This window comes from Gopherus evgoodei, unplaced genomic scaffold (assembly GCF_007399415.2).
Source record: "Gopherus evgoodei ecotype Sinaloan lineage unplaced genomic scaffold, rGopEvg1_v1.p scaffold_73_arrow_ctg1, whole genome shotgun sequence".
Taxonomy (NCBI): Eukaryota; Metazoa; Chordata; order Testudines; family Testudinidae; genus Gopherus; species Gopherus evgoodei.
Genome location: NW_022060094.1, coordinates 5,909 through 144,057, shown reverse-complemented (window position 1 = coordinate 144,057; position 138,149 = coordinate 5,909). Strand labels below are relative to the sequence as shown.

The following is a 138,149-nucleotide window of genomic DNA, read 5'->3' as shown; positions in this document are numbered from 1 at the left end:
CCTGGGGGTATTTGCTGGTGTCTCCCTCTATATAGTTCATAAGTGGCTTAGAGAACATTCATGCAACTTACTTGGGTGAGTCTCTGTACGTTGGTGGCTGAGTGATAACAGCAGCTGGAGTGATGACAGCACCTGAGTGAAAACAGCTGCTTGTCACTAAGAAAGCATCATGAGGGACAAACCAGGCTGGAGAGTTAAGGGGAATGAAAATTTTCAGATGGAAAATAAAACATTTTTTGTAGGAAGGAGATTTGGGGGGAAAATTTTTGTTTTGTTGCAAACCCAGTTTTTGGCCAGTAAGTTGTTCATCCTGAAACTTAATGGTGATGCTATAAAAGTCAAAGACATCAACTATTTTCCTGCTGATCAGATCAACCAAGCAAGAAGAGGGCAGTCTCTTGTGAGTGACATTTTAGTTTGAATTGTGAATGAGTGGAGCTTAGGTTGTGTTCAGAGCAGGGAAGATTAACACCACTCTTTCTTTTGCAATATGGACTGGGGATGTTCAAAGAAAATAACTTTGCAAGCAGGGGTGGCTCCAGGTATCAGCGCAGCAAGCATGTGCCCGGGGCTGCAAGCCATGGTTGGCAGCGTGCCAGTCGCCATGAGGATGGCAGTCAGGTTGCTTTTGGCGGCATGCCTGCCACAGGTCCACCAGTCCTGCGGCTTTGGCAGAAATTCAGGGGGGACGCCGATGGCACGGCCCCAGCAGACCTCCTGCAGGCATGCCGCCGAATCCACGTGACCAGCGGACTACCCGCAGGCGCACTGCCGAAAGCTGCCTGCCTGCCGTGCTTGGGGCGGAAAAAAACATAGAGCCGCCCCTCTTTACAAGGGATGCCTAGATGTTCCTGAACCAGCCCTTCCAAAGCGTCCCCACCCTGCTCCTCTGCTAATATGGGAAGGTGGGTAGAAAAACACAATTCATCTCATAGTTCAATTTCCTCAGAGCTAAGGGTAATGTTCAGAAATTCTCAAAACCACACTCTGTTGGCCTTCTTTATGAGCTTGTTGCTGTATAAAGTTCTCAAGTCAGACCCCCTGCTGGCATAAATCAATGTTGGACTCAGTGGGACAGACCCCCAGCTGATATAAATCAGCAGTGCTCTATCAGAGTCAATGGGGCCAGATCTCCAGCTGGCCCCACTGGAGTCAATGGGGACAGATCACCATCTGGTGTAAATCAGCAATAGTGACATTGATGCCTTATTCTTGGAAGAGGCATTGCTTCTGCTTTGAAATGAAACTCTTCTTCCCCTGAATCATACTTGGTTGGACAAGCTGGTTTTTCATTTGTTGAGCTGGGGCTCTACTGAATTTCAGTGAAGGTCAGGTGCCCAACTCCTTTAGGTTCCTTTGAGAGTCCCAGCCTGAGTAATTGAAAACACCATGATTGTATAGGACTTAATCCTACAAGGTGCTGGGAATTGCCTTTAAAGGCTCCCAACTCCCTCTGAGAACTCTTAAGTTACTGAGATTTAAGGAGATTTCCTATAGGAGTTAGATGTCCACCTCCCATTGAATTTCCAAGGGAATCAGGTGCCTAACTCCCTCAGCCTCCTTTGAGAATCCCAGCCTCACTACCTTGCAGGATCAGGTCCTGGTGAGTGAAGGTAGTACATCATGAAAGTCACATGGCTGTGATACATCATGGAAAATGAAGTTCAGTTGGGGACCTGTTCACAGAGGATAACTTGGACATGAGGCACCTGAACTATAACTCCCACAAGGCACAGCAGTGGCATTTCAGAATTAAAAGACCTCAATTTTTGGATGAAACATTTCACTTTTTGGCTGCAATATTTCACTAGTCAACAGAAAATAAAAAAAAATATGTTTTCAGGTGTTCAGTTTTTTCAAGAGAAATTTTGTACAGAAAGGAGAAACTTTACTGAAAATTTTTATTTATTTCAACAATCATATTCTCTCTTCAAAAGAAGTTTCAGCAGAAATTTTTTGACCATCCACACATATAACATTAGGACTTAGCCAGAGCTGGCCAACTTTCCCAAGAGCAAGAAATAGGAAAATAATAAAACAGAAAACAAGTTTAAATGGGGAGTAAGTGAAATCCACTTCATCTCAGTACATCCTTAACTGAGGATGTTATACAGGTCAATGGCTTATCGAGATGGTAAGAAATATGGTCGAAGGTGGGAATAGCACCTGAACTGAACCAAACTAGTGTATTTAGGAGCTATCGACCAACATGTTCTACAGGACAAGGCGATTAGCAAATGATGGACAGGAATATTGTTTTCCTTTCTGATATATAGCAAAGATGGAATGGATGCCTTAAAGCCTAAGGATCACACCTTCAGCTGGTGTACTAGACTGAACTCCCATCCTTAGACCTGCTCTGCTCCAGAATAGGGTGGTGTGCACCCCCACTGTGAGCTCACTGGACCCAGGACTCTATTCAGTTAATTGAAAAAAAAAACCCTTCTTCTTCCCCATCATAACCCTGAGAGCCTCTTTCACATCCTTGTTCCTGAAGCTGTAAATGAGAGGGTTTAGCATGGGGATCACCAGGGTATAGAACATGGACACCATTTTGCTCTGGTTGGGAACGGATATAGTGACTGGCTGGGCATAGATGAAGAAGGATGTCCCATAGAACAGACTCATGGCCATCATTTGGGAGGCACAGGTGAAGAAGGTTTTATACCTACCTACTGCAGAGCAGGTCTTGAGAATGATGAAGGGGATGAAGGCATAGGAGGTGACACCACAGTGACAGCTATGATGACATTGCAGAGGGCGAACACCATGACCTCATTGACGTGTGACATATATCATCCCTTTTTGTGTCACAATGTAACATTTTGCTTTTCAGTTTCTTTTAACTTTTCCTCCCCCTTTCTACTTTCCTTTCTTTTTTTCAGTGGCAAAAATGGAAAATGAAGCAAAGGCAGGGGGAGAGGGGAAAATAAGGAAAAAGAGGAAACCAAAAAATGAAAAACTGAAAATAAAATTTTCAATACACATTTTTTTTGAAAAATGGTGAATTAAGGAAAAAATTGCTTTCTGATACTTGTACACTATTTCACATTTTCAGGAGTTTTCATGAAAAAATATTTACCAGTTTTCAATTAGTTCAAATGAGCATGTGAGGCCTTAGTTGTCACTTAGTTTAAAGGGGGTTAGATTGAAATATAGAATTGGTCAGTGGAGTTGCAGCCTAGATTTCCATGGAAGTTCTCAATTTACACCATCCGAGTATTGGGCCCCAAACTGGAACAAAACCAAAATCTCCAAATTTGCTACAAAGCAATTTTTTGGATAAAACCTTTTTCTGGGTCAATAAAAATATTCCATTAGGATAAAAATCTGCATTTTTTAAATTTTTTATTGTATTAGCTAAAATACAATAAATTTTGAAACAGAAAGTTTCTTTTGAAATGAAAAATCGCAACATCACATTCCAATAAGGTTGAAATGGAGCTTTTGTTGAAATGCTTAGCAAATCTTGTCACAAAAATTCATTTCCTTTTTTTCAATGAAATTTTGAAGAAATAGACACTTCCCCATGGAAAGTTTCAATTTCAACAAAACAGCATTTTCTTTGAAGAAAAAGTTGTTCCATGGGTAAATTTTAGATCAGCTCTACTCTCTAAGTACTTTTCTAGCTCATCACTGCAGTATCTGAGTGCTTCACAGTCCTTAATAGATTTGGGGACAGATTTTTAGACCAGGTGGGATTTACAAATGTGCCTCACTTCCACTGATTTCAATGGAAATAAGGCATCTAAGTGCTTGTAAAAAGAGAATATGGGGCTTCCAGGACCCCAGAACTTCCCACTTTGCTGCCTGGCAGGTTGCTGGGTCTTTGAGCACTTTGTGAGGAGGTGGAAACATTTTGAAAAGTCAAAACAAAATATTCTAAACAAAATTAGGGAATTTCTGGTCTGTGGGAAATTATTTTTTTTCTTCAGCATAACTTCCCTTTTTGAAATTTCAGAATTTCCCACAGAATGTGAATTTGAGTTTCCAGCCAGTTCCACTACCGACAAAACAAATTCAGCAGTGTGCATTCACATTTGGCCAGTTGTGCTGGAACATGGTGTCCACATAGCATCAGGCAAAAGATGTGTGCCCATCTGGATAAGGATAGGCATCCCTGTAGACATGCGGACTCAACCCTGTGGCACCTCCTGCTGGTCTGTTCCAGGAATCAGCTTGTGCCAGCGCTGGAGCACCCCCTGCAGGCTGGTGATCGGCCTGTCCTCTGGCCCCCGGGTCCCTCTCAGGACCCTGGTGCCCTATTAGCTGGGGTGCTGCCCCTGAGCAGTAACCCTTTTCTCTTTAGGTCTGCCTCTCCCCAGGGATCCCCCACCTCGCCTCAGTATATGGCTACTGCCAGTCATTGTCTATGCCCATGCCCTGGGGCAGGCTGCAGTTACAGCTACTCATCACCAGGAAGGTTGGATTTGGACCTGCTGCCTTTGCCTACCCCTGGGCTGCTCTCTGCAACCCCCAGTACCTGTTGGCCTTATGTTAGGCCGCAGCCTGGGGCTTTCGAGGTTGGAGCTCCCCAGCTCCTCTGCCTTTCCCCAGCCCTGCTCCACTGAGGTACCCTGTGTCTAGCTCCCTACAGCCAGGCCCTGCTTCCTGTACAGGCAGAGGGAGACTGTTTGGGCTTCTGGCTCACAGCCTCTTACAGGGACCAGCTGTAGGCTGATTGGGGCACGACCCAGCTGTGGCTGTTTCCCCAGTCAGCCCAGTTTTTAGAGCTGCAGCTGTCTCCAGGGCTGCTTTAAGCCCTGAAGGGCAGGAGCGAGTAACCAACCCACTACAATCCCATTGTCCTTTTCCCCACCTTCTGGCATGCTATCTTGGGGGACATTTTCACAATTAATTGTGGGATACACTCACACCTCTCAGGGAAATGTTAAACTGATAAGTACAGGTAGTCACACCCAACATCTGAGTCTCAGAGTTAAATTAATCATTTCAGGGAGTAGACAAAAATACCATTTGACCTGCTAGCCCAATCAAATCTAATCAGTCCTAATTTCAGACACACTCAGAGAACTTTCCAGGGTCTGGCTACAGACTGAGGGTCTGATTTGCCTCTCACGCACCCTGATGTAAATCAGGAGTAACTCCACTGGAGTCAATGGAGCTGATTGCGACCATTATGTAAATCAGAAAACCACCCTCTTCCACTCCCAACATAGGTTACAATGCCTTATCTGTTACATGTATACAAGAAAGACATGTGTTTAAAGTATAACTCCTTACTTTTTAAGATACTTTAAGAAATCCTGTTGGATTTCTTAGGGGGAAAATAAAAGCCACTTCTAATACATATCCCCTTTTTTTGGAAATATACACTCAGCAATGTTCAATTTTACAATGCTGAGGCTGTTGGATTTTCAGATGACTTCTCCAAAATGGAGATATCTCCCCCCATCATCCTGATTTCAATTACAGTGTCTGAATCTCTCTCTGTTGGGTGAAATGCCAAGTAATTCTAGGGGAAGTGCTCTATCCTGATTTGTCCTGGGGCCCTGGGTGGAGTTATGAGAGGGAGAGAAAAAGCCACGAGACTTTAAGTAGCCTTGTCAGAGATGAATCATCAGTTTATGCTATTGTATCTTTATCTCCAGAAGTCACAGGACTGGATGAAAAGTCATTTCTTCATCTCCTGTGCTGGTGAAGGAACCCAACAGCATCCTCAGCTTCAAATAATTTTCACAGACTGCTGAGTCACTGTTCTCCTGCTGGCTAGTGAAAGAGGCCGCAGAGCCTGAGACAATGACCATCAATGGCAAATAATATTGAAGAAGTGCCGTAAGAGACACAAAGTTCAAAGGACTTTAAGTATGCAGTCTTTATCCTTTTAGTTTTCCATTTTTGCCAGCAGGGATACGTGCTAATATGCAAATAATCAGTTTGTAACAGCAAAGTATTGAGCGGAGGCAGTAGTGTGTGTGAATGTGTTTCAGTGTGTCTGGTTAAATCTCCTACACAAGTAATTTATCAGATTTTTAAATCAGACCTAAATTAAATAATTTTATGACTTAAGGAGACCACACAGATTTGTAGATTCATAGATTTGTTCTGAGGTCCAGAAGGAGGTGAGAGGCAGATCAGTTGAAAGTCTCTGGGTGAAGATAAAAGGGTGAAAATACAGGGGTGATGTCATGGTAGGGGTCTGTTATAGATCATGAAATCAGGAAGAGGAGGTGGATGTGGACTCTCTAGAACAAATAACAAAATTATCCCAAACATAAGACCTGATAATAATGGGGGACTTTAACTACCAAGACATCTTTTGGAAAAGTAATATGACAAAACACAAAATAGTCAACATGTTCTTGGAATGTTTGAGGGACCACTTTTGTTTCAAAAGATGGAGGAAGTAACCAGGGGAAAAGCCATTTCAGACTTGATTAGGACTAACAAGAAGGAATTGGTTGAGAATCTGAAGGCTAAAGGTAATTTGAGTGAAAGTGATCAATGATAAATGATAAATTTAATAATTTGAAGGAAAGGAAGGGGTGAGAGCAGCAGAATAAGGGCAATGTACTTCAAAACTCAAAGAAATGGGTAGGTAAGGTCCCATGAGAAGAAAATGTAAACAAAAATAAAGAGTTCCTGAGAGTTGGCAGTTTCTCAAAGATACAGTCTTAAAGGTGCTACAGCAAACTATTCCGGTGTGGAAGAAAGATAGGAAGAATAGTCAGAGGCCAATGTGGCTCCATCAGGAGCTTTTTAATGTTGTGAAAATGAAAAAGGAATAAAAAACGTGGAAACAGATTGCTAAGGATGAGTACAAAAGAACAGCACAAGCATGAGGGACAAAATCCGAAAGGTTAAGTCACAAAATGAGTTACACCTAATAAGGGACATAAAAGGCACTAAGAAGAGGTTCTTTAATACTATATTAGGAGTCAGAGAAGGACAAAGGAAAGTGTAGGTCCTCTACTTAATAGGAAAGGAGAGCCAATAACTGATAATATTAAGAAGACTGAGGTATTTAAGGGCTGTTTTGCTTCAGTCTTCACTAAAAAGCTTAATGGTGACCAGAAGTTTAACACAATTCATACTAACAACAAGGGGAAAGGAACACAAGCCAAAATAAGAAAAGAACAGGTCAAGGAATATTTAGATATGTTAAACGTATTCAACTCAACAGGGCCTGATGAAATTCATCCTCGGGTACTTAAGGAACTAAATGAAGCAATCTTAGAACCATTAGCGATTAATTTTGAGAACTCATGGAGGATGGGTGAGGTCCCAGAGGGCTGGAGAAGGACACACATAGTTTCTGTCTTTAAAAAAAAATGAGGACGAAAGAGGACCCAGGGAATTTTAGATCAGTCAGAACTTTGGTACCTGGAAAGTTACTGGAACAAATGATTAAATAATCAATGTGTAAGCCGCTGGAGGATAACAGGGTAACAAGTTATAGCCAACACGGATTTGTGAAGAACAAATCATGCCAATTCAAACTCATTTCGTTCTTTGACAGGATCATTGACCTAGTGGATAGGGGCAAAGCTGTAGAAACTATATTCTTGAATGTTCCATTGTCATAAGCAAAGTAAGGAAATGTGGTCTAGATGAAATTACTATAAGTTGGGTACAATACTGAAAGACTGTACTCAAACTATAGCTGTAGGAGGTTTGCTGTCAAAATGGGGGAACATATCTAGTGGGATCCTGAAGAGATCTGTCCTGGGTTTGGTATAATTCAGTAAAGAAAAGTACAAAGTACTATACTTCAGACGAAAAAAAAAATCAATTGCACAATTACAAAATGGGAAGCAAATGGCTAGGTGGTAGTACTGCTGAAAAGGATCTGGGGGTTATAGTGGATCACAAATTGAATATGAGCCAACAATGAGCTACAGCTGTGAAAAAGGCTTATATCATTCTGGGGTGGGTGTATTGACAGGAATGTTGCATGTAAGGCACAGGAGATAAATGTCCCACTGTATCAGGCATTGTTGAGGACTCAGCTGGAGTACTAGGTCAGTTCCGGGCACCACACTTTAAGAAAGATGTGGACAAATTGGAGAGAGTACAGAAGAGACCACAAAATTGATCAAAGGTTTAGAAAACCTGACCTATGAGGAAAGGTTTAAAAAAACCCAGACATGTTCAGTCTTGAGAAAAGAAGCCTGAGGAGGGGGAGGGACCTGATAACCATCTTCAAATATATTAAGGGCTATTATAAAGAAGACAGAGATCAATTGTTCTCCATGTCCGTTGAGGACAGGAAAAGAAGTAATGAGCTTAATCTGCAGTAGGGGAGATTTAGGTTAGATATTAGGAAAACCTTCCAACTATAAGGTTAGTTAAGCACTGGAACAGCTTTGAAGGGAGGTTGTGGAATCTCTGTCATTGGAGGGTATTTTTAAGAACAGGTTAGGCAAATACCTCTCAGGGACGGTCTACGTATACTTGGTCCTTTCTCTGTGCAGGGGAATGGACTAAATGACCTTTGGAGGTCCCTTCCAGCCTTACATTTCAATGCTTCTATGATCATCTCCTGATCAAGGTTTTGAGATGCTAAACTTATTGAGCTCTTTAATTCTCTCACTGTAAGGTATTTTCTTTGCCACTCAAATAATTTTCGTGGTTGTTTTCTGCACTGACTCCAATTTTTCTACATGAATTGAGAGCAACTGTATGTTCATGAGCTCCAATTGTGGTGATGTGTCTAAAAAAGCTAATATTTTCTACTGTCAGGCATTTATAGACCATGATCAAATCATGTCTAAACCATCTCTTGAATAATTTAAATAGATTGATCTCCTTTGTTAGTTCATTGTAAAACCTCAACTTATTTTTGTTTCTCTTCTCTGAACCCTTTTCATTTTCTCAAAGTCCTTTTAGAAGTGTGCACACCAAACATGGAGAGTTAGTCTCTGCCATGCCATATACAAAGGAACTAACCTCCTGATTCAGAGATAGCCATTTGATGTGACCTATCTACTGCTCTCACAACAGTGAATGCATTAATACAACTAACCTCTTTTGGGAATGGAGGAGCACGTTGGGCTAGGGTGCTTAGGATAGTGCTGAAATGGAGGAATGAGAGAATTCAAGAAGACCATTAAAAGATTTTCCTCCAAAAATTAGCCTGCAGTACTCAGCAGAGTCTGAAAATTGCTAGTTCAATCAGTTCAATAGGAGATGCATACCACTGAAAATCCCAACTTCAATAATGTTACATGAGGCAGAACTAACACTTCCCTGGAATCAGAGAAACACAGACATCTCTGCATCTTCAGAGGATTCCCTGAACATCTTCAGGTGTTGCCCTAGATTCCAGTCATAAGATCTCAGCTGTGTTTCATCTGACAGAAGAGAATCACATCTATAGTGACAGTTTGTGAATTCCCTTACAACTTTGACTAACTTGTTTTTTAAAAAAAAAAAAAACTTCCAATAACAGGGATTCCACAGTCTCTCTTGGAAGCCTATTCCAGAGCTCAGCTACCTTTACAATTAAAAAAAATTTCCTGATATCTAACCTAAATCTCTTTTCTGCGGATGGAACCCTTTACTTCTCGTCCTACCTTCAGTGAATATGGAGAACAATTGCTCACAATTCTGTTTATAGCAGTCCTTAATATATTTGAAGACTCTCATCGGATGCCCCCTCAGTCTTCTTTTCTCAAGACTAAACTTGCCTAGTTTTAACCTTTCCTCATAGGTCAGATTTTCTAAATCTCTCATCATTTTTGTTTTTCTCCTCTGCACTCTTTCCAATTTGTCCACAAATTTCTTAAAGTTTGGCACCCAGAACTGGATACAGTATTCCAGCTGAGGCCTCACCAGTGCCAAGTAGAGTGGGACAATGCCCTCCCCTGTCTTACATAGGACACTCCTGTTAATGCACCCTAGAATGATAGCCTTTTCGCTACTGCATCACATTGTTGATTCATATTCAATTTGTGATCCACTATAAGTCCCAGATCCTTTTCATCGGTACCATCACCTAGCCAACTGTTTCTCATTTTGTAGTCATACAATGAATGTTTTTCTTCCTAGGTACAGTACTTTGCAGTTTTCTTTACTGAATTTCAGTTTGCACATTTCAGACCATTTCTCCAATTTGTCAAGATCCTTTTGATTTCTTGTCCTGTCCTCCAAAATGCTTGTGAACACCAAGATACATGTCTATCCAGCTTGATGTCATCCAAGTTTGATAGACATCTGTCTTGGATGGTTTAGAAGCAACAAATCCTGCCTTTTTGCAAGGGTTTAGACTCGATGACCCTTGTGGTCCCTTTTAAACATATGATTCACAAATGTTATAAGCATACTCCCCACTCTATTATCCAAGTCATTAATCAAAAAATTGAATAGTACCGGACCCAGGACCGACCCAGACTCACAGATTTTAAGGCCTGAAGGAAACATTGTGATCATCTAGTCTGACCTCCTGCACATCGCAGTCCACAGAACCTTGCCTACCCACTTCTGCAATAGACCTGTAACCTTGAGTTGAGTTACTGAAGTCCTGAAATCTTGATTTAAAGACTTCAAGTTATAGAGAATCCACCATTTACTCTAGTTCAACCCTCCTATTAATCCACGCCTCATGCTCCAGAGGAAGGAGAAAACCCTCACTGTCTGCCAATCTGGTCAAGTGAAAATTTTTCCTGATGCCAAATATGGAGATCAGTTAGTCCCTGAGCAAGTGGGAGAAATGCACCTGCCAGACACCTGGGAAAGAATTCTCCCTAGTAGCTTCGAGCCTTCCCCCTCTAGTGTCCCATCTCTGACTATTGGAGATATTTGCTACTAGCAGTTGCATATGGGTCACGTGCCATCGTAGGCAGTGTCATCATACAACTCCCTTCATAAGTTAGGTTTTTTGTCTCCACTGCTCCTTTTGGAAGGCTGTTTCAGAACGGCACTCCTCTGATGGTTAGAAACCTTCATCTAATTTCACGCCAGAACTTGTTGATGGTCAGTTTATATCCATTTGTTCTAAGGCCAATATTGGCCCTTAAAGACCTCCTCTCTCTCCCTGATGTTTATCCCCATGATGTATTTATAAAGATCAATAATTTCTCCGCAGCCTTCATTTGGTTAGGCTAAAAAAGTAAAGCTTCTTAAGTCTTCTCTCATAAGGAAGGGTCTCCATTCTTCTGATCATCCTAGCAGCCCTTCTCTGTACCTGTTCCAGTTTGAATTCATCTTTCTTAAACATAGGTGACCAGAATGGCGCACAGTATTCCAGATGAGGTCTCATCTGTGCCTTGTATAATGGTAATTACACTTCCCTGTCTCTCCTGGAAATACTTCTCCTGATGCATCCTAGGATTGCATTAGCCTTTTTCATGGCCACATCATATTGATGGGTCGTAGTTATCCTGTGACTAACAAGTACACCCAGGTCTTTCTCCTACTCTGTCACTTCCAGCTGATATATCCACGGCTTATAGCAAAAACCCTGTTAGTCCCTAAGTGCATGACTTTGCACTTTATGCTATTAAATTTCATCCCCATTTCTATTACTCCAGTTTTCAAGGTCATCCAATCTTCTTGTATGATATTATTGATGTCAAAGTCTCATTCTCCCACTCTTTTATAAATCAATGGGATCACACATGAATGGATAGAGTCTGCAATTGTCCAACTTGGCCAAAGAGATGTGCTTTGTATTACAGCTGTAAGGAATAGCAGGTTAATTTGGCTGCTAGTCTAGAAAAGATGCCTTCCAAAAGAACAACTCAAATTTTATGAGGAATTTGTTTAACTTGGATTACAAGGGCCTTATCTGCTTACAGTCAAGTCAAAGGCAGCTTTGCCATCAAATTCAATCTATCTATGATAAGATTCTCAATAGAACTTTTAGTGAATTAAGGAGACAAATATTATAAAAAGTCAATGGGAGTTGAGGTGGCTCATTTTGAAAATCACTCACAAGGTACTTTATCCCTTGCCACGGTAGCATTTGAGCAATTCCAAAATTAGTGATTTTATTATCACAACACCCTCTGAGTTCTGGAAATAATATTATCTTCATTTTCAGAACTGGGAACTAAGGGACAGAAATAGCAAAGCTGAGAGTTTTCACAAGAGCTTAATAGTTAGACCCCTGATTTTTAAAGATATTTAGGATCAATTTATGGCATTTAGGATTAAAGGTATTGATCAGAATGGCTGCTTCTGGTCTTGGAATCTATGAATCTAGGAGCCTAGTGAGATTTTGCAAAAGCATCTAGATGTCTAACACTCATTGAAATCAATGAGATTTTGATGCCTTGGCACTTTTAAAAATTCCACTAGGCACAGAAATACCTTCAAAAATCTGGCCCTAGGTGACTAAATCCTACTGAAATTGAATGGAATTGAGTGCCCAATTCCCTTTGGCTGCTTTGAAAATCCCAGCCCAAGTGACTGGGCCAAGGCCTCACAGGGAGTCTGTGGCAGAGCTGGAAAATGAACATTGATCTGCTGAGTCTCAGACCAGGGTCTATTCTACATGACCATCCTCCCTCTTTTCATGAAGCCTGTCATTGCATCTTCTTCATTTGCCTCTTCTTTAATCCTTATATCACACTTTTTCCAAAGGATTTAACAGCCATGGCGCCAATGAGAGAGTGGAACCACACAGCAGTCATGGAATTCATCCTGCTAGGGTTTGGAAACGGTCCAGGATGCCAGATGATCCCCTCTGTCTTGTTTCTGGTGATTTACACAGTAAACGTGCTGGGAAACACCACCCTGGTCCTCATCATTAGAGTCAACTCTCGCCTTCACACCCCCATGTACTTCTTCCTCATGAACCTGTCACTCTTAGACCTCTGCTTCACCTCCACCATCACCCCCAAAGCCATGGCAAGCTTCCTATCAGGGAGCAAAGCCATTTCCTATAACGAATGTGCCACCCAATTCTTCCTCTTCTGTCTCTTCCTCACCACCGAAGGTTTCCTCCTGGCAGGGATGGTGTTTGATCGATACACCGTCATCTGCAATCCGCTCCTGTATCCCATCACCATGTCCAAGTGGGTTTGCATTCAGATGGTGGTAGGGTCGTATATCTGCGGCTGTGTGAATGCCATGGTGCAAACAGGCTTCACCTTTACGCTGTAATATTGTGGGCGTAACGAGATCGATCATTTCTTCTGTGATGGCCCTTCCTTGATCAGTCTCTCCTGCAGCGACACGTACGTCAATAATCTTGTGATGTTTACCTTATGTGGCCTCATCATAGCGAGCACTGCCCTGATTGTGCTCATCTCCTACATCTACATCATCTCCACCGTCCTCCGGATTAGCTCTGCTGAGGGTAGGCACAGAGCCTTCTCCACCTGCACCTCCCACATGTTGGTTGTGACTTTATTTTATGGGACCACTGCTTTCATGTACGCCCAGCCCACTTGGTTATCTTCTCTGTACCCAAGGAAAGCAGTATCTGTGTTTTACACCTTCGTCATCCCCATGTTGAATCCCTTCATCTACAGCCTGAGAAACAAGGATGTTAAAGAAGCTTTGAGAAGGACTATGGGCCACAAATCCTTGACAAAATGAATCTTGCATTTCGACAGAGACAGAACACAGTGTGTCAGCATTCTTTTTAATTTGCACAAAGAACTGGAGCAACAAGAAAAAACTACAAAATTATGACACACTGTTTCATTGTTTTTCTTTCTTATTTCTTATCTGGCTATAAACCAATGATTTTCTGAGACATGTGGGTGGACATCTCGTACAACTCATCTGTATGTCCATCTCTTTCTCTCTGACGGTCACTATCACTTCCCTCTCTAGTTAACACTCTGATCACACTTGTGCATGTTGGTGGCTCATGAGATCATTCAGACATGGAGACTAACAGAATTCTAAAATGTCTTTATTATTTGAAGAGACCTTCATGCTTCAGGACATGAGCCAACCACTGACTGCCTGGGCTAGGATGAAATTTTCCTCACAGTTTAGCCTATAATTTTCCTTCCTCTGAAGCAGCTGATACTGGCTACCACTGGAGATGAGTGCCTGGACTAGAAGAACCACAGGGCTGATGCTACATGGCAATTTCTCTGTCAACTGGCAATATAGCATGTTAAAAACAATAAAGTATTTCCATAGACTTCAAATCTTTATGTATGTTTTTACATTCCTATAGCTGTAGAATAGGTAAGAGCCATCTCCAAATCCTTGGGGAGCTGAAATTATTGTGCTCTACAAAAGGACTTAGGCATCTAACTGCTACTTTAGGTGCCTAAATCCAACATGTCAGTGCCACTGAGCTCCACAAAACCCCTATCGCTTAACCCTGTAAGCCTTTAAAATCCCTAGGTGCCTGACTTTCCAACATTCAAGTCCCCGAGGCTCCTTAGTTTCTGCCAGTCAGCATGTACACAGCTACCTTAGTGTAAGTGCCTGGGTGCCCATCTGATCCCTAAGTCCCAATGGGGTCCTCAGAGCAGGCTTGGCACCACCTGCCTAGCCTGTGGGGATTGATCTGGTAGGTGGTCTCAGAGCACAACTAAACAGACACAAAATGATGGAGGTGGGGGCAGGTGAGGCCTCCATTATAACTTTTATCTCCTGGGTTGAAGCACTCACTTGGGATGTAGAAAACCTGAGTTCAGTTCCCCTCCCTGTGTGATGTGCGGTTGGTATTTGGACTTGGATTTCTAGCCTCCTAGGTGAGTGCCCTAACCCTGGACTATGGGATATTGTAGACTGAATGTTTCTCAGTCTCTCCTGTAGAAGCTGTTCCACTTTGTATGAAATAATTAAATATATAGCGAGCAACAAAGGGAGTGAGAATGAGTCTATTGTGAAGCAGTTTGGGCATCCAACAGAGAGATGCTATTGGGCAAACCCTTCCTCTTATCAGGCAGAAGGGGGAAACTGAACTGGATTCATCCACAGCCTGGCTTGCTACACTAACCACTTAACTGAAGGGGAGGCCTCCCAGACCCACCCCATAAAACCGCTGCTCAGCAGCTGAATCCTTTAGTCCCCTAAACTCATTCAGTGCCTAAATTCTCAGTGTAAATGTTCCCTAGGTGTCTGTGTTCCTGCCTCTGGGCGTGTGCGCTGCAGCCTCACTTGGGGATCTGGACACCTATCATCCGCTTGAGCCCCAGCGCAAATTCCCAGACTGGGACAAAATGGGTATTCCTCTGCCTAGCTCACTTGCAGGGCCTGATCTGGTAGGATGTTTTCATAAATCCACATAAAAAGACAGAGGAGGGGCAGGACCTCCCTTATAACCTTCAGTCTAGTGCTGAGGACACACTTGGTTCTAGTCCCATATCCCACTGAGGGGAAGAAGGAAGCTGAACAGGAATCTGGTGCCTCTCAGATGAGGGCCCGAACCACTGAGCTATGAGGTATTCAGATCTGGAGCTCCCTCAATTTCTCCTGCTGAAGCCATTCAACTTTGGAGGAATAGAAAGAATCATATGGCCGGGGGCCTGGGAGAGAAAGAGAGAGAGAGACTGCACAAGAATGACTCTATATCATGGTGGTTAGAACCCTTACCCCAAAAGTAGAAGACCTTGGATCTGCCCCCCACCCTCTCTCCAGTGCTGCTTTAATTATTTATTCAAAGTGAGACTACAACAATGGGAGAGATTGAGGGGGCCCCACATAAGAACATCCCATAGCCCAGTGGTTAGAGCCTTACATGGGAGGTGGCAGAGCCCCATTCAGCCCACTTCTGCCCCTCAGAGGGATTATGAACCCATGGTCTCCTAGGTGAGTACCTGGACCACTGGGCTAAAAGCAATGAGGGAGGGAATTCTTCCCCATCACTTGCAAGAAATGCCTTATGCGCCAAACTCCAGGTGAGGGATCACAGCTGAGAATCACAAGCAGAGGAAGATGCAGAACTCCCTGAAAGAGGTGGTACTTAACACCCCCCTTCTGCTCAGCACCTCCCATTGGCTAGCTTAGGCAAGGAGCCATGCAGCATGCTGGCTTTGTGAATCCCATTCTCAGGCACCTGTCTCCCTGCATTCATTGTATGGGAAGCCTGAGCACTGAAATAAGGTTTTGTGAATCCCAGTGATTTTCAAGGCGTCTAAAAGTTAGTACTTGTGACTCTGATCATCACAACACCTATATCCCTTGTTGAATCAAAGCCTAGGTACCTAAATATCTTGATAAATCAGGGACAAAGTGCCTAAAAATTAGACATTGCAGTACATAAGTCCCTCCATGGGTCAAGCCCCAAATGACTTCCATGGAGCTACACTGATTTACACCAGCTGAGGATCTGGTTTTTGCAGTATCTCAGATGCCATGGTAACTGCTGGAAAATGGTCAACAATGTGACACCTGTACCAGGTTGTAGTCACTGCGGGCTAGATCCACAAAGGGAACTTAGTCTTAGGCTGGGCCAGAGGGAGATGTCTCCCTCTGCTTTGCAGTGAATCAAGAGTAACTCTTCTGAAGTCAATGTAGTTGTACTTTTGTAAAGCTTCTGTCAGTGAAAGAAGAACAAGTCACATTCTCTGCATTTGCAAGAGGTTGTGAATTTAGTGATAGGAGCTTATGAAAACACCTGTGTTTTTTGATCTGGCCATGAAATGAAAACATTTTAGGCCCCATTCTGTACATTTCACTGAACAAAAAATCCACTTACCTTCAATGGGTATTTTGGTGGTATATGACTGTAGTGATGCCTTCTCCCTGCCCCTCCACAAATGCAGTCAGAGACCAACTGAAGTGCAGCACCTGTGTCCTTTTGTTGTTTGTGTCTGTACCCACCACCTATTATTTACAGATATGTACAGAGACCAACACTCTGGGAAACTATTAACTTCCCAACCAGCAGGGATCTAGAGCCCATACTCCTCCCTTTCCTGTCTCTGCCCTGCTTCCTGTCTCTTAGCCAGCTTTATAGGGCAGCCTGGCTACCCAGGCCTGCAGAAAGATCCACTCTGGTAACACTGGTCTACAATTTTTGAGAAGTCGTCTGCTTCAGAGATAAAATGTGATATTTATTATGTATTTTGATGTACTGAATTAAAATATGACAATTAAAACAACTGATTGGCTACTGTTTCAAAGATATTTAGATTTTTACATTTTATGTCTGTATATTGCGTAGATCATAGACTATTAGGATTAGAAGGGACTTCAGGAGGTCATCTAGTCTAACCCCCTGCTCCAAGCAGGACCATCCCTAGATTTTTACCCCAGTTCCCTTAATGGCCCCCTCAGGGATTGAGCTCACAACCCTGGGTTTAGTAGGCCAATGCTCAAACCCCTGAGCTATCCCTCCCCTTACAATCCTTACAATCATAAATTGTAAACCTAGGTCTTTTCATGTGTTTATGGTTGCTTTACATGATAATATTTCACCTGTCCTGTTTATGTAACACTTTAAAAACAGCAAAAGGGTTATATAAATAAAATTTATTATGAAACAAAAGGAAAAAACTATTATGTACATAGTTTAGTCCTATTCAGTGTCTACTCGGCGCTTCTTGGCTTGTCTCTTGTATTCATTAAATGGAGCATCTCTTGTCACTGTCCAGCAATAATCTGCAAGCATTGATGGGCTCCATTTGCCCTGATAGCCTGCCAGGAGATTCCATTGCTGTAGTCTGGAGCCCAACAGCTCTGCCTTACTCTTGAGTAGTTCCAAATCCCTGACAAGGTCATTCAGTTCACCTTGTGTTATGAGATGTGGTTCAGAGGAGGAGGATGGGAGAAAATGTGGGTCCTGTGATATTGATGGTTCAGGATCAGAAGTTTCATCCTCTTCCTCTTCCTCAGCTGACTCAAGTGAGAATGATTCTGGTGCATCAGGAACTGGCAGTCCTTCTCCGTGGGGTACTGGGCGTATAGCTGATGGAATGTTTGGATAATGCACAGTCCACTTTTTCTTCTTTGACACACCTTTCCCAACTGGAGGCACCATGCAGAAGTAACAATTTCTGGTATGATCTCTTGGCTCTCTCCAAATCCTTGGCACTGCAAAAGGCATAGATTTCCTTTTCCTGTTCAACCACTGGCCAAGATTTGTTGCACAAGTGTTGCAGCATATGTGTGGGGCCCACCTCTTGTCCTGATCTCCAATTCTGCAGCCAAAAGAAAGGTGATAGGCTTTCTTAGTCATAGTGGTTATACTGCTCTTTTGTGATGCAAAAGCCACTTCACCACAAACATAGCAGAAGTTATCTGCACTGTTCACAGAAGTACGAGGCATCTCTGCTCACTTTGGCTAAACAGAAATGTGTCCCTTTGCAAAATCAAACACTGACAAATAAGAGAGCATGACAGTGTATGATTTCTGGAGCTGATATAGGGCAATTTCTTCAGCAGAGTGATGTAAGCTTCATTATGATTGCATCATCCATGACTTCTAGGAATAACATGATGCAATTCATATCATGTATAATGCAATACCAGCTTCAGATTGCATCATTCATTGTTTTGCCTTAAAAACAAGTACTGTCCAAACCCAGTCATAGATTTTTTCATAGATCCAGTCAAAGATGTATTTTAGTCATTTCTAGTTTAAATTGAAATCCCTTCCCTTTATAACTCACTTATCCTCCGCCATTCCCAAGTCAAAGATCATATATACTGACTCAATAGCATATCTTGAAAACTAGAGCCAATCAACAATTTTAAGCATCATTTCCGTTCTCAGTGACCCAGAATTAGTAAAATTGGACTACATTTATTTCAGAAGCATTTTGGCTTTAGAGCAGTGTGATCATAGTTGGCACTTTGCTTTGATACTCGTATCGGCATCTTCTCCACCATCTTGATGATGCCTTTAAAACTAAGAGCTGAGTGAAAGCCTACAGGTGCGGAGGAGCCTGGTATTAAATGAGGATATTGATGTAATAAGAGAGAAACTGGATGGAATGATGAGAATCAATAAGACACTGTAATACCAGGGTACAAAATATATATGAATGACAGAATAGGTTGTGCTGGTGAGGGGGAGTGGCACTATATGTGAAAGAATGCATAGAGTCAAATTGGAGACTGAAATGTGTTTGGTTTTTAATAATTTTCTCTAGTAATAATGCCACTTTATGGTAAATATTTTCTGGTTTGGAGAAAAGATTTCTGATATTGAAAACTTTTCCCCATAAACCTGAAAAAAAAAAACGTTATCCATCTTCATGTTTTCATAAAACTGAAACCAAAAACATGAACAACTCACCCCTGCAAAAGAAAAAAAATAGAAAGTTGAGTGCAAAATGAATTTTTTCCAGACTAAAATCATTTTCAATGGCAAGCAATTTTTCTTCAAAAAGCTGTTTTGACAGGAAGATATTTTGAGCATCTCCACTCATTATGAATTATTCTCCAAGTAGTAATGATTAACTCCATTGGACGGATGACAAGTTGAGGAATGGAGATGTGAAGTGACTGAAAAAAGCCAGAGGAATAGTTGGGATCAGCTCTCAAAGCTTGAACTTTAGCTTTGTAATAATGACTAATTAATTAATTATCTGATAGCTGAGCCTGATATGAGAGGCCCATTATATTAGGTAAGAAACAGTCTCCACCTCTAGAAGCTTACAGTAGAAAAGACAGGCAAAGGGTGGGAGGGAAAAGGGAATGACTTTGCCCTATGTAACACAGCAGATCAGAAACAGGGCTAGGAATTGATACCAGACATCTGGAGTACAGTCCTGTATACTCCTTGTGTTTGCCTCACTACCTTCCTCTAGACCCTGCTGCCTCATTGTAATTCTGATTATTTTAGTTTCTGGAAACTTTTCAGGGAAGTAGAGGGCAAGAGAAATGAACTGTTCCCACTGGGCTGTTGAGGACACCAGGGAGTGAGTCCCACAAGCCCTTTGAAAACAGAGATGGATAAATCACCTTCCTGCATCACCCGCATTTTTTACACAAAGCTCCTCCGCAGACAGCACAGGGCTCAGAGTATTTCCAGCAGCTCATCCTCATAGGGGGAACAACCTTTCATAGTACAGCGATAGGCACATTAGACAGAGAGATTGTTTGATACAGGTGTGTGTAGGGGCTAGAGAGAGAGGGATAACCAATTGCAGTCTGTAGCTGAAGGAAAAAAGACATATTGATCTGGGAGGATTCCACACAGACAGGCGCCACACGTTTGCTGTTGCAATGAAATATATTTGGGAGTTACAAAGTGTCACTTTCAGGATGAAATCGTAAGTGACAGATATTTGTTCAGAGTTTCACTCTTAGCTCAATTTGGGCATGGGAAACTGAGACAGACCAAAGCAGTTACTTTAGGAAAGAGAGGTCAGAATATCTGTGCCACAGTTTCCTCCTGTGGAGAATGGGGCGATTAATCAAATTGAATGGATTGAGGAGTTTACATTAAAATTGTCCAAAAATTATGACAAAAACTTTTAGCTCGTTGTTACTTTTCTCTCTATATACATTAGCTTGTTGTTATTGCTGTCTATCTATTTGTACTTCTCTCTCTCTGTTAGTTTGTTTTTCTCTATTTACCTCTTAGCTTGTTTTAGTTCTGTGTTTCTCTCTCACTCTCAGTATCTATGCTTTTCTTTCTTGTGTCTTGCTGTTAGTTTGTTACATCTCCACCTCCCCGGTTTGTATCTAGTTTTCACACTCTTTCTCTAGCTCTGTGTTTATGGTTACTTCTGTCTATTAGATTGGTGCAAGGGCATTTGCTTCCAGTGGGTTAGAGTGGGGTGGATTAGGAGCCACATGTCCTGGGTTCTATCCCCAGCTCTGGGAAAGGAGTGGGGTCTAGTGGGTAAGAGTAGCAGGGACTGAGAGCCAGGCCTCCTGAGTTCTATGTGTGGCTCTGAGAGGAAATTCAGTCCAGGGTGGAGAGAAGAGGAGCCAGAACTGGGGGTTCAATTTCTGTCTCTAATAAGGAGTGTGGGACAGGCACCCTTCGGAACTTGAAGCTGAGTGATAAGGGTACTTGGCTGGCCTGTGACAGATTCAGGTTCAGTTCCTCTCTCTGACTGATGATGAGAAGGGGTTTGAATTCCCACTTTACAGGAAAGTGCCTGAGCTGTTTGGCTATGAGTTGCTCTGAAATGAGACTATCTCTGTCTCTCCTGTTGGAGCTGCTACACTTTGTATCAATAATTAAATAGTCATTGGAGCAGGGACTTGGATTTGTCTCTTCCAGACACCAGGTAAGTGCCCCAACTACCATACAGGAGAATGACTCTTATGCAAGTATGCTGACTCAATGACTCTCACATTGTCACTCGCAACAGTCTTTCCTGATGGCACTGGAGAGTCACTGGGACAGAAGCAGAGATGCAGTCTGATGTAATGGTTAGAGGAGGGGACAGGAGTCGAGACACCTCACTTGTGTTCCCAGCTCTGAGAGAGAGTTGAGTCCAATGAGTAGAGCCAGCACTCCCAGCTTGTATTTAGTGGGTTAGAGCAGTGGGCAAATTGGGAGTCAGGACTCCTGAGTTCTCTTCCAAGCTCTGGAAGGGAGTTTAGTTGAGTGGATAGAGAAGCAGGAGGGGAATCAGAATGTCTGTCTCTTGAAATGAGCATGAAACCCCAGCTAGAACAGCAGATGGTGTGTCAGGGGTACAGTCTGTATTCCTGACTTGATTTCACTGTTTAATTGTGACAGGGTTCGGTGACCTCCATGCAAAATGCTACTTCCATTTAGAGCAGTATAAAGTGGAAGTAATTCCATGGCACGAAGTGAAATTATCCCACATTTGCAACAATGCCCCTGACAGCAGAATCTAGCCAACCAGACCCTCAATTCCCCTCTGTAAACTGAGGATGGTAATATTTATACACTGTTATGCAGAGTTTTCCCACCTCTGCGTGACAAAGGTATACAAATACCTCAAAAGCAATTGTTCCTATTTCTCCTCTCCATCATCCTGGTGTGAATCAGGAGTAATTCTACTGAAGTCCATTGAGCTGATTCTACTTTCTCTCACCCCAGTATAAATCAAGAGTAACTCCATTGGAGTTAATGGGGCTGTTTTCCCCATCCTCATTCCTATATTACACCAATCTTCACAAACTAAAGTTTTGACTCAAGAAAATTAAGGTGGATTTCAGAAAAGGAGAGTTACTTTAATGATCTAATCCTGGTCCTTGCTCTTGTCCCTCCCTCCGCAGACATCCTGAGACATATCCTGAGAATGAAAATGTCCAACCGAACCACCATGACCGAGTTCCTTCTTCTAGGATTCTCTGATGTTTGGGAGCTGCAGATTTTGCACCTTGTGGTGTTTCTAGCGATTTACCTGGCAGCCCTGATGGAGAATCTTCTTATCTTCATGGCCATAACCTTCAACAACTACCTTCACACCCCCATGTACTTATTCTTGATGAATCTGTTACTCCTAGACCTTGGCTCCATCTCTGTCATTGTCCCCAAATCCATGGCCAACTCTCTCATGGACACCAGGTCCATTTCCTATGCTGGATTTGTTGCTCAAGTCTTTTTCCTCGTCTCCTTGGTGGGAACGGATTTTTCCCTTCTCACTGTTATGGCATATGACCGATATGTCGCCATCTGCCAGCCACTGCACTATGAGAGAATGTTGAATATCAGAGCTTGTGTCAAAATGGCAGCCGGTGCCTGGATCAGTGGGATTCTCTACTCTGTGCTACACACCGGGAACACATTTGCATTGATCTTCTGTGGAGGCAACATGGTGGATCAGTTTTTCTGTGAGATCCCCCAGCTACTCAAGCTCGCCTGCTCCGACACATATCTTAGTGAAGTTTGGGTTCTTGTCTTTAGTGCATGTTTACTCTTAGGCTGCTTTGTTTTTATCATTGTGTCATATGTAAATATCTTCAAATCAGTGCTCAGAATCCTTTCTGAACAGGGCCGGCATAAAGCCCTATCCACCACCTTCCTCACCTCATTGTGGTCTCCTTGTTTGTTTGCACTGGCATCTTTGCTTACCTGAAACCCAACTCCAGCTCCCCATCTGCTCCGGATCTTGTGGTGGCTGTTCTCTATTCTGTACTGCCACCAGTCTTGAATCCAATTATCTACAGCATGAGGAACAAGGAGATCAAAGTTGCCCTGAGGAGGCTGACTGGGTGTAGATAATTCACAAATAATTAATTTTCTGTCTTTCTCTAATTAAAGTTTGCTTCTGTAGTATTCGTTAATTAATGTTAGTGATTTCCATGATCACACAGCTTGCACACAAACAGGTCTGATTCCTATCTCGGTTTCACCAATGCAAATCCAGATTAACTCTGCTGATGTCACTGCCACTGGTGTGATTTGCACAAGCAGAAAATCTGGTCCAGTTGAGGAGTTAAATGTGTGTAAATTGTGTGCACAAGAGGAATCAGTCTTTTACTCTGTGATAAAATGAAACTCTTTACACTGCTTGGCCACTTGAACCCATTCTATGGCCAGTGAAAACAATGATGGGAGTTGTCTTGTTTGTGTGTATAAATCAGGAGTGGCTACATTGGAACCAGAAGCTTCAGATGGATGTAAGACTGGGGTAGGCGAGAAAAGACATTTTGGGTAGATTTTCAGCACATCAGTGTAGTTTCATTGACTCTAGTGGCACTAAAGCAATTTGCAGCATCTTTTTATCTGACCTACTGCCTCCAATGGAGCTGTATATCCATTGCCACCAGCTGGGGACGGGTCCATTGTCTTAAAAACCACCATTTGTGGCCTATCCACTAGAGGGGGACAAAGAGCCAGACTTTGTCAGCCTGGCTTACATTCACATTTGGGTATGTGAGATATGGAGAGACTGGCTAGAAATTACAGGGAGGTTTCTAACCACCAGTGGGGCAAGGCTCTACAGTAGCCTCTCAATAGGAGTTATGGGAGGTCCAATGGCGGAATTAGTTTTAAGAGATAGCTGGGCACATGTCTGGGTAGGATTGTATGATGGGGCTGCTTGTGATGGTGGGGGTCAGGGCTGAGCAGCCCTGAGGCTCACTTGTAGCATATGTCTTATGTTCCTAAATGCTTATGCTTCACAGTTTCATCTGGCCACTGACAGGGGTACGGAAGGGTTTACTCCCTGTGACCCAGTGTATTCTGGGAGGTTTTTTTTAAAAAACTCTGAAGCATTGGGCAGCCCTGACTGGAGTTGGGAGATTAGGTGGATGTGCCAGGGCTATGAGATGGCACTGAACCATTGTCTCTCTCTCTCTCTCTCTTGCTCTCGGATGCTTGGCTCTTGCCCACATGCTCAGGGTCTAATGATCACCAAGTGGGGTTAGGAAGGAATTCTCCCCCCGTCAGATTGGCAGGGAACTTGCGGCTTGGGAGGGGTTTGCTTTCCCCTGCAGCATATGGTGTGGGTCACTTGCAAGGGTTTTCTGGGTGTATCTCAATCATTTCCCTGCCACTGCAGGGGCCTCAGGCACTAGTGTCCCTCCATCTCTTCTGTTCTCTGCCGGTGGCACAGAACTGTCTAGTCTCCTGAGGGCTGTGATACTTCAGTCAAATTTCAGTGGTTGGGTTTGGTCTGTGGGTGCCGGGTGGTGTTGGCATAGAGCAGGTCAGACTGGATGATCTGGTTGTCCCTTCTGGCCTTGAACTCTGTGACTTTATGGATGTTCATGGATGGGGAAGAGAAGAAGGGGCCACTCAGAGAATAAAGTCCAGTAGAGTCCATTACATTGCATTAGTGTATCTGTCTGTGACTCCCTCTCCTCCTGGCTCAGGGAAGTGACTCCAGCTCAGATGGAGCCCTTGACCCGTGTAGTTGTGCAGTGTCGCTGTATAAACCTCACCCATGGGTAGTGCGTGTTATGAGGCCCCTCTGTGCCACACCTAGAGGATAGGAGGCTGTTCCAGTGGCTGTCAGGCAGTCTGGCTGTTCAGCTCAAGCTGTAGAAGCTCGTACTTTGGGCCCTAGAGGTCTCTGGTTGAGTCTCCCGGGTGCCAGCCTAGATTAGATGGTGACTGTCGCATACATGGAAGTGGCCTGAAAAGTTCAGGAGACCTTATTCCTGCACTGATCAGAGGCTGATATTGCCTACTAAGCTACTGCAGAACAGCAGTGAGAGTGAGACCTAAGGGGGAAGAATTCTTTAGTGAGAGGAGGAGCAGTTTTATTCCTGGATCATCTCAGACATGCTCATTCCTACTCTCTCTGCACTCTGGAGACGGAATATGCATGGCATGGGCAGGGGGGTGTTTGCTGTTCTCACCTCAGGTTGGTAGAGCTGGTCAAAGAAACTCATCAATGGAAAATGGTTTCCTCACCCTATTCATGACAGATGCTGCTATGTTTTTAACTGAGTTAAACAATCTGCCAAAGGTTTAGAAAAATGTTTCCCAGTTCTTCCCTCAGCTAGGTTGGCCAATGATGCATTCTCAGAATGCTGGATCTGACCGGTTGGATCACCGAAACCCCCCTGGGAACTGCCACCTGTTGTGCCTGGACCACTTCTGAGCCTGTCTTCCCTGCCAGCTTGGGACTTCAGTGCCTTGCCTGGTTTGAGCCAGACATGCTTGATTGCTACAAACACAGACCCAGATCTGAACCACATCCGCCAAAAGCTGCAGGCTTAACTGAAAACAGCATAAGAAGTGTTCCTGTCTCCAACACTCAGATACCCAACTCTGAATGGAGACCAAACCCCAAATAAATTCATTTTGCCTTGTATAAAATTTATAAAGGATAAATTCATAAATTGTTCACCCTTTATAACACTGATAGAGACATATGCATAGCTGTTTTCCTTTCTCCTAGATATTAATACATATTCTGGGTTAATTAATAAGTCAAAAGTGATTTTATTAAAAACAAAAAGTAGGATTTAAGTGTTTCCAAGTAATAAGAGACACAACTAAGCGAATTACCAAGCAAAATAAAACAAAACATGCAAGTCTAAGCCCTAATACAGTAAGAAAGTGATTCCAGATGAAATCTCACCCTCAGAGATGTTCCAGTAAGCTTCTTTTACAGACTAGCCTCCTTCTAGTCTGAGTCCAGCAATTACTCACACCCCTATGGCTAGCATCCATTGTTCAAGTTTCTTTCAGGTATCCTTTGGAGATTGAGAGGATATCTCTTGAGACAGCTAAAGACAGAATGGAGGGGTTCCCAGGGGTTTAAATCAAATTTCTCTTGTGGGTGGAAACCCCTTCTCCTCTCCTATCCAGAGCAGCACGACGAAGTTTTGGATTCACAGAGGGAAGTCATATGTCCATGCATGACTCATAACTTTACCGGACGATGCCACATTCCCAGGAAAGCTCAGCTGTGGATTGGCATCTCTCAGAGTTCATTGTTAGCTTAATTGTTTCTTGACTGAGCACTGACTGAGAATAGTCTTTTCTCAAGAAGCTGACTAACTGCTTCACTGAGGCTACTTAAAATCAAACAAGTACATTGCCAATATTATTAACTTCAAAAACAAAAATGATGCATGCATGTAAATAGAATGAATACATCCAGTAGATCACAACCTTTGCAGTGATATGTTACATGGCACATCTAACATAAAACACATTCCAGTCATGTCATATTCACACTCATAAGCATATTTCTATGAATTATTATAGGGTTTATTATTTATATAAAGTAACGTCACACCTGACATTCTGGTACTTCTGAGAAAGCGGTGGTCCCACCCCTTGCTCATCACCTTGCCTGTCAGTGTGACCTTGCATGTGTCCCTCACCCATGATACTGAACAAAACTATGTCTGGTTTTGTCTCAGTACCAAACAGGGGACAAACCAGACAAAAAGCGGATTATCCAGTTTAAAACCAAATGAATGGCCAGCTACCTGGATTCACCATGCTCAGCCCTCCCAAACAGCTTCTGCACAGCTTCCTAGAAATCTCCTCTACCAGGAATATGTTACAACAAACTAGATTTACTGCATTTTGTCCCAGAGGCACTGGTGGTGGGTATATTGTCCAACAGTGAACAGTGTGGATCCCTTCTGGAGTAGGGCCTAATGGAGTTAAAGGAGTCCTTGAGAACGTGCATTTAACTCCTCAGAACTCTTAAAAAATCACAGCCCTGTCTTCTCCCCAGACAGGATGTCACTGGGTTATGTGTGAGACACATTGCCTTGGAGAAGTGTACTTGCTTAATAGGTGAAAAGAAGGATTTAGTTCTTGAAAGCTTTCAAGTAAGGAGCCAACTAACAAGAGATTAAAAACAGGCTTTAGTCAAGAATTTTAAAGGTCCAAAGGGGGTTTGGACCCTAGGTCCCATCAGTGGAAGCTTTTGCAGAATATTCATAAGATTTAAGGTCAGAAGGGACCATGAGCTCACCCAGTCTGAATCTTCCACCTTCCTGTAGATTACAGGCCATTTACTCCTGTCTTGAGCCCAATAACATGTTTGATGAATGAATGTTCCAGAAGGGCATTCAGTCTTGATCTAAAGACATCAAGTGGTGGAGAATCCAACACTAGCCTTGGTAAAAGCTGCCGAGGTGTATTGGACGTCCAGTCCCATTGAAGGGAATTTTCAAAGCTGCTTGGGGAATTTGATAGATTTGAAGTTCTGAGCCTTGTTGTATTTGTGTCTCATCAAATGGTTTAGCATATGCACAAAGAATTTTGCTGCTCTTTGATCATTTCCTCAGTGGCAGTTGCCGTACTAGGAAGAGAAAAGAAGTCTGAGTGGGGACCTACTAACAGTCTTCAAATATGTTATGGGCTGTTATAAAGAGGATGGTGATCAATTGTCCTCCATGTCCATTGAAGATAGGACAAGAAGTTATGGACTGAATCTGCAGCAAGAGAGATTTAAGTTAAAGATTGGGAAAATTTTTCTAACTCTAAGGACTCCGAGGAGAGGAGTGTGTGCTAGCTCAGAGAAAGATGGCTAAGTCCCATGAGGAACGTCCCTGTCTCTGCTAGCAAACCACAAACTAGTGGAAGATAAGCGTGTTCTTGATCCTGGGCCCGATCTGGTAGTACCCACTACTTGGTGATATCAAATGGATACTCCCATCTAATCAAACATACCTAGCCCTCCCAAACCCCCACCCACATATTCCAAAAACATGTGGAACAAAGAAATAAATCAATCAATCAAATACAGTACATCCTTGCTATAACGAACCCCTGAGGATCTAAGCCATTTGTTCGTTAAAGCCAGAGGTTCATTATAGCAAAAGATCCCTGCCACTGGGGGCAGCAGCTGACACCTTGAGCGCTATGGCAGATGCTGATAACTCTTTCGGCCCTGGGTCAGTAGTGGGGGCAGAGAGCTCCTCCAGCCTCAGTGACACAGTGGGGTCAGAATGTTTACTCCCTATCCTGAACAAAGGAGAAGAGCCAGACACCTCATGTGTGACTTTGATATGGTAACTGATTTTATGTTGAAAGTGTTCTGATATCATGGTGATGGGTGGCAGTACAAAAGCCTCACATTGATGGATCGATCAATAAATGGAGGGGTATGTATGGGGATGGATGGATAGCTACACATGATATTTTCATAAAGGGTAGATCCATCAATGGCTAGTAACCTGGAGGATCAGGGATGCAACCCCGTGCTCTGGGTTTCCCTAAGCATCTGACTGCCAGATGCTGGAATTGGACAGCACAGAATGGGTCACTCAATAATTGTCCTGTTCTTTTCATTCTCGCTGAAGCATCTGATATTGACCACTATGTGTAGACAGGATAATGGGCTTGATGGAACTTTAGTCTGACCCATTATGGCCATTCTTATGTTCTTAGCTGGACAGATAGATAGATTTTTATCTTATTTATATAGGTGAAAATTTACAGCAACTCCATTGACCTGAGTGGAGTTTTTGTAGATATATACCAGTGTAAATATGGCAGTGTGCAGAAATGGATTGTACGTTATGTTCTCATAGAAACAATAATGTCAACAGTTGATTATATTTATAAAGAAGCATAGAATGAGACAATGGTCTTGAGAGAAAGGTGGCCATTTTATTTTTTGGATAATAGCCTTGACCCAATCATTTTCCAAAGGGCAGCATTGATATCCTCGTTCCTCATGCTATAAATGATCGGATTCTTCATGAGAGGCACCACAGAATACAAAAACAGCCATCATGAGATCCAGACCTAAGACTGAGTGGGAGGTGGGTTTAACATAGGCAAAACTAGCAGTGCAAACATACATGGAGACCACAATGAGGTCAGGGAGGCAGGTGGAGAAGGCTTTACGCTGGCCCTGCTCAAAGGGAATTCTCAGCACTGTTTTGAGGATCAGAATATAAGACACAATTTTATATATTTTAAAAATTGCAGTTTAAGGCAAAGTACACACTAAAGGCAATAGCCCCAATTTCTCTGAGATATGAGTCATAGGAGGCAAGTTTGAGGAGCTGGAGGGCTTCACAGAAGAACTGCTCCATCTCATTGTCTCCACAGAAGATTATTGCAAATGTGTTCCCAACGTGCAATGCAGAATTGAGAGCACAACTGATCCAGATACTTGTTGCCATTTGAACACAAGCTCTCCTGTTCATCATTGACTTGTAGTGCAGTAGTTGGCAGATGGCAATGTACCAGTCGTAAGCCATGATGATTAGTAAGGGAGGCTCAGCTGTAGCGAAGAAAAGGAAGAAAAAGACTTGGATGATGCATCCGTAATATGAAATGACCTTTGTGCTCATGAGGGAATTGGCTACGCACTTGAGGTTGACAGTGGAGATGCAGCCAAGGTCTAGGATGGACAGATTCGTGAGGAAGAAATACATGGGGGTGTGAAGATGGTGGTCGAGGGCTATGGCTTTGATGAGAAGATTCCCAGTCAGGGCTACCAGGTAAATCGCTAAAAACAGCATGAAATGCAAAATCTGCAGCTTCCAAATGCCAGATAATCCCAAGAGAAGGATCTCGGTCACGGTGATTTGGATGGACATTTTCTTCCTCTGTACATCATGTGATGGCTGTGAAGGGAAGGACAAGAGCAATGGCCAGGGTTCGGCTGCAGTCAGTATAGGCCTCACTGGAGCCCTAGGCATAACTAACAGTATGAACCAATGGCTGCAAATAAAAACAGATGAAATAGAATGTATGGCTTTGAAATTATCATATTATTGGACAATATTTGCATTCCCCAGACTTTCTTAAAGCTCAGTTTCCTATTATGCATGGTCAGAAATTTTCTAATTAAATTGTTTTCAAAGGAAAATTGTGTTTTCCATAAATCAAATTTTCATAGAAAGTCTCAGGTATCCTCAAACATATTTCATGGATACTTCATATATATACCTGAGACTTTCTATATATACACATAGGAAAACTGAAAATTCATTTTGGGTGGATCGAGGCAGAAAAAAATTAGTTTTGCTGCAAAAAATGTTTGTTTCTCACTTGCCAAAACATGAAAACTTGGAGATTTTGGAGAGTCTATGAAAACTCAATTTTTTTTTGATTAAAAAAAAATGCTGATAGGCTCTAGATGGTTGATTGACTTGATAGCAAAAGTCTTAAGGAGTTCCAAATGTAATTCAAATTTATATTCTTAAATTAGCCCTGTATATTAATGCTCTAACATATTTAACTGAAATGGTAAAATTACTGTGCTGAGCTTTGTGGAATTTTTCCCAGCTTGCCATGCATTTGAGCCTCCAGTGTTAGGAATCTTCTGTCATCTCTCTCTCTCTCTGCACCCACTGCAAGGATTGTTTGGTTATCTCTCTCTCTCATGCCCCCATCACTATTATCCAGCAGCCACTGTCATGTCCCTTCGCTGGATGTCCTGAGTTGCTGGGTCTCTGCAGTTCCTAGCAGACAGGGATCTACTCTGCAGATGAGCGCTCCCTTCTCCCCTCCTTAGGCTGGCTTGGCTGAGAGGTGATGGACTAAATGGGATAAGGGACTGAATGCCCCACCCTTCCCCCAGCTCTAGAACGGGCCAGGCAAAGGAAGGAGGAGAGTGGTGTGGGAAGGAAGTGGTGGCCAAAGCTGGCCAATGGAGAGAAGGAGGAGAGAATGTCTGGTGTTTCGAGGCGGGACAGAAGGAAGCAGGGATGGGGGGCTGTTCCCTGTGGCTGGGGCCATGTCAGGGGAGTGGGGCAGAGCAGAGGAGGGGACTGGTGGGCAGAGGGGTTCAGCTGTGATCTCTGAGGAAGCTGAATCAGGAACTCAGGGTGGAGAATTGGTTCTGGCCATGGGAGGGGGAATCTCAAAGAACAGGGACTGAAAGCATCCATGAGCTGGAGGTTTATAAGAGGGTAGGGAGGGGATTAAGGGCTGGGGGGATTGTTTGGGGGTCTGGGCTGTGTGAGGAAGAGGGAAGGAGACATTCAGTGATTAGAGTAAGAACATTCAGGGGGTGGAGGATGTGGCAGAGTTTGGAGTCAAAGGGCGTAAATCTTCTCTCCCTGAAACCAGACATACTTCAGTATAACACCATGGGCTTACTTTGAGATGAGTGACAGGGGAATCAGCCCCATTGACTCAAGTGGGGTTACTCCTGATTTACACTAGGATAAGTGAGAGGGAAATCAGTTCACTGCAGTGGAGTATTTCTAACCTTTCTTATAGTCGGTGCATTCTGGTGCTGATTTATTGTGCACAGCTAGAGATCAAACTGGGGCTCACATGCTCACATCAGGATTTCCAAAGCTCAAGGGACACCCCAGCAGAGTGCAGTCCACCCACAGGGCCTCAGGGGGAAATAAAGTGACAGCGTCATTAGCCATAGTGTTTAGTTCTCAGTTAGGTGCGTCAGCCTTTGCAGTGCTTGGAGTCGCGCCGAATGGATTGCACTGTGCATGTGCATGGCAAGAGAAGGAGCTGGTTGAAAGCTGTTTCTGACTCGCAGCCCCATAGCTGCTGAAAGAAGAATGTTCTGGCCAACAAACCTAGGCCCTGTGACTTAAAATCTAACCCTGGGCAGAAATCTGTGACTAAAAACAGGAGGCATCTGCCTCTACTAAAGGGTTTCTAATCTTGGGGAACTGTCACTTTAGTACAGCCGAATATGAAGAAGGTGCTAACACTACTTTTGAAATGAAAATACATACCCCATGCACATTCTCACTGGGAGAGGGGATGATTGGGGGCAGAAGAGTTGGTGGGAAAGGAAGAGAAGAGTTTTGGGGGCAGTGAGAGGAGGGGTGATTATTGGAAGAAGGATAAATGAGGAGGGTGGATAGGAGATGAGTTGGGGGTCAGGATACTGTTTTGGGGTCAGGAGATGGGGAGGGTAATATGAGGGTGAGTGACAGCAGCCTTGGGGAAAATGGGGACAGGAGCACCTGACATCTCCACATTCCCCACCCATGTCTGTGACAATATCTGGGTGCTCACATATGGGGGTCCAACACTCCCTGCTCCCCTCACATAATCTTGGGAACATGTGTGCTGGGTCTAGAGAAGTGCCACGCCTTGGGGTGTGAAGCTGAGAAGAGGCACATGTGGAGCATGCACCAACAACACTGTGAAGACCCTGCAGGCACCGGGGTGCTGGTACAAGTGGAGCAGTTCACACCTCTCAAAGCGATTGTTTCAGGCTGCATCATCTCCTGGAGGGGTTCTCACTCAGCTCAGAATAGCTCATTAAGATAAATAGGCCACTTCACTGGCAGATAGATGTGTCTGGCTTTGTGCTGCACTTATGGAGAGGTTCTGGGGATGAATGTGAGGTGCGCTCAGACACGCATATAATACAGCTCCTGTCCAGAAAAACATGGTGGATCTTGAAAGATCATTTTGCTTCTTTCGTCATCCATATGTACTGCTATCTACAGCCGCCACAGGGACCACTTACTCCTACCAACATTATTCTTTCTCTTCAAATTGCTAGGAATTTAAATAGCCAAAAATTTCATTTAAACAGAGTTAAGGTCTCCCAGTGACAGCTCGTGCCCATCCAGAAAGTCCAGTTCAGCAAAACTCAAGCTTCTGAAAATCTGGACGTACAGAATTAAGGTAATGTAAGGTAAATGCCCACATAACCTTAACTCTGCCCACTTAGGGTGAGGCCCCACAACACCCCTAACACCCACACTCCCACTCTGCCTTGTATCTGTGATGGACAGGCGCTACCTGTGCTTGCCCTATGCTTGAACACTGGGCCTGTTCCCCCCACAGAATGCCACATTGGTACAATTTAACTACATACCCTTTTACAGCCCTTTCACACTTGAACACAGGAGACCACCTAAATTCTACTTTCTCATACCCCTCATTAAATCCACAGCCTGCTCTCATATCCCCCCTCACCACTGAAAAGATGACCCCAGTACCCGGCTACTGACATGACCTACACAATTCTATATTGAAAAGATGCAGACAGGACCCTTAGGGGACAAATGCACCTCTTCCCTTTGGTCACACATAGGGTGCAGGGGTGAGACCAGATCTTCCCATATTACAAACACAGCTCTATGGTGTTCCTCAACTAATCCCAAAGCTCCTCATATCACAAACATACCACTCTTCTCCCTCCACCATTCAAGTCAGCTACAGCTAACACAATGAATGCAACTGGAGTTTAATGCAGAGAATTCCATAGGGCTATTATCAGCTCCTGGGGGCAGAGTTAAGGTTGTATGAGCTTGTATCTTAATTCTCTATTTCTTGGCTTTCCAAAGTTTAAATTTTGCTGTACAACACAATATTCTGGAAGGGTCTGAACTATCACTGGGCAACCTTAACTCTGTGTTAACAAAGTGTTGTTGTTGTTTGACCATTTATATCTAGATTGATTAATCAATTCTTCTCTGATTTAGACTCTAGAGTAACCTAGAGTAACTCCACTGACTTCAGTTAATTTAGTCTGGATTATTATCACTGTAAACACAACATTTTGTATAAAAAAGATTGCATATCACCTTCCCATGGAGACAATAATGTCATCATTTGATTATATCTGTAAGGAAACATAGAATGAAACCATGGTCATGGGAGAAATCTAGAAATTTTATTTTTGGTGAATAACCTCCATCCAGTTAGTTTCTTCAAGGTACCTTTGATCTCCTTGTTCCTCATGCTGTAGATGATCAAATTCATCAGAGAAGGCACCATGGAATAAAGTATACCCACCACAAGATCCGGAAGTGATGGAGAGAGGTAGTTGGGCTTCACATAAGCAAATAGATTGGTGCAAAATAACAAGGAGACCACAATGAAGTGAGGAAGGCAGGTGGAGAGGGCTTTATGCTGACCGTTCTCAAAGAGAATTCTCAGCACTGTTTTGAAGATCTGAACATATGACGCAATTATAAAACCAAAGCAGATTAAACCTAAGAATATGTTAAAGGAAATAACCACATTTTCACCAAGTTGAGGTCAGAACAGGCCAGCTTGAGTATTTGTGGTAGGCTTGCCTTAGCTCCTTAATTTTCATGTGGCACTACTGTGTGTCCCCGTTATGGCCTCTGTCCTTCATGCCCTTTAAGACTTTTTCTAATCTTTTGGCATTTTGTTTACTGCAACAGAGTTCAGCTAGCATGAATTCATCTCCCCATATGGCAAGCTGTCATAAACAGATAGCTAAGGGTTAATGTCTCTTTCACCTGAAGCACCTGACCAGAGGACCAATCAGGAAACCGGATTTTTTCAACTTTGGGTGGAGGGAATTTTGTGTCTGAGTCTTTGTTCTCTGTCTGCCTGCTTTCTCTGAGCTTTGGAGAAGTAGTTCTGCTTTCTAATCTTCTGTTTCTAAGTGTAAGGACAAAGAGATCAGATAGTAAGTTATATGGTTTCTTTTCTTTGGTATTTGCATGAATATAAGTGCTGGAGTGCTTTGATTTGTATTCTTTTTGAATAAGGCTGTTTATTCAATATTCTTTTAAGCAATTGACCCTGTATTTTGTCACCTTAATACAGAGAGACCATTTGTATGTATTTTTCTTTCTTTTTATATAAAGCTTTCTTTTAAGACCTGTTGGAGTTTTTCTTTACTTCAGGGAAATTGAGTTTGTACTCACCAGGGAATTGGTGGGAGGAAGAAATCAGGGGGAGATCTGTGTGTGTTGGATTTGCTAGCCTGATTTTGCATTCCCTCTGGGTGAAGAGGAAAGTGCTTTTGTTTCCAGGACTGGGAACGGAGAGGGGGAGTCACTCTGTTTGGATTCACAGAGCTTGTGTCTGTGTATCTCTCTAGGAGCACCTGGAGGGGGGAAGGGAAAAAGGATTATTTCCCTTTGTTGTGAGACTCAAGGGATTTGGGTCTTGGGGTCCCCAGGGAAGGTTTTTCAGGGGGACCAGAGTGCCCCAAAGCACTCTAATTTTTTGGGTGGTGGCAGAAAGTACCAGGTCCAAGCTGGTAACTAAGCTTGGAGGTTTTCACGCTAACCCCCATGTTTTGGACGCTAAGGTCCAAATCTGGGACTAAGGTTTGACACAAGCAGATCCCATACCTCCCGTTCGGTCCATGATGGAGCTCTTTTGCGATCCTGGCACTCCATCTTGGTTACCTGTGCTGATGAGATCGGAACTCACCTGCATCTTGACAGGCTGCCTAAACAGGAAATGAGATTCAAAAGTTCACAGACCTTTTCCTGTCAACTTGGCCAGTGCATCTGAGTTGAGAGCACTGCCCAGGGTGGTCACAATGGAGTATTCTGGGATAGCTCCCAGAGGCCAATACCATTGAATTGCATCTACACTACCCCAAACTCAACCTAGCAAAGCCGATTTCAGTGTTAATCCCCTTGTTGGAAGTGGAGTAAAGAAATCGATTTGAAGAACCGTTTAAGTCGAAAAAAAGGGCTTCGTTGTGTGGATGGGTCTAGGCTTAAATCGAGGTACCGCTGCTAAATTCGACCTAAAATTGTAGTGTAGACCAGGCCTAAGAGTACATCTATACTACCCGCCAGATCAGCAGGGAGTGTTCAATGTAGCAGGGATTGATTTATCACGTTTTGTCTAGATGCAATAAATCGATCCCCGAACATACTCCCCTTCGATTCCGGAACCCCAGCTCCACAAGAGGAGTAAGCGGAGTAGACGGGGGAGCCACCGTGGTCGACTCGCTGCCGTGAGGATGGCCAGATAAGTCAAACTAAGATATTTCGACTTCAGTTACGTGAATAGTGAAGCTGAAGTTGTGTATCTTAGTTCGAACCCCCACATCAGTGTAACCCGGGCCTAAGCAAGCCCTTATTCCTTCAGCCCATTTTTGAAAGTCCAGTTTTAGGGCTTATTGCAATGTAATTGATACTGTAAACTTCTGCCAGTGAAGGAAGTTGAATTTCAGTGTGTCTCTCTGTGCCAAGTTCTTGTCTAGTTTATACCACTGAATGACTGTAGAGTAAGTCCATTGAAGTCAGTGGAGGTTCTCTAGTTTTAACTAAATGCGAGTGAGTGGTGTCTATGACTTGTACTCTGTGTAATTAGTTCTTTATCTCTTTTCTGCTCTGTGTGTATTATACCTTCTTATTTTTAATATTTGGTACTAAATTCATCCCCAGTGTCTCTTTTTAGCTATGCTGGTTAAACATCGGGATGAATTTGTTCCATTTGGGCTCTGATGCAGCAAAATATTTAATTTAAATGGGATTAGTATTAATATTGGTAACACCAGTTATGGATCAGGAACCTATTGCACCAAGTTCTGTACAAACACAAAACAAATAGATGGTCACTGCTTTAAACAGCTTAGAGTCTAATTAAAAGGTATGAGACAGCAGGTGGAGACAGACAGACAGAGAGACAGGGTAGAACAAGGTAGCAATGAGACAATGCTCATCAGCATGATGGGCAGTTTTTCCAGCACACCTGCTCCCTGACTGCGGTTGAGTATTTTGTAGGTATGATGGCAAAAGGGAGTTTTAAAGAGGGATTTGAAAGAAGTAACTTTGTGGATGTTTAACTGTGGCTCTTCCCAGACGATGGGGACAAATTGGGAGAAAGTGAAAAGGTGCATTACTTCAAAAGCGTAAAGGTGGGTTTGTGTTTAAGCACCTTCTGAACTTGGCCTGACATTTATTCCTTTAAATTAAAAAAAAAAACCACGTTAGATACTTTCCAAAATAAAATGCAAATGGGACTCCTGACCATAGACAATAGTATCTTATACATTGGCTTGGCAGTATTTAATTTTTATATCTATAAATTTGACTAATAACATTGATGTTTATAATTAAGCATTTTTTTTATTTTTATCAGTTTAAATGTTCACAGCTGCAGGAAATTATGGAAGGGTGAGACAATAGTTATTTAATGACAGTACATATTTAGATTCAAAAAGTTAAATTTGAAACTGTGAAAGTACAACGTTTCAACATGACGTCAAAATATACACAGTCAAACACTAGTAAGTTCTCAAGCAGCATTTTTCTTAACTTTGTCTGACTGGAAATATTGATTGTTGAAGGAAATTTTTTTTCATTGGTTTTGTGTGCACGGTGAAATCAACATTTGCCACTATTTACTAATAAAAATCTAATCCTTCCAAGACTACTTATAGAGGTTGCAACAGACAAGACCATAACAATAAACTATTAGTATAGTTTTCAGAATAGATTAAAGCTGTTGTCTGCTTTGTGCATAATTCTCATTCAAATGTTGTACATGAACAAGAAAAAATGAGCTATATTGTCCTCTCCATTATACCAGATTTATGCCACCGTAATTCCACTCATTTCAGTGAGGTTACACCACTGCAAAAATGGTACAATGGGATGGACAGCTTTTACTCTGTCTTTAATCAGGCAAAACTTACAGTGGAGGAAATTCTGATCTCGGGGATGAAGCCAAAATAACTCCAGTGACTTCAGCTTTACTCTGGTGTTATTGAGATCCCAGTCTGGCCCAACCAGAGTCTTGCTTGAATAAACACTTATAAGTATCTTAAAATTTGGTTCTAAATATGCTTGTTCAGCAATCTTTAACTATAGATCAACACATCAGCTGCAAAAGCAGCAAAGAATCCTGTGGCACCTTATAGACTAACAGACGTTTTGGAGCATGAGCTTTCGTGGGTGAATACCCTCTTCCTCCACATGCATCTGAGGAAGTGGGTATTCACCCACGAAAGCTCATGCTCCAAAACGTCTGTTAGTCTATAAGGTGCCACAGGATTCTTTGCTGCCTTTACAGATCCAGACTAACACGGCTACCCTCTGATACTTGACATCAGCTGCAGATATTCCAAACCCAGTTGTCTTCTCTCACATACCTTGGAGAAAGGCAAACATGCCTCCCAGAAATACGGACCTGGACACAATACACGGTGTGAATATTCTTCTCGTTCACAATAGGCATCTGACCCCAAGGCATCTCAAATGTGATAAGAAAAATAAGCCACCACACTGCTTTGGCCTCACTCTAGGAGAAGGCAGGCCCTGTGCAGATTTTGCAGAGCTGTCACTTTTTCACCAAAGACAGGTAAGAATAATATTGGGTCTGTTCTGATGGCAATATAAATAAAAACTCTCATGTAGGAGAAATGACATCAGCCCTACACATTCCTCAAGGTCACAGTGATGGATGTAGTTCAGAGCTCTGTCGATTTTGCTGAATATGTAATTGTTGTGTTAATTTTTCCATAACCAACCTCCTATCTTGTTTTGAACCATTCCTCAATGGTTGGACTATTTTCCCATTGAGAGATTACTAATAGCTGAGCAGTTACTAGCAGATCAGAAGTTAATTTTTAATTTGCTTTTGTGTGACCATTTCCACCACAAAGCCACAGGACGATCACCAGAAGGTTATTAGATAATAAATATCCAACAATTGAGTCATTTCTTTACGGATTGTGTACAATACTCACTAGTGAATGGACGTGTCCAATGCTTCAAATCTCCTCTCTTACTACAATTTCTCTAACATTTATCCCCATTTAGTCTGTATATGTATATTTTAACCTGGCTGTGCGAGGCATCATTTAAACAGTAGTTTTAATAAAAAAATATTAGATTGTGCTAGAGACTGAGGTTAGTGGTCCTCTTTTCTAGATTAAACCCCATTCCTCTGCATGCCTGTTTTTTTAACTGTTCCTCACAGGACAGGTTATCTAAACCTTTGATCATTTTTGTTGGTCTCCTCTGAACTCTTTCCAATGTGTCCACATTTTTCTTAAAGTGTGGCACCCAGAACTGCACACAGTACTCCACGTGAGGCCTTACCAGTGCCAAGTAGAGCAGGACAATTACCTCCTGTGTCTTACATATGACACTCTTTTTAATATACCCCAAATGATATCAACCTTTTTCGCAATGACATCACATTGTTGACTCATATTCCATTTGTGATCCACTCTAGTCCCAAGATCCTTTTCAGCACTGCCACCACCTAGCCAGTGATTCCCCATTTTAAAAACATCAATCTTGACTGGAAAGTTTTCAGTGATAGAATTGACAATAGTAATTAATCAAAACGAAGTGAGATATTCAAAGAGGGTTAATGGAACTGGGCACTCCTCTCCTGTTGAAAACCAATGGGATTTAGACACACAAATCCAGTAGGTTCCTTTGATTCCAGTTTATCTGGATAATGAGAGCACGCAGTTACTTGGTAATAGATCAAACAATATGAATAGTAGAAACTCACCTTTCTCACGCTATAGACCATTCATCACCTGCTGCTCATGAGATTCCACCATGGGCAGGTCATTTGAGAATTCTCCACTATAGCACCTTGTAGACTTTTCTCTGAATCAGGTGGTGCTGGCCACTGTCAGGGGTACAATACAGGACTGAATGGTCAAAATGACTGACCCAGTTAGACAGTTCCTGTGATAAGCAGATGCTGTCAAATAAAATTGTGGTGAATGTTGCACCCACATCAGCTCACATGCATTTTATTTAGTTTTAATTACTCATTATTAAAGCTGGTCAAAAATGAAAATTATATATTTGTGGGGAATGTCATTCTTTTGTTTTCATTGAAACATCCCATAATATTTCTTTTGGATAGGAGGTGGGAGAAAAAATGAAACTGGAGACTAAAAAGTGTTTGGTTTTCAATAACCTTCTCTAGTAAAAATTTCACTTTATGGTAAATATGTTCTAGTTTTGGGAAAAGATTTCTAATTTTGAAAACTTTCCCCAAAAACCTGAAAAAATATACAAAAAAGTTTTTCATCTCCAGATTCTAATAAAAAGAGAGCCAAAAACACCTTCCCCACACCAACAAACCAAATGCCATAGAAAAATTAATTCAAAATGAATTCTTTCCACACCACAATTATTTTCAATGACAAGCAATTTTTCTTAAAAAGGCTATTTTGACAGGAAAATATTTTTGAGCATCTTCACTTATTATGAATTATCCTCCAAGTTGTAATTATTCTCCCCATTAGATGGCTGACAAACTGAGGAATGGAGCAGTGAAGGGACTGAACAAAGTCATGGCAATGGTTGGGATCAGATCTCAGGGTGCCTTGACCCTTAGCTTTTTAATAATTAATTATCTGAAAGTTGCACCTGATATGAGAGGCCCATTATATTAGGTAAGACACAGTCTCTGCCCCAGGGACCGGCAAAGGGTGGGAAGAAAAAGACAGCCCCAGGGAAGGACTTTCCCAAGGTAACACAGCAAGTCAGTGGCAGGACTAGGAATTGATGCCAGACATCTGGAGTACAGTCCTGCGGTCCCGCAGTGTTTGCTTCACAATCTTTCCTCTAGACTCTGCTGCCTCATTGTAATTCTGATTATTATAGTTTCTGGAATCTCTTCAGGGAAGTAGAGAGCAAGAGAAATGAACTGTTGCTTCTGGGCTGGTGAGGGCTCCAGGGAGTCTCACAAGCCCTTAGAAAACAGACATGGATAAATCAACTTCCTGCAGCACCAGCCTTTTTGACGCACAGCTCATCTGCAGACAGCACAGATCTCAGTGTACTTCCAGCAGCTCAGCCTCAGTGCGGTGGGGGAATGGCCTCACAATACAGTGATGAGGGCATTAGATAGAGAGATTGCTTGACAGAGCAGTGTGTATGGGGCTAGAGAGAAAGGAGAAACCAATTGCTGTATGTAGCTGGAGGAGAAAAGACATCTCAGTCTGGGAGGATTCCACACAGACCAACATCGTAACTTTGCTCTTGCAATGAAATATATTTGAGAGTTACAGAGTGGCTCTTTAATAACACAATTGTAAATGACAATACATGTTTTTTTCAGTTTCACTCTTAGCTCAATCTGTGCATGGGAAACTGAAGTAGTCCAAAGCAGTTACCTTAGGAAAGACAGCAGAATATTCATGTCTCAGTTTCCTTCTCTTGGGAGTGGTGGAATTAATCAAATAGATACACATATTTTTTTAGAATCGATTGAGCAGTTTACATTAAAATTGTGACAAACACTATCAGTTCTTTGATACTTTTCTCTCTATATACATTAGTCTGTTGTTATTGCTCTCTGCCTGTACTTTTCTCTCTCAATTAGCTTGTTTTTACTTCTCTATCTGTCAGTTTGTGTTAGTTCTATGTTTCTCTCTCACTCTGTATCTGTTCTTTTCTTATTCATGTCTGTCTGTTAGTTTGCTGTAACATCTATCTATCTACCTACCTACCTATCTACCTATCTACATCAGGTTTTGTCTAGTTCTAAGTTTATTGTTACTTCTGTCTTTTAGGCATTGAGTCTAGAGGGTTAGAGAAGTGGGGACTAGGAGTGAGGACTCCTTGGTTCTATGCTCAGCTCTGGGAAGGGAACAAGGTTTAGTGCAGGGGCTGGCAAACATTGTGGCCTGAGGGCCGCATCGGATTTCATAAAATGTATGGAAAGCCTGGCCTCCACCTCCTATCTGTCCACTCAGACTCCTGCCCCACTCACCCCCACATTCAGTGACTGCCCCCCTGAAACTCCTGCCCCATCCAACCATCCCTTCTCACTGTCCCGACAGCCCCTGGAACCTCTGTCTCTGACTGCCTCCTGCTGCCCCATCCAACCCCTCCTCCTTCCTGACTGCCCCCGGGACCCATGCTCCCATTCATCCCCCTGTTTCCCTTCCAACCTCCCTGCCCCCTATCCAGACCCCTGCCCTTGACCACCACCCCAAACTCCCCACCCTCGATCCAACTACTCCCCCCGCTTCCTACCCCCTTTCTGCACTCCCTGGAGCACTGGTGACTGGCAGCGCTAAAGCCGCGCTGCCAAGCTAGAGCTGAGCCACACTGCTGCCGCCGCCACCACACAACTCAGAGCACCAGGTCAGACCGGGCACTGCAGATGCTCTGCCCCAGGAGCTCACAGCCCCGCTGCCCAGACCATTTCTCCAGAGGATAAGGGACAGCAGGTGAGGGGTTGGGGCCTAACCTCCTGGGCCAGGAGCTCAGGGGCCAGTCAGGACAGTCCCACGGGCCAGATGTGGCCTGAGGCTGTATTTTGCCCACCAGTGGTTTAGTGGGTAAGATTTGTGGGGACTGAAAGCCAGGAATCCTGAGTTTTATGTGTGGCTCTGGGTGGAAGTTAAGTCCAGTGTAGAGAGGAGAGGAGCCGGAACTGGGGGTTCTATTTCTGTCTCTCATAAGGACTCTGGGGCAGGCACCCTTCATAACATAAAGCTGAGTGGTTAGGGCACTCAGCTGGCCTATGACAGACTCAGGTTCAATCCCTCCCTCTGACTGATGATGAGAAAGGATCTGAATTCCTACTTTACAGGAGAGTGCCTTGATTCCCAGTCCCCTCTTCTAACCATTACATCAGACTGCATCTCAGCCTCTCCACTGCCATCAGGAATGACTGCTGCGACTAACAATGGAGAGCCATTGGGCCAGCAAACATGGGTGAGAGATTCTCCTGCGTGGGACACTCACCCGGTGTCTGGAAGAGCCAAATTCAAATCCCTGCTCCAATGACTATTTAATTACTGATTCAAAGTGAAGCAGCTTCAACAGGAGAGACTGAGAAAGTCTCATTTCAGAACAATTTCTGTTAGAATTTCAGCTGGAACAGGGGATGGGGCATCAGGACTCCTGGGCTTTATTTCTGACTCGAGTTCACTGTGTAAATATGACTGTCCAGGTTCAGTCACCTCCATGCGAGATTCTGCTCCCATTTAGAGCAGTATAAATGGGGAGTAATTCCATGGCATGCAGTGAAATTACCTCACATTCACAGCAGTGCCCTGGAAGCAGAATCTGGCCAGGCAGTCCCCTGATTCACCTCGGTACACTGAGGGTAGTAACTTTTATAAACTGTTATCCAGAGTTCGCCCACCTCTGAGTGACAGAGGTATACAAATACCTCGAAAGCAATTGTTCCTATTTCTCCCCTCCATCCCCCTGGTGTAAATTAGGAGTAACTGCACTGAAGTCCATTGAGATGATTCTATTTTCTCTCACCTCAGTGTAAATCAGGAGTAACTCTATTATTTTCTACTGTTTTCCCCATTCTCATTCCCATATTACACCAATCCTCACAAGATAAGGATCTGACTCAAGAAAATTAAGTTGGTTTTCACAAAAGGAGAGTTATTTCACTAATCTAATCCTGGCCTTGCTCTTGTCTCTCCCCTGCCACCCAGACACCATCACATGATGTCCTGAGAAAGAAAATGTCCAACCGAACCACCATGACCGAGTTTTTTCTCCTGGGATTCTCTGACGTTTGGGAGCTGCAGATTTTGCACTTTGTGGTGTTTCTAGTGATTTATCTGGCATCCCTGGTGGGGAATCTTCTTGTCATCGTGGTTGTAGCCTTCAACAACCACCTTCACACCCCCATGTACTTCTTCCTGATGAATCTGTCCATTGCAGACCTTGGCTCCATCTCTATGACCGTCCCCAAATCCATGGCCAACTCCCTCATGAACACCAGGTCCATTTTCTATGCTGGATGTGTTGCCCAAGTCTTTTTCCTCTTCCTCTTCTTGAGAGCAGATTTTTCCCTTCTCACCATCATGGCATATGACCGATATGTCACCATCTGCCAACCACTGCACTATGAGACAATAATGAACAGCAGAGCTTGTGTGCAAATGGTAGCTGGTGCCTGGATCAGTGGGATTCTCTACTCTGTACTACATACCAGGAACACGTTTGCATTGACCTTCTGTGGAGGCAACATGGTGGATCAGTTCTTCTGTGAGATCCCCCAGCTACTCAAGCTTGCCTGCTCTGACTCATATTTCAGTGAAGTTGGGGTTCTTGCATTTAGTGTGTGTTTAGTCTTAGGCTGTTTTGTTTTTATCATTGTGTCATACGTTCAGATCTTCAAATCAGTGCTCAGAATCCCTTCTGAGCAGGGCTGGCATAAAGCCTTCTCCACCTGCCTTCCTCACCTCACTGTAGTCTCCTTGCTTGTTTTTACTGGGGCCTTTGCCTACCTGAAACCCACCTCCAGCTCCATATCTGCTCTGGATATTGTGGTTGCTGTTCTCTATTCTATATTGCCACCAATCATGAATCCAGTTATCTACAGCATGAGGAACAAGGAGATGAAAGCTGCTCTGAAGAGACTGACTGGGTGTAGCTAGTTCACCAAGAATTAATCTGTCTTTATCTAATAAAAGTTTGCTTACTTAGTATCTGTTCATTTAATGTCAGTGATTTCCATGACCACACAGCTTGCACACAACCAGGTCTGATTCTGATCTCAGTTGCACCGATGCAAATCCAGATTAATTCCGCTGATGTCACTGCTGCTGGGGTGATTTACACCAGTAGAAAACCTGGTCCAGTTGTTGTTAAATGGGTGTAAATTGTGTGCACGAGAGGAATCAGACTTTCATTCTGTACCAAAATAATATCCGTTACACTGCTTGGCCATGTGAACCCATTCCATGGCCACTGAAAATAATAATTGGAGTTGTTTTGCTTGTGTGCATAAATCAGGAGTGGCTTCGTTGGAACTAAAGGAGTCAGACTGATGTGAGACTTGGGTAGGTGAGAAGACATTTCGGGTAGATCTTCAGCATATCGGTGCAGTTCCATTGACTCTGGTGTCACTAAAGCAATTTGCAGCACTTGTGAATCTGACCTACTGCCTCCAATGGAGCTGTATATCCATTACCACCAGCTGGGGACTTGGACCATGGTCTTCTAAAACACCATTTGTGGTCTAACAACTAGAGGGGTCCAAGGAGCCAGACTGTGTTAGCTTGGCTCATGTGTACATTTGGCCAGGTGAGAAATGGAGAGACTGGCTAAAAATTTCCAGGGAGGTTACTAACCACCGGTGGGACAATGTTCTGGAGCAGCCTCCTAATAGGAGTTATGGGAGGCAAACAACTGAATTAATTTGAAGAGCAAGATGGACACTTGTCTGAGTGGGATTGTATGATGGGGCTGCTTGTGATGGTGGGGGGTCAGGCTCAACAGTCCTGGGTCTCATTTGTTGCATATGTCTTATGGTCCTAAAAGCTCATGCTTCAAGGTTTCATCTGGCCACTAGCAGGTGTCAGGAAGGGATTCCTCTGCCCCACTCTGTGTATTCTGGGAGATTGTTTTTTTTTTAATCTCTGAAGCATAGGGCAACCCTAATTGGAGATGGGCCAATGGATGGGATGTGCCAGGGCTCTGAGGTGGCACTGAGCCATTCTCTCTCACTAGGGAGTTTGGCTGTCTTGGTCTTGCCCATATGCTCTAACTGATCACTATGTGGGGGTTGGGAATTTTTCTCCTGGTGAGATTGGCAGGGGCCTTGGGGGAGGTGGGGTTGACATTCCTCTGTAGCGTGTGGTGCGGGTCACTTGCCATGATTTTCTGGGTGTATCTCAATCATTTCCCTGCCATTGCGGGGCCTTCAGGCATTGGTGCCCCTCGGTCTCGCCTACGGTCTGCCAGTGGCACAGAACTGTCTAGTCTCCTGAGGGCTGTGACTCTTTGGTCTAATTTCAGTTGTTGGGTTTGGTCTGTGGGTGCCAGGTAGTGTTGTCATAGAGCAAGTCAGACTGTGTGATCTGGACATTCCTTCTGGCCTTGGACTTAAGACTCTATCCTGACATGGAGAACCGGTGAACTTGAAAGAGATCAAGAGGACAAGACCTCTTGCTCTAACACCATATCTGGTGTGCAGTATTGCTGCCAGATTTAGCACTAACACATGTATGCTCATGACAAGTGTTAGGATATAGATAGTCAGGCCTGTCGCAAAGGCCTGTACTTTAAGAATGTAGGTGTATTCTTATCACTTAACTAGTTATAGAGGTATAAAAGAAAGAATCAAATCACTGTTTGCCAGTGTGAGGACCTTCTCTTACTGTGTCAGTCTGAGGCCCTGTTTTTAGGCTATGCTTTTGGCTAAGCAGCAGAGGCAGCTGGGAAGCAAATGGTCACATCCTCGCATTCCAAACTAGTCACATTGAAATAAGGCAATCCTATCTATCACCTCCAGAGAAAGGAAAGAGCCTAGAAGATGTAGAAGGAAACTTAGTTTGATAGCATCCTGTCTATCAAGAACTCACTTATCAATAGCTGAGATGTGAAATCCTCATTTCTGTATTGTTCTATTACTGTAGTCTCCACTTCCCTATTGTTTCTCTGTAAAATCTCTGTCTGGTTCTGTGATTGTTTCTGTCTGCTGTATAATTAATTTTGTTGTGTGTAAAGCAATTAAGCTGATGGGATATACTTGGTTTAATAACCATGTTACAGTGTGTCAGGATTGGTTAGTTAAATTTCAGTAAAATGATTGGATAAGGTATAGCTAAGCAAAACTCAAGATTTACTAGATAGTCTGCAGTCAATCAGGAAATAAAGGAGAGAATGGGAACAGGGAATGGGGTGGGGGACTTGGAATCATGTTTTGCTAAGGGTGAGAATGGGAACAGGGACACAGGCAAGGCTCTGTGGTGTCAGAGCTGGGAAAGGGGACACTGAGGAATGAGACTGGAATCATGCTCGCTGGAAATTAACCACAATAAACATTGAATAGTTTGCACCTTTGGACTCAGGGTATTTTTACTCTCTGTTCCTGTAAGATGGACCAGGGAAGTGAGTGGGTGAAGGATTAAGCCTTCTATCAACAAGGTAAAGGCTCAGTCAACATAACAGGATTTGTGCCCCCATCCAACATAAAGATGCCCCCCGCCCCGACTTCTCCTTTTATACATTGATAGAAACAAATTACATATTACACCCCAGATGTTGTTAATTACCAGCCCTACAACTTGTACCTGCTGGGTCAAACAAAAGGTCGTCATCCATTATCCTGTCCTCCCCTCCTTATTTTATGAGGGGTCAGTGTGCTCCTGTATCATCCATTGGAAATTTGTTTACGAGGTTATTTGAGATCTCTGGGTGTTCTTGTACCATCCTCTCCAGTCAAGAATGTACTTACTTGGTAAGTCAATACCTGGGGTGTTACTATTCTGCCAAGGTCAGGTCTATTTAATTTTGCAGTTTTGGTTCATACTATTACTTATGCCAAGGGCTCTGGCAAGGCCTATACTGACTGCAGCTGAAGATTTCTGATGGGTTTCCATGTTTCCATTTCAGTGCATGGGAGCAGGTAGTGGAAGGGGTTTGTAGACACCCCCACTCACTCTGTGCATTGTCAATTCTCAGCCCAGAGAATTTGTGGGAACTGATGCCTTGGCCCTCAGCTGGTTTGTTCTCATTGTCAAACTCACATTTGGTTCCTTGTTTTGTAAAGTCACTATGCACAGTACCCCATCTAAACTGGGATATAAAGGTGTTGTGTTTATGTGTGAGAGCTGGTGAGTGTGTGTCTATGATTGTTTTTGTGTGGGGGAAAGAGTGTGTTTGGTGTATTTAGGCTGGTGTGTTAGAGTGAGTGATTGCATGTTGGATGGTGTATGTGTGCCTGCTTGTGTGATGTGTGAGTGAGCATCATCATGTGTATGTGTGTGCAGAGGGAAACCGTCCCATAGTTTCAGAGGGATAGCAGTGTAAGTCTGAGCTAGAGTTACTATGGTGCGGTGTGCAGTTACTGGTGAGAATATGCTTCAAGTTGGTAGGTTGTCTGTGGGCGAAGACTAGCCTGCCACCCAAGGCCTGTGAAAGTGTGGGATCATTGTCCAGGATGGGTTATAGACCCCTGATGATGAGTTGGAAGGGTTTTAGCTGGGGACTGTATGTGATGGCCAGTGGAGTCCTTTTGGTTTCTTTCTTGAAAGAAACCATAGTAACTCTAGCTCAGGAACCAATCCATGCAACAAACCTCGATGCCAACTCTGCCCACATATCTACACCAGCGACATCATCACAGGACCTAACCAGATCAGCCACACCATCACCAGTTCATTCACCTGCACATCCACCAATGTAATATATGCCATCATATGCCAGCAATGCCTCTCTGCTATGTACATCGAACAAACTGGACAGTCTCTACAGAAAAGTATAAATTGACACAAATCAGATATTAGAAATGGCCATATACAAAAACCTGTAGGAGAACACTTCAATCTCCCTGGCCACACAAAAGCAGATCTTAAGGTGGCCATCCTGCAGCAAAAAAACGTCAGGACCAGATTTCAAATAGAAACTGCTGAGCTTCAGTTCATCTGCAGATTTGACACCATCAGCTCAGGATTAAACAAAGACTGTGAATGGCTTGCCAACTACAAAGCCAGTTTGTCCTGCCTTGGTTTTCACTCCTCAACTGCTAGAACAGGGCCTTATCCTCCCTGATTGAACTAATCTCGTTATCTCTAGCTTGCTTCTTGCTTGCATATATATACCTGCCCCTGAAAATTTCTACTACATGCATCAGACGAAGTGGGTATTCACCCACAAAAGCTCATGCTCCAAAACGTCTGTTAGTCTATAAGGTGGTACAGGACTTTTTACTGCTTCCCATAGTTGGGACCATCCTTCTAGATGGTGTCAGGGTTGCCTCTTGCACTGAGTTTACCTCTCCGGGGAAGGGAACTCCAGTTGTTAGGAAAAGACAAGTGTTAGGAACGGGGAAATTCGATCACTAGAAACGTAGATAACTGGGTTTCTGATGGCGGGAGAACCGTCTGATGACTTGCCTACCTGGTGTGAAGGTTGCGGATCTCTTGACGCATCTAGACAGACTTCTATGTAGTTCTGGGGAGAAGCTGGTGGTTGTGGTACATGTAGGTACCAATGACATAGGGAAGGGTAGGAGAGATGTCCTGGAAGCCAGATTTAGACTGCTAGGGAAGAGACTGAAATCCAGGACCTCTATGGTGGCATTCTCAGAAATGCTCCCAGTTCCACGCGCAGGGCTAGGTAGGCAGGAAGAGCTAAAGAGTCTCAATGCGTGGATGAGACAATGGTGTATAGAGGAGAGGTTTACATTAATTAGGAACTAGGGAAACTTTTGGGATGGGGGGAGCCTATACAGGAGAGATGGGCTCCACCGAAATCAAAGTGGAACCAAACTGCTGGCACTAACCATTAAAAAGGTTGTAGAGCAGTTTTTAAACTAGGATGTTACAGGTGAATATGCTTTGAGCAATGAATAAGAGGTATCCAAATATCTAAGTATCTATCTATCCTCTGTCTATTTTGCTAACTATGTAACAATCCATTTGGAGCAGTTGATAAGAAATTGAGAGGAAGGGGGCGACGGGGAGGAAAAAAACATGGGAAAATAGATTTATTTGTGTAATGACCCTTCCACTCCCAGTCTTTATTCAAGCCTAATTTAATGGTGTCCATTTTGCAAATTAATTCCAATTAAGCAGTCTCTCTTTGGAGTCTGTTTTTGAAGTTTTTTAGTTGCTGTAATATTGCGACTTTTAGGTCGATAATCAAAAGACCAGGGAGACTGAAGTATTCTCCAACTGGTTTTTGAATGTTATAATTCTTGATGGCTGATTGGGGTTCATTTATTCTTTTACATACTTTTTTCTTGGCCAATGTACATGGGAAAGGGACATTGCTGGCACACGATGGCATATATCACATTAGTAGATGTTGTAACTATTCCAACTACTGCAAGTTGTAACTATTATCCCCATTGTAGGGATAACAACTGAGGAATGGAGTGGTGAAGAGACTGAACAAAGTCAGAGGAATAGTTGGGATCAGATCTCAGGATACCTTGGATCTTAGCTTTTTACTATTAATTAATTAATTTTCTAATAGTTGAACCTGACATAAGAGGCCCATTTTATTAAGTAAGACACAGACACAGTCTCCGCCCCAGGGACAGGCAAAGGGTGGGAAGGAAAAGACTTACCCAGGGTAACACAGCAGGTCAGCAGCAGGGCGAGGAATTGATGACAGACATCTGGAGTACAGTCCTGTGTGCCCACAGTGTTTGCCTCACAATCTTTCCTCTAGATCCTGCTGCCTTATTGCAATTCTGATTATTTTATTTTCTGGAAACTCTTCAGGGAAGTAGAGGGAAAGAGAAATTAATTGTTGCCTCTAGGCTGTTGAGGGCTCCAGGGAGTGAGTCTCACAAGCCCTTAGAAAACAGACATGGATAAATCAACTTCCTGCAGCATCAGCCTTTTTGACACACAGCTCATCTGCAGAAAGCACAGATCTCAGTGTATTTCCAGCAGCTCAGCCTCTGTGCAGTGGGGGAACAGCCTCTCGTAATACAGTGAAAAAAGCATTAGATAGAGAGATTGGTCGATAGAGCAGTGTGTATGGAGCTAGAAAGAGAGGGGGAAACAAATTGCAGTCTGTAGCTGGAGGAGAAAAGACATCTCAGTCTGGGAAGATTCCACATTGACCGGCACCATAAGTTTGCTCTTGCAATTAAATATATTTGGGAGTAACACAGTGGCACTTTAAGGATGAAATTGTAAGTGACAACAGATTTTTTTTCATAGTTTCACTCTTAGCTCAATTTGAGCGTGGGAAACTGAGGCAGTCCAAAGAATTTACCTTCAGAAAGAGAGGGCAGAATATCTGTGCCTCAGTTTCCTTCTATTGAGAGTGGGGAAATTGATGAAATTGACAGAGAGTTTTTAGAATGGATTAAGGAGTTTACATCAAAGTAGTCCAAAAATTGTGATAAACACTATCAGTTAATTGATACTTTTCTCTCTGTATATATTAGTTTGTTGTTATTGCTGTCAGTTTGTCTCTTTGTACTTTTCTCTCTCAGTTAGTTTGTTTTTACTTCTCTATCTGTTAGTTTTTGTTAGTTCTGTGTTTCTCTCGCACTCTCTTTATCTGTTCTTTTCTTAATTGTGTCTCTCTATTAGTTTGTTAATCTATCTATCTATCTATCCATCTATCAATTTGTGTCTAGTTCTCAGTTTGTTGCTACTTCTATCTATTAAAAGGCTGTAAGGGCAGTTGAGTCGAGTGGGTTAGAGTAGTGGTGAGTAAGAGACAGGACTTCTAGAAAGGGATTGGGTACTAGTCGGTAAGAGGAGCAGGGATTGAGAGCCAGACCTCCTGAGTGTTATGTGTGGCTTTGGGTGGAAATTCAGTCCAGTGTGTAGAGGAGAGGAACCAGATCTGGGGGTTCTATTTCTGTTTCTTATAAGGACTGTGGGACAGGCACCCCTCATAACTTGGAGCTCAGTGGTTAGGGCACTCTACTAGCTTGTGAGAAACTCAGGTTCAATCCCTCTCTCTGATTGATGAGGAGAAGGGGTTTGAATTCTCACTTTACAGGAGGGTACCTGAGCCACTAGACCAGGGGTAGGCAACCTATGACATGTGTGCCGAAGGTGGCACGCAAACTGATTTTCAGGGGCACTCACAGTGCCTGGGTCCTAGTCACTGGTCTAGGGGGCTCTGCATTTTAATTTAATTTTAAATGAAGCTTCTTAAAAAATGTAAAAGCCTTATTTACTTTACATAGAACAATAGTTAGTTCTATATTACAGATTTATAGAAAGAGACCTCCTGAAAAAGATCAAATATATTACTGGCACGCGAAACCTTAAATTACAGTGAATAAATGAAGACTCAGCAGAGCACTTCTTAAAGGTTGCCGACCTCTGCGCTAGGCTATGGCCTGTTTTGAAATGAGACTGTCTCAGCTTCTCCTGTTGAAGCTACTCCACTTTGTATGAACAATTAAATAGTTACTGGAGCAGGGACTTGAACTCTTCCAGACATCAGGTGAGTGCCACAAGTACCATGCAGGAGAATAATTCTCAATTGCATTCGTTAGCCCAATGATTCTCCACTGTCACCTGCAGCAGTCATTGCTGTTGGCAATGGAGAGTCACTGGGACCGAGGCTGAGATACAGTCTGATGCCGTCGTTAGAAGAGGGGACTGGGAGTCATGACACGTCACTTTTGTTCCCACTTCTGGGAGGGAGCTGAGTCCAGTGGGTAGAGCCAGAACTCCTGGCCTGTATTTTCAGCTCTGGGAGCGGTGTTGGATTTACTGAGTTAGTGCAGGAGGCAAACTGGGAGTCAGGACTCCTGTGTACTCTTCCAAGCTCTGGGAGAGAATTTAGTTGAGTGGTTAGAGATGCAGGAGGGGAGCCAGAAAGTCTGTCTCTCACAGTGAGCATGGAAATCTGGCTAGAATGGGGGCTGGGGAATCAAAGCTCCTGGGCTGTATTCCTAACTTGAGATTACCATATAATTATGACTGGGTTGAGTCACCTCCACATGAGATGCAGCTCCAGTTTAGAGCAGTATAAAGTGGGAGTAATTCCATGGCATGCAGTGAAACTACCCTACATTTGCAGCAGTGACGCTGACAGCAGAATCTGGCTAGCCAGACCCCCAATTCCGCTCGGTAAACTGAGGATAGTAACATTTATACACTGTTATCCAGAGTTCACCTACCCCTGGGTAACAGAAGTATACACATACCTTAAAGTAATTGTTTCTATTTCTCCTCTCCAGCACCCTGGTGTAAATCAGGAGTAACTGCACTGGAGACCATTGAGATGATTCAATTTTCTCTCACCTCAGTGTAAATCAGGAGTAACTCCACTGGAGTAAGTGGGGCTGTTTTCCCCATCCTCATTCCCATATTACACCAATCTTCACAAGCTAAGGGTCTGACTCAAGGAAATTAAGGTGGTTTTCACAAAAAGACAATTATTTTTACTGATCTAATGTTTTCCCTTGTTCTCTTCTCTCCCTCCACAGACACCAAACAAAGTCCTGAGAAAGAAAATGTCCAGCCGAACCACCGTGACTGAGTTCCTTCTCCTGGGATTCTCTGAAGTTTGGGAGCTGCAGAATTTGCACTTTGTGGTGTTTCTAGTGATTTATCTGACAGCCCTGGTGGGGAATATTCTTATCTTCATGGTTATAGTCTTCTACCACAACCTTCACACACTCATGTACTTCTTCCTGATGAATCTGTCTGTCCTAGACGTTGGCTCCATCTCTGTCATTGTCCCCAAATCCATGGCCAACTCCTTCATGAACACCAAGTCCATTTCCTATGCTGGATATATTGCTCAAGTCTTACTTCTCGTCTTTTTGGTGGGAACGGATTTTTCCCTTCTTACCACCATGGCGTATGACCGATATGTCGCCATCTGCCAACCACTGCACTATGAGACAATGATGAACAGCAGAGCTTGTGTCCAAATGATAGCTGGTGCCTGGATCGGTGGAATTCTCAACTCTTTACTGCACACTGGGAACACGTTTGCATTGACCTTCTGTGGAGGCAACATGGTGGATCAGTTCTTCTGTGAGATCCCCCAGCTACTCAAGCTCGCCTGCTCCAACTCATATCTTAGTGAAGTTGGGGTTCTTGTTTTTAGTTCGTGTTTAGTCTCAGGCTGTTTTATTTTTATCACTGTGTCGTATGTTCAGATCTTTAAATCAGTGTTGAGAATCCCCTCTGAACAGGCTCGACATAAAGCCCTATCCACCTGCCTTCCTCATCTCACTGTGATCTCATTTGTTTGCACTGGTGTCTTTGCCTACCTGAAACCCACCTCCAACTCCCCATCTGCTCTGGATCTTGTGATGGCTGTTCTCTATTCTGTATTGCCACCTATCATGAATCCAATTATCTACAGCATGAGGAACAAGGAGATCAAAGCTGCCCTGAGGAGGCTGACTGGGTGTAGGCAATTCACTAAGAATTAATTTTCTGTCTTTATCTAATAAAAGTTTGCTTATGTAGTATTTGTTCATTTATGTAGCTTATTTCCATGACCAAACAGCTTGCACACAACCAGGTCTGATACTGATCTCAGTTGCACCAATGCAAATCTAGATTAACTCCGCTGATGTCACTGCTGCTGGGGTGATTTGCACTAGCAGAAAATCTGGCCAAGATGTAGAGTTAAATGGGTGTAAAGTATGTGCGTGAGTGGAAAGAGCCTTTCGTTTCGTACCAAAACAATGCCTGTTATACTGCTTGGTCACTTGCATCCATCCCATGGCCAGTGAAAACAATGACTGGAGTTGTCCTGCTTGTGTGTATAAATCGGGAGTGGCTTTATTGGAACCAAAGGAGTCAGACTGGAGTAAGTCTGAGGTAGTCGAGAAAACATTTGGGTTTGATATTCAGCACATCAGTGTAGTTCCATTGACTTTGGTGGCACTAAATCAATTTGCAGCATCTTTGGAACTGAGCTACTGCCTCCAATGGAGCTGTATCTCCATTGCCACCAGCTGGGGACTGGGTCCACTGTCTTATAAACCACCATTTGTGGCCTAACCACTAGAGGGGGACTAGAAGCCAGACTGTGTTAGCCTGGCTCACATGCACATTCAGGTGTGAGAGATGGAGAGACTGGCTAGAAATTATGGGGAGGTTTCTAACTACCAGTAGGACAAACTTCTGGAGCAGCCTCCCAATAGCAGTTGTGGACGGCAAATGACTGAATTACTTTTAAGAGCGACCTGGACGCATGTCAGAGTGCAATTGTATGACTGAGTGGGATAGTATGACTGAGTCGCTTGTGATGCTGGGGGGCAGGACTCAGCAACCCTTTGGGTCACTTGCGGTGTATGTCTTAAGTCCCTAAAAGCTCGTTCTTCGGGGTTCTGTCTGGCCACTTGCAGGGGTCAGGAAGGGATTTCTCGTCCTCCAGTGTATTCTGGAAGGTTTTTTTTTCTTTTTTATTGGGGTCCATTTATTCTTTTACTTAGAGAATGTCTGGATCGGCCAATGTACATGGCAGAGGGGCATTGCTGGTACATGATGGCATATATCACATTGGTAGATGTTGTAACTGTTCCAACTATTACAGCTACTCCAAGTTGTAACTCTTATCCCCATTGTAGGGATGACAACTGAGGAATGGAGTGGTGAAGGGACTGAACAGAGTCAGAGGAATAGTTGGGATCAAATCTCAGGACACCTTAGACCATAGCTTTTTAATAATTAATTAATTAATTAATTGTCTGAGAGTTGAACCTGGTATGAGAGGCCAATTACATTGCTCTACAGCCAAAATACTTCTGAAATAAATGTAGTCCAACTTTACTAATTCTGGGTCACTGAGAACAAAAATGATGTTTAAAATTGCTGATTGGCTCTAGTTTTCAAGATATCCTATTGGGTCAGTATATACGATCCTTGACTTGGGAATGGCGGAGGATAAGTGAGTTATAAAGGGAAGGGATCTCAATTTAAACCAGAAATGACTAAAATACATCTTTGACTGGATCTATGAATAAATCGATGACTGGGTTTGGACAGTACTTGCTTTTTAGGCAAAACAATGAATGATACAATCTGAAGCTGGTATTGCATCATACATGATATGAATTGCATCATGTTATTCCTAGAAGTCATGGATGATGCAATCATAACGAAGCTTACATCACTCTGCTGAACAAATTGCCCTATATCAGCTCTAGAAATCATACAATGTCGTGCTCTCTTATTTGTCAGTGTTTGATTTTGCAAAGGGACCCATTTCTGTTTAGCCAAAGTGAGCAGAGATGCCTCATACTTATGTGAAGAGTGCAGATAACTTCTGTTATGTTTGTGGTGAAGTGGCTTTTGCATCACAAAAGAGCAGTATAACCACTATGACTAAGAAAGCCTATCACCTTTCTTTTGGCTGCAAAATTCGAGATCAGGACAAGAGGTGAGCCCCACACATATGTTGCAACACTTGTGAAACAAATCTTGGCCAGTGGTTGAAAAGGAAAAGGAAATCTATGCCTTTTGCAGTGCCAAGGATTTGGAGAGAGCCAACAGATCCTCCCAGCAATTGTTACTTCTGCATGGTGCCTCCAGTTGGGAAAGGTGTGTCAAAGAAGAAAAAGTGGCCTGTGCATTATCCAAACATTCCATCAGCTATACGCCCAGTACCCCACGGAGAAGGACTGCCGGTTCCTGATGCACCAGAATCATTCTCACTTGAGTTAGACGAGGAAGAGGATGAAACTTCTGGTCTGAACCATCAATGTCACAGGACTCACATTTTCTCCCATCCTCCTCCTCTGAACCACACCTTGTAACACAAGGTGAACTGAATGACCTTGTCAGGGATTTGGAAGTACCCAAGAGTAAGGCAGAGCTGTTGGGCTCCATACTACAGCAGTGGAATCTCCTGGCAGACTATCAGGGCAAATGGAGCCCATCAATGCTTGCAGACTATTTCTGGACAGTGACAAAAGATGCTCCATTTAATGAATACAAGAGACAAGCCAAGAAGCTCCGAGTAGACACTGAATAGGACTAACCTATGTACATAATATTTTTTTGCCTTTTGTTTCATAATAAATTTTATTTATATAACCTTTTTGCTGATTTTTAAAGTGTTACATAAACAGGACAGGTGAAATATTATCATGTAAAGCAACCATAAACACATGAAAAGATCTAGGTTTACAATTTATGATTAAAACTCTACTATCTACACCATATATATAGACATAAAATGTAAAAACTTAAACATCTTAGAAACAGTAGCCAATCAGTTGTTTTAATTGTCATATTTGAATTCAGCACATCAAAATACATAATAAATAGCACATTTTATCTCTGAAGCAGACAACTTCTCAAAAATTGTAGACCAGTGTTATATTAGGTAAGACACAATCTCCATCCCAGGGACAGGCAAAGGGTAGAAGGGAAAAGACAGCCCTAGGAAGTTTAGACTTGAAATTAGATGAAGGTTTCTAACCATTAGAAGAGTAAAGTTCTGGAACAGCCTTCCAAGGGGAGTAGTGGGGGCAAAAGACATATCTGGCTTTAAGATTAAGCTTAATAAGTTTATGGAAGGGATGGTATGATGGGATAGCCTAATTTTGGCAATTGATCTTTGATTATCAGCAGATAAGTATGCCCAGTGGTCTGTGATGGGATGTTGGACGGGATGGGATCTGAGTTACTGCAGAGAATTCTTTTCTGAGTGCTGGCTGGTGAGTCTTGCCCACTTGCTCAGGGTTAACTGATAGCCATATTTGCGGCGGGAGGGAATTTTCCTCTGGGGCAGATTGGCAGAGGCCCTGGAGGTTTTTCGCCTTCCTCTGCAGCGTGGGGCATGGGTCACTTGCTGGTGGATTCTCTGCAGCTTGAGGTCTTCAAAACACAATTTCAAGACTTCAATTTTTGAACTCAGACATAGGTTAGGGGTTTGTTATAGAAGTGGATGGGTAGGGTTCTGTGGCCTGCTTTGTGCAGGAGGTCGGACTAGATGATCACATTGATCCCTTCTGACCCTAGAATCTATGAGTCTATGAGCCCCAGAGAAGGACTTTCCCAAGGAAACACAGCAGGTCAACAGCAGGGTGAGGAATTGATGACAGACATCTGGAGTACAGTCCTGTGTGCCCGCAGTGTTTGCCTCACAATCTTTCCTCTAGACCCTGCTGCCTCATTGTACTTGTGATTATTTTAGTTTCTGGAAACTCTTCGGGGAAGTAGAGGACAAGAGAAATTAATTGTTGCCTCTGGGCTGTTGAGGGCTCCAGGCAGTGAGTCTCACAAGCCCTTAGAAAACAGACATGGATAAATCACCTTCCTGCAGCACCAGCCTTTTTGACACACAGCTCATCTGCAGACAGCACAGATCTCAGTGTACTTCCAGCAGCTCAGCCTCAGTGTGGTTAGGGAACAGCCCTTCATAGTACAGTGATAAGGCCATTAGATAGAGAAATTGGTGGCTAGAGCAGTGTGTATGGGGCTACAGAGAGAGGGGGATACCAATTGCAGTGTGTAGCTGGAGGAGAAAAGACATCTCAGTCTGAGAGGATTCCATATTGACTAGCACCATAAGTTTGCTCTTGCAATTAAATATATTTGGGAGTTACACAGTGGCACTCTAAGGACAAAATTGTAAGTGATAACAGATTTTTTTTTCATTGTTTCACTCTTAGCTCAATTTAGGCATTGGAAACTCAGGCAGTCCAAAGAATTTACCTTCAGAAAGAGAGGGCAGAATATCTGTGCCTCAGTTTCCTTCTATTGGGAGTGGGGAAATTTTATAAATTGAGACACATTGTTTTAGAATGGATTAAGGAGTTTACATTAAAGTAGTCCACAAATTGTGACAAACACTATCAGCTCACTGCTACTTTTCTCTCTGTATATATTAGTTTGTTGTTATCGCTGTTTGTCTGTCTGTTTGTGCTTTTCTCTCTCAATTAGTTTTATACTTCTCTACCTATTAGTTTTTGTTAGTTCTGTATTTCTCTCACACTTTCTATATCTGTTCTTTTCTTAATTGTGTCTCTCTATTAGTTGGTTGATCTATCAATCTATCTATCTATCCACCTATCTATCATCAATTTGTGTCTAGTTCTCAGTTTATTTTTACTTCTGTCTATTTAAAGGCTGCAAGGGAAGTTGAATCAAGTGGGTTAGAGTAGCGGTGACTAGGAGCCAGGATTCTTGGGTTCTATCCCCAGCCCTGGAAAGGGGTTGGGGGCTAGTTGGTAAAAGAAACAAACCCAAGCATCCTGAGTTTTATGTGTGGCTTTGTGTGGAAATTCAGTCCAGTGTGTAGAGGACAGGAACCAGATCTAGGGGTTCTATTTCTGTCTCTCATAAGGACTCTGGGATGGGTATCCCTCACAACTTGAAGCTGAGTGGTTAGGGCACTCTGCTGGCTTGTGACAAACTCAGGTTCAATCCCTCTGTCTGACTGATGAGGAGAAGGGGTTTGAATTCCCACTTTACAGGAGGGTAACTGAGCCACTAGGCCAGGGGTAGGCAACCTACTGGCATGCGTGCCAAAGGTGGCACGCAAACTGATTTTCAGGGGGTCCTGGCCACCGGTCCAGGGAGCTCTGCATTTTAATTTAATTTTAAATGAAGCTTCTTAAAAAATTTGAAAACCCTATTTACTTTACATACAGCAATAGTTTAGTTATATATTACAGACATAGAAAGAGACCTTCTAAAAACGTTAAAATGTATTACTGGCATGCGAAATCTTAAATTAGGGTGAATAAATGAAGGCTTAGCACAGCACTTCTGAAAGCTGCTGACCCCTGCGCTAGGCTATGGCCTGTTCTGAAATCAGACTGTCTCAGTCTCTCCTGTTGAAGCTGCTCCACTTTTTATAAATAATTAGTCACTGGAGCAGGGACTTAAACTCTTCCAGACAACAGGTGAGTGCCCCAAGTACCACGCTGGAGAATCAGTCTCACTAGCGTTTGTTAGCCCAATGACTCTCTATTGTCACTCGCAGCAGTCTTTGCTGATGGCAATGGAGAGTCACTGGGACAGAGGATGAGATACAGTCTGATGAAGTCGTTAGAGGAGGGAACTGGGAGTCATTACAGTCACTTTTGTTCCCAGCTCTGGGAGCGAGTTGAGTCCAGTGGGTAGAGCCAGAACTCCTGGCCAGGATTTTCAGCTCCGGGAGGGGTGTTGGATTTACTGGGTTAGTACAGGGAGCGAACTGGGAGTCAGGACTCCTGGGTTCTTTTCCAAGCTCTGGGAGGGAGTTTAGTTGAGTGGTTAGAGAAGCAGAAGGGAACCAGAACGTCTGTCTCTCACAGCGAGAGTGGAAATCTGGCTAGAACAGTGGGTAGAGCATAAGAGCTCCTGGGCTGTATTCCTAACTCGAGTTTACTGTGTAATTATGACTGGGTTGGGTCACCTCCATGTGAAATGCTGCTCCAGGTTAGAGGAGTATAAAGTGGGAGTAATTCCATGGCATGCAATGAAATTACTCACATTTGCAGCAGTGCCCCTGACAGCAGAATATGGCCAGCCAGACCCCCAATGCCCCTCAATAAACTGAGGGTAGTAACATTTATACATTGTTATCTGTAGTTCGCCCACATCTGAGTGACAGAGGTATACAAACACCTTGAAAGCAATTGTTCCTAATTTTTCTCTCCATCACCCTCATGTAAATTAGGAGTAACTGCACTGGAGTCCATTGAGCTGATTCTACTTTCTCTCACCCCAGTGTAAATCAGGAGTAACTCCACTGGAGTCAGTGGGGCTGTTTTCCCCATCCTGAGAAAGAAAATGTCCAACCGAACCACCGTGACTGAGTTCCTTCTGCTGGGATTCTCTGAAGTTTGGGAGCTGCAGATTTTGCACTTTGTGGTGTTTCTAGTGATTTACCTGACAGCCCTGGTGGGGAATCTTCTCAACTTCATGGTTATAGTCTTTGACCACAACCTTCACACCCCCATGTACTTCTTCCTTTTGAATCTGTCCATTGTAGACCTTGGCTCCATCTCTGTCACCATCCCCAAATCCATGGCCAATTCCCTCATGAACACCAAGTCCATTTCCTATGCTGGATGTGTTACTCAAGTCTTTTTCCTCATCTTCTTGCTGGTAGCAGATTATACCCTTCTTACCGTCATGGCGTATGACCGATATGTCACCATCTGCCAACCACTGCACTATGAGACAATGATGAACAGCAGAGCTTGTGTCCAAATGGCAGTTGGTGCCTGGATCAGTGGGATTCTCTACTCTATGCTACACACTGGGAACATGTTTGCATTGAACTTCTGTGGAGGCAACATGGTGGATCAGTTCTTCTGTGAGATCCCCCAGCTACTCAGGCTCACCTGCTCTGACTCATATATGAGTGAAGTTGGGGTTATTGCCTTTAGTATATGTTTCGTCTTAGGCTGCTTTATTTTTATCACTGTGTCGTATGTTCAGATCTTCAAATCAGTGTTGAGAATCCCCTTTGAGCAAGGCCGGCATAAAGCCTTTTCCACCTGCCTTCCTCACCTCACTGTGGTCTCCTTGTTTGTTTGCACTGGCGTTTTTGCCTACCTGAAACCCACCTCCAGCTCCCCATCTGCTCTGGATCTTGTGATGGCTATTCTTTATTCTGTATTGCAACCAATCATGAATCCAATTATCTACAGCATGAGGAACAAGGAGATAAAAGCTGCCCTGAGGAGACTGACTGGGTGTAGGTAATTCACCAAGAATTAATTTTCTGTCTTTATCTAATAAAAGTTTGCTTATGTAGTATTTGTTCATTAATGTAGGTTATTTCCATGACCAAACAGCTTGCACACAACCAGGTCTGATTCTGATCTCAGTTGCACCAATGCAAATCCAGATTAACTCCACTGATATCACTGCTGCTGGGGTGATTTTCACTAGTGGAAAATCTGGTCCAGTTGTGAGGTTAAATGGGTGTAAATTGTGTGCGCAAAAGGAATCAGACTTTCATTGTGTGTGAAAACAATACCCGTTAAACTGCTCAGCCACTTGCATGTGTTCCATGGTCACTGAAAACAATGATTGGAGTTGTCTTGCTTGTGTGTATAAATCAGGAGTGGCTTCACTGGAACCTGAGGAGTCAGACTGGTGTAACACTGGGGTAGATGAGAGAAGACATTTGGGGTTGATCCTCAACACATCCGTGTAATTCCAGTGACTCTGGTGGCACTAAAGAAATTTTCAGCATCTGTGGATCTGAGCTACTGCTTCCAATGGAACTGTATATCCATTCCCATCAGCTGGCAACTGGGCCCACTGTCTTATAAACCACCATTTGTGGCCTAACCATTCAAGGGGGACAAAGAGCCAGACTGTATCATCCTGTCTTTCATGTACATTTGGTTGTGTGAGTGATGAAGAGACTGGCTAGAAATTACAGGAAGGTTTCTATCCACCAGTGAGGCGAGGTTCTGGAGCAGCCTCCAAATAGAAGTTGTAGCGGGCAAGTGACCACATTCATTTTAAGAGAGAGCTGGACATATGTCTGACTGAGATTGTATGACGGGTCTGCTTGTGATGGTGGAGGGTAGGGCTCAGCAACACTGGGTTCCACTTGCAGCATATGTCTTATCAGGAAGGGATTCTTCCCTCCAACCCAGTGTATTCTGGGAGGTTTTTTTTTTTAATCTCTGAAGCATTGGGTGGAATGTGCCAGGGCTCTGAGGTGGCACTGAACATTATCTCTCTCTCTCTTGTGTGGTTGGCTGGCTGGTTCATGCCAACATGATCAGCATCTAACTGATCATCATGTGGTGGTCAGGAAGGAATTTTTCCCTCGGTTAGATTGACAGGGACCTTGGGGGGGTTCGCTTTCCTCTCCAGCATGTGGTGCGGATAATCTGCCATGATTTTCTGGGTGTATTTCAATCATTTCCCTGCCATTGACAGATGCTGCTATGTTTTTAGCTGAGTTAAACAATCTGCCAATGGCTTGGAAAAATGTTGCCCAACTCTGCCCTCAACTAGGTTGGCCACTGATGCATTCCTAGAATACCGGACATTCTAGTACTTCTTGGAAAGCTGTGGCCCCATCCACCGGTGTGACCATGCATGCCTCCCTAGTCCATGATACTGGACAAAACCACATCTGGTTTTCACTCAGTACCAGACAGGGGACAAGCCTACAAAGAGGGGACTTGTGAAGGCCTGATGTAGATGAAAATGGAGGTGCTGTAGCCAATGGTAACCACAGTGAAATGAGATGCACAGGTGGAGATAGCTTGCTCCCTGCCCTTGGTAGATGGGATACAGATGATGGTGCGGATAATATACATGTAGGAGATGACCAGCAGCAGCAGGGAGTCTAGCTACACAGACAGCGAGATGATGAAGTTGATTAATTTCACCAGCCGGATAACTGCACAGGTGAGGTATAAAAAGTGGGATGGTAGCAGAAGAAATGGTTGATGATGTTGAGGCCACAGCAGGGCAATTCAAGTTTGATTATGGTAGGGACCAAGATGGAGAAGAATCCCCGCATCCATGATCCCATCACCAACCAGATGCAGACCTTTCTATTCATGATAGTGCTATAGCTCAGTGGGTAACATATGGACACATATTGATCACAGGACATCATGGCCAACCAGACATTCTCTGAAATGCCCAGCAGGAAATAGAAGTAAGACTGAGCCAGGCAGCCATAAAAGGAGATGGTATTCCTCTGATAGGAAGTCCTCCAGCCTAGGTTTCTTGGCTAGAACATTCTCCTTTCAGCAGCTATGGGGCTGAGTGAGTCAGAAACAGCTTTGAACCAGCTCCTCCTTTTGCCATGCACATTCACAGTGCAATCCGTTTGGCGTGACTCCAACCACTTCAAAGGCTGATGCGCCTAACTGAGAACTAAACACTGTGGTTGATAACGCTGCCACTTTATTTCCCCCGAGGGCGAGTAGGTGGACTGAACTCTACCGAGCTTTGGAGTCCCTGGTGTGAGGATCTGAGCCCCGGTTTGATCTCTTGCCGTGCACAATAAATCAGCACCCAAATGTACCAACGGTAAGAAAAGTTAGAAATACTTCACTGCAGTCAACTGATTTCCCTCTCACTCATCCTGGTGTAAATCAGGAATAACTCCACTGGAGTCAATAGGGCTGATTTCCCAGTCATTCATCTCAAGGTAAGTCCATGGTGTTACAGTGGTGTATGTTTGGTTTCAGAGAGAGGAGATTCAGGCCCTTTGACTCCAACCTCTGCCACATCCTCAACCCCTGAATGTTCTTACTCTAGTCCCTGGGTGTCTTCTTCTCTCTGCCTCACATAGCTCAAACCTCCAAACAAAACCCCCAGCCCCTAATCCCCTTCCTCCCCTCTCACAACCCTCCACCTCACAAATGCTCCTGGGCCCTGTTCTCTGAAATTCCCCCTCCCATGGCCCAGAACCAATTCTCCACCCAGAGTTCCTGACTCAGTTTCCTCAGAGAGGTAACTGGTCCTAACCTTTTTCTGCCTATCTGTTACTATCAACTGCTTTAACAGTGGCTGTTAACCTCAAGAAATGCTTTTGATTCAAATAAAGGTTTGATCTGACCCAAGTATGTTGGCCACAATGTGCTGTAGAAAACCCTACAGTTCCCCCCGTACCTCATGTGGAGAAGATCCGTGAAGTTGGGTCTTCCACACTATAAAAGAGAGCCCTAATCTTTGGATTATGGGATGGTTTGGTGTAGGGCTCTTTCTCAGTCTTTGATGTTGAAGCTGCTCCACTATGTATAAATAATAAACAGAGACATGAACTTAGCTCTTCTACATCCTAGGTGAATGCTCAAAACACTAGGCTTTAGAGTCATCCTCATGATCTTGTCCCTGGCCCAATGATTATTCATTGTCATTCATAGTGGCAATTCTTAGCCTATCTCACTTGCAGAGTCTGATCCAGTAGGAGTGTTCTGAAGTAGCCCAACTCCACAAAGGGGACAGCAGGGGACCTTTAGCTCAATTGTTAGGGTGCTCACCTGGGATGTGAGATGCCCTGGTTCAGATTTCCTCTCCGGGTCTCTAACATCCCAGGTGAGTGTCCTAACAAGTGGGCTAAAACTATAAAGCATTGCTCCTTCTCCCCTGGGGCATGTCTTGCAAAAAATGACATAGGTGCTTACCTCCAGCCCAGATTTAGGAGGTGAACTCCCTGAGAGGGGCAGACTTAGGATACATCCCTCTCATCAGCATCTGGCTTTGGCTAATTTAAGCATCTCCCTGCCTAGCAAGATGGCTTTTGTGGATCCCATTCTTCGGTTCCTGTGTCTTCCCATTCATTGTATAGGGATCCTGGGTGCCTAATCAGGACTTGTGGATTCCATTGGCTGTCTTGGTGTCCTAAAATTAGGTGTTGCCACACATTGCAATGCCTTAGTCTGTTTGTGGATCTGGGCCTTGGCCACCCAGTGAAAACCAGAAACAAGAGGTTAGTAACATAGGATCCCTCATCCCCCATGTGTGTCGTTACCCTGAGTTACAAGTTATGAGTCGAGTTGGCAGAATTGATTTCTTAAAAAAGAGTAATTTTGAGCAATATTATTGATGTTTATTTTTAAGCCCCCCTCCCCCAATTTTTATTGATTTACGATTTTAGAGTTTTTCAGAATCAGTGGTTTTAAGCTCCCCCCCCATCACCACAATGTTTATCTTTTTAAATTTTCACAGTTGCAGGAAATTATGGTGGAGGGGATCATACAATAATTATTTAATGACAGTAGATGCTGACTTTCAAAAAGTTAAAGCTATACAAGATGTTATAATACACATTGTCAACATCACATGTGAAAATATACAAAGTAAGTGTCCTTAAATCAAACTGTAATCAGTTCTCAGGTAGCATTTTTCTTACTTTGTCTATCTGTCAGTTTTGATTATCGATGGCAATATTTTTTCATTGGTTTGTGGGTGTTTGGTGAAATCGACATTTATTAATATCCACCAATAAAAATTGAATCCCTCCTAGCCTATTTATGAGGGAAATCCTCCTTCCTCCCTCCACTGTTTTGTGTGGATTTCGGCATGCTCAGAACCCATCTACCAGTTCAAGTTCCACAGGAGAAAGAAGTGCAGCAATGCCTATGTTCACCTGGTTTGAGAATTCGGCTGGGACTCAGACTTGAGAGGCAACAAGGCATCTCAAGTGAGGTAGCAGTGTGCATTCCTAGAAGCAGAAACATAAGAACTTAGGGGACTTTTGCAGCAAAACTTTTTTAGGCATTGAGTGAATTAAGGTACTGACAGGGTTAGGCAACAGCTAAGTGGGGGCTTTGAGGATCTCAGTGCTGCCTAAATTTTGAACGTAGGTGTCTAAAGTACTAGTGTTGTATTAATTAAGATGGAATATGTGGGCCCAAAAAGTCAAAGGTGTTACCATAACCCTGTCACTGTCCAACATCAAACAATGTTAAACAAGGTTCAGGGTTTGATACACAGGCCTCAGCCTGCTTAATCCCATGGCAAACACACCATTAAAATCCTTTTAACCTTTTATTAAAGATAAAGAAAAGAAGAAAGCACAGTTAAAGCATTTGAAAGGTAAGGTATTAAATAAGGTTTTCATGTTAACAACCTCCCTTGCTCCCTGTCCCTTTAGCTGAAGAGAGTTTTAGAAAGGAAAAAAAAACCAACTACACTCATCTTTCTGTCTCTTAGATGGCATCAAAGATGGTAAAAACTATCCTTTGGAGGGAAAGTGAAGAAATTAGTTGAGATGGGCTGGAGCTGTTATTGTTAAAGTCCCTCCAATCCTATTTCATTTGAAGCAGTGGTTGGGAATTAACCTGTATAACATTTATTAGTGAATTTTCCATAGTTAATTCCCAAGCAGGCAAAAATGATGGGCCCAATTCTCACAGCAGTAGTTAGGCACCTAAATGCTTTTCTGGATCTGGGTCTTAGTGCCAAAGGACCTGCCCTGAGCAAATGGAATACATATAATTAGAAGTGAGCATCTCCTGTTTCCCAGACCAGTGCATAACCCACTGGACTATGCTGCGTACCAAAGAAGTGTAAAGAACACAATAATTATATGGTAGGAGGCACATGAAATGAATTAAATTGCACATTAAAGGTCTCTGCCATCACAAGTGAGTCTATGACATATGGGCAAAGGCTAAAACATTCTGAAAGGTACCAGTAGTTGGGTTCACAGATGATAACCTAGTTAAAATTTATTGGAAAGTGTCATGATTTTATATCTTTCCATGTACATCTAAAAAAGTGGTTCTGGGTTTCTCCAGTGAGTGGATCCCCTGGGGTACCTATGATCATTAAAACTAATCAGCCTCACCCAGTTGAGGCAGACCTACTTCACAGAGAATGGCAAGTAGATTGTGAGACCAGAAGAAATAGAATCAACATATGAAAGTACAATTCGCTTAAATATGACAATACCCTCTGGACAAGTCAAAAGACCCTGATGTTGCAGGTGCTGTTTGAGGGCTTCTCACGGCTTGACATGAAGGGAAAAATCAGAATGATTATTACTTTTCAGTCTTTGAAGAAGTTCAGAATAAACTACTTTAGTATTTAATCCAAAAGAGCAGGGACTAGAATTTAAAAAATTACTCTACAAGAATTTGTTTTACAGTAGTCGGTGATGACTGAGGCACAGGGCTCAATCTGTGTGTAGCCGGTTTGGCCTTATGGTATCTTCCTAACATCACAGATCTAGACTAACATGAGGAGCTGTTCTGCTCCTCTTTCTGTTTATTTATTTCTTTTTCTTGTTTTTCTTTTCCCTCTTCTCTTTCCTTTTTTAAATATCTTTTACCTCCTTTTCGATAACTTCTTTTCTTATATTTTCATTTTCCCTTTCTCCTTTCTCTCCTTTCTTTTCTTTCATAAATCTTCTTTAACTCTTTTTTGTTTTTTCTTTTCTTCTTTTTTTTTTTTTGGTTCCTACATTTTTCTCCTTTCCTTTTTATTCTCTTTCTTCATTTCTCTCGTTTCCTTTTCACGCTCTTCTTTCCTTTATTGCTTTTCTCTTTTCCTTTATTTTAATTTTACTTCTCTTTCTTTTAGACTCATAGACTTAAGGTCAGAAGGGACCATTATGGTCATCTAGTCTGACTTCCTGCACAATGCAAGCCACAGAATCTCACCCACTCACTGCTATTACTTTTTTTTCTTTCCTTATTTTTAAGGCTAATCCAAATATTTCTATCAAAAATGTTTTTTGACAAAAAAATGGGTTTTCAATTAAACTAAACCCTTTGTGGTAAGTGTCTGCTTTCTGTGGACAATTTTTGACTTTTCATTAAGAAAACAAAAACCAGAAATTTTGAAGAGTTTTCAGCTGAAAACTTTTCTTTTTTCTTCCTCTCTCTTCCCCACACTGAAAAAAATAAAAAATTTGCCCAGGGAAACAATTCCATCCAGCTCTGCTCTTCTTTATTTTGGGGGCTTTTCTCTCCTCCACTTTTCTTTCCGCTTCTGTTTGTCATTTGTTTCCTCTTCTCATTGTCTTCCCTTCCCTGCTCACATTGACTTGTTGTTCTTCCCATCTCACCCATTGCCCACAGGGTAAATTTTTATTTGAGGTATTGTTCTTTTGTCTTCTTCACTTTTCTTGTTTCATCCTTGCTTTCCTCCTCTACAGTTTATCATTTTTTTCCTCCTTATCTCTCTTCCTTTTCCTTTTATGTTCTCTTCTGATCTTTTCTTTCCTCTTGTCTACTCTTCTGTTTTTCTACTTTTCTTTTCTCCTGTTCATCTGACACATTGTTCCCTATTCCCTCCATCCTCCCTCTACCCCTGACAGATAGATCCAATGTAGCCATGCGAAACCAAACCACCATAACCAAATTCATCCTCATTGGCTTCCTCTACCTCCGCCATCTGGAATTCCTAATTGCTGTTGGCTTCCTGGCCTCTTACTTGCTTATCTTGTCTGCCAATATCATGATCATTGCCATCATCCACTCAGACCGTCACCTCCATAGCCCCATGAACTTCTTCCTCTGGAACCTCTCCTGTTTGGAGATCCTTTTTACATCTTCTGTCCTACCCAAGGTGATTGCCAGCTTTCTGACAGGTGACAGGTCCATCTCCTACCTGGCTTGTATCACTCAGTGCTACTTCTACTCCCTTCTGGACTGCAGTGAGTTTGTCCTGCTGGCCATTATGTCCTATAACTGCTATGTGGCCATCTGCAACCCACTGTGCTACACCATGGTCATGAATGCTAAGCTCTGCTTCCAGCTCGTGGTGGGGTCGTGGGCAACGGGGTTCCTGGCCACCATCATCCCCACCATCCTGGTCTTCACCCTGCTCTTCTGCAATGCCAACCAGATTGACCACTTCTTCTGCGACGGCTTGGCCTTGGTCAAGCTGTCCTGTGTGGACACGAGCTTTGTGGAGCTGCTGAGTTTCATGACCTCCTCCGCCATCCTGCTGGGCTTCTTGATCCTGACAGTGGTGTCCTGCACTTATATTGTTGCCACCATCTTCAGGACAACATCCCACTCAGGACTCAACAAGGCTTTCTCCACCTGCTCCTCCCACTTCATCATCATCACCATGGGCTATGGCAGCTGCATCTTCATGTATGTCCAGCCTTCGGGCAGCGACATCTCGCTCAACAAGCTGGTGGCCCTGCTCAACACAGTGGTGACCCCTCTCATGAGCCCCTTCATCTTCAGCATGAGGAACCAGCAGATGAAAGATTCCGTGAGGGCAGCCTTGAAGAGAAGCATGAACTTTTCAAGGAAGCATATTAATTTCTGAATGGGTTTTGTGAGGGGAAAAGAAGGGGAAATTAAACAAGAGTAATAGTTATAGTACTCTTCTAAGTTATAGTACTCTCCTAAGAAGTGGTAGTTCTCTGTTCAAATCCTTTTTCTCCTAAGGCAGAGGGCGAAATTGAAGCTGGATCTTTTGCCTCCTAGTTGAGTACCCAAATGGCTGAGCTAAGAGTCATGAATCAGGCATCCTTCTCACTCCCCAGGCCTCTTGCGAAAAACATCTTTGGTGCCTTACCCCAGGAAAGTGTTCACAGTTGACAGATAGGCACCTCCTTGGAATCTCCCATTGGCTAGCCTACATGAGGAACCCCTGAGCATGCTGGCTTTTGTGAATCCCATTTTTAGGTGCCTATCTTTCCCCTTTCATTGTATAGGGAGCCGAGTGCATAAACTGAGGCTTTGTGAAACCCTGTGAATTTCTAGGTACTAAAAGTCAGCTGCTTCAATAATCAGCAATGGAACATCTATGTCCCTTTGTGAATCTAGCCCATGTTGTCTTGGTCTATTACTGGGGATCCTAGCTGATCCTGAAATATGAATAATAAATACTAAAGACTATGAATTAAATGACAGTTATGTAGGAGTGAATATGGGGTACACGTATTGTGTCAGTGTGATGGTGCAATCATGGTGAAATGGACTGTGCATCATTATCTCTCTCAAGCTAACTCAACAAAATATGCGACAAAGAGTCCTGTGGCACCTTATAGACTAACAGACATATTGGAGCATAAGCTTTCGTGGGTGAAAACTCACTTTGTTAGGTGCATGTGAGTATTCACTCATGAAAGCTTATGCTCCAATACGTCTGTTAATCTATAAAATGCCACAGAACTCTTTGTCGCTTTTTACAGATCCAGACTAACATGGCTACCTCTCTGATACTTGTCATTGAAATAAATGACTCATCTATTTACCTATTGACTCTATCTATTCAGGTGGTGATTTTCAAAATAGATTGGGCATGCAAAAGTTGTCAACACTTGACAGACTAGAGGTCAGGATTTTGAACTAGATACTTTCTCAGTTTGGTCTGGGGTTTGAGGGCCCCACTGACCACAAGGCCCCACCAATTGGTTCAGGTTCCCATGGGACCTGCATGGAGCCCTAGACTGAGACCCACAGACAAATGAGAGTGTGGGCAGGATGTAGAAGGTGTCATGGGGGCTGAAGATAAAACCAAACACTCATAATGCATGCCCTGGGAAGCGTGGTTTCAGGAGATATTCACAATTGTGATTTCTGGATTTCAGTGCTGATTCGTCAAGGGGAGAGGAGGAACTACCACCAAAAGTTCCTGCCTGTGCCCCAGAGCAGATGCTCATTAGGTGCAGGACCTACATCATGCCCCATAGCACTGCCCTGATCAAGTCTCTTAGCACTGCCCCCTGACCAACCAGCACTGAGGAGTGAGAACCAGTTTTGACATCTAGAGTGTGAAAAGTTTGACGAGATGGGTGTGAAGAAATTTGTCAAAGTGTACAAGATGTGTATTCCATAACTACATTGACAGCCCACTTGGAATTTCACAAAATTCTAATTGAGGAAGCTCCCAAATGCCATTCAAAGTCAATAGGAGTTGGATGATTGTGAATCTTCGCCTTCATGTTTTAATGGAATCATGTCCCAGAAAAAAGAATCTCTTTCTTTAGTCCTTCCCAGTCTGTTGAAAACTGAGACTTTCTTCAGGGGAATGAAACCAGTCACAGACTCTGTCCACCAGTCTATGGTCATTCGGTCATTTTTGTAGACCTTGATGATATGGCTAAAATATTAAAGGCTGAGACTGTCAGTCACTCAACTCCCCTTGGTTTTGAATTGCATTTTGGGGCCTAAATCCACTAGGATCCTTTGAAAATGCAAGTCTACAACCATGTAGGGAGTGATATCCATGCTCAGATGATCCAAACAGGACAGGGGATCTATTGATCTGCCCATAATAATGGTATAATTGAAAATTTGGTCCCTTCTCTGAAGAGCTGTCAGTTAAAGAAGACAGTTGGCCTCCACAGGAAGGAGGAGAGAGATTATGAAATACATACATACTCAGAACCAGCTCCCTGATGTGCCCTGTTCTCTAAAAATCTTGACTCCCATCTGCCCCCAAGCCGCCCACCCAACATAGTTTAATTGCTACACCCACTCCTCTCCCAGAGCTAGGAATTGAACCCAGAAAAGCTGATGCTCAGCTACCTGCTATAAACAGTCAATCTTCTTGGAACAGACTTCTCTCAGGTCATTGGAGAAGTGTCCTTACTATGTTATTCACAAACATATTTATAAATCAGAGGTTTTATTATTCATATATCACCTCTTCTTAATAATCATGATTGGCGAAAATCACGGTCAAGAAAAGATTGTCTCTAAAGGCTGAGATTGTTGCCATCAGTGTCATAACTTTGTCAATTTCAAAGATCTGATGTCTCAGAGGAAGGTGAAGAAAAATCTTATAAAAAAAGGCAATATTGCAACTCTGCACAGGAGGACAGAGTTCCTCCAGTGACCCATCAAACAGCTCAGGCTATGGCTGAAGTACTGACAGTTCCAGCACACTGTCCCACTAACCTGCTTCAGCCCTGCCTTGGGGAGCCTGCATCCATGTGTCCCAGGCTAGTTCAATGTCCATGACACTTCCATGTCAAATACACTCAAGGCCTGTGCACCACTCAAGGCCTTTGCAGGTTTAGGCCAGGATTTTCAAAGGAGCATAAGGAGATGATTGTCCAGTTTACACTGAAAGTTACCCCCAATGGGAATGACACTGGAGTGAATTTCGCCACTAGCCCTTGGCTGCCGCGATGAACTTACCAAGAAGTTTGCAAATTATTTCCAAGGCTGTTGGTGAATGCATTTTAGACATGGAGACTTGTCTGCTGGGAGCTGGTCTGAAAACCACTGCATACATGTCACATGAGACAACAAGCAGACATCATGTGGTAACAAATTGGAGTCACATCTGCCAGGAGATAGATCTGAACTGGAGATTTAGAAATTAATGGTGGGAAGAGCTGACATCCCTGGAGGATGCTGTCCTTGGCTTTCTGTAGATCTATCACAGCATGGAAACGGCACTGTGAATTTCCCTACACACACTCTCGACCAGTGTGCCTCAACTCTGTCTTTAAAAAGTCACTCTAGGGATAAGAGGGGAGTTAATAACTACCCATGGTCCAGTGAGTTCTCAGCTCCATCCTGAGAGTGCCAACAGGGGGTAGGGGATGGGGGCAATTTGTTCCCAGTTGGATGTTGAGATCATGATGAAGTGAACACCATATCTCCTTAAAGACTAGACAGACCTCACGTCAGTTCTGCCAAGATCTATGCTGTTGAGATCACTGGCAATTAGTGCTAAAAGCTTTTGGCCTACCTATCAGTTATATTTGTTTGTGAGATTTGTAAATACAGTTTATACATCCTTGTTACATGTCCTTCAGGAGCCTGTTCCTGAAAAGCTTATATAAATTGTCTAGGAGCTAAGGTCTCAGACCCTTATTGCAACAAACACATCTTAATCATGTAAATGCTTGGAGAACTGAGAGTTGACCAATATTCTGACCTTGATCAACAAGTACAATTGACATTGCAATTTGGATTGGACCATCTCTGAATTTAATGGTAGTTTCTTTATTGCTGAGTTGATTTCATTGATCAAAGTGCTTACAAATAGAATACAATTAAAAATTCTCTCAGGCACCCATAGTTAGAAAGAACCCTTGGGATTTTATCCCAGTAGTCACTGAACAGTACAGAAAGGATTGATGTCTGAGATTCACTAGCAGAGAAGCTTCTCAGTCAAGATAAGTCAGTTTCAGAAATGATGGAACTGCTCAGAAGTGGGAAGGTTTGACTGTTCAGAGTAAGGTATTTGTGGGACAGTCTGAGGCATTTTCCTTCTTTACTATTATGACCCCAAGTTCATTTTATGAAGCTATCAACACCTAAATTATCTCCAGAATTGAAGGAAAAATAGACAACCTCTTTCACTCTCTCTCTCTCTCTCTCTCTCTCTCTCTCTCTCTCTCTCTCTCTCTCATCTAATCACTCTATCAAATTTACAGAATTGTTCTTAATTTCGTTCTCTCTGTCTTATCAAAGGTATTATGCATAATGTCTTTCTATAAAGGTAACTAATAGTATTGAACCACTCATCTATCTGCCTGTCGACTCTATCTATTTGCAATGTCATTTTCAATGACACCTAAAATATATTCATCTACAGGATTCTCTCTCATCTCACCCAGATTTGAGAGTCCCACAGACACACTGGAGAATCTTATCTGTCAAGAAAAACAGAAATTAGTCCAGCTGTGTTCCAGTAATGTGAGAGGTAAATCTAACCACATTAGCTGGCAGTGAAGTGTCTGGGCTGTTTGTTGTTGGTTTGTCTAGTGTTTATTCTCTCAACACTCTGGTATCTCATTCTTATTAATGGGATGGCACTGTGTGAGGTAGGGAAGTAGGAACACATGTGGAGGTGCTCTTTAATAATCATTCGTAGGGCTGCATGTCTGTCACAATGGGAAAGAAGTCACAAACACTGTGATTTTCCCATCTGTTCATGACTTTTTGTGTGTGTCCATGACACCCTGCAGTGGTGACTCCTGCAGTGCCTGTCCTGCGGGGCTGTACCCAGCCCTCCACTCCAGGCATTGTGACCAAGTGCACGGGGTCGCAGCACTGCTCAGGTGTGGCCCAACTGCCCCTCTGGAGTGGACACAGTAGCTACCAATGTCCCTTCCTGAGGTGAGTGTGGGACAGGGTGTCAGAATCGCCAACTAGAGATGAGTAAGATCCAAGGGATAGAACACCTGAGCTGTGTGAACATAGAGAGATGGGAAAGGGGATGGGGTGAAGCTGATTGTGTAACTGTTATTCTATCTAATTTATCTTTCTATCTATTATGAGATACCATGCAAACCCCTGAGAGGGATCTAAATACCTATATGGTCTCAACAGAACCGAGCTATGGAAGAAAACCTAACAGCAGTGACAGAGTTTGTCTTTCTGGGCTTCTCAGACCTCCAGCATCTGCAGCCCCTTCTTTTTGTCCTCATCTTACTCATCTACCTCTTCACACTGATAGGCAATGGCCTCATCATCACTGTCACAGTTGCTGACCTGGGCCTCCACATCCCCATGTATTTCTTCCTCAGGAACTTGTCAGTCTTAGAGATCTGCTACACTTCAGTGGTTGTCCCTAAGACCTTGACCAACCTCCTGTCACAGAAGCAGGCTATCTCTTTCCTGGGCTGTGCAGTCCAAATGTACTTCTACATTTTCTTTGGCAGCACAGAGTGTGGCCTGCTGACTGTTATGTCCTATGACCGGTAAGTTGCCATATGCAACCCCATGCGTTACTCACTCATCATGAGCAGAAAGGTCACCCTAAGCTTGGCAGCTATGGTGTGGATCGTGGGTAAGTTGGTAGCATGTGAGCAAACGGCAACCATATTCACGTTACTCTTCCATGGGCCGAATAAAATCAACCACTTCTTCTGCGACGTCCTCCCACTTCTTAGGCTGGTGAGCACAGACACATCGATCATCAATGCCATTATTTCCTTTCTCACTATGGTGTTTACAATAGTCCCCTTAATCTAAATCATCACCTCCTATGCAAGCATCATCTGCACCATTCTGAAGATGCACTCAGGAGAGGGAAGACACAAAGCTTTCTCCGCTTGCTCCTCACACCTAATCACAGTCATCTTATTCTACTGCAGCGCCTTTATCACCTACATGAGGCCCAGTTCCAATGTCTCTGTGGACACCGATCGAGCCCTCACCCTGTTGTACATGATCATTATTCCAACATTCAACCCAGTCATATACAGTCTGAGGAACAAAGAAGTCAAGGAGGCTCTGAGGAAATTCTTGACCAGGAGTAACATTTCTTTGTTCTCATAAATACAGTTGTTTTTTTTCTGATCATTGAGCCCCATTGAAGTGTCTCAACTTAGGAGGTGTCACAAAGTCGGAAAATGTCTGTATTATTGCTTAACAATATGATGTATAATTTGGTTTCCCTTTTTAGTTCTATATTGGCATCTGACTCGGGGGGGGATAGCTCAGTGGTCTGAACATGAGCTTGCTAAACCCACAGTTGTAAGTTCAATCCTTGAGGGGGGTATTCAGGGATCTGGGGCAAAAATCTGTCTGGGGAGTGGTCCTGCTTTGAGCAGGAGGATGGACTAGATGACCTTCTGAGATCTTCTGTGATTCTACGACAGTGTAATGTTAAAGCAAAGGAGGTTATAAAGTGTGCTGTTAAGGAATCCATGAAGGGTAATTCAGCCTCTGAGGTACCCACTTCAGATGGTTAAGACAACAATGGGCTGAGTCATCAACTGGGGGAAGAACCAGTCTGGCTGGCACCATCAATGTTAGGATGTTTTACTCTTCCTAAGGCTAGGGCTGAGATCAAAAGACCCTGAAGGGTTAAAAAGGAAGTGATTGGCTCTGCTGGAACCTGACAAAAAGACCCAGAGCCAACAGGGTGAAGATAGACAGAGTGAGAGCCAGGAACTGCAGTGGTCAAGCTGTAACTTGGTGCCCAGAGAGAACAGGAGACACCAAGGGTCCAGACCCAGGGGCTGGAGGGGAATGTCAAACATAAGGAAGACAATGGGTTTTTTGTTATTTTAAAAATCTGCTTCTCTAAGCACTGTGCATTTTTTGGACAAATACTCCTGTTTCTGTGTCACTAAAAATTATTCCTGACCACAGGGTCCCAACGGGGAACTTTGGCAGAGTCCAAAAATGTCTGGACCTGAGAAGTAATGGGATTGGCACCCATGAAGGGGGAAACTGGCAACCCCTTTGGAGTGTGGCTGGATTTCTGGATCCCACCCCAGAGAGAAGTAGAGGCATGAACTGGCCACATGGAAGGGGTTCACTCCTGGGGCTGGAGAAGGGTCTCAGAAAGGGACAGCTTACTCAGGAAGCATCCAGAAGGGCAGGTCACATTTAAAGCCTGGTCTGTATTTTATTACATCCACGTTTTAGGAAAGATGTGGACAAATTGGAGAGAGTCTGGAGCAGGGCCACCCAGAGGTTTCGGGGGGCCTGGGGCAAAGCAATTTCAGGGTCCCCTTCCATAAAAAAAGGTGCAATACTATAGAATACTATATTCTCGTGGGGGCCCCTGTGGGGCCCGGGGCCTGGGGCAAATTGCCACACTTGCCCCCCGAGCAGCAATGGTCTGGAGGAGAGCAACAAAAATGATCAAAGGGTTCAAAAACCTGACAGGAAGAAAGGTTAAAAAAACTTGGCCTGTTTAGTCTTAAGAAAAGGAGGCTGAGGTGGGACCTGACAACAGTCTTCAAGTATGTTAAGGGCTGATATAAAGAGGATGGTGATAAATTGTTCTCCATGTCCATTGAAGATAAAACAAGAAGCAATGGGCTTAATCTGTAGCAGGGGAGATGTAGGTTATAGATTAGGAAAATCTTTCTAACTAGAAGGGCAGTTAAATTCTGGACCAGGCTTCCAAGGGAGGTTGTGGAATTCCCATTATTGGAGCTTTCAAGAGCAGGTTGGACAACACCTAGCAGGGCTGCTCCAGGTTTACTTGTTCCTGTCTTAGCACAGAGGGCTGGACTTGATGACCTCTCGAGGTCCCACTCAGCCCTACATTTCTATGAATGTCTGACAACTACAACTGTCTAAATGACTTCTAATCTCCTACCAACAGCATTTTCTGTTAAAAAAAACAAACAAAAATAAAAACACCTGGGAAATTCACTCACAAAGAATTTGTGAATGCAGAGTTAGGTTTGTACAGGTCTGGTGACATTGCAAGCCTGTGTGCTTTGGCAATTTTGTGATTGTCACCTTCACTGAGACCTTTGTTTTCCATTATAACCTCCTTGTTGGTTTAGAACATCCAGATGCTAGTGAAAAGTGGCCCATCCTGACAGCATCAATCTTTCTGAGCACTGGTGCCCCTGCTAGAGTGCAGGATGCCTTGGAAATCACTCACAGGGAAAGATCCATCACTGGCCATCAATGTGTACTGATTCTTCTATCCTGGAACAATGGGTTTTCTGCTGGCAGGGCTGCAGACTTTGATTGACTCTCTACACAGAATCAAACAGGGGTAGGATTTGGAGCTGGGAATTTCCCTCAGCAAAAGCACCTGGAAACAGGATGTGGCTGTGAGACTCAGCATCACTTAAGGATGCTGACCAGAACCAAGGGTAGTGAGATCAGACTGAGAGGGGTGCTTTGAGGATGTTGTTCTCCTAAGTTCTGTACCTCTGGCGTTGTGTTGTAAAGTGTTTGTGTTTCTTGCTTTCCTGCTGCATTGTCACTAAAGGATTTGTCTGGGGTCTCACTTCCAGGTGAGGGGGAATGGGTATAAGGAACTGGTGGGCGGGAGAAATGAGTCAGTTGTTTTGTGGTCTAAGACAGGTGGATTGCAGACTCCCACTGCCCAAGAAGGGTGTCATGCATGAGGTCTTCACCTGGCAATATGCCTGAAAGAGACCCAGAGCTAAGGACAGTGACCAGTCACTATCTAGATCAAAAGGGGTTAGAATCACATGGGAACCATAATCTGGGTCTGAGTACAAAAGACTGATGCCTGACCAGGGGGAGGGCAGGGCCAGGTTGTAACAACACCCATTGTAATAAATGAGGCATTTCACATTTCCAAGCCTTTGTTTCAGGCTCTCTGCATACTCAGGCAGACATTGCCACAGGGGTTTCACTCAGGTCATATTTGCTAGGTTTTCTTTGCAACCACACCCTCTAAATGTAGACATAGGGCTATCTTCACCGGGGGATTTAGGTGCCTTACTTCCTAACTTAGGTTCCTAAGGCCAACATTTAGACACTATTAACAGTCATGAAACCCCTCCCGATAGTTGCCTAATGTCCTCAGGTGCCTACGTTTCCACCAGTAAAGTCCCAGAGGTGCCTACATTTTTGCTTGTGGGAAGCCATCAAATTATTGACACCACTAGGCAGCTCAGCCCTGACTCATGCCAACTCCCCAGTGGCATTTACAAACTTGGTGCTCCCTCAACTATCTCACTTTGGGGTTCTAATCTGGTAGGTGTGCTCAGAGGTGTCTCTCAATCTCCTTTGTTGAAGCTGTTCTATTCTGTGTATGTACTGAAATCTTCATTGGAGCAGGGAGTGAAATGCGAGTATCCCAGGAGAATGTCCTAGAAATTAGCTGTGTAGAATCCGAGAAGGTATAGAGAGAGTGGGAATAACTCTATAGCCTATTGGCTAATGCATTCTCCCGAGACCCAGGTTTCACTCCCTGCTCCAATGAAGATTTGCACATGTCAATACTACAGCCACACAGCAGTGTTGCTATTGCATAGACACTTACTTTGTCGCTGGAATGAGTTTATCCATTGATGTAGTGAATCTACCTATCTGAGAAATAGTAGCTAGGTCAACAGAAGAATTTGCCCTTTTACAAACTGCCCCCCTGCTCAATATCTCATGGCCTTGCCACACCCTGCCCCTGAAAAAGGCAGTGGGGAGGATTCTCCAAGCTGTCTAGAAGGGCTATGTGGGCCACAGCCAATGAGGGCCCAGCAGGCTTGTAAAAGAAGAACTGCAGGGCCAGAATGTGTCCATTCCTTGCTGGAACTGTTGGAGTGTGGATGGTGTGTGCCTGGCTGAGGGAATGAGAAGGAACTCTAGGCTGGTAGCTGGGACACTATTCAGACAAGGTCCTGAGGTAGAGGTCAAGAAGGCGCGGGGCTGTAGGGAAGTGGCCCAAGGAATTAAAGCAGCAGTATGACTTAGATAAAGGGACACAGTGAACGGCTGCTATCAACAGGGTCCCTGGGCTGGGACCCAGAGTAGTGGGCAGGCCTGAGTCCTCCCACCCCCATTAGCCACTGGGGGAGTAGTAGCCTGGATTTTGAGGCACCCCAGAAGTGGAATGGAATTCCTTAGTGGCCCAGCAAGAGAAATGGGGCCTGAAGCACCCAGAGAGGGCAAGGACATTGCCTTCTATGGAAATCCCCTGGGAGTACGGCTCAACACCAAGGCCAAGACCATTGATAGATTACAGAACTAATTAAGGACCTGAGCCCAAGGAGGGCTACAGGGAGAGAAAGTGCAAGCCTGCACACACTAGACCAAGGGCCTTCACTAGGGGTGAGAACCCCAACCCCATTACACCACTGTTTTCAGTTGCTTATAACTTTGCCAAATTCTTTCTGCTATCATGGCTAAATTCCATTTGAGGGCATTACTCCCTTCCTGCAAGACTAAATTCTCTAGGCTCCAGTTCACTCCTAATTAAAAATTTTGTAAAGCACCTCACACTATTATATCTACATGTCATAATTTAGTCACACATCACCGGGTACAAATAAGTCCTATTGACTCCCTAAAGCATATGTGGTTCTTCCTGAAAGAGAGAAAGGAGTCAATTTGGAATGGGGAAAGGTGGTGGTATGCTACTGAAGCTTGATCAGCTGTGGAGGTGACTTGAAATCATAGACTTCTTGGTCCTCCAATTTCCAGAGCAGCCTAGGATAGACCGTACGACAAAGTTAATAATTTGTGGATCTTATGGCAATAGGGCATTCTCTAGTTCTCTGCTAAGGCAAATGGAGTCTGGTGTTTCTGTTCACACCACATCCATATCCCAGTCTTCAACTAAAATACAGAAACATAAAATAGATCAAAATAAAACATAGGGTGATTCTATATTTTACCACTATCTTTTAATAATGCTTTTAATAAAAGCATTCACAATCATCATCTTCACCATCACCATCATCTCTGTCTCACAGCCAGTATTGAATCTATCAGAATCAGGTGGGTAGCAAGCCCTTGTCATAATATTATTTTCCTGCTTCTCTTTTTGTGTGTTTCTTTCTGTCTCTATCTATCTGACCATTTGTCTCTCTGTTGGAATATTCAAAACTTTCCAGTGTTGTGGAGGCAAAATATGGCTTTTCTGTAAAGCCTTGTATTAACCTTCCACGCCATTGAGGGGCATGTGGATTTCATATATGCAATCATGAGAAACGGCAATTTTCGTCATTTAGCTAAACTGAAAACAAATGGATCCCAATTACAAGAGGACTGCCATACTTTGCATGGTGGAAATATCAAGTAGTTAAAGAAAGAATAAAATGATTGCATATTTTGTATATTTGATTAATTAAAAATAAGTTACACTCCTCATCATTCTATCTCACCAAATTATTCACTCTTCATCTACATGCATCTCTCTCTCTCTCTTAATCTGAGTTAATTGAAATTTACAGTTGTGGAGGGTAGAATCTGGCTCTTTAGTAGAAAGACATTGTAACCTACTACGTCTTTGACAGGTACATACATTTCATACTTATCCTTTTATCTTATTTTAAAATGTTTATTTTGAATGCAATCTGGAAATGTATAGCAGCTAAAGAAATGAAGATTAGATTGTTTTTATATTTTACTAGCTAGTGGTAATAATCTTTCTCTCCACTGTCACTGTTTTCACAGTACCATGCCTCTGACTATAGGACTAGAGTTACAGTCCATGAAGATTAAAATCCTTTATTTATCACTTGAATATGTTTGATATGGTCCATTGAAGGACAAACTTTCTCCAATACACAAGCACTAGTCCTGGCTAAGGGAAAGACTGCTATCTAAGAGTTAAAGCAAAGATGGTGAATCAGGAGCTTTCCTATGTCCCCCTTCAGGTACTCATAATGGCATGTGATCTACCAATGAGGGAAGGATTCTTGAGTTCTATCCTGAGCTCAGAAAGGGAGTGAGCTCTGCTGTTTAGTGATCTGGGAGACTCAGAATCAGGACTCCTAGGTTCTATTCTCAACTATGACAGGTGAGTAGGGTCTATTGGTTAGAGAAGCAGAGGTTGGGAGCCAGCACTCCTGGTTTCTATTCCAAGTTTTGGCAGGTGAGGGGGGTCTAGTGGATGAGCACAGGGGGCTTGAGACAGGTCTCATGGATTGTATTGCAGGCTCTGGGAGGGAGTGTATTGTAGTGGTTAGAGCAGTGAGGTCTAGGAGCCACGAGCATTCTTCAGCCCTGGGAATGGTGCATGCTCTAGCAGTGACATTCCTGGGGTCTAATACAAGCTCCAGAAAGCAAGCAGGTTCTAGGGTTCAGATCAGGGTCAAGGAATCAGGATGTCTAGTCTCCTTTCCTGGATCTGAGAGGGAAATGGGATCTAATGGTTAGAGAGGATTAGTAGGAAGAAATTCTAGACTCCTGGTTCTGCCAGTGACCAAACTGAAATATGCAAATTCTTGTCTCATAACTCCTTTTCCCTTGTTTGTAGACCATTCTCCTCTCTGCTGCAGCCAGGTGAAGATGTGGTCATAGAGAATCAAACCACACCAACTGAATTCATCCTTCTTGGATTTCATAATATTCAGGGGTTACATTTCCTACTGTCTTGGGTTATCTCCATCATCTACATCTTCACCATCTTGGGGAACATGCTCATCATCTACCTCTCCTTGGTGGAACCATGTCTCCAAACCCCAATGTACTTCTTCCTGGGAAACCTCTCCCTCCTAGAAGTCTGCCTGACCACCACCGCTGTCCCCCAGATGCTGGTGCACCTTGTCTCATGCAGGAGCAGTATCTCCTATGCAAGGTGTGCAACACAACTCTACTTCTTCCTCTTTTTTGTGGGTGCTGAGTGCATGTTGCTGGCCACCATGGCGTATGACCGCTACATGGCCATATGCAAACCCCTGCGCTACACGCTGCTCATGAACAGGAAGTTTTGTGTTCTGCTGGTGTCAGTCTCCTGGCTTAGTGGTGCACTCAATGCAGCCTTGCACACATTCCTCACTATTCACCTGCCCTTCTGTGAGGCCAACAGGATCAACTTCTTCTACTGTGATACCCCACCACTGCTGGCTCTTTCCTGTGGAGACATCTCACTCAATATCACCATGATACTGGTCTCCAGCATCTTCTTGGGGTGGAGCCCCACCATGTGCACTGGACTTTCATATGGGTACATTGTTTCAAGGATACTGAAGATACATTCCCCTGAGGGGAGGAGCAAGGCCTTCTCCACCTGTGTGTCACATCTCACTGCAGTCCTGCTCTACTATCTTCACCTATGTCAGACCTCTGTCTAGCTACTCACTGGATAATAACAAGTTAATCTATCTGCTGTACAACATCATCACCCTCATGTTAAACCCATTGATCTATACTCTGAGGAACAAGGATGTGAAGAGAGCCATGAGAAATGTCCTTGTGAGGAAAATGTTCTTCTAAGAGAATCAAGAATACTGGCATCGGTATCTACTTCCATTAATGGGATGTAGTAAGTTAGAACATATGGGTTCTGGGAGTCAGGACTCCTGGGTTCTATTCTGCTTTCTGGGAAGGGAGTGGGTTTTAGTGGTTAGAGAAGGGGGACACTGAGAGTCAGGATCCTAGGTTACATTTGATGACTCTTGCAGGGGAATGGGTCTAGGATTTGGAGCAGCAGAGTTGAATCCCCGGGACTATTGCCAAGAGCTTTCATATCTGTGAATGAAAGCTTTTATAGAGTGCTAAATGTTATTAAATGTGGAGGTTAATCACTAGGAAGGTTTAAGAAAGGATCCAACAGTAGAACATTACAATTAACCTTAATTTATAAACATACTGTTTGTTGCTGTGTGGCCTTGAATGTGTTTCACATATTTATGAAAGACGTGGACAAATCGGAGAGAGTGCAGCTGAGAGTAACACAAATGATAAAAGGTTTAGCAAACCTGACTTATGTGGAAAGGTGAAAAAAGGTGGGCACGTTTAGTCTTGAGAAAAGAAGACTGATTGGGTACCTGATAACAGACTTCAAATATATTAATGACTCATCTAAAGATGACAGGGATCAAATGTTCTTCATGCCCCCTGAAGGTAGGAGAAGCAGCAATGGACTTAATCTGCAGCAAGGGAGATTTAGGTTAGCTATTAGGAGAAGCTTTCTAACTCTCAGGGGAGTTGAGCTCTGGACAGGGGCCTTCGGCAGCTTGCCTGCAGGAGGTTCCCGGTCCCACGGATTCAGCGGCAGCCTGCGGGAGGTCTGCTGAAACTGTGGGACCAGAGGACCCTCCTCAGGCATGCCGCTGAAAGCACCCTGTCTGCCGCCCTCGCGGCGACCGGCAGAGAGCCCCTCATGGCTTGCCGCCCCAAGCACACGCTTGGCATGCTGGTGCCTGGAGTCGCCCCTGGCTCTGGAACAGTCTTCTAAGGGAAGTTGTGGAATCCCCATCACTGGAGGTTTTTAAGAACAGGTTGGACAGGCACATGTCAGGTCTGGTCTAGGTTCAGTTGGTCCTGCCTCAGCACAGGGGGCTGGACTTGATGACCTCTCAAGGTCCCTTACAGCCTGACATTTCTATGATTCTATGATATACATCTGACTAAAACAATGAAATTTTGGGCCAGTCCTTCAACTACTTAAGCATGTGGGCTCTGATTTCCGAGGGAGCCTAAGGGAGTTAGGCATCCAACTCCCATTGATTTTTGAATGAACTCCTTTATGCCCCTTTAAGAATCATGGCCATAAGTAATTGTTGGATTGATTTACATCCTCTCCCCTCCTGCCAATGCACGTGAATCCCTTCACTCATGGGAGCAAGAGTCCACAGGCCTGTAAAGGCCTCTGCCATGTTTCATTTGATGCTCCATCCCTGATATGGGTGCATATTAGTAGTGGGTGAATTGAACATTCCCTATTGCCTAACTCCCTCAAAGGCTGAGGCTTGGATTTTCATGGGAGCCAAAGAGATGTAGGTGTCCATCTCCCATTGGGAGTTAACCACCTTCAAAAAACAAAACAAAACCTCCCAACCTTTTTCCATCTGTAAAGTCATTTCATATCTTTAGATGAGAAAGACTGTGGAAGGTCTGGTTTACACTGCAAATTTTGCCCAATAGCTATGTGGGCTAAGAGTGTGAAAAAAGTCACAGTCCCTCACTGACATGCTATGACACCAAAATCCATCATGTAGAGGAACTATGCTGACTGAAGAGTGTGTCTGATGGTACAGCTTATGTCATTCAGGCGGATGATGTAGCTATGCCACTATGGGGCTCTGCTGACACACCAATCCCAGCCAGGAGTCTATAATAAACAAGCCCAAGGTGACCAAAAGGTTTAGTTATGGTATTTCTCATTTCCCTGTGTTTAATTCTCATTAACTTATACTAATTATGTTCATTTCTCTCTGCTTTTGTGTACTATTTAATCCTGTTATATGTATTTTTTTTCTCTGCAAAATGCGTGGGGTATATTTTGTCTAAAAGGGTGTTACATAAAATAAAATTGATTTCATATTATTCTTTAGTATCTATCAAATCTGTCCTATCTATGCCATCAAGAAATAAGGTGTGCATTTTTAACATTGAGAGTAATTAACCATTGGAAAAACTTACCAAGGATTGCGGTACATTCTTCATCTCTGACAATTTTTAAATCAAGATGGGATTTTTTTTCCCCAAAAAAATATCTCTAGAAATTATTTTGGACAATTCTCTGACCTATGTTATAAGGGAGGTCAGACTAGCTGATCACAATGGTCCCTTCTGGTCCATGAATTTATAGCTACTTATATGATTCCCATCACCATAGTATCTGAGCATCTCACTAATAGCTCAGAGAAGGCAATGAGGTTTGTTCATTGCACATGGGTCTATTTTTATTTGGGAGGCTTCTGGCATTCTGGGGCCCTGATCTGAGCACAGAATTTCCAGGAGTGGGGAGGGTCTCCTCAGACTCATACAAGGAGGGGCTACCTCATCCCTGCTATAGGAAAGAGGCCTTGGGGAAAAAAGGGGCCTACAGCTGAGCAGGTTCTATTTCCCTAGGGATGTATATAGAGGGAGTATTCCCGCTCTGCTCTGGGGAGGCCAGACAGAGAGACCAAGTACGAGAATGACTCTGTAGCCTAGTGGTTAGAGCACTCAGCTGGGAGACCCAGAATCCAGTTCCCCTGCTCCAATGACTTTCATTATTTACCCACCCTGGAATGACTCCAACAGGAGGGACTGAGTGAGCCCCCAGTCAGAATATCCCACCAGGACAGTGGTTTGAGAGGTGGCAAAGCCCTGTTCAAATCCTTTTGCCACTCAGCATGAGGGATGTGAACCTGGGGTCTCCCATATCCCAGGTGCATCTCATAACCATTAGGCTAAAAGTTTTAGGGGAGCGCCTCTTTCCCCCACTTGCAAAAAAAAGCTTAGGTGTTGAACTGCCTGAGAGGGGCAGGGTTTAGCACACATTCCTCTCCTTGTCATGTCCATTGGTTACCTTAGCTGATTCCCCAATCAGAGTTCTGGCTTTTGCAAATCTCATTCTGAGGCACCTGTCACTTCCCACTCATTGCACAGGAAGCCTGAGAGCTGAACTCAGCCTTTGTGAATCCCAGACTCCCAGTGGTTTTCTAGGTACCTAAAAGTTAGGTCTGGTGACACTCAGTGTCCCCACGCCTAGTTTATGAAGTTAGCCCCTAGTTCTTCTGGATGGTGCCAGGCAGACAGTCCAGGAGCCTGCCTCACTCCAGTTGACTCATGGAGAAGCATGTCACGGCATTAGCCCTCCCTGTGTCGACACACAAGCATCTGTGGACTCCAGCACTCACTGCGGCACTAAAACTCCACCAGATGCAGGGGGTAATTGGCCAAAGCTACGGATGTCTCTCCCCACAGCAGTAGTGGGGCTAGATGACCATTTGTGGTCCCCTGTTAAACAGGGTAACTGTCATAGGTTTCACCTCCACTCTGAACTTTAGGGTACAGATGTGGAGACCTGCATGAGAACCCCTAAGCTTAATTACCAGCTTAGATCAGTATGCTGCCACCACCCAAATCGTTTAAAACAGCTGTTTATGAGTCAGTTGGGAAACTTTGTCTTCCCCCACAAAATATCTTCCCCCAAGTACTGTAACCCTTCCCTGGGTAACCTTGTGAGACTTCCCCCACCAATTTCCTGGTGAACACTGATCCAAACCCCTTGGACCTTAAAACAAGGAAAAAATCAATCAGGTTCTTTAAAAGAAGACTTTTAATTAAGGAAAGGAGTGAAAGGAATACCTCTGAGATTAGCATGTAAATTAATCTCACAAACAACAGATTTAAAACACAGAGGATGTTCCCCTGGGAAAAAACCTTAGTTACACAAAAGAAAACCCAATTTGATTATCCCTCTAATGCAAATAAGACAAAGTCACTAAAGGAAATAAACATAAGCTAATTCATTCTTTCTCCAATAATCACTACCGTAGTAGAGTCCTCGATCTTTTCACTCCGGCACAGAACTTAATTAATAGAACAAAGGAAGAACTTCCCTTCTTCCTCTTGAAACATCTTGTCCCCCCATTGGTTCCTCTGGACAGGTGTCAGCTAGGCTAGGCGAACTTCTTAACCCTTAACCCTTAACTGTCTACCCTTCTGTTCCAGGACCCACAACCAAAGTGCCCCGAAGACCTGCGGCGGGAGCCCCTCACCACTGAATTATCACCCAAGACCCGGCTGCACTTCAGCGTCAGGTCTCGCTTCAGCGGTAATTTGGCGGCGGGGGGGGCCTTCCGCTCCAGAGTGGAAGGACCTCCTGCCGGCGAAGATCGGGAGTGGAAGAAGCTCTGGGGACCCGGGCCCCACGAGAGTTTTCCGGGGCCCCCAGAGCGAGTGAAGGACCTTGCTCCAGGGGCCCCGAAAAACTCTCGTAGGGGCCCCTGCGGGGTCTGAGGCAAATTGCCCCAATTGCCCGCCCCTCTGGGCAGTCCTGACTTTATCCCAGATGTCCCAGCCTCTGGAGTTTGGGTTCAGCTGAGCTGCCCCTCTCTCTGAAGCTGTGTCTTTCAATTGGGCACCCAGTCCTACTGTCCTCTTTTCTGAGCCTGGTTAAATTGATGTGGGATTACACAATTTTATAATTGTATTTATATTATTTGAACAAATATACGTGGAACTGAAATAAGATTGACTTGCCTGTAATCCACAGAATCATCACTAGCTATTTTTGTGAAGAAAAATACCATATTTGTAACTGTCCTGACTTCTAGCAAAAGCAGCTCATTTTGTTGATAGAGAACAACACTTGTAGAGGTAGTCAGGTGATGGTCCTTTTCCCCACTCAAAATTTCAACAAAACACATTTTTTCCATTTGCCAATTTTTTTTTTCCATTTCCATTTTGGTTCCCCAAAAAATAAAAAAAAACAAATTGGGGGAGGGAGGTGACAGTGGATTAGTTTTATTTTTATATGAAAAACCAGAACATTTTCATCAAAGACTTGGACTTAAAGAAAAAAGTACTACGGTGGAGAAATGTCTTCTAATGTGAGAGAAACCAGGTGGGTCACAAGTTGGTCCAATAAAAGATACTACCTCACCCACCTGATATCTCTAGTATACTGAGACTAGCCTGGCTATAGCACTTCTAATGAGAGAGTCAGTGTAAGTTTCACTTCTGTCTAGTATGAACTAGATTGAGATGTCATGATAGTAGATTTTCAAAGGAGTTTAAGGGAATTAGGCACTTTCAAAGGAGTTTAAGGGAATTAGGCACTCATATCCCATCAAACTTTAAGGTGGTTGGATGCCTAACTCCCTTCAACCTATATTTTTATCATCGTGTGCCATGCTGCATATCTTTGTCTGATATATGTTTAAATAAGTGCATTTTTCGTGTCTGAATATCAGTGATATCAGCCTTCAAGATCCATCACAAATGTCAAGCACTCAGCAGCTCATACCTGCTCTGCTGCACACCATCCAGCCATCTCGCTACTGGTTGTCTCTTATTACAATGACCCTCCACTATTCCTTCCACAATAACTTTCTCAAAGTTATTTCCATCTCAACACCTAATGTAATCAAAGTATATAAGTTTGCAGTTGTGATTTCCAACACCAGGGTCTGCTTCTCTCCAATAAAATTTCAAACATAGGCATTTGTCTTTATTTCTTTTTCTTTTTTTCCATATTTTTCCATCCATGAGATAAGCAAGAGTCTTCGCCAGCACTGCATTTCAAAAGCTTCAATTTTCTTCTGGTCAGCAGCCTTAGCTTCCCAGAATTCTTATCCACAAATTGCTATGGAAAAAAAAATTAGGCTTTTCCTCAGTCACACCTTTGTGTTTCTTAGGAGTTAGGTATTCAACCATTGTCAGCCATCGTGTGTGGAACCTGATTTTAAAAAATCCTGCTTGACGCACAGTCCCTGCATTGGTATAAGTATTTCAGTTAGGAGTATATATATTTTTAATCAAAATAATTATAGTTTAACTGGATCACCCTCTAGAAGGCTCAGTTTTAGTGTTATAAATGTACCCTTTCCAAACTGCATTCAGTTATCCTGGTATAAAGACTTGGGGCCAGATTTCCAAAGGTATCCAGGCACCTAAAGATGCACGTATTTCCCAGTGGGATTTTCAGAAGTTTCCAAGCATGTTAGACACCTATGTTGCATTGGTTTCAAAGGGTGTTAGGCACCTAACTTGCTTAGATGGTTTTGAAAATAGCATACAAAGGTTCCTAAGTGCTCGAGTCACTTTTAAAAAAATGAGACTTAGCTGAGGCATTTGGGCATTGTTGAAAATAGTTCCCTAGGTTATTAGCAGTTTGTTGCTCTGGTGTCCAGCTGCATGTAGCCTGTAAAGGACTGATCTGCCAGAAGGGAATTCCCTACTGGTGCGATAAAGTCAGGAGAGTTAGAAACACCATTACCATCCTGCAAGTGCCAAAAATGCATACATAATAGTGCAGCTGAAATGATAATATTAAGCCAAACCTTAGGTCTTTACTCAGGGTCAGATCCTCAACTGCTGTATGTGAGTCACGTTAATATATACCAGATGAAGGCCTAATCCTCATTAGTTGCACAGTGCTTCCTCAAACACAGGTCTTACTCCTTCTCCTGTGTCAGTTTCTATGAGTAGGGACTTAGTAAGCACCTCAACACTTGGCCTGGTGGCTCACAATTTATTTCTATTCTTGAGCCAAGTTCAGAAATCTTTACTAGTTACAATTTATTCATGCAAAGCTCAGGAATGCATTTACACTGTTCTTTTGTGAGAAAGGACTAATTCCAGGAGCGGCTCATAGCTGTGAATCCAAGGACTCCCTGGGTCACAGCTCCCCACTCATCTGGCTGACTTTAGAAGATCCCCTTTTTAGGCACTTAACTCTCCCCTTGCATTGTATAGGAAGCCTGAGCACCTCACTCGGGGTTGTGGTATCCATTAGGCAGCAGGGTGCCTAAACATTAAGCATTGCAATGATGAGTCTAAGACCCCTTTGTGGACTTTCACATTAGTTGGGTGCCTAACTCTCATAGGTGCCTTTGAAATTCTCACTCTATTAATTTGTCCATCGCACCTTCTATCTATCTATCTATCTAGTTCAATGGGAATTGAAGTCACCCAGGTATTTTACATTAATTTTCTTCTTATTATATCTTTTTATTATAAATATTATTTTTTTTCTTTTATAATTTCAAATAGACTAATAACTCTGCCTCAACATATCTTATTGCAATGTATAGTATGTGATAGACCCAGGCCAGTTGGGTACAGCAGAATAGCAGAAGGCAGATATACTGGCCACTGGATTAACGGTTTTCTGTTCCCTGACTGACCAGAGCAGGTGCTGCTCCAAGCTAGTGAGAACACCTGATTCTAATTAACCTGCAAAAAGTCAGGTAAGGCTGTTAAGCTAATGTGACCACGTGACTCTAATTAAGACCTCACTGATACTGTAAAAAGGACTCACTCCAGTAAGGAGAGGAGAGCCAGAGGACTGCAAGTGTGGTTGAAGGGCTGGTTAATGAATATACCCTCAAACTATCATTAAGGGAGGCCTAAGGTAAGGGTGAAGAAGGAAGAAGCAGGAGAGCTGTGGGGACATGTCCCAGGGAAATCTAGCAACTCTGGCAGTGAAAGCTTGGCTGCCAACAGCTGCTGCCATTAGGGTTCCTGGGCTGGAACCTGGACTAGAGGGTGGGCCAGGTTCCCCTCAACCCAGCACTACAGGAACATCTCCTGGGATGGGAAGTCAGGCCCCTGTCAGGACAGGAGGCTAAACTGTTCTGAAATAAGCCTCCAGGGACAACAGACACTGTGAGAGTTCTCTCACCAACCTCCTTGCTGGCCTATGATGAAAAGGGCTCAGTAGACTGTAACGTTAGCCTTAGAGAGAGAAGGCCTACATGGAGGGTCACAGTGAGCCACTGAGGCTAGCATAAACCCGCCTAGAAGCGCAGGACCCAAGTGGGCAAGGTCAGAGCTCTGCCACAAGTAGTAAACAAAAAAAAATCATATACTTAATACCAATTCACCTCAGTTTGTTCATGTGGGTCTATGTTTTAAGCTGCTTATGAATTCATTTTAGGGATACACATGAATGCTCAGTGAGGTACATAGGTTTTAAATGTATATTTGTTACATGTAGGTGGTAACATAGGTAGACAAGCCATCAAAAGAGTATATTTACATCAGAATACACAGAGGTAATTATTATACAAATATGTACAGTGTACACAGTTATTTAGTCAATATTGTTATACTCGGACCCTCGTGTAGTTATAGAAGAGTATTTAACACAGTTATTATTTTACATATCTAATATATAGTATATTTGATGCATACTTAGTGCAGGAATTACTGGACTAAATTCTCTGGCCTGTGCTCGGTGGGAGGTTAGACTAGATTATCACAATAGTCTCCTATGGCCTTAAAAATCAAGGAATCTATGATATATATCCTGAAGCTATAATCAGTGCTCCTGGCATAGACACCTGCACCTGTGCAGAACATAATAGAAGTTCACATCTTCCTCACAGAGCCGTAGTGTGGCACGAGCAATGTAGGTTTGTAAAGCTCTATCAGAGTATTCAACAGAAAGTCATTCACAAGTGCTGAGAATTGTTATTTGAAATTATTTCAGGGAGTTTGGGGAAATGCATTCAAGAGACAGCCAAACATGTTTGCACTGGAGTGATAGAACACGAAAAGAGGCAGCCGATTGCGCTTTACTGTAAAACTGATGGGATTTTTTACATTTTTGAAATTTTGATGAAAATTTTTAGGCTTACACACACACAAGGTGGAAATGTGATGAAATATTTCTCCTTTTCAACCAAATGTATAGTTTTTCCTCTAACATTTCAAATTTTGAAGATAGAATTTGGAGACAGCACTTTTACTAAATATTATCTTTTGTTTTTCAATCAACTTGCAATCTGGTCAAAAAGTTTGGAATTTCAGAAGTTGGATAAAAAAATCCTTAAAATTTTGATTAAAATAGTGAATTTTTTTAAAAAACACAATTTTCCCTACCCGTTTTCCCTCCAGGTATAGAACAGGTCATTCCCCTCCCCCATAGCAAAATGTCAATGAAGAAAAGAGGGCAAAGAGGGAGAAATTCAGGAAAATGCTGGTGGATTTCTCTTATTCTTCCCATTTTGACTAACTCTCCTTTTTTGGTGTTTTACTGTAACTGGGGAGAGGGATGCAGTCCATTTCCTCTAATCCGAGTACTTGATTTTTTAGTAGGATTGAATCACCCTTCATTGACTGCAGTCCCTTTCCCCTAATCCCATCCATGGTCATTTTCCAGGTTAGTTGTCCTTGGTGGGGTTTTTCAAAGGGGTCTTAGGGAGTTAGGTATCAAATTCCCATTGAACTTCAATAGGAGTAAGATGCCTATCTTCCTTAGGTTCTTTTGAAATGTCCAACAAATGGAATCTGTGAATTTTTCCTAAATAACTTAAAGAAGCTTATATGTTGTCCCAGCTCTTGAACCCAGGCCTGGGAGTCCCCAGACAATGCCCATATCCCAGCTGCCACTCAATGCCTATTGAAACTTGGGCTGAGAAGCTACTAGGACTATAACTCCAGCCAAGGTGTCTCCTGATCTACATAAGACATGAGTCTTGTGCAGCTCATGGCGCTCGAGCAGTAGCAACTTTTGCTTTTTAGCTCTGGAGGCCCCTAGTTCAATCCCTGGTGAGTCACACAAATGGCATTTATCACCCAAGTGGGGATTTGAAGTGTTGTGGTCTCAGGGGCTTGGTTGATCTTCCTTTGCTCAGATGATGTATATAAGCCCCTTATCAGTCTATATTACATGCCTCTCCTCTGCATCCAGTCTGTAAAGGATGAAGGAAGCGTTATATATTTAGGTTAATATCTTTAGCTCAAGCTGGACTCAGGTGTTCCTTGTGGAAGTCTCAGGTTCCATCTCTTCTGGCAGCATGATGGGGGTTGAGTGACCAGAGTGCAGCGAGTGAACAGGTAAGCCTGCACTCTGATCAGTTGGATGTTAATTAGTTCCCCTTGAGAAAGCTGAGGGGTGTTATTAGACAATCAAGCTGGCTGGCTGCATGGGATAAGGAGCCAATTAGCCCATCAGTCCAAGGCTGATAAAAAGGCAGGAAGAAAGTCCAAAACAGGAAAAGAGAGCAGGGATCAGGGTTGGCTAAGCTCAGTTACATGGAGTCCTCCAGGGAGGGAGATCTCAGTTCCCCTCAGGTCCTGGGGAGAGAGACAAAAAGTGCTGTAGGTGCTGTAAATAGATTGTTACATTGGGGTGGTTGTGGAAATGGTGAAGGGAACTTAAAATAACAGGGTCTGGTGAAGGCGCAACCAGTTGACTCTGTTCAGTTTCTGCAGGGAAGAAGGCAGGAGAGAAACCATGCCCTGTGACAGGCTGACCCACATAGACCCACTAACAATACTGCTTTGCATGGTCCCATATCGAGAAATGCTGTTGTGACCTGATCCACTGGTGTCCCCGTTCTCAGCTGATCTGATATACAACATAGGTAGGAAACAGTACAAATCTATGAGTGTCATGAGCAAAGAATACAACAGCCTTCAACTGTGTGGCATCCATCCGCCTAACCCTGTGGGAAGAGTAGACATAACACTATATAGAAAACCAACAGTGTCAAGGAAGTTCTCACATCCCCAGAACACAGAGACACCAGCAAACACCAAAATAAAGTGTACATGGTGAAACCAAGAGATGAGTAAGATTAAGTTGGGATCAGACTGCCATGGAGAGAACAAAGTCAGTGGGGCTACACTGATTTTCTCCCTCTGAGGATCTGAGCACTGATATCTATGTATAAATAAAATAAAATAATGTCTTTCCTAGAGCTTTACTTAGGGCTGAAAAGTGTATGAGGTTAAATGTTTTAATTAATTATTGAGTGAAAATAAGTGTGACCCATGAGAAACTTTCAGGGACCTATGCCCAAAGGAACCCAGGGATTATCTCAGACATTATTTGGTATAAATTGCACATCTTTCAATGAGATAAAGGGCGTTTCTTCATCTCTTAGCTAGGGTAGGCATATCAGAGCTTTGCAAACATTAGGTCTAACATTGCTGATGTCTCTTGAGTGATTTGCTCATCCAGGGTTATGCTCACTCAGTGTCCTTTCACAATGGACTTGTGAGGCAGAGTATGCTTTTACTTATATGAGTCCAAAAGCTACAGGTCAGAGTGAAAACTTCATATCCGCACCAATTCTCACATAGAGTCCAGGTGACTTTGAATTCTTTTAATCAGCTGAACTCTTTTCCTTGTTCAAAGACATTTTACTAATGAGCTATTGGAGTCTGGGACCAGGTGTGTGGGTTCCAATCTTGGCTTTTCCATTGGTCTGATGGATCACTTTTCCCTTTCTGAACCTCACAGTCTCCATTTGTAAATTAGGGGATGGTGATATTTACCCTGTTTCTTCAGACACGTGGATGTCCCCTGATGAAAAGTGCTAGCTCAGAGATAGTGTTGATGAAAATCATCATCAATTTGCATGAAAGAATAAAGTCATTTAAAACTCATCTCCAATGACCCATGTAGATCTGTTTTTTTAACTATTTCAAGCTATGATGACCTCCCCTCCAAAAAGTGATGACCCCGCCATCCCATGCCACCTTTACTTCTGCGCTGCTGCTGGAGAGGTGCTGCTTTCAGAGCTGGGCACCCGACCAGTAGCCGCCGCTCTAGTGACCTCCCTACAATGGGTTTGCGACCTCCTTTTGGATTGGGACCCCCAGTTTGTGAAACACTAGACTAGATGATTTAGTTGTCTCTTCTGGCCTTAAACACTATAAACCTATGAAAGTATAAAATTTCCCATCACTCCTCATGTATTTAAATGTCTTCATTAAATTAACTTCTCTGGGCCTTTGTTTCCTTCCCACCTTTGTCTGTCTTGTCTATTTCCACCATAAGTAGACTTAGCACAATTTGATCTTTTAATAACTTCAGCTGAAAATATTGATGCTTATTTTAAAGCTTTTTTTCAGTTTTTATTGATTTTACATTGTCACAGTTGAGGGAAACTATATGGGGAGGTCAGACTTTGGGGGTGTGTCAGACAATAATTATTTAGCAACAGTAGACGTTGAGATTCAAAAAGTTAAAACTTTATAACCATTAAAACACAAATTGTAAAGAAATCATGTCAAACTATACAAAGTAAATAGCCTTAAATTAAACTCTAATAAGTTCTCAAAAACCGTTTTTCTTACTTTACCCATCTGCAAAGGTTGATTATTATAGCTGGAAATATTTTGTCCGTTTGTGCGTATCCGGTAAAACTGACATTTATTGACATTATCAATAAAAATCTAATCCTTTTGGGCCTAACCATAACCTCTTTTGGGCATGGACTGTTTTTCACTATGTGTTTGTACAGCACCCAGCACAACGGGGCCTTAGTCTTGACTGGAGCATCTGGGGGCTATAATAATGCAAGATGATAATGATAATATAAACACACATATTAATTTTCATTCCAATACCATAACGTTCAAATGAATTATATTCTAAACTTTTCTCTACTAAAACTTGAACCCTGGATTTTATTCCTGGCTCTGCCACTGACAGGTTGTGTGACCTTGGGCAAGTCACGTCCATCCTCTGTGCCTCAGTTTCCCTTCCCTTCCCTTTGTCTGCTTTCTCTATTTAGTCTGTAAGCCTTTTAGTGCAGGGACTGTCTCTAACTCTGTTTCACTGTGCCCAGATCTTAGTTATGGCCTCTGGGTACTATAATATTGAAAATCACTCACTAGATGACTATCAAGAGCAGAAAGTTGTCATTACAGCAATAATAATTATAATCAGGTTCAGAATGGTAGCCGGGTTAGTCTGTATCAGAAAAAACAATGAGGAGTCCTTGTGGCACCTTAGAGACTTAACAAATTTATTTAGGCATAAGCTTTCATGGGCTAGAACCCACTTCATCAGATGCATGGAGTGGAGCAGGTATAAATACACGAAAAGATGGGAGATGCCTTACCAAGTATGAGGTAAGGTTAACGAGACAATTCAATTAACAGCAGTATACCAAGGGAGGACAAATAACTTTTGTAGTGGTAATGAGAGTGGCCCATTTCAAACAGTTGACAAGAAAGTGTGAGTTAACAGTAGGGGGAAATTAGTATTGGGGAAATTAGGTTTATGTTTTGTAATGACCCAACCACTTCCAGTATTTATTCAGGCCTAATCTCATGGTGTCTAGCTTGCAAATTAATTCCAGTTCTGCAATTTCATATCAGTTGGAGTCTATATTTGAAGGTTTTTTTTGTTGAAGAATTACCACTTTTAGGTCTGTTATTGAGTGACCAGGGAGTTTGAAATGTTCTCCTACTGGTTTTTGAAAGTTATGATTCCTGACATCAGATTTGTGTCCATTTATTCTTTTGCATAGAGGCTGCTCAGTTGGCGCTGCTCCTGTATTTTCCACACCATGCATCTAATGAAGTGGGTTCTAGCTCACGAAAGCTTATGCCCAAATACATTTGTTAGTTTCTAAGGTGCCAGGAGGACTCCTCATTGTTTTAACAATAGTAATGTGATGTTCAATGTATTTTATTCATATTCATCATTGTCATTTCACAGATGATTTCCCTCTTTCTGAATTTTATTTTTGTAAGATCTGCTCTAGTTCAATGACAACTATTGTATTTGAAGCAGGAATTTATTCACACAAGTCCTATGGCCTGTTTTAAACGGGTGAGTATCTAGACTATCACAGTGGTATCTTCTGGCCTTAAAACCTATCAATTATTGTCTCCTTCCATCCATTTCATATAATGCTGTTTCCTTCTCATTTCTGACCCTGTGCTGCTCTCTAGCAATCATATAAAGCAAACAGAATCTCTTTGATGTGAGCCGAACTCTCAGTCTCCTTTTTACTTTTCTGTCACAATCCATTTCCAAATGCTTCCTGTCTATCGGTCAGAATGGCATATGGCCCATCTATGACTGCTATTAGCAAATAGCTCCAATGGCTGCAGATGGGACACTAGATGAAGAGTGCTACAAAGAATTATTATAGCTGAGTGGGTCTCACTCACTTTTGCCTTCCCCTGCAGCATGGGGCACGAGTCTCTTACTGATTTGAACTAGAGTAAATGGTGGATTCTCTGTAACTTGAAGTCTTTAAATCAAGAATTGAGGATTTCAGTAACTCAGCCAGAGGCTATGGGTCTATTGCAGGAGGGGAAGGGGGAGGTTCTGTGTCCTGTCCTGTGCAGGAGGTCAGACTAGATGATCATGATGGGCCCTTCTGGCCCTAAAGTAGGAGTCAAATTGCTAAACCAAAACAGATCGTTAGCCATGTTGGGGGCACTTGAAATGTGGATGGGATTGCAGTGCCTCACGCACCCACAGAGATTTGCCTCTGTATTGTTAATTCATCAGCAAGTATCACACATAGGCCTCAGTCCTGGTAACACTGAGGCCAATGGGAGCTTGGTCTTTGATCTCAGTAGGGTTGGAGCTCATTGTTTCGGACTACAATATCTATGTAGGTAGCTAAATGCCTCCAAGCATGGTAGACTTGCACTCGACAACCAATGATAAATGTAACCTCCCATCATTCATGTGGGGTAAGGAGATGGAATTATCTCCATGTTAAAGGGAGGGGAACTGAGGCACAGAAGACTGGATCCTCAGATCCTGCAAATCCACTGAGCTATATGTTCTAAGTATTTACATAGGCCTTATCCTCGTGGTGTCTGCACATCTCACGGTCATGAACAGACTTTAATGTCATAACAGCCTTGTGAGGGCGAGAAGTGCGATTATCCTTTTTTTACTAGTGGGGAAACCGAGGCACGGGCTGATTTACGTAAATCCCACAAGGAGTTTGACTTCAATTGAGCTACAGTCCATTGACACCAGCGGGGATCTGGCCCCATTGACTCCAACGGAGCTATGGACATTTTCTACCAGCTGAAAGTCTGGTCCATGTTATTTAAGATTGAGGTTTTCCTAGCCTGCTTGTGGGGTTTGGAGATACAAGTCCCATTATCTTTGGTTTGTAAACTTCAACTTTGGTCACTGTCTCAGTGCACATGCAGTGCCAGGGGCAAAGCCAGGAACTGAGCTAAGGGTTCTGAGGGCCAGTCAAGTGCCTTTAACCCAAGATCAGCCTTCGTCTCTGTGCAGGAATTGCTGAGTGTCAGTGTTATGCCCTGATGGTAGTAACCAGCCCTGTTCTCTCTCTCCCTGTGTGTGTGTTCCTGCTGCATGGAATGAGTTTTTCAGCGTGTAAGTGTGTCTGTCTGTTACTGATGTGTTGGGGGAAGTAGGTTTTGTGCGTGTGTGCGCATAGGGGATGGAAAGTGCAAGCTGCTTTGTGATGCACTGAGACAGCTCAGCTCTGTCCCAGGACTGGGCTGGCAGGTTGGAATTAGTAGAAATACCAGAGCTCTGAAGACGGCAGGCCTGGGCTAGCAGGGTCAGGATTGCGGCATTCAAAGAGGAGTGTGTGGATGGTGTGAACTTTACTCGCAGGGGGCCAGGACTGAGGAGCATTGTCAGAGGTGTGTGTTTGGGGTAGGACAGCAATGACAGAAGGGTTGTCACTCGTTACTGTGATGTATTGACTAAGCTGGGGAGCTTAGGACAGGAATAGCAGGGGTAATGCAAGTCAGAACTGAGGCATGTCACCAATGCTGTGAAAGGAGCCAGTCCTGGGATAGCAGAGGGATTGTGGGTCAGGACTAACGGACTTCAGCAGAGATGTGGGGGCAGGGGTGAGAGACCAAAGCTGGGATAGCAGGGGCTGCAGATCAGGACTCAGGGGTAATGACAGAACTGTGCATGGATGGGGGGAGCTCTGAGTGCTGCAGATCAGGATTGAAGTGCATGAGTAGAGTTGTGTCATGGAGGAACCCATGGCTGGGATAACAAGGGGCTGCAAGCTGGGATTGAGGTGCATCTTCAGACCTGTGTGTGTGTGACAACCCAGAGATGGAACAATGGAGGGGGCTGTGGGTTAGGATTCAGGGCATCGGCAGAGCTGGGGTTCATGGGCAGGACAGCAATGCCTGTCATAACCCAGGTACATTGCCTGAGCTCTGTCACTGAGACCTAGAAACCTGGAATTGCCTTTTGCTCACCACACCTGGGCCAGGCTGTCTTCACTAACCTAGTGGGAATCTGAGGTTTGTTTACATGTCAGTTTCACTGCAGTCATCCCTCCCCCTTACATTCCCTCACTACCTGAGGGCCTGATGGAATTTACAAAGGAAGAGATCACAGTTCACAGGGCCTGGGAATGAACGACTTGACCCCTTTCACTTTAACGATCAGGGGCTACTTGACATAGGAACAGACCCACCCCTTCCTTTGTCTAACTTCAATCAATGCCTCTGACTTTCTATTCTAATCAGCCGCGACCAGACTTCCACTGACACCTGCATTTCCCAGCAGCTTTTCCATTCTAATGGCCCTCGATGGGACCCATTAAAATAATGAGCAACTTGGTTTCTGCCACTAGCTCATAATTCCTTGAGAGGTTTGTTAAATCTCCAGCCAGTACCCAGCTCTCAGCTGGATTTAACATTCCTCAGAGTGCTTGATTAAGGCAAGTGAAGTTTTAATTATCTGTGTGTCCCCTTGTACATCTCTATAGAGTCACAGGTGCTGCATGCCTAATTGGAGAGATTTCTTTTTAGTAGGTGTGTTGCTAATCGGGGTGGTTTTAACAAGCACACAATGAAGTAGCTTTTATTTTTTTTAATTATTTTTATTTGAGCAAAGCATCAGTGAAATTAACTTGTTCCAGGTGAAATTGATCAGGGGTCCTGCAAATGGGGCATCTGTCACAGATCTGTGAGCAGACCTATAAAAACAGCTGCATCATTAAGGTCAAGCACCTTATGCATCATGGACACACTGTTTATTGCTACTTCTCTGATCAGTCACAAGGGACCAACAGAGCACTTGTTAAAGTCTATCCCCTTGTCACTGCTGCACTTAGTCACACTGTGAGACTCATCCCTTCCAATTCCCACCTGCTTTGACTGTGAAATTAGATGCACAGAGTGAGAAGGAATGTTCCTTAGTTACCAAAAATCAGGCTACATCTTTCAATTTAATGTAATGCCTTTGACTGTGACAGGTCCCCATTCAGCAGCCCCTGCCCACTGAAGTCCACTTTCCATGGGAATGGGTCAATTAGTGGTAGATTAGATAAGAGGAATGTAAACACTACTAGCCAGGTGGCTGGAGTGATGATTAGACAAATGAGCAGCGTGCAAGGCAGAGTCACAGAAGTGAAGACAGACAATTGGCCGAACCAATGGGTAGATAACTGGATGGACAAAGAGCGGAAGGAGGAAAAAATGGACAGACATCTTGATGGACAGATAGGCAGCAAAAAAGACAATTAGATGGATGGACCAATGATTATACAGATGGACAGATGGATGGATGGATAGTTAGATAAAGAGATGATTAGATAGATCAATGGAGATACATGTACACATATTCTTTCCCACTGGCCTCACTTCTGCCCTCCCCAATTATGCAGTGTGCTGCATAAGTGCCCTGAGTTGATCATTTCTATAGGTCAGAACCCAAAAGTTTGCTCACACTCCATGCCTATTGTCCCTTAACGTGGTTTGTGAGCGTGCCATTAAGGAGGCCAGTTGGAGTGGTCCACAGCAGTGGTTCTCAAATTAGAGCCGCTACTTGTTCAGAGAAAGCCCCTGGTGGACTGGGCCGGTTTGTTTACCTGCCGCGTCTGCAGGTTCAGCCGATCGCGGTTCCCACTGGCAGCGGTTCACTGCTCCAGGCCAATGGGGGCTGAGGGAAGTAGTGGCCAATATGTCCCTCTGCCCGTGCTGCTTTCTGTAGCCCCCATTGGCCTAGAGTGGTGAACTGTAACCACTGGGAGCTGCAATCGGCCAAACCTGTGGACACAGCAGGTAAACAAACTGGCCCGGCCTGCCAGGAGCTTTTCCTGAACAAGCGGCGACCTTAGTTTGAGAAGCACTGGTCTGCAGGATTGTGGTTTTCATGTGACTGCTTGTCCAGCTAGTGACAAACAAATGACCAGAGCTGTGAAATTTAGTTCTGGATTCTGAAACTCCCCACCTTTACTGGGGGTGTTTGGATCTAAGCTTCTTTTGTCTCACTTCCTGAAGTCCAGGAAGCTTCATTCAGGCCCATTGCTGCTATGAAATAGACTGAGATCACCAAGTGATTCACAGAGAGGCCTGGAAAGAGCTCTAAGACAGTGGCATTGCACAGCTGCTGCCAGTGATGCAGATGACTCCCTGGATATATCAGGCAGAGGTGCATTTAGCATCAGCCAGTTGCATTTATTGCACTGTGTAGCACAATTGTGCCTGGACATTAGAGGTACAGGGGAGAAATCAGGGAGACATCAGAACATCACGCTAGATCATCACACTCATTTTTACCAGCTAACTTGGGTGTCCTCAGTGGAGCTACATTCATTGACACCAGCTGAGAATCTGGCTTCAGCTGCTTGTTACACAGCAAATCACAATTCACATGCACAGAGCAGTCACACATGAATACTAACCAAGCATTCATTTCCCAACACTCACACACTGATACACATGCAGGCACAGAGGGAGACACAGAGATACACACATACAGAAATACACTTAAGCATGCACACACACACACATACATACAATCCACATAAAGAGGTGCACATATAAGGATCCCCACACACAGTATCCCTCTAACACATGCAGAGGGCCTTCTTTTTCAGTTTTTACCAATTTTTACTGAAAATTTCCCAGATTTTCCAAAAACTATTTTTATACCAATTTTCCCCTGAATTTTTGCACTTCTCAAGTACGTGAAAATACTGATTATGTCAAGAAACTGTAGTACATTACATCAGGTAGATGTTTATGTTAATAACGCATTCGTTTCTGTTAAATTACGGCAATATAGTAGAAGATCCACACACACAAAAACATACATGTGCATATGTGTATGTACTGTTCATGAAATAAATCACAGCATTAAACTGCTTTTACCTTCTATTTGTTGATTTTCTCAGTTCTCCCACCTTCCAATATTAACCTCAATGTTTACCCAGAAACTGTGAGGTTAATTTATTTGCATTGATTTTTCAACTGCTCTTTTAAATTTTTATAATAAACACGGATAAATTTCCAGGAAAGGCTTAACAATATATTTTTTAAAAATATGAAAACAAAGGGCCTTGCACATACACCACCAAATAAAACAATCATTCCCTGGTTTACACACTTCACTTCACCTGTCCTTCCACTGAAACAGTGTGGTCATTTGTTTCCCCGCTCATATATTCCCATTAATTCACATATGTAATTTTAGGATTTAATTTTCCGTTCAATTTAATTTACAAGACTGTCAGGTGTAAACGTATGTGCATCAATGGAATTTCTCCTGTTTTATGTCAAGCAGTGCCCATTAAATGGTATAGCTCCCCCTTTTCTCATCCACTAGGACTCACTGCCCCATTCCCACTGCTGAGGAGGTGCCTTTACATGACAGCAGCACCCATGGTACAAGTATCACATGTCACACAGCTGTATGAAGGTTCAGGGCCCTCAGGCCAGTAAGTGATACTTTTTTGGGACAAAGCAGTGTCACTTGCATTCTTCCCTTATTTCAGGGCCATAGGGGCAGAGTGTGCTGTCATCCGCTAGGCAAGGCTTAGGGGTGGGCTCCACTCTGCTTGTTTATAAAGCCATTAGGAACTTACTGCAACTTCCAACAAATGACAATGGCTTGAGTTCAGATCCCCATCTATACATCTGTCTATTTAGCTAATTCTGTTATTGTGGTGTCTTTTTTCTTCTGACCTGATATGAGGTAGCCATTGACTCTCAGGCTAGGAGGGGGGAAGTCCCTCTAGTCTATATGAATCTGAATACCCTGTAAGCATTTACCATCCTGATTTTACAGAGATAGTTTTTACTTTTTCTTTCTTTAATTAAAAGCTTTCTTTTTAAGAACCTGATTGATTTTTCCTTGTTTTGGAATACAAGGGATTGAGTCTAAACTCAACAAGGATTGGTGGGGGGGAAAAGGAAGGGAATGGTTAATTCCTCTTTGTTTTAAGATCCAAGGAGTTTGGATCTGTATAGCTTCCCAAGGCAACCCAGGGAGGGGAATGTCTGGGGAGGAAAAAGAGGGGGGGTTGGTTTATTTCTCCTTGTTTTAAGACATAAGGGGTTTGGGTCTTGGGTTCCCCAGGGAAGGTTTTTGGGGGAACAGGAGGTGTGCCAAATACTATATTTTGACTGGTGGCAGCGTTATCAGATCTAAGCTAGGAATTAAGCTTAGAAGGGTCCATGCAGGTCCCCACTTTTTGGACGCTAAAGTTCAAAGTGGGGAAAAAACATTGACACCCTCCCTGGTCATTTGTCCAAACTTCCACGTCTTGTAAGCTTCCTTTTTGTGTTTAAGATCAGCAAAGATTTCACTGTTAAGCTAAGCTGGTCGCTTGCAATATTTACTATTCTTTCTACACATCAGGATGGTTTGTTCCTGCAACCTCAATAAAAATTCCTTAAAATACAGCCAGCTCTCCTGGACTCCTTTCCCCCTCATATTATTCTCTCAGGGGATTCTGCCCATCAGTTCCCTGAGGGAGTCAAAGTCCATCCACTTTTGCTTCCCCTACTAATTCTTTCTGGTTTGTGAGCAGCAGATCAAGAAGAGCTCTGCCCCTAGTTGGTTCCTCCAGCACTTGCACCAGGAATTTGTCACCTACACTTTCGAATCTTTACCCCGTTTCCAATGGACCACTGTGACCCCACTGAAGTCAAAGGGCCTGATGCGTCTCTCACTCACTTAGTGTAAGTGAGGAGGTGAATGATAGTAGTGTACACCTAACTCCCCACAAAATGGCTGGTAGGAGAGACTTTCATGCCTAACTCCAGCAGAGAGTTCAGGACAGAGAATCCTAAGTGCAGAGATCACACCCTCTGCTCATCATTTCCTATTGGCTAATGGACTGGCTCTGGCTCACTGTGCTGGCTTTTGGGAATCCCGTTCTTAAGTGCTAGAGGACTGGTCTACACTGAGAAATAATTTGCTCTAAGAGGATGTGATTTCTAAAGTGCATTAACAGGCTGTGCATTAATTGGTCTGCCGACTAGATTCACAAAGAGGCTTGGGCATTGCAATACTCTGCATCACCACATCTAAGGCTTAGGCAGAGAGAATCACTTGGATTTGCAAACCTGGAGTTTGGTGCCCAGGCTCCCTATGCAATGGAAGGGGAGAGATGAGATAAGCGGCTGTTTGCCTAAGCTAGCCAATGGGAGATGCCGAGGAGAGGAGTGTGTCCTGAGCCCCATCCCTCGCAGGGAGTCGGGTGCCTGAGTCCAGGCTGAAGGGAGGCACCTCTCCCTGCTTGGGAGTCACAGCTGTGAACTCTCTCTTGGCGCTAGATGCTTACTCCATTTTTGTAAAGAGCCCCAGGGAAGGAAAAGAACAAGAAAATCCCTTTGAAGGGAGAAGAGATATGAGCAGGGCTTAGCCACATCTGCGGTGAGTTCCCAAGCCACTGGGCTACAGGATAGTCTGATGTGGGGCTCTCTCAGTCTCTCTGGTTGAAGCTGTTCCACTGTGGATTACATCATTCAAGAATCATTGTGCTAGAGAGCAAAGGCACAAGCGGGGGGGGGGGGTCATGCTGTAGCCTAGTGGTTAGGGTACTCACCCAGGATGCGGGAGCCCCTAGCATCTAGTCCCTTTGCTCCAAGGTCTCTCGTTATTTATCCAAAGTGGAGCAGCTTCAACAGGAGAGATTGAGGCCACACCCCCAATCAGAACATCTCAATGGGTGAGGTAGGGGGGAACTTGAACCACAGCCTCTCACATCCCAGATGAGTGCCCTGACCACTAAGCTGAAAGGTACAAGGGAGACTCTCCTTTTTTATCCACCCCGACTTTGTGTGAGCTCATGTGAGGAGCCCAGTCTGATAAACGGCCTCTGAGCCTGCCTATGGGATCAGGCCCCACAGCTGAGTTAGGCAGAGGAAAGCCTATCTTCCCCTGATTCCTGAGTCACATTCTGGCATAGCAGTCTGGATGCCTAGAGGGAAGCAGCTGTGTACACGCCCAGAGGCAGAAACATAGGTATCTGGGGACCTTTTCATTCAAAAATACAGGTGACAAGTGAGTTTAGGTGCATACAGAGTTTGGTGGCAGTCGAGTGGGGTTTTTCTGAATCTGAGTGGTACTTCATCTTGCGATTTAGTATCTAAAATGGAAGTTAGGCACCTAAAGCCCTTTTTGATTCTTGCACTTAAATACCTTTGAAAATGTGGCCCTAAAAAATAATCTATGAGTCTGATCCCCAGCTCATTGAAATTAATGGGCATCTTTCCAGTGAGTTCAATGGACTTTGAATCAGGCCCTGTGTGGATATTACTAATTAACATTTAGGTTCCAATTCTGCAAACACTATTTATGTGCTAAATTTTACTACTGCTTCCAACCCTCAGATGGCAAAAATCCATGAAAGTCAGTATGTACAGCTTTCCTCTGGGTCTCTTCTTAGGGAAAGGACCCAGAATATCTACAGCTACTCTCTGAAATGGAACCTCAATTATGGGGAGTGGCTGGAGAGGGGCTTTGACCTGGTCTTGGGGTTTTCCCATTCTTTGGCACACCTCACAAGACTGGACATAGGTAGAAACATCCTTGCCCATTCACCCCCAATGAAATGACTTCCCCAAACTCCAGCATGGCCACTAGGATGATCATGGACTAAGCTCAAGAGCTTTACCCAGTACCTAGCTGGAACTGCCAACTGTCTTTGAGGATGCTGGTCCTCCTGTGCCCACCAGAAAGAGTTTCCTTGTATAAAAGTCCTTTTTCTACAACAAATCAGGACCTATTAGAAGAGCGGAGAGAGGGTAGGGTTGCTCCGTACTGTCATTCAAGCTCTCTTGAGGCTCTCATCTGCTTTCTGCTCTTGCCTGGAACTGTTACATTGACACTGGAGACATCAGTTCCTTACTGGATTGTAGACTTGGGCTTGGTCCCTCTGGAAGTGATGTAGGTGATGGGGTTATTTCTGTTGACTGTGAACTTCTTTCCGCTGGTGCACTAGGTTGTATTTCAGGCTCCAGATGAGCCTCTTGTTCAGGTTTAGCTGCTTCTGCCAGTGCAATCTCGGTGGTGCACTCTGGCATTGGAGTTGCAGATGGCATTGCAAGTGCTGGATTCAGTGCTGGCAATGGTTCTGGTGCTGGTTGCTTCATCAGTTCCAGTTCTGAGACTGGTTCTGGTTGGGTCTCTGGGACTGGATCTACTACTGCTGTCGCAGGCGTTGGAATGGGTTTCAATTCCACCACCTCAGTCTGGGTCTCTGATAACACAGATGGGGCCCTGGGAGAAGGCTCAGAAACAGGGATAGGTGTGAAGGCTTGCTTACCCTGGTTGCGGGTGACCATATTCCTACACTCTTGGCTAGCTTAACATGGTTCGCCAACTCTTCCCCCAGCAGCATGGGAATGAGATAATCATCATAGACTTCTATGCCTCACCTTCCCTATCTGGGGATATTGACAATCTATTTGAGAATCCCACTTGAACAGTGCTAGGCATTATTATTTCAAAAAATATAGATATCGGTGTCTGTAGGCCTGATCTCCCTCCTTCCTGGTTTCTCTAGTCTAAATCAGGAATAGTTACCCTTACATCAACAGACCAGTTTCCCAGCTGGTGCAACTTGGTCGTACCTCCACTGAAGTAAGTGGAACCAGATCCCCAGCTGGTGTGTATTTTCATAGCTTCAATGGTCCATTTCCCCATGCATTTTAAACTAGCATAGCTTCACTGAGGTCAATGAGATGAAATGCCCAGCTGGTGGAAACCAACAGATCTATGTCAGTAGACAGCAGCTGAATATGTGGCACAATCAGTATTTTCTGACTAAGAACTATTGAACAGGCTGACCCTGCCAGCTCTTACTCATGAAAGTACTTACCTCAGAGATCCCAATGTTGTCAGTGAAACCACTGATGACGGCAGACCTACTCACATGAGTAAGGCCCATTTGAGTGTTTGCAGGACTCAGCCCCTAACTTCTGTGGTTAAAAGAAGGACAAACAACTGCCCTGATAATTCACTCACACCAGTTTTTTGCACTGATCTATCTCCAATGACTTTAATGCAGCCACTCATCATTTACCTCAGTGAAAGTGATGACTAAAATTCCAGATCTGATTCTTTATCACAGGCAGGCAAAGTGTAAAGGAGTTAAACATATAGCTCCCATTGACCCATTGACTCTCTGTGGGATTTGGACACCTAACTCCCTTCATTCCTTTTCAAAATCTCAGTTGCCATTTTCCTGAGTAGATTGCTGTGGTTGAGATTTTCAAAGATCACCAGTTTCCCTTAACTGAAGTGGGAATCCAAATCCATTAGGCTGGGATTCACAAAGGAGCGTAAGGGAATCGGGTCCCCAATCCCACTGAAATTCAATCCCACCTAGCTCCCTTAGGCCCCTTCTGTAAATCACACCCTGTGACAGCCTTGAAAATCACAAGCTGTGTGTTTTGGATGTGCTGGATCAGGCTGGCCAGATAAAATACACTTGCTTGACTTAAACTTTATATTCATCCACAGGACATATATAGTGTGAGCAGCCTCTTAGATATGTTCTAGGAATTATTTTGGAGAAGTTATGTTGCCTCTGTTATACAGGGGGTCAGACTAAATTAGCACAGTGGTCCCTTCTGGCATTAGAATCTATTAATCTAAGCACTGCATTCTTCCCCAGCTCTTTATCCAGGGGGAAAACAGGGGGATTAGTGGGTTACAGATTGTTGTAATAAGCCGTAGATCCAGTATCTTTATTAAGTCCATGATTTTTAGTTTCTAGCAAAGTTATGAATTTAAGCTCCCAAACTCATCCTTTGAGAGTGTCGTTTAGGTTTCCTTTGAGGACAAGAACTATGAGGTCAGATATGGAGTGACTGTTTTGTGACAAGTATTCACCCATGAGTGATAGGGTGTTTTTTTTGTCTTTGTCATCCAAAGTCTGGACCAGTAGGTGTAGAGCATCCTCCATCTTCATCCACCAGAGCTTTGGTCTGTCACGTGAAAGGTAAATCTTCCCAGTTGGAAATAGAACTGTGGTGCAACAATTCAATGTTGTTTACACTGTGCAGACATAGGGCTGCTGCTAGAAATTCCCTATTGGGTAATAGTTAATAAAACAAATCAGCTAACTAGGACCTGTCCCCAGTCATCAGTTCTGCTACTTCCTGCAGATAAAGGCAACCGGTGACACTGATGTTCTTTACTGTGTGCATCTACACAGTACAAAACCACTGCAAGAAGCATGAGGTCATTTGTTGAAATAACTGTATATGCACAGAGAAAACAGTGAGTAGTGTTAGATCCACATAAGACAACTTTGCCTGCTGAATTTCTGAGAAGAGTTAAATGATGCATTCTGGTCACAGCACTTTTGAAGGTAAAATATGATCATTCTTAGTTAAGAGTAAACCACCTCATTTTCTATTCTTTTCATACCACACCAATTGCCATAATACTTAGTGTCTCTGTATAACGGGGTTAAGCATTTATAGGTACAGAAAATATGGGATTTGTGAATTGAAATACTGTTTTTATTATTAAGGTACTTAGTAATGAAAGCAAAGTTCTAGATTCTGATATCACATAAAAGATCTATAAATCTGAAATAACTCCCTCTAAAGTCCATAGTATAGCTGGTCAAAATATTTTGAACACATTTTTCCCTCTTTGCCCAAAAAATGGCTTTGTATCAAAATTGAAATTTTACCATGGGAAATTGAAAAAAATGTGCAAAATTATATTGAAACAAAAATATCTTTAAAAAAATCAGTACAAATTTTGAAAATAAGGAAAAAATAAGTGAAATAAAGACAATTTCAGAGTTTTGTTTCCAGAAAATAGTTTTTTTTTTCCATTGAAAGTCAATGGGACTTAGATTTTGTCTAGACAGGGGAAATTGACTGGCATAACTATTCTGGACTAATTTAGCTATTGTGGAATAACTCCCCCATATAGACACTGTATTCAGAATAAAAGTGATTTTAGTCTTGAAAAATCTCTCTGCTTTGTAAGCAGAATAATTATTCTGTAATAAAGTAATTTTTTTTCTGGAATAAGGTGTTCACATGGGGAGTGATTCTGGAATAGCTGTTGCAGATAGCTTATTCCACAATAGCTATGCTGGTTGATTTAAGTCCCATTTAGGCAAGGATTTCAACCTCTAAGAGCCTATTACTTTTAAAAATAGGACTTAGTCTCCTAAAGAACCTCTTGTCTTGATTGTGAAATGAATCAGCTGTGTACATCTCAAAACCTTGCATCTGGCAGCATTTCAAAGTTTTCCCTTTTTGTATTAAGCTGTGTTGTCCCTGTCTTTTGCACAGAAAGGTTTGCCATTTTTTGCATGTTGAATTAGTTTTCTTAAACATATCGGACACAAGATCCTTAATACTTTCAAATTGGCCAAACTCCATTGAAGACACTATGTAAAATTTGCACGAGATTGACTCTGCAGTCTTAACTAACAGAAGTTCCCATTAAATGTGATGGGACATTTCAGTGGATATGGACTTGAAAATTAGCCCCTAAGACTTCTATAAATAAAAACATGCTTACTTCTTACTATGGGGAGCATCCATTCACATGAGTTCCGCATCTTCAGCTGGTGCAAATTGGCATAATTCTATTGAAGTTTTTTATAGTTATTGAAGGATTTCTGGTCGTTTTTTAACTTTGCCTACCTATACATTTCAATTACTATAGATGGAAATATTTCCGCTCAATCTGTATGTCTACTGTGATATCGACATTTACCAACATTTGCCAAAAAAATTTAATTCTTCAAAGTTGACCTATATGTCATAGAGTTTACAGAATCAGTAGAGCTCCTCAAAAAATGGAATTTGCATCTGGTAGGAAATTTTGATACTTCAACATTTGTTTTCATCCCAAATTGGGGCAAATTATTGAAATATTTTAAAATTTGTCAAACAAAAATTTCTTTATTTTCAATTGAAAAAATGACATTTTTGATCAACATGAAATGTTTCTTTTGACATAAAAACATTTTATTTTGAAATGATGTCAAAATGAAAAAAAATGAAATGTCAAAATGAAATGAAAAATATATTTTGATATTGATGTTTTGACTTAAATGACATTTTAAGTTGAAATGTAAATCTAACACTATTTTTCATGAAAATAAAAAAATAAATCTTGTGGTTGTTGTTTTCCTTTTAATTTCATTTAAATTACATTTTAAGATGGGAAAATTTGTGTTCATCCAATTTTGACCATGTCTGAGAATTACTCACTATTGTGTGCAATCATATACAGATATTATCAATGCTGGTTAACACTTACCATGTCTACCATCACCTTTTTCCCTTAAAAAAGAAAAGAGTCTGTGTGGACCAGAGGAGTTCATTTAAAATAAAAATGTTTCTCAAGTTTGGTCAATATGAACTATAACCATGTTTCCTTACTCTGTACACTTGACACCATGATGGGTGAAAAAAAGGAAAATATCAAACGTGTCTTTACAAATCAATGTAAGCTAATATGGGTCTGCAAAGCCTCAATTTTAGTTACACAGTTTTTGCATGTTGAAACTAAAGGGCAAAATTAAATTATCTACTGGAGGAAAAACTCTTATTTATGAAGAATAAAGAGGGGAAGGGGGAACACCAATAATTAGGACCAGTCAAAAAAATTCCATCAAAACATTTTTTCTGCAGAAAACTGGATTTTTGACAAAATGAGAATTATAGAGGAAAGTGTCTGCTCCTCTAAACAAACAACACCCCCCCCAAGAAAAAAAATAATAATCTCGACCCATTATTTTTAATTTGAAAATGAAACATTATCAGTTTTGGTCAAAATGTTTAAATTTTTAGCAGTTTTCAGCAGAAAATATTCAGGTTTTCACTAAAAAAATATCGGCTTCAGCTAAAAACCTGCAGTTTTTCAATGAAAGTTCTTAAAAATGTTGCAGAGAAAAAAAGATATGACCAGGTTTATTAATAATTCATAAAAGTAAACCTGGCAACTTTATGCTTTCTCCAGGGCTGTCCCACAAATCTACTTCATTATCCACCTTCTATTCCCTCCTCAAGACACTTCCTCCTCATGATATCTACAAAAAACTTGACAATGGTTAGGCTGTTGGTATGCAGAGACCAATGCCTATCAATTGAACATGAGCTTCCAGTGCGACGCTGTGGCCAAAAGGGTTAATGCAATCCTGGTATGCATAAACAGTAGGCACAGAGAGGTTATTTTACCTCCATATTTGGCACTGGTGTGACCATTGCTGGAATTCAGTGTCCAGTGCTGTTGTCCACAAGTCAAGAAGGATGTTGATAAATTGGAGAGGGTTCATAGAAGAGCCATGAGAATGATTAGAGGAATTGAGAACATATGTTATAGTAAAAGACTCAAGGAGTTCAACTTATTTGCCTAACAAAGAAAAGAATAAAGGGTAACTTGATGACAGTCTATAAGTACCTTCATGGGGAACAAATATTTGATAATGGGTTCTCCAGTCTAGCAGAGATAGGCCTAACATGGTCCAGTGGCTGGAAGTCGAAGCTAGACAAATTCAGACTGGAAACAAGGTGTGAATTTTTTAACAATGAGAGTAATTAATCATTGGAACCATTTACCAAGGGTCATGTTGGATTTTTCATCACTGACCATTTTAAAATCCAGATTGGATGTTTTTTTCCAATAGATCTGCTCTAGGAAATATTTTGGAGAACTTCTCTGGTCTGTGTTATATAATAGGTCAGACTAGATGATCACAATGGTCCCTTCCAGCCTTGGAATCAAAGAATACAATCTCAGTGTTTCCTTGTACTCTCCTGTATGTATGTCTCCATCTGTTGCCCCTAGTCTGATAATTAGACTGTAAAATCCTTGGGGCAGAAACTGCCCTTTTGTTCTGTGTTTGCACAGCTTCTGGTACAATTGGGTCCTGGTCCAGTACTGATACTTTTATGTGATATGGTAATAAAATAAATAGTAATTAATAATTATTATTAATAAAGCTCTGTTCTCAGAGCTAACAATATTCTTCTGAGTTTCTTTTTCTCTCTGTGAAGGCATGCCTGATGTAGAGGGGGAAAACCAAACGACCATCACAGAGTTCATTCTCCTGGGATTCAGTGACCTTCATGAGCTGAATATCTCTGTATTCATGGTGTTCCTGGCTATCTACATAGTAACACTCACTGAGAATATCCTGATCATTGTGACGGTATCATATAACCACAAGCTGCACAATCCCATGTACTTTTTCCTGGGCAACCTGTCTGTCCTGGAAGTCTGCTACACTACCAGTGTTGCCCCAAGATGCTGAAAACCCTCCTGGCGGTGCAAGAAGACATTTCCTTCTCTTTTTGTCTCTTGCAATTCTACATCTTTGGATCTCTGGTGGTTGTCAAGTGCTTCCTGCTTGCTGCCATGTCCTACGACCGTTACTTGGCCATATGCAAACCATTGCATTATGCCTCCATCATGAGCTTCCAGCTTTGCTTTCAGTTGGCAGTGGGGTCATGGGTCATTGGGTTCCTTTCACTGGTGGTCACCATGCCCATGGTTTCTAGGTTACCTTTCTGTGCTTCCAAGGAGATCGACCATTTCTTCATGACCTGACACCCATCATTAAACTCTCCTGTGGGGATATCTACATGGTCAGGATACCAGCTTTCATCATAGCCTCCCTTGTGTTCTTCTTGCCTTTCCTTCTAACCCTACTGTCCTACTACAAAATAATCTCCACCATCCTGAAGATTCCTTCCACCTCTGGGAAGCAGAAAGCCTTCTCCACCTGCTCCTCCCACCTCATTGTGGTGTCTGTGTTCTATGGCACACTTATGGTGGTCTACGCGGCTCCCATATACAACCAGTGGCCAAACTTAAACAAGACCTTTTCCATGCTGTACACAGTGGTGACACCACTGATCAACCCCATTGTATACAACCTGAGAAACAAGGAGGTGAAAGAGAAATTGAGAAAGCTTTTCAGTAAAAATCCATGCTAAGTGCATGACCGGGGGCTCTGTCCTATCTTGATTGCTAAATTCTTTCTCACCTTATACACACAAGTAGTCTCATTGAAGTCAATAGCCCAAAGTCCAACCTTTGTCAAAGCTGATAAAGGGATTTGGATGCCCTCCCTATACATATACTACTTACTACCAAATGAAGGATGTGCCAGTAGCTAGGACACTAGCTTGGAAGTTGGGAAAACTACTTTCAGTTCCCTGCTCAAGTACATGTTTCCTGTGTGAGCTTGGCTAAATTCTCAGACTGCAAGGCCAGAAGGGACCATTATGCTCACCTAGCCCAATCTCCTGTATAACACAGGCCATAGAATAATCCCCAATATAATTCCTAATGCAGATCTTCAGGATAAAAACAAAATCCAGGCTTGATTTAAAAATTGTCAGTGATGAAGATTCCACTACAACCCTTGGTAAACTATTCAGAACAGGGCAGAGAGCTATGCTGTGCTTACACCTGGACTGGCACCCAGGAGGCAAATTATGTATTTGGCAGCAGAGGGGAGATGCAGATTTTGTATGTCCTGCCCCTTGTGGGCAGTGCCGGTAGTGATTAGACATAGGGAATACTTCATCCAAATATTGTCAGCAAAGCCTCTACCATGTGCCCACATGCCTCGCCACTGACCTCAGTTAGGTTCCATGTGAATGCAGGTGTACACACAAACAAAGCAATTTATAGAACAAGGACCTTAGTTTCCTATTTGCCACAACGAGTAGCCTTACTTTCCTACACCCAAATATTTGATATTACATTCAGCAGACACAAACACATATTCAAAAATGACCAGCAATGACATTAACATTGTGATCATTGTGTTTTAGATTTAAAACCCCAAGGAGATGAGATAAACCCACAGAGTTTGATGTTTCTGCAAAAATGACATTGCTGGTATGTAATTTGAGATCATGACGTCTCAGAGTTTACATCTCATTAAGATGAATGAGGGAAGAGTACGCCACTCTTACAGGTATTGGACTTGATTATGCCTGGCCTTCCCCCTTGTGCATTGCACCTTTGTAATGTCAATGCAATGTAAAACTCTAGCAAATCAGAACTAGGGATTGCCATTTTATGTTTCTTTATACAGCATCTAGCACAATGGGAATCCGTTGTTGTTGGCTTCTAGGAGCTATGACAATATCAATGTTTAATTCATGTATTTTAAGGTGAAAAGGGACCATTACAATCATCTCAGCTCTATCTCTTGTGTAATACAAACCAGAGAGAGCAGCAAAGAGTCCTGTGGCACCTTGTAAACTAACAGACATATTGTAGCATGAGCTTTCGTGGGTGAATACACACTTCATCAGTACCCACAAAAACTCATGCTACAATATTTCTGTTAGTCTATAAGGTGCCACAGGACTCTTTGCTGCTTTTACAGAACCAGACTAACATGGCTACCCCTCTGATACTTGAAACCAGAGAGAGCCACCCGGTCATTCTTACATCAATCTCATACATTGTGGTTGAGCTAGAGTTTATCTTTTTAGAAAGAGATGTCCAATCATGATTTAAAAATTTCTAACCATCAGAGGAGTGAAGTTTTGGAACAGCCTTCCATGGGGAGCTGTGAGGACTCTTACTGTATATATGTGGAGTTTTTGTTTGGTTTTGTGTTTTCAGAAAACCGGTGCCATTTTCACTGAAAATATTGGATAACACACTCAGCTCAGCCTACATGAGAAATGAATAGAGCCGGCTCTAGGCACCAGCAAAACAAGCAGGTGCTTGGGGCAGCACATTTCCAGGGGGCGGCATTTTGGCCATCCTTTTTTTTTTTTTAACTCACTTCCTCCCCTCTCATAACCCTGGAGAAGCGGAGCCACGGAGCAGCTGAGATCCAGCATGGGAGCTGAGAACGCACGGGACCCTGGGAGCTGTAGTGTGTTGCCTAGCTCCCTGCCTATAAAGCCAGCCCTGGAGCAGGGAAAGAACTATATTTCCCAGCAATCCCTTGGCTGCTATCAACAGGAATGGGAGGGGTAGGGAGTGAGGTAGCTGAACCATGCTGAGAGTCAAAAGGGGTGGCACTGTGAATGGGGAAGAAGTGTGCCCAAGGAGTAGAAGGCTTTGCCCCAGATATCCCCTTCAGAAGACTTCCCCAGACTGTATTAGGGATACTGGTGTGACCTCAGCTTGCAGCCCACAAAGAAGGAAGTGGGTGGTCTAAATGGACAGTGCACCTCTCTATCTGAAGCCTAGCAAGGGAGGTATGTGGATCCCACTAGAGCAGGGGTAGGCAACCTATGGCATGCTTGCTGAAGGCGACATGCAACTGATTTTCAGTGGCACTCATGTTGATGTCACTCAGTAGGAATCTTCCTTGCTTAAGGCCTATGTGAACCAAAGTACCTCCATGTTGAACATTTTGTGTAACCTGTTGTAACCGAGGGTATTAATAGCTACAGAAATGTAGTGTTAGCAGTTAGTTTTTGGTTGTAACAACCAGTTCTTTGCTGTAACACATTGAAGCTAGGCTAAAGCATGCTCAAGGCCATTTTAAGATACAGTATGCATATCTCACCAGCAGAGAAGGGGAGGAAGAGGGAAGACAAAAGATTGAATGAGAAAAGTTACTGCAGCTGAATGGGAAAGAAGGGGGGAGTGAGAGAGCAACTAGTCAGCATGGAAAAAGGAGATACAAGAAGAGGGGTATAAATATTAATGTCCCGCCTGTGTGCAGTGTGCAGGATTTGAGATTGCTAATTTCTCCCTTGCACCTTATTTGAGCTCAAATAAACTTGGTTGTTTGCTTCTCCACCCTGGTATGTTTATTGATGCTAAGCACTCTGGGCAACGAACCACTGTTGCTTGCCTCTGGTACTGTGTGTGCCTGCAACAGTTTTTGGCGTCCCTGGGTGGGCCAAGAGGCTGAAACTGGCCTTGCCTGGATCCCTTCTGGCGGTCAACGGATTGCAGTGACGACCGACGCCCAGCGCACACTGGTGACTTCATTGTGGGCCTCGGCAGAGATGTGATCTGGCTGACCTCGGAGGGCACAACGGTGCAATTCGCTTGAGTAGTGGAGAAGCAGCTGCGGGCGACAGTGAGGAACCGGTCCCTTGGATAAAGTAGGAAAAGTCTGGACTCTCTCTGTTAGGACCTGGGGACGCCCAGCGTCTACCTGTGACATGGGGCTGGGGCAGAGCCAGGTGGGGAAGGCAAGGTGCTCCCCCCTAAAATGCATTCTGGAGAATTGGAAGGTGTTTGGATCGGATCCATTATCCAAAAATAGGTTACAAAGGTTTTGTACAGTAGACTGGCCTAAGTACCAGCTGGAAGGTAATGAGAAGTGGCCACCTGAAGGATCAGTAAATTACAGTACAATCCTTCAATTACTGTTGTTTTGCCACAGAACAGGTAAATGGAATGAACTTATGTATGCACAGCTGTTTATGATGTTAAGAAATAGATCTGATCTCTTATTAAGGTGCAAGGTAACCCTGACTATAAGATATAATGCAGCCCTGACAGGATCAGTAGTAACTAATGTTAGTTTCCCGAAGCCCTCCCCCATTGTAATGGCAGAGCCGGTGTCCTTTTTGGCTACAGCACTCCCACCATATGGAGAAAAGGTACCTTCAGCCCCAGAGATTGCTCCCCCTGTGGGAGTCTACCCACTGCTTACCAAGGCCAGGATATCCCACCAAGCAGCACAGGACCGTGTAGCAGAAACTCTGCAAGTGTACAGCCATGTTCCTTTTGATCCCATGGCCCTAGCAGCCTTTAAAGCACAGGCTGGAGAATTATCCACAAACCCAAGTCATTTTATCTCAGTCTTTGAGGGATGCCTAGTGAGTCACAAGCCCGAATGGGATGATTGCCAGGTCCTTTTAAGAACTTTACTTTCTGAGGTTGAGTGGAACCAGGTACTGGCAAAAGCTAGGGAGGAGGCAGAACGAAGACATGAGGCAGACCCAGAATATGTCCCTGAACCAAAAGATCAAGTTCCCTTTAGAAACCCCCAGTGGGACCCTAATGATCAGCAGCACTTTGCCCACCTAGCTGCTTATAAGGATTTGCTTCTACATGGTCTCAGGCATTCGGTGGTTAGACACAATAATTGGGCCAAACCCTATGAAATTGTGCAAGAGCCAAAGGAAACTCCAGTTGCCTTTTTGCAGCGCATTAGAGACACTATTCGACAAAATACTAGTGCAGACCCTGATGATCAGGCAACTGAAGCGATGATAAAAGGCATTTTTCTGAGCCGTGCAGCTTGTGATATTAAAAGAAAATTACAGAAAAAGGAGGATTTAATGGGCATGACTATGACACAGATTTTGGAAATTGCAAAAAAGGCTTATAGCTTTAGAGAGGGACAAAAGGAGAAAAGGCAAGTAAAAATAATGGTAGCAGCAGTGCAGGCTGGTACCAGAAGAGGTGAAAGAGGAAGGGGAATAAGGGGCCGTGGACGTGGATGTCCTGGTTCACAGGAAAAACATTTGGGTCCCAATCAGTGTGCTATTTGTTGGCAGGAGGGACACTGGAAAAATGAATGCCCTGAAAGGAAGAGTACCCACATGACGGTAGCAGAGGACAATGAATAGGGATGTCAGGGGAAACGGACCATCCTGCCCCCGGAGCCCCGAGTAAAAATGAGGGTGGGAAATTCAGAAATAGACTTTTTAGTAGACTCTGGAGCTGCACAAACTGCTGTAAACCAGCCCCTCCAGCTGCCGGTGGCAGATACCCTTACTGTGATGGGTGCCACAGGCAAGGGAACCAAGTGTCCAGTGTATGCCCCAGCGGAATGTGCTTTGGGAAACAGAACTATATCTCACAAGCTGGTTTACCTTCCTAATTGCCCAACGCCCTGGCTAGGGCGAGACCTACTTTGTTGTTTAGGTGCCACCCTACATTTTACTCAAGATGAAATAACCGTTACCTTACCGCCTGAGAATGCATGAATAATGACCCTTTCAGCTAAACCGTCAGCCATGCAAGCCCCATAGTGGAGCCCATGGGAAGATCAGATATATCCCCTGGTATGGGCATCAGGGATCCCAGGAAAAGCCACACACCAAACCCCTGTTAAAATTCAGCTTTTGCCAGGAAAAGGCCTAGTGCAAATCAAAGAGTACCCAATCAAGAGGGAAGCCAGAGAAGGGTTACAGGGAACTACAGACCGATTCCCACAATACAGCGCACTTCAAGAATGCCAGTCAGCTTGGAACACTCCTATCTTGACAGTGCAAAAGCCTGATGGCACGTACCGGCCGGTACAGGACCTTAGAGCGGTTAATGAATGGGTTAAAACTTTGCACCCCCTCGTCCCAAACCCATATACCTTGTTGGCCTCAGTGGGGGGGGCAGTATGCCCATTTTTCAGTTTTGGATTTAAAGGATGCTTTCTTTACAATTCCGGTTGATGCACCATCTCAAGAGATTTTTTCCTTTGAGTGGGAGGACCAAAGGAGGGTTAAAAAGCAGCTTTGCTGGACTGTGTTGGCCCAGGGATTTAAAAACTCCCCCACCCTTTTTGGCCAGGCCCTGGCTAGGGACTTGGAGGAATGGGATAATGAGGACAATATCCTCCTTCTGCAATAGGTTGATGACTTGCTAATTGCAGCTGTGGGTCTGACCCCTTGTCTTAAAGCCACCGCAAGCCTCCTGAGCTTTATTGGACTCCGAGGATACAGAGTAGCATGGAATAAGGCTCAGATAGCCCTCCCAGAAGTACGGTACCTGGGGTTCCACATAAGGCAGGGAGAGCACCAACTTTCTAACTAGGGAAAAGAAGCTATATGCCAAGTTCCTATCTCAAGCAATCGTAAACGGCTCAGGCCATTTCTGGGAATGGTGAGCTTCTGCAGAATATGGCTCTCAGAGTTTGGATTGTGGGCTAAACCATTGTATGAATGTGTCAAGGGAACAGATCATGACCCTTTTCACTGGTCACCAGAAGCTGACAGGGCATTTAAAATTTAAAAAGAAAATTCATGGAAGCCCCAGCCTTGGGTTTACCAGACCTTTCAAAGCCATTTCAATTGTATGTACATGAGCGAAAAGGAGTGGCTCTGGGCATGCTTGCCCAACTATTAGGCACTTGGAAACATCCGGTAGCTACTTTTCCAAACAACTAGATCATGTTACAAAGGGATGGCCAGCATACTTAAGGGCGGTTGCAGCTAGTGCTCTGGTATTAGGGGAAGCTGAGAAGCTGACGCTGGGGTGGGTTATACAAGTTTATACACCCCATTTGGTTAGGGCTTTGCTGGATGTCAAGGGTGGTCTTTGGCTCATTCAGGCTCGGGTAGCTCGGTATCAGGCTAAACTTCTGGAGAACCCTGAAGTTACCCTGCAGCTCTGCCCTTCCCTTAACCCAGCCACCTTGTTGCCTGAAACAGAGGAACAGGAACATGACTGTTTAAACGTAATAGATGCCCAGTATTCCAGTCGCCCAGACTTAAAAGATCAGCCACTTCCAAATGCTGATTATGAATGGTACACTGATGGCAGCAGTGCTGTTATTAATGGACAAAGGAGGGCGGGTTATGCTGTTATAACTCTCCATGAGGCAGTGGAAGCAGAAAGTCTGCCTCCCGGGAGATCAGCCCAGCTGGCTGAATTAATAGCTTTAACTCGTGCACTTGAACTATCAAAAGGGAGAAGAGTTAACATTGTCACTGATTCCAGATATGCATCTGGAGTGCTGCACGCTCATGCAGGTTTGTGGAAGCAGAGGGGGATGCTAACTGCTCAAGGCTCTCCGGTCAAGCATGGGTTCCAGATTCTCCGGCTCCTAGAAGCTGTACAACTCCCAGCGGAGATAGCAGTAATACACTGCAAGGCACATCAACAGGAAGACCAAGATGTAACCAGGGGTAACGCTCGAGCGGACAGAGAGCCAAGCGTGCCGCCACCTTGAACTTACCGACAACTGAAAACACCCACATGCTTGCCCTCATTCCTTCAGTAGGGGAGCTTTGCTACTCCTCAGTACTCCTGTGAGGAAAAGCAACTGGCTGACAAGCTCGGTCTCCAGGAAAAGGAGGGGTGGCTCCATTCCACAGAGGGAAAAGATCCTCTTGCCAAAAAGCCTGATCCAACCAGTGCTGCGGAGATTACATCAAACTACTCACGCTGGCAGAGAGGCCCTTACCCAGCTAATGGATAAATATTTCCTGACCTCCGGACTTCGATCACTGGCCTCCTAGGTGCAGGCTGAATGCTTAGTTTGCCAAAAGAACAACCCTCGAGCAGGATCTTCAGTACCACCAGCTACTGTGGAACCTACTCCAGGCCCAGGACTGGTGTGGCAAATAGATTTTACTGAACTTCCCCAGACCCAAGGGTTTAAGTACCTCCTTGTCTTGGTGGACTGGTTCAGTGGATGGCCTGAAGCCTACCCATGTCGTAACTGCACAGCAAAAACAGTAGCCCTTAAATTTGTCAAAGAAATCAACCTTTGCTTTGGGCTTCCTCAGTGGATGGAATCAGACAACGGAACGCACTTCACATAAAAAATCATCAAGCATATAGCAGAGACCCTACAGATTCCTTGGAAGCTCCACATCCCATGGCGACCGCAAGCCAGTGGTGTGGTGGAGCGTACGAATCAAACCCTTAAAAGACACCTCTCAAAGATCTGCCAAGAGGCTTCTCTACGATGGTCTGATGCTTTACCCCTTGCCCTGCTTCGTATCCAGGTTCTCCCTAAGGGTAGATTAGGACTTAGTCCCTTCGAAATTGTATTTGGAAGGGCATGGCCTATGAGTGGTACCCCGGTTCTGGCAGTGGAGTGGGAAGTAGGATGTGGGTTTTTATCACAGTACATGTGCTCTTTGTCTGCTGTTCTCTCTTCTCTTCACAGGTATACCAAAGACCTACAACCATCCCCACTGGATGTTCCTGTCCACTCCTTGCAGCCAGGCGATTCCGTGCTCGTGCGTACCTGGAAGGACGAATCCCTGCAGGAACGGTGGAAGGGACCATACACAGTTCTGCTGGTTTCCCACACGGCGGCCAAGGTTGAGGGGCACAAGACCTGGATTCATCACTCCCGTCTGAAGAAAGTACCAGCTCCAGCATCAACAGACCAGTGGACTGTTCAGCCCGTCAGTGATCTCAGTGATACTGATCTTGGACTAAAACTGTTGTTTAAATGATATAAGGGCAAAACCTAATCTTCTTCATTCTCTTAGACCCTATATGGGTGGAAGCTCTCCTGTATGGTCTCATATTCCCCCTATTAGTCGGCCATAATACTGTCCTCATCAAGATCGGTGGGTGGTACACGTCTTTGTACATAGGGGCCCCAATCAAAGGGTTCACGGGTTTTTATCACCCTCCTCTCCTCCTGTGCCATTTGATTCTGTTTGAGTACAGGTCCATAGAGAGCCCCGATATCATTTTCATCCTTGTCAGCATTAAGTGTTAAATGCAGTGTTTTCCCTGGGCTCCCTAATTCACTTCCCCAGGAGTATCCTGACGACTGGCTGTTTTTGTCCTCTCAAGAATCGCCCTGCCTGGCAATATGGGTCCTTTTGTTTCTCATATGCCTTTTAATTGTTCTTCTTATTCTTTGGGGTTTTGGTGACTTAGGATTTTATGCTCTCTATGGTTCCTTTGGGCCATATTTCTCCCTGTTGGAATAGCCCAACTGCACGCTGGATGGGGTCCCAACCCTCCTAAGGATTTTACTGTTAACACCTCTGAAGCCCTAAAAATTGCTTTTGCCCATGAGTTTAATTTTTTCCAATTGTTGGATCTGTGTCCAAATCCCACATCATGCTGCTGGGTTACCCTGGAGAGTTGTTCCCCAAAATTGGTCAGACTTCTGTTAAAGGTGGATGGTAACCACATACAGCACCTCTACTAATGAAGGTTTATGACGTAATTGTACTGAAGATGCCCCTTATGGTTTACCCAATGGCTCTTGGATTCCTTATTATAACAGTACACTTAAACCCCAGCCAATTCGGTTGCGCTCTCCACCCGATGGTCTCATATGCTTTCAGCAATCCAGTACAAGTAATCATACCTGATTTGCAGGAAGTAGTACATGTAGGTTCTATATTGGTCCTGGTATAAACTTTACTGTTCCTTTAGTAGCTGCCACTGGTGAACAGACAGGCAGTGCAACCTTTTCTCTCTCTACAAATGACACCCTACGAAACCAGAAAGGGAACAATGGAAAGGATAGCTATGGTGAATCATTCTGGGTCTGTGGTAATAGTGCCTATAAATGGCTTCCTCGTGGCTGGTATGGAAGTTGTTATTTGGGCTATCTTGCTCCTCCTCTCCATGTCTTGGCCCAGGCCCCCTCAGGTCGCCCTAGGTATCAGCGATCTTTATATGCTACCGTTGAGCCTATCAGTCAGGGAGATAGGTTTGGAATGATATTCCTTCCATCATATGGGGTGGAACGACTAGCTCAACTTTATTGAAAGCTCTCTGTGTTCCTCACTCTGTTTGCCAATAACACCCTGGCCATAGAAAAGAACATCAGTTCTGAGCTTTATCAGCTCCGCCTGCTGGCCCTACAAAACCGCCAAGCTCTAGATTATGTTCTGGCTTCACAGGGCAGAATATGTGCCCTTATTGAGAAAGAATGCTGTACATATGTCCCAGAAAATGCAGAGGACATCAATAAGCACATTTTATCCACCGAGCAGGCTTTTAACCAGTGGAAGGCCCTAGAACAGACACCCTCCCTATTTGATACTGTCTTTAGTTGGTTGCCCAATCTTGGATGGGTGGGAACAAGGTTAATTCATCTCCTGCTCACGGGTGCAGTACTGTGCATTGTTGCTCTTCTATTGCTTACTTGCTATAAAGCATTTATTCATAGAATTTGTACCTCTTGTTCTTCAGAAACCCCTGTGCACCCCCTCATGGAGGACCCCAAAATTATCATGCTTAATAATATGCTAGCTTCTGAATATGAGAAAACTCAGCCAAAAGTTTGTTGAGTGTTCTCAAAGGAGGGAGTTCTTGGTGTCACTAGATAGAAATCTTCCTTGCTTAAGGCCTATGTGAACCAAAGTACCTCCATGTTGAACATTTTGTGTAACCTGTTGTAACCTAGGGTACGAACAGCTACAGAAATGTAGTGTTAGCAGTTAGTTTTTGGTTGTAACAGCCAGTTTTTTGCTATAACACATTGAAGCTAGGCTAAAGCATGCTCAAGGCCATTTTAAGATACAGTATACGTGTCTCAGCAGCAGAGAGGGGGATAAAGGGGGAAGACAAAAGACTGAATGAGAAAAGTTACTGCAGCTGAATGGGAAAGAAGAGGGGAGTGAGAGAGCAACTAGTCAGCATGGAAAAAGGAGATACAAGAAGAGGGGTATAAATATTAATGTCCCGCCTGTGTGCGGTGTGCAGGATTTGAGATTGCTAATTTCTCCCTTGCACCTTATTTGAGCTCAAATAAACTTGGTTGTTTGCTTCTCCACCCTGGTATATTTCTTGGCGCTAAGCACTCTGGGCAACGAACCACTGTTGCTTGCCGCTGGCACTGTGTGTACCTGCAACACTCACACTGCCCACGTCCTGGCTACCGATCTGAGGGGCTCTGCATTTTAATTTAATTTGAAATGAAGCTTCTTAAACATTTTAAAATCCTTATTTACTTTACACACAATAGTTTAGTTACATATTATAGAGTTATAGAAAGAGACCTTCTAAAAATGTTATAATGCGTTACTGGTACCCAAAACCTTAAATTAGAGTGAATAAATGAAGACTCGGCACAGCACTTCTGAAAGGTTGCCAAACCCTGCACTAGAATTAAAAATGAAAAGTAAAGGAGGGGAGGCTCTGCTAGGGGACTTCAACAGCTTTAGATCCAGTATCAGGCACATAGGAGGATTTCCACTTTTGAGCCATGGAAGCAGAAATTGACTTTTCCTTTCCAGATTTAGCTAATATTCAGAAAGGGAATCTAGCACTTACCTTCCAGATTTGAACACCCTGAAAATTCAGGAGTGCTCAAGCTCAATTTGGGCAACAGTTACTTCATTTCTTCCAAATCAAATACACTGATCCACTCTATTTTGCTGTAGAAAAAGTAGGATAAGAAATGAAGAAGCAAGAAATGCTTCCCAGTAGTTTTTAGGAGTGGAATTGCTATTTTCAACAGATATTGCCTTTTTTAAAATATCTATCTATTTATTTAAAAGAAAGACAGTGATATTGCATTGGAAAATTCCCCATAGAAACAAAAAGTGGAACAAGAGAATAATAAAGGCACCTTGACTTTTCCTCATTTACAGAGAACAGTCTTATAATATGCATCCAGATCTCCTCCAATCACACAAGCTGAAAATTGTTCCCATTTACTGCAGTTCTGTAACCATATGGGAACCAGTCCTGTCTGTGTTCTGTGCACATCCAAAATTCCTGTTGAATGACCCACCCTGGGAGCGAGTTACCAGTGACCCAGTGTTGGGACAGTAGGAGGGTGCAGGTTGCGTGGGAGAGCCCAGGGCTGAGGCGGCAGGGGATTAAGGGTGTGGAGAGGGGAGCCTAGGGCTGGGGCAGCAGGGGAGTGTGGGGGGGAGCCCAGGGCTGGAGTGAGGGGCAGCCAACATTTTTTTGCTTGGTGCTGCAAAAAATCTAGATCCAACCCTGGCAATGAAGATTTACTCTGGTTGTAAGAGAGCTCAAGTTTGGGATTTTAAAGGTTTGGAAGGGAGCTAGGTGTCTAAATACTATTAATTCTCCAATTGACTTTAAAACCCTAAACACAAACAAGTCTACTAGCTCTTTTTATTTGAATGTAACCCCCAGAGGTCCAGAACCCGGATCTGCAGAGCTACCAAGCAGTTAATAGCTCCAGGGTGCCTCCCAACAACAGCTATAACCAGCTTGCACTCCACTTCCCATGAGCTTCTGTCTACACAGATCATAGGAAGTTCTATCTCCAGGGTTTGACAGACAGCAGCCCCATGAGTTCTCATTGGCTCCCTGCCCTACGTAAACCCAAGGGGCACTCCAGGAAGCATCCAAATAACAATGTGGATCTCTGTAGCTGTTATGACTGTTCTTGTTCTATGCTCTTGAACTTCTGTCTTGAGCTTGGACTTTATCTCTTGACTCGGACCCTGAAACCTGACTTGGATTTTAACACTCGGTACCAATTCGGGCCTGGAACTGACGGCAAACTCCTTGGCTATTCCTAGCCTCAGGTTTGCCCCTGCTCGACCCTTGGCTCTGACTGCCCTTGTTGAGATCCTGACATTGATAGTCTTTCAACTATCACTGGGGACTGGGCAGGTTGTGTAGAGTGATCTGTGTGTATTCTGTGAGGTGTAGTCAGAATTTATATGTGATGAAGTGGAGGTTTTCTGTAATAGTTTGATAAATGACATGCATGGCAGTGACTTACTTGCTTAGGCATTGCTACCAAGTGGATGTAAAAGGGTTAAAATGCTCTTGGGGCTTAACTCTAGTCACTGTCTTGGAGGGGGAGGTCATTAAGGAACATCTGGAACTGACCTATTTCAGGGGAGGATCCAGAAAGACAATGAGAGCCCCAAGGACTGAACAATTTACACCTGCCCATGAGCAACTCTGGGCAGGCGAGACATGTGAAATCAGCATGGGTCTGCAGGAGGAGGAGGATGGGCCAAAAGGTGTCAGGTGGCTGGGTTAAGGGAGGCTCGGCAGCCCTCAACTAGCACTGACAGAGAGAGAAAGAGAGAGAGAGAGAGGAATGGATTCCATGGCATCTTGGCTGGGTGGAGAGCTGGTTTAGCTAGGATGGACTGCTAGCTGTGCTTCTCTATGCCAACACAAGGACTCCCCAGTGCTGTGTTCCAGTTGAAAAGGCTTCCTGGTGTCACTGTGAATGTTTGCTGGGGCACATGGGTCCCTGAGGAGTATAACAGTCTGTGTGACCAGGAGTCTCTCTCAACTGGACTCGCTGTGCAGAGCTCATAGTGTGAAAGACCACAAGGACTTAAAGAAAAGTGGGACCCTGTGGGGGTCTGTCACACTGAAGAGGTTCTGTAAAAGGTGAACATTAAAATAGGTAGCAGCCTACTTTAACTTACCCCATTTTATATCCTCCTGTTAAGCCAACCTACCTTCCCATTCACCTTGTTGATATCTACCAGTTAACCTACATATACACTGGCTGGGATTTTTCAAGAAGCCTAAGGGAGTTAGTTGACAGTCAATGGGATTTGAGTACCTAACTCCCTTAAGTTCCATTTAAAATATAAGACCACATCCAACTGGTCTCCCTTAGACTAAGACTTTAAATATTCTCCTTAATTTCTTTGCATTTCTCCTTGTAAAGTTTTCTCAAATAGAATCATGCCTTCCTCCCCCTGAGCCTTCTAACTTATAGGCCAGTTGTCTTCCAACTTTTTTTCATCTCCACTTTGGGAGAGAGAGAGACTTCTTCAAATACTTCAGTCTCCCCAATTCTTGGTTTTCAAAATATTCCTCTCTCTGGACCAGAAGGAAGAGTACCATAGGACCAGATTTATAAAGATTGATGTCTACTGGGATTTTCAAAAGCATCCAGGCACATAACTCCCTTTGAAATCAATGGGAGCTAGACACTTGTAGGTAATTATCTGTGTCTTCAGTCACCTAAATTCCTTTTAAAAATCTGGCCCATAGAGCTTTGGAGGACAATGAATCACTGTTTGAGATCAGCTGTGCTGGACGATAGATGTTGGTTTCTTCCTTGACTGATGAGTCTTCATGAACAAGATTCCTATCCAGTGTACTTTTTAATACCAAAATCCTTAGGTTTGATCTCACTTTTTACTCAGGCCTTATTCCCTGCAAAACTCCCACTGACTAAGTGAAAATTGCATTTCAATGCAAGTTGTGTGCCTAAATCCTATCTGCTCTTTTGAAAAATCCCAGCCTCCATTGCTTTACACACACAAATCACAATCACACTCTTCTCAGGAGGACCTTAGGCAAACAACAAAAATAGGAAACACAAAGTCAAGTTTCCTGAGAGTACCATGAGTGTTTCCCCAATACAACAAACTAAAGCATTTTCCCTCATGAAATGGAAACTGCAAGTGGCATTGCCAGAAGCACCTGAATTATGCAGAGCACAAGTCAATGGGTCTTGGTTGACCAAAATGTCTGAAAGAGGAGGTGGTGTTCCTTCTTCCAACCATTGCCCAGTGTTAATTACTGGTGTTCTGGAAGATGTTGGTTCACTTCCTCATTCTACCACCTGTAGATCAGGGACTGAAACTTCTACTTCCGAGCTGAAGGCTCTAACCACCAGTATATAGGTACACTGGAGTGGAGTTTTCTCAGGCTTTCCTATCGAAGCTGTCATTGGGCTAGAAAGCTTGAGGAAAATTACACTGAAGCTCAGTGTTAGGGGACTCCTTTGGTAGGTTCAACTCTGTGATCCAGTGAGTATTTTATTAAATTATTTATACAGTATGGAACAGCTTCGATACTCCAGAATACCTTATAGCCCAGAAATTAAGGCACTTTCCTCAGAGATGGGAGATCTCTGCCCCCCAAACAGGTAGCCATGGGAAGAGAACCATGGTCCCCCATATGCAAGGAGAGTAACCTAACAAATGGACTGAAGTTACAAGAAAAGCAGCAGCAGAAGGACTCTGCTTCCTCCTGCTATTTTGTGAATTTAGCCCAATATTTATTTTTTCTGGTTGAAACAATTCAGTAAAATTTCTGGTAAAACCATGAATAATTTAGAGTTGACCAAAACTTCCTTTTTGGTGAATAAATGATTCATCTAAAAAACGTACAATTTATTTCCTCTGTTTCAACAGCGGTTTACTGTCATCATACAGTCTATTTACTCCTTTTCCCCATTCCCTAGCCTGTGTTCTTTTATTAGGGAAGTTTAAGGCTATCTGTCTATGTTATCGTCTTGTGGTAATTATATATTATGGTTGGAGCTTCAAAGGAGTGTAGGGGAGATGAGATGATTTGCTATTAGGATGTCTAGCTCCTTAGACTGTTTTGAAAATAGGAGCCTAAATACCTGTCTTTTTTATTGACTGTTGCTGAGATTGGGTACCTAAATCCTTTGATAATCCAAGCCTAATTACTCTCATTTTTATGCACTACAGAGCATTGCTTAAGTACTGACCCAATCCAGTGTTACTGGGAGCTTGTTACAGAGATTGAACTTCAGGGAACTTTCCCAGGGGGAACAAAACAGCATTTAAATAGTTCTCAGGAAATTAGCTTTTAGTCTTGGAGTCAGCTCAGGAAAGGCTGTTTGCTCCACTCCCACGGATAACCCTGCATACCTTCAGTGCTTTCACTCCTCCGAGTGAAAGGCCCAACGGCCACATCCATAGAACTAATGGATGTCTTCAGGGGCTCTAATCCAGACACAGATAGACAGACTAGATAGCCAAATCAATAAGTAGCTAGGTAGACTAAGAAAACAGAAAGAGAAAACCACAGATCAGAATGATCTCACCATATTTATGATCCATGTTTAATAGGCAGGTGAGTTGACTCATAATTTTAATCCTTTTAATCTCTTTATTCTTTCAATTTAAAAGGACCAGATTCTGCCCCACTTATCTAGAGGTGGGTCTTTCTGTGGAGTCCCACTGACTTCTGCCTGGATGCAGCAGTCTGCTCACATAGAGTCAGTTGCAGTACAGGGGCCAGGGCTGGCAACCCAGCTACTATTTGAATCACTGAACTCTCTCTCTCTCATGCAGGACAGCACTGAGATAAATGAGGGGTGTGTGTGTGTGTGTGTGATGGACATTCTCTGGAGAAGGAGTTTAGCTTTGGAATTCACTTTGCACAGAATTTGCCTACCTTGACCTTCAGATTCTAGTGTAAGATCCCTCCACTTGGACATTTGTTTGATTAGCTGCAGGGGAAAGGATTTAATTTCTCTCTGGGGAGACATACAGGATTAAACATAGATTTGACATTGGACAGAATGCTGGCTTTGTTGCCATTGCCACTAAAAATCAGTGTGATAATAGCCACTCACTTCCAAGATGGCAGGAGAGATTCTCCTATGTGTGAGCAGCTTGATATCAGATGTTCAGGACACTGAGTCTAAAGTCCCACTAGATCAGATTTTCAAAGGAACTTTAAAGTGATTTGTAGGCATGAAAGTCCTGTTAATTTTCAGTCAGACCCCTCATTTTCAAATCATGTCAGCATTTCTTGAGTGTTTTCTGGGGACATTCATTTATTATGATCATTATTAATGTCCCTCAGTATTGCACAAAGTGGATTTTTAAAAAAAAAGAAATAGCTTTCACAACATATTAAATCTTTAAGCTTAAAAAGAAAAAAGCTGCTGTCTAAAATGTGTCCCCATGAGTCACCAATAAATCCTGGCTGACGGAACTCTGCAGGTTTGTGTGGTCAGGAGTTTTGTTAAAACCGTTACAGAATTCCTTTGCATTTTAGTACTCAAATTCATTCATTGTCATTGTCATTTGACTTTCCTGCACATTTTCACAGTGCCTAAGAGAGCTGTCTGCTGGAAGTCACTGACCATGATGTCTTGCAGTTCTAAAATATTTTATCCCTAGGGATTGTACCATGTGCTTCAATTACTGCTGGGATTGTCTTTTTAGTTTTCCATAATTGCTTCCCTTCAAGGCAACACTCTTCATACATCGTCATTCTCTCTCCTTGTTTTTTGTTTTGTTTGTTTTTTTTGTTATGTTTCTGTCTGCTGGCACGGCAACATCAATTAACATGGGCTTGTTTGTTTTCTTTTCTACAACTATGCCTGACCGCACCATTCAGTCTGTGACAATTGCCAGAGCCCATAAATCTTAACCTCTTCATTCTCTAGAGCACATAGATTCTGGCACACATGGACACTTGGCAACCTCACTGTGTCTGTTCAGATATTCTCTCCCAGATAGGCTCTAGTGGTTGCTCAACGCATGCTCCATCATCTCTTCCTTTTCAGAACACATTCTGCAGCTCGGGGAACAGTTGTCGGTCAATTTTACTTCTTTAATAATTAAGCCCCTTAAGGAATTTTCTTGTCCACTCATAATGAGGCTCTGTTTCCTTATTTGAGAGATCCTTCTACAAGTCATGAGTTTGTCAATCTTCTGTCACCAATAGGTTTGATCTCTGTCCACCACTGTCCGTGTATTGATCTCTATGTAAATCTATCAGATCTTTTTTGGCAGTTTGCTTTCTCTTTTCTTTCATTCTTTCTTAGCTTGCGTGCAGCTTAGTCATTGTTTGTTATCGTGAACAGACACTCTTTATATTGGTTGACTCCTCATATATTTTGATATTATAGTCTTCATTATCAATTGCTTCCTCCACAGAAAGCAGAGGTTTTCCTTCATCACATCATTGGATGCACATCCTGTCTATGACTTGATTGCTATCTAATACTCTATGCATCACCAGCAGCTGTCTGTCTTCTTTGGATGTCAATTTTTTTCCTTCTCCTTTTCATTCCACTTGATCACTCCAGCAACATTCTGTACTACCAGCATCCCCCACATATTAATGGCTCAGATCAAATTCTTAGACTTGAGTTTTGTCCATAGAGTAGTTCTTGTACATCTGTAATATTCTTTCCTTAATTTTTCTTTCAGTTTTTTTTGTAGCTCTGACAGTTCCCTGATTCAAGATATTTGTAGTGGTCATGCTGAGATATCCTGGATAGTTCCTTCATTAATTTGTATGTTATCAGATTGTATCAGTCTGGCCATCTTTAGAGATGCTGACACACAGTTAGCCAAGCCAACACATAGCTTTATATCTTCACCAAACTTTTCCACACATCATCGATCTCTGTAGCTCATTTTTGTGACTGTTCACATAGTTTCAGATTGTTGATGACTAACAAATTGTTAACTGATCGTTGCTCTTTGCTGATATGTTAAATTGTGGTTATCTCGACAAGCATCCATATCAGTGGCAGTATGGTTACCACAAACAGAACTGTTGTTAAGGAATCCTCTTGAAAGATTTCTCTTTTAATTTGAACCACATCAATGAGTCTCTTTCTGGTAGAGTCGAGTGCTCCAGTTAAACAAAGATTGCTGCAGAAAGGAAATGATCTGTGGATGAACCTTGGACATTTTCGGTGTATCAGTGATCCCTGATTGTGAGACACTGTTGGATGCTCTCTGGTAGTCTGCCCACACAATCACTAACTTTTTTCTTTCTTTGTTTTGCATCTTCTGTGATCCTCCTGTTTAGCCAGAGGTGGAATTTTGTTCCTTTCAGGTTTACTGTGCTGCCTTTTTGGTCAGGAACCAGCATTCCATGGGTGAGCTAGCCTTATCCCAGATCTTCTTTGCCAGAATTATTGTTAGAAGTTTCCATATAGTTGGTAAACATGTGGTCAGTCTATAATTCATAGGATCACTGCAACCTGCTTCTTTCATTCTTTTTTTTCTGCTGAATGAGAAGAGTTGTCCCTCTCACCATCCATCCTGGAAATCCGTTCTTCAAACATTTATTAAGTTGTTCAAATAAACAATTATGGAGTATTGTAAGGTGTTTCGGCCAGAATCCATGTATCCTGTCTGGTCCAGCTGATTTCCATTTCTTCATTTATCTTAGTACCTCATTTCTTTCTGTGGTCTTTCTGTGTATTCCTCTGTGGTGTGTTTTGTGAACGTTTTCTTTCATTTCTAATCCGGTTCGCTCTCTGCTTATGTTGTACAGTCTGAGACCAGATTTCCTTCCAGAAACAGTGTAACTCTCCAACATCATTTATTGGCTCTCTATTTTTGCCTATTCTTTTTTTCAATATCAATCAGATGAAAGAATCTCCTACGGTCTCTGGTGAAGTGGCTGTTCTCTTGATACTAACTTTGTGCTGAAATCTTTCAAGTCCATGACACTAAGTGATCAGCTGCTCTTTACATTGTTACTTCAAAGCTCTTACATATTTCATCTCCAAGGCTGTTTGCTGCTTTTTTCTCTTCAGATGATTTTTCTCATATTCATCCAGTAGGCTGGTATCTCAATATAAAACCATACTCTTCTGTTTTAACATTCATGGAGATGCTTGAAGATAGGAAGTTTTCCAATGGTTCATATGTTCAGATGGCTTGATGCTAAACCAAAAAGCTGCTACTGTAACTCTAGCATAAATTATGTAATTGTACTGGCTAATTCTTGTTATTTCTTCTCTAGTTTCCTTGACCATTTCATTAAGTGCTTTCATTGTATTATCCAGTGTGTGATGGTCTACAAATTTCACAGTTGGTAGGGCTGATGCTCAACATCTCTTAGGCTCTGCATGATCTTGATCAACAAATCCTTCAGATTTTCTGTACTTTCTTCAGGTGCTTTTTCACTCATATTTGTCCTCACATTTACTTCCATTTATGGCTTCTGTTTATCCTATGTCACTGCTCCCACCAAAACTTTTGTACATAGTTCTACATGACTAATCTCTGTTTTCAGGCTTTCAATCTTCATTTGTGTAAATTCTCCTCTTTGGAATGAAGCTCTCAGTTGCGCAGTGAGTCTATGTTCGGTCATTTCTTTCTCAATGTTGTCATTTCTCTCCTTCCAGTTTTGGAGCATTTGTTTGCTCCAGGTTCTCTCTTCTGGTTTTGTCAAAAAACAACCGCAGATCACCTCTTGGTTTATAAGACGAATCCTTTTCACTCTGTTGTCACAAATGACCTCTGGTTGTTTGGACAGTTGCATAATTCATGAGGTTGCCCACCTCCACACAAAACACTGCTGAGGAGGACACTGTCATCCAGACATGGTCTTCTGAGGCCCACTTTAGAGGTAATTGATAATTATTATGAATGCCATATTTTCCATACTGGTTTGGGTTGACAGGCTATATACTCTGTTGAGTAGAAAACCAAGAATTTCTAGACCTCACAGATTTCTTCCTCTTCTTCTGGAATTCTAGAGATTTTAATAGGGATCAGTCCAATGAGATACTACAGATATTATATTCTGTAGTTTCTGTACAATATTTTTAGAATTGAGCGGAGTTTCTGTGAGTACTAGTGGGGACTGATCCTGGGATTTAGGGGACTAAAGTGGTAGTTTGGCACCAAAGTCCTTTTCTGCATCTAGCCCATTTTTGTCTATTTTAAACACACATTTTATAGGATGTAGTAGGCCTCTTTACATTCATCCTACTGATCAGACGATCTCCACAGGACATTTCAATTTACTTGTGTGTTAATTTTATTTTTTCTAGTCTGACGGGTCTGTTTTCCTGAGTAAGGATCCATGGGAAATCAAACCGAAGTGACTGAATTTATTATCCTGGGACTTTCCAATGACCCACAGATGCAGATTTTCCTCTTCCTGGTGTTTTTAGTTGTCTATCTAATCACGCTTTTGGCAAATATGGTGATCATGCTGGTGATAAGGGCTGATCCTCACCTTCACACACCAATGTACTTCTTCCTGTCTCATTTATCCTTTGTTGATATCTGCTATTCCTCAGCCATTGTCCCTAAGATGTTGGTGCGTTTCTTAGCAGAGCACAAAACCATTTCTGTCAATAGCTGCATTACACAGATATTCTTCATTTTCCTGCTAGCTGTTACAGAAGGTTGTATTCTCTCAGCAATGGCTTATGACCGCTACACTGCCATCTGTGACCCATTACATTACATGGATACAATGAGGAAAGGGATCTGTTTTCAGCTGGTGAGTGGTGCATGGGCGATAGGCTTCATAGATGCCCTGCTTAACACTGTTTTTGCCCTCAAGCTGCATTTCGGTGGGCCCAATCAAATCAACCATTTCAGCTGTGAGCTCCCTAGTCTATTACGTCTGTCCTGCACTGAGACCCTCACCAATCAAGTGATGCTTTTTACTTCTGTTGTCATACTTGGATCAAGCTCCTTTCTCTTCACCCTGATCTCCTACATTCATATCATCTCCACCATCCCGAGGATACGCTCTACCGAGGGCAGGCGTAAAGCCTTCTCCACATGCAGCTCCCACCTTATTGTGGTTGGTTTGTTGTACTTGACAGTTTTTTTCCAATACACCAAGCCCAACTCAGTCTCATCTATGGTTCTGGATGAAATGTTCTCCATCCAGTACAGCATCTTGGCTCCCATGTTAAACCCCATTATCTACAGCCTGAAAAACAAGGATGTGAAAACAGCTATAGGGAAAATGTTGGGGGAATACAAATTTTTCAAGTAGTGTCGATCTTATTTAAAAACAAACAAACAACCAAAACAAAGAGCATAGAATTGTGGATAACTTGTGTTTGGCATCTAGCACTGGCATCTGACACTTTGGGCCAAAGCCTCAGCTGGTCTGAATCAGTGCGGCTCCATTAAACTCAGCAGGCCATATCCCCATTGGGTAGAAGAGATAGTGAGCCAAGAGAACGAGATCCTGGGTCTCCATCTAGGGTGAGTGATAGAATCACCAGGATCTAGAGCCATTCATGTGCTCTCTTTCTCTCTTTGGGCCAATATCTCTTTCAATCTGACCCACTGTCTTCAGTGGAGCTATGGCCAATTTATATCACTTGAGGATCTGGCCAGTTCTATGAAAAGAACATCTTTGTATATTGCATTCTGTAGTTCTTCCAGAGTATTTTGTTGAAAACCCTATTTAATATCTGTAGTATTTTATAGGATTCCTCCATATTAATATCTCTGTCTCCAACAATAATTAATAATGAGTGTGATCCCTAGCTGGGCCAAGATGCACAAAGGAATTAATGCTCTACTAGGAGAGATTGAGACATAGATCAGCTATCCCATACCGCCGTGGTTAGGGCACCCACATGGGAGGAAGCAGATCCCTTTTTAAAACCTTTCTCCTTACCAAGCATTTGAAGAGGGTCTGCTACAGTCCTAACTGCTAGGATAAAAGCTGAGGGGTTTTCTCCACCTAATTCCTCCTTCTCTCCTCTCTCTCACCATGGTTTCTTGCCACCTTAGGTGGGGTTAGAGACTTCTCAGCTGAAAATCCCAAGGTGAAGGAGGTGTGCTCCCACTGAAAAGATAAGAACTGAACTCCTGTGACAGCTGCGGGATTTAGAATACAACCCTCTGCTTGGCCTTTCCCATTGGCTAAGGAACCCTCTATCATGTTTTAAAATCTCATTCTTAGTTGCCTATATCTAAGGAACCCTCTATCATGTTTTAAAATCTCATTCTTAGTTGCCTATATCTCCCTTTCCACTGTCTAGTTTTTCCCATGTTTGGAAAACAAAATCTGAAAATGTTGTTTGAATGTGAATTTGGAAGAAAAATATTTATTTATTTATTTATTGCAAGGGGGAAGATTCCATTTCAATTTGACATTTCAAAATGAAATGAAAGTTTTTTGTTTCAAAATGTCCAATTGAAATGAGAACATGCATTTTGAATTGATATTTTCACTTAAATTGACTCATCTCAAGCTCATTGTAAATAAGAATATTCATTCAACATGAAAGATTTCATTGAAATGGACAATTCAAGAGGAAATGTTTTGTTACAGTCAAATTTAAAAATGAAATGTTTAGACATTTCTGCATCTGTTTAGATATTCTGCAAGAGATTTCATCTTTTTGGTCCCTGTTGAGATTAAATGAAATGTCAAAATATGGAGCTTCCTGTGTGATGGAAATTTCTATATTCCTAATATTTGTACACTACCAAGCATAACAAGGAAGTGATTTCATAACTTAAAAGGCCAGAAGGGACCACTGTGATCCCCTAGTTTGACCTAGGCCAGATTTATATATAGATGATAAAAATGTGGTTTCTCCAGTGTCTCTGTCTATTATATTTAAGGTTCTCTGGGTTATAGAAACTCTTTTATTTCATTTTAATCACACCTACTAGTATTTTGTTGGTGTTTAACAGATGATTGATGGTAATAACCTTCTGTAATTTGGGGAAAAGAACCTCACAGATAGACTGCAGATTGTTGTAGTAATTCAGCCTACAAATGTACTCATTGTGAGCTCAAGTGTAAAAAGTATGTGACAGTTCATAAGATGTCACAGTAACCTATAATAGCAAATGGTGGTGGGAAAAAATCACTAAAGGGAGAGAGAAAGAAAAACTGAATTAGTCCAAAGGAAAGGTCTCCTGATAGAACTTACAGATATCATGCCTCATAAAAAAGTATGAGACCGAAAAATCAGTAAACCAAAATTAGTGTATCAAACTCGTCTTAATTGGTGAGCAAAGTAATGAGGGGATGGGCTATTGCACCTAGAAGTCCCTTTAAGGGTTCTTAAAGAAAGAGACTTTTTGTAGAAAAGTTGGCTACTGGAGTGAGAGTCACCATAATGACTGACACCCCAGCCATTTCCTGAGGCCCCAGAACTTCTTCATCCTAATCCTGAGAGATGTCCTGACCAGACTGGTCCACAGAGGGGGAGGAAGATGACACCACCACTTCCTCCAGCTAAATCTCAAATACCACCTGAAATGTGAGACTTTCTCTTACTCTGTCTTCCTCCCCTTCACCCACCTCCTTTTCCTTCACCACTTTATTTCTTCTGTTTCCTACCCCTCCCCTTTTCCCTTCTGTCTAATGGCTTAGCAGGACAAGGTATACTTATCAGCACTGCTGTGACCCTGTGACCAGAAAGAGGCCACTGAAAGTAATGCCCTTGTCATGGTATAAACCCCCACTCTGAACCATAGTGTTCAAAAGATGGAGTGCCAGCATGAATTCCTTTAAGCTCAACTACCAGCTTAGTACTTGTAGTGCTGTTACCAACCAGGAATTCCAGTGCCTGGTACACTCTGGTCCCCCCAAAACCTTGCCCGGGCACTCCCAAGACCCAGTCCCTCTAGATCTTAACACAAGGAAAGTAAACCCTTTCCCTCACCGTTGCCTCTCCCAGGCTTCCCCTCCCTGAGTTACCCTGGAAGATTATTGTGATTCAAACTCCTTGAATCTTAAAATAGAGAGTAAAATCCACCTTCCCCCCTCCTTCTCTCTCCCCCTCCCAGACTCTCCCTGAGAGAGAAAGTAATCCTAACACAGAGATAAATTAACCTTTCTCTCCCCCTTCCCTCCTTTCTCCCCATCAATTCCCTGGTGAATCCAGACCCAGTCCCCTGGAGTCTCACCAGAATAAAAAAAAAACAATCACGTTCTTAAACAAGAAAAGCTTTTAATTAAAGAGGGAAAAACAGTAAGAATTATCTTTGTAAATTTAAGATGGAATATGTTACAGGGTCTTTCAGCTATAGACACTGGGAATACCCTCCCAGCCTAAGTATACAAGTACATATTAAAATCCTTTCAGCAAAATACAAATTTGCACTCCTTCCAGCCAAATATACATTTGCAAATAAAGAAAACAAACATAAGCCTAACTCGCCTTATCTACCTAGTACTCACTATTCTGGACATATAAGAGACTGTATCAAAGAGATTGGAGAGAAACCTGGTTGCACGTCTGGTCCCTCTGAGCCCCCAGAGTGAACAACCGCCAAAATCTAACAGCACACACAAAAAGCTTCCCTCCCTCAAGATTTGAAAGTATCCTTTCCCCTGATTGGTCCTATGGTCAGGTGACAGCCAGACTCACTGATCTTATTAACCATTTACAGGCAAAAGAGATATGAAGTACTTCTGTTCTATTAACTCTTACTTATCTGTTTATGACAGCCCTAAACAGCTGGATGCTGGTACAAGGTTGCCAGGTCTCTAAATGGCTAAGAAGACTGTGGGCAGTGCCTGTGTTTCTCCAGCTATGAGGTTGCAAATGAGAGTCAACCCCAGAGACTGAAGCTGCATTTTCTATATTTGCTGTTCCTTTCTCTCCCGTTGTGTGTGTGTGTTTCTCTTGTTTTGTCTTCTAGGAAATGGGATCGGACTTAAACAAGAACAACAATGATAGCTCCCGCCCAGTGCTACTAACTTCTTCTCTTTCCCCAAAAAGAACAGTCATTACCATCTTTAATGCCATCTAAAAGTCTGACAAACAAGATTTTTTTTTCCTTCAGAAAACTTGCTTCAGCTAAAGCGGGGGGAATAACAGATGACGTTAAAATGAAAATCTTATTTAACACTTTCCTTTTCAAAGGTTTTAATTGTTTCTCCTTCTGTTCTGTGTCTTTAATAAAAGCTAAAAAGGACGTTTAATGGTGTATTTGCCATGGTAATAAGTAGGCTGAGCTCTCTGTATACCAAATTTTGAAGCTTGTTTAACATTGTTTAATGCTGGACAGTGACTGGGTTATGTTAACACATTTGAGGCCACATATTCCATCTAAATTAATAAAATATATGATGATACACATGACGTTCTTTGAGATCTTTGGATAAAGGAAGCTGCTGAAGAAGAAAATTACTCACTTCTTATACTGCCATTGTCTGTATCAGGGAACATAAGAATTGCCATATTGAGTGAGACATGCCATCTAGTCTCGAATCCTCTTTCTGGCAGTGACCAGAACCATCTATTCAGAGGAAGAGTCAATAACCTGACAGTACACAGATGTGGGATAATCTGTCCCCTATAGCAGAGTCTCTAATTGTTGGAGTTTGGTTAAGCCCTGAAGCTTGATATTTAATATTCCTTCCAAAAATCTTATCATAAAGAATTATGATAGCTCTGGGTGTTCTTCTGCAATCCCTTACTGATTCTTCCTACATTTCTGGTCTCTATATCTCCTTGTGCAAGGAGTTCCACAGTTTATTTTTGTGTCTTATTTGTCCATAGAGCATCCTCCCAACAGTGGTTCACCAAACAGACAGCCTCACCTTATGTAAATCCTATGGAAAGAAGGAAAGTATAACTTTGCTGAATGGGCTTTTTCATTCATCTGTAATGTTTTTGTGCATCTCTTCTTCCCTATAGACATGATATTGCATGCACTTGAGTGTTTAGACTAAATGGTTGTATCCCTATAACCTAATATAAATGGAGGCTAACAGGACTTCCTCTTTTTGACTTTCTGAGAGATTGAGCCCAATCAGGATTGTGTATGATCCCAATCCTGCAGACAGATTATGAATCATGGTAGTGGTCAATAGTCACACTTA

The 138,149-nt window shown here is 43.1% G+C and overlaps 6 protein-coding genes and 5 pseudogenes across 6 annotated transcripts; 9 read left to right on the top strand and 2 right to left on the bottom strand.

The window, feature by feature from the left end:
- The first annotated feature begins 12,558 nt into the window (after positions 1-12,558).
- LOC115643850 lies at positions 12,559-13,506 on the top strand (annotated as a pseudogene).
- An 8,900-nt stretch (positions 13,507-22,406) lies between these two features.
- LOC115643849 lies at positions 22,407-22,981 on the top strand (annotated as a pseudogene).
- A 6,122-nt stretch (positions 22,982-29,103) lies between these two features.
- LOC115643848 (olfactory receptor 14I1-like) lies at positions 29,104-29,733 on the bottom strand. The gene has a single exon (XM_030547850.1). The coding sequence runs from the start codon at positions 29,731-29,733 to the stop codon at positions 29,104-29,106; it is 630 nt and encodes a 209-aa protein (XP_030403710.1).
- Positions 29,734-43,616: 13,883 nt separating this feature from the next.
- LOC115643847 (putative olfactory receptor 14L1) lies at positions 43,617-44,192 on the top strand. Its single transcript, XM_030547849.1, has one exon. The coding sequence runs from the start codon at positions 43,617-43,619 to the stop codon at positions 44,190-44,192; it is 576 nt and encodes a 191-aa protein (XP_030403709.1).
- An 8,858-nt stretch (positions 44,193-53,050) lies between these two features.
- On the top strand, positions 53,051-53,638 carry LOC115643846 (olfactory receptor 14A16-like). The gene has a single exon (XM_030547848.1). The coding sequence runs from the start codon at positions 53,051-53,053 to the stop codon at positions 53,636-53,638; it is 588 nt and encodes a 195-aa protein (XP_030403708.1).
- Positions 53,639-59,298: 5,660 nt separating this feature from the next.
- LOC115643842 (olfactory receptor 14A16-like) lies at positions 59,299-60,939 on the top strand. Its single transcript, XM_030547847.1, has one exon. The coding sequence runs from the start codon at positions 59,943-59,945 to the stop codon at positions 60,861-60,863; it is 921 nt and encodes a 306-aa protein (XP_030403707.1). The 5' UTR covers positions 59,299-59,942; the 3' UTR covers positions 60,864-60,939.
- An 856-nt stretch (positions 60,940-61,795) lies between these two features.
- Positions 61,796-64,219, bottom strand: LOC115643845 (annotated as a pseudogene).
- Positions 64,220-67,493: 3,274 nt separating this feature from the next.
- Positions 67,494-68,876, top strand: LOC115643852 (olfactory receptor 6C76-like). Its single transcript, XM_030547852.1, has one exon. It carries the CDS (start codon positions 67,929-67,931, stop codon positions 68,874-68,876), a length of 948 nt encoding a protein of 315 aa, XP_030403712.1. The 5' UTR covers positions 67,494-67,928.
- Positions 68,877-73,858: 4,982 nt separating this feature from the next.
- On the top strand, positions 73,859-82,129 carry LOC115643844 (annotated as a pseudogene).
- Positions 82,130-111,294: 29,165 nt separating this feature from the next.
- On the top strand, positions 111,295-112,234 carry LOC115643843 (annotated as a pseudogene).
- Positions 112,235-132,404: 20,170 nt separating this feature from the next.
- On the top strand, positions 132,405-133,337 carry LOC115643854 (olfactory receptor 1009-like). Its single transcript, XM_030547854.1, has one exon. It carries the CDS (start codon positions 132,405-132,407, stop codon positions 133,335-133,337), a length of 933 nt encoding a protein of 310 aa, XP_030403714.1.
- The last annotated feature ends 4,812 nt before the right edge of the window (positions 133,338-138,149 follow it).

Excerpts from the sequence above, each read along its gene's own strand:
- LOC115643854 (XM_030547854.1), top strand. The coding sequence starts at position 132,405 with ATGGGAAATCAAACCGAAGTGACTGAATTTATTATCCTGGGACTTTCC.
- LOC115643852 (XM_030547852.1), top strand. The coding sequence starts at position 67,929 with ATGCGAAACCAAACCACCATAACCAAATTCATCCTCATTGGCTTCCTC.
- LOC115643842 (XM_030547847.1), top strand. The coding sequence starts at position 59,943 with ATGTCCAACCGAACCACCGTGACTGAGTTCCTTCTGCTGGGATTCTCT.
- LOC115643848 (XM_030547850.1), bottom strand. The coding sequence starts at position 29,733 with ATGTCCATCCAAATCACCGTGACCGAGATCCTTCTCTTGGGATTATCT.
- LOC115643846 (XM_030547848.1), top strand. The coding sequence starts at position 53,051 with ATGGCGTATGACCGATATGTCGCCATCTGCCAACCACTGCACTATGAG.
- LOC115643847 (XM_030547849.1), top strand. The coding sequence starts at position 43,617 with ATGGCATATGACCGATATGTCACCATCTGCCAACCACTGCACTATGAG.